Source organism: Abramis brama (assembly GCF_963993115.1).
Source record: "Abramis brama genome assembly, chromosome: 14".
NCBI classification, from domain to species: domain Eukaryota; kingdom Metazoa; phylum Chordata; class Actinopteri; order Cypriniformes; family Leuciscidae; genus Abramis; species Abramis brama.
Window position 1 is genome coordinate 37088383 of NC_139976.1, and position 139957 is coordinate 37228339.

General features: G+C 37.3%; 4 protein-coding genes across 8 annotated transcripts; 2 read left to right on the forward strand and 2 right to left on the reverse strand.

The window, feature by feature from the left end:
* The first annotated feature begins 7677 nt into the window (after positions 1-7677).
* On the forward strand, positions 7678-19904 carry tnfrsf13b (TNF receptor superfamily member 13B). Of its 2 annotated transcripts, XM_084134578.1 has the most exons (5): positions 7678-7707; positions 9341-9510; positions 12493-12609; positions 17023-17277; positions 19016-19904. In XM_084134578.1, the coding sequence occupies exons 2-5, from the start codon at positions 9393-9395 to the stop codon at positions 19243-19245; spliced, it is 720 nt and encodes a 239-aa protein (XP_083990704.1). In that variant the 5' UTR covers positions 7678-7707; positions 9341-9392; the 3' UTR covers positions 19246-19904. The 2 variants fall into 2 exon arrangements, with proteins under 2 accessions (XP_083990704.1, XP_083990705.1); XM_084134579.1 differs by lacking the exon at positions 7678-7707 and having other exon boundaries at positions 9382-9510; positions 12389-12609.
* Positions 19905-22553: 2649 nt separating this feature from the next.
* usp22 (ubiquitin specific peptidase 22) lies at positions 22554-78002 on the reverse strand. Of its 4 annotated transcripts, none has more exons than XM_084134574.1 (14): positions 77571-78002; positions 69032-69085; positions 56454-56586; positions 46375-46488; positions 45274-45375; positions 38225-38391; positions 36045-36192; positions 32376-32478; positions 31172-31330; positions 30962-31088; positions 29656-29747; positions 26684-26746; positions 26060-26209; positions 22554-22810 (listed from the first exon to the last, which is right to left on the reverse strand). In XM_084134574.1, exons 1-14 carry the CDS (start codon positions 77688-77690, stop codon positions 22768-22770), a joined length of 1575 nt encoding a protein of 524 aa, XP_083990700.1. In that variant the 5' UTR covers positions 77691-78002; the 3' UTR covers positions 22554-22767. The 4 variants fall into 4 exon arrangements, with proteins under 4 accessions (XP_083990700.1, XP_083990699.1, XP_083990702.1 ...); XM_084134573.1 differs by having other exon boundaries at positions 32376-32481; XM_084134576.1 differs by lacking the exon at positions 69032-69085 and having other exon boundaries at positions 77571-77976.
* Positions 78003-80291: 2289 nt separating this feature from the next.
* On the reverse strand, positions 80292-98281 carry cops3 (COP9 signalosome subunit 3). The gene is made up of 12 exons (XM_084135001.1): positions 98123-98281; positions 97123-97252; positions 96923-97035; positions 96203-96252; positions 96033-96125; positions 90016-90195; positions 88130-88270; positions 85405-85578; positions 85199-85285; positions 84212-84325; positions 83750-83830; positions 80292-80615 (listed from the first exon to the last, which is right to left on the reverse strand). The coding sequence occupies exons 1-12, from the start codon at positions 98175-98177 to the stop codon at positions 80562-80564; spliced, it is 1272 nt and encodes a 423-aa protein (XP_083991127.1). The 5' UTR covers positions 98178-98281; the 3' UTR covers positions 80292-80561.
* Positions 98282-98601: 320 nt separating this feature from the next.
* Positions 98602-112009, forward strand: nt5m (5',3'-nucleotidase, mitochondrial). Its single transcript, XM_084135002.1, has 5 exons — positions 98602-99764; positions 100754-100854; positions 101046-101106; positions 106093-106207; positions 109464-112009. Exons 1-5 carry the CDS (start codon positions 99498-99500, stop codon positions 109598-109600), a joined length of 681 nt encoding a protein of 226 aa, XP_083991128.1. The 5' UTR covers positions 98602-99497; the 3' UTR covers positions 109601-112009.
* The last annotated feature ends 27948 nt before the right edge of the window (positions 112010-139957 follow it).

A 139957-nucleotide genomic window follows, 5' to 3' on the forward strand; every position in this document is an offset into this window, starting at 1 on the left:
AATGTTTTTTCTAATGTACAAACTGTATAATCTATCCCCCAACACTAACCCTACCCCTAAACCTACCAATCACTGAACACTTTTGCATTTTTGAATTTCAAAAAACACCATTTAGTATGTTTTAGTATGAGGACACAGATGTCGTCATAAACCATGTTTATGTTGTAATACCCATGTCATTATACACATTTGTGTCCTCATAAACCATATACAAGAACATACACACACTAACAGCAGGCCCTGACAGGAGGAGGACAGAGTAAAGGTACACAGGACCTACAATTTCCACACTTTTATTAGCCCCGGGTCCAGTGGACCCGAACATCCTGTGTGTAATATAAATGTGTAGGGGGGGTGTACAGTGTGTGGTCATTGAAAATGTGTTCTGATATATATTCCTCACAGAAAATGAGCCAAGGCCAATGAGTCTCAGTTTGAAAAAATAATTAATTGTATCATTTTTCTTTTGATAAAAAATGAAAACGGGTCCAACAGACCCGAACCATACAAGGGTTAAAAAGTGCCATTCTGAATTGCAAAATGTGTGTAAAGCAGAAAATGTGTTTAGACTTTTGGAGACTTGAGAAGAGGTTTTGCTGTGTGTGTGTGTCAGTGTAAATAACTGTGTTGTGCGTGTCATTTTAGTGTGTTAGCAACTGGAAAAAAACTGTAAAGTGTTTTACTCATACTGAATGCAGGCTCAAATATGCACTTTAGAGACATGCCATGAGTAAACCATTATCCTCTCATCGATATATTGGATGAATAAAATAATGTTCAGTAAAGTCTTGCACTGCGAGCTGGTTCGGGCCTCGTCATGTCCTCATCTCCTCAATCAAACACCTGTGATTCAGAAACTCCCAGCTAATGCTCTCGCGTTCACGTAAAGCAGCCGTGTGGAGCAGTTCGGGTGAGTAAAGGCAAAACACACATGATATAGTTCCTTCAGTGACGGCGATAACACTTCTTCACAGCAGATAAAGTGAGGTGTCATGCTAAATGTAATGTGTAATTGCATTACTCTTCACTAATGTATTGGAGTAAAAAATGCATTTGCTTGTTCAAAAATGTAGTCAAGTAGAGAGGAAAAGTTGCTAATATATTTGATACTCAAAGTCGCCAAAAAGATACTTAAATAACTAATTACGTTTTCTCCAAAACTTTACATCGCTGCAGCAGCACGACTCATTTTACTGAAATAAAACAGTGTAGGGGAAGCTGTCTGCAAACATCAGGGGCGCAACACGAGTTGAAGAGCTAGAGATATTCATCTTTTGAAACAAAAGTTGAGCGATGTCCCCCCCAGAGGATTATGCATCTTTATTGTAAATCTGAGTCATCTGCGCTGAGTTATCTGAACGATGTCTCTCCCTCTGAGCTCCTCTAGTCATTTAGTTCACGCTACAGCAAGAGAGCGTTCAGTTGGAAGATCATTTGTTTTAATGCGTCTTTAAAATTGTGTTTCACAAAAAAACAAGCCGCTGTGTTTGACTCATTGTAATTACCCAGCTAATATGGGTGTGAAATGGGCTGAAAAAAGAGGCCTTATAGGATCGCCGCGGACTGTCTGAAAAGAGTATAACATATATAGTGTAAGTGAGGGATCATGTACATCCAGCCGGTTGTTATCTCAGAATAAACCCGATCGGGTGATCAGGATCAGGTCTTCATCAGCCTGAAGGGGTTTATTCTGAGATCACACACACACACACACACACACACACACACACACACACACACACACACACACACACCTGAAGGGGTTTATTCTGAGATCACACACACACACACACACACACACACACCTGAAGGGGTTTATTCTGAGATCACACACACACACACACACACACACACCTGAAGGGGTTTATTCTGAGATCACACACATACACACACACACACACACACCTGAAGGGGTTTATTCTGAGATCACACACACACACACACACACCTGAAGGGGTTTATTCTGGGATCACACACACACACACACACACACAAACACCTGAAGGGGTTTATTCTGGGATCACACACACACACACACACACACACACCTGAAGGGGTTTATTCTGAGATCACACACACACACACACACACACCTGAAGGATTTTATTCTGAGATCACACACACACACACACACACACACACACACACACACACACACACCTGAAGGGGTTTATTCTGGGATCACACACACACACACACACACACAAACACCTGAAGGGGTTTATTCTGAGATCTCTCACACACACACACACACACACACACACACACCTGAAGGGGTTTATTCTGAGATCACACACACACACACACACACCTGAAGGATTTTATTCTGAGATCACACACACACACACACACACACACACACACACCTGAAGGGGTTTATTCTGGGATCACACACACACACACACACACACACAAACACCCGAAGGGGTTTATTCTGAGATCTCTCTCTCACACACACACACACACACACACACCTGAAGGGGTTTATTCTGAGATCACACACACACACACACACCTGAAGGGATTTATTCTGAGATCACACACACACACACACACACCTGAGGGGGTTTATTCTGAGATCACACACACACACACACACACACACACACACACACACACCTGAGGGGGTTTATTCTGAGATCACACACACACCTGAGGGGGTTTATTCTGAGATCATACACACACACACACCTGAAGGGGTTTATTCTGAGATCACACACACACACACACACACACACACACACACACCTGAAGGGGTTTATTCTGAGATCACACACACACACACACACACACACCCGAAGGGGTTTATTCTGAGATAACACACACACACACACACCTGAAGGGGTTTATTCTGAGATAACACACACACACACACACACCTGAAGGGGTTTATTCTGAGATAACACACACACACACACACACACACACACACACCCGAAGGGGTTTATTCTGAGATAACACACACACACACACACACACCCGAAGGGGTTTATTCTGAGATAACACACACACACACACACACCTAAAGGGGTTTATTCTGAGATAACACACACACACACACACACACACACACACACCTGAAGGGGTTTATTCTGAGATAACACTGGATGGATGTACATTATCCCGCTTGTTACACGGATACTTGCCACATGAGTAAATAATTAGACACAAAATATTGATCTGAGTTTAAATATTTTATTAGACTATTTTATTAGGTCTTTAAACACAAAGCTTCCGCGGAGAGAGCAGTCGCACACAGCAAGATCAAACTAGACGGACATTTAAGAGTTACGGTATATAACACTTATTATTACACAGCATTTCGCCACATAAATAATTATGATAATTATGATAGATAAGAGATGTTGATTTGAGATTAAACTGTTTTAAAATCGCACCTGTTTGTATCGTATAACAGTGTACAAAACAATAGTCACAAAGTGGCAGCATCTGCGTTTGTATGAAACCAGAGAGCGCGAGTCCACGATACTGGATGGCATAATTAAATAACTGTACACAAAATATAGAGTTTTAATATTTTATTAGCTCACCAAACGCAAAACTTGTATGTTTATACAAATCATCAGTTGCATATATTTAAACACCAGGCATGAGTCAGTTTAAACATTCATCTGATCACTAGTCCGGTGTAAATATTTCTGCTGTGCGTATGTTGCACTTGTTTGGTGAAAACATACATAAATAAATGTTTCAACAGCATGTGTGTGTGTCTGCAAATATTCCTGTGCATGTGAACAATCTGAAGAATTTTCCACAATTTGAATACTTTTAGTATTATGGCGAAGCATCCTGAAGATGAGAGCGCTCTTCATTACGCACAACAGTGTGAAGTTGGTCAGACAAAATCTGGTGATATGAATGAAGTGCCATTTCGTGCAAAAGTTTTGATAATGCTATATGTCATTTTGGTTGCATTCAGAGTGCGAATTACCCCACCATAATTGGGGGGTACTGCCCCTTCACTTCTTCTATGACCATCATGGTCCACTACCATATCAATCCCCACCGTGATCGCCAAGTGCAACGTGTGTTGTGCAACACACATACAAGGTCTAAACATGCGACAAACTGATAATCAGTAGGCTACAGAATATCTCATTGTTATTATATATCCAAAAGAGAACTGTTTTGATCAACTCCCAAAAGTTAGAAGTTAAGTGCACTGAAATACCATTCTAATTACTAGTAAAAGTAATACCTTTACAAGAAGCTTATTGCCTATTTCAGGGTTTTTCCTGGCTCAAAATGAGGCAGAGGTGGTAAAATCATAATAATGTATTTTAATAATAAGATAATTAAATTTGTATTTTTTTTTTTTGTAGATCATCATATAGCCTAATGTGTTTCCCACATTTTTTTGTTGGTGGAGCTTGGTATCTCTAGGGGGGTCCGGGGGTATGCCCCCCCCGGAAGATTTTTTTTTACATTTTAAAGATAAATTCATTAATCTGGTGCACTTTGAGTCACCCGAATCCACTGTTAAAAATAAATAATCCACCCGCAAACCGCCCATATTCTTTGATTTAGATCTGCATCTGATCATCACATTACAATTATTCAAATTCTTAGTGTTAAGCATGATAATATGGTGACATCACACTGAAGTAGGCTGATTTAAAATGAACATTTATTTAAAATAAAAGTTCTTCTTTTGGCAAAATTACATTTCCTTAATAGCCTAAACAGAGGCTTTACTCTCTTCAAGCTTAAATTGTCAATGTTTCATTACATCACTGTTTGAAAACACTCAGAATAATTTTTTTTTTACCTTTATAAAGGGCATTTTCCCCTAATTTTATTAAATGTATGCTCCATCTTTCATTTCAAATTCTTAAATTTGATAAATATATTCAATTAAAATAATTAGACACTAGGCTGTTACCAATCAAATTAAATAATTTACATTGAGAAATTATAACTGTATTAAATTAGATTATTTTAAATTTTAAATGTCATTCAGTGTTGACGCTTGCTTGAGAAGTTGAAGTCGTTCTCTATCTCCGCTGCTTCTGGCCGCGGTGGTTAAAAATGGTACAGTCCACAATAGGGGTGTCTGAAATCGCTTTACATTAAAATGTTCCTACAGTGAAAATAGGAGTTGACTTGTATTGTAACTGTAATTATATTTTTTTCACAATATCAGAAAAATTATCTGACCCCCCCAAAACTGATATTTCTGGCCCTTTGGGGGGCCCCTGTAATTCGAACTATGGTTGCATTGCTTCATTTTGCAGGATATAAGAGGTATTTTGCGGTTTGGGTTTGTGGTTTTGTGAACTGTGAGAAGTATTTTGATAAAACCAGCCTAGTTTGAAAAATTGTATGTTAGCAATCGGAAAAAACTGTAAGAACTGTTAAAATCAGATACTCTAAGACTTTTACTCAAGTCGGATCTGTACTTTTACTCAAGTATGGTTCTCATGTAGGGGAGCGCGGGCACAACCTAACACTCTTTTTCTCTCTTTTTCTTTTGTAAAGATCTGGACGAAGAGTGTTTTGCAGGGATTCACTTTTTATTTTACTTACCTTTTGTCTTCTGCATTCTCCTTACCATTGTCTCCTGTTCTTCCCTCAGACTCGTCCCCCAGAAACAGTCCCACGGACCCAGCCCCAAACCCCATCTCTGCAATAATATGGGTTCCATTCAGACCTTAACATTAAGTATTTTACTGTTATGTGTCAACAAGATTCAACAAGACATTTTCTCCTGGCTATACCCAATGATTAGATCTGTTGTGGTATTTATGCAAATTAGCACATACGTAATTAGATTATGCACCGTTTGTCCATGTTAACAAACAATTTAAAAAAACTTGTAATACATTTTTTGTTTGTCTTGATGTAAGTAATCAACTCAGTAATTTTCATGGTGATATCTAAAGGTTAACATTTTTACCCTATTCACACAAGAAAAAAAATGCATAGGTGTATTAATAGGCTATATTTGGGTCTTTTTCGAAACTTTCCCCCCTAATGGTTATTCTTCGGGACTTTTATTCCCCTTACTTTCCCTTTTTTTTCCCTTAATGGGGGTTGACCCCCATTTTGGCTTAAAATGACTGGACTAATCAGATTCTGCTTTTTGGAAGTACGACCAACATAAGAATTTTCACCGGAAAATGTTCTGAACGAGTAACATCCACTTTTGTTCTGACCAACTAAGGGGAAAAAGCATTGGAGTAAATATCGCTGATTAAATCTAACGATCGCTTATATCACGTCAAACCGTGCAAATTATACTTTGTTCTCAAATTGTTAATGTTAACATCAGCATTGCGTGACTACATTTATAACCCTTCCGATATTATCCTTGTTTCCGCATGGGCCGGTTGCACTCTCTCTTTTATAGTCACTCTGAAGTCTTTTGCGTTTTACAACGGGTGAATCTCCAGCTGGTGATTGTCGTTTGAACCTTTCTGGATCCGCCATCAAAATGATCAGTTTAATCATATCAAGTGCTGTGAGAAAAGGCTATAAATCTCCACATCCTCACACTCACAGCCGACTAGCCGAGACTCTTCTTTATGTGGACAGATGAGACGGAATGACGCAAACACATGCTTGAATTTCCCGCTGAAATCCACCAGTACCACTGGAGTTAAAAACATCATTACCAGCTTACCGTTCTGAGTCGCGCTACGGCAAGCAGAGAGTTTTGAACACTGGCTGGTGATGTACTTGCAACATTTATTTTGGATAATTTTTGGATAATTTTAAACCCAAAAAAGTTACGGACTGCAGCTTTAAATTTGAGGGGACAGTCATTTGTAGTGGTGTCTGAAACCATAGTGGATGTTATCGAGTGCACTCATTCAATCCCATAATGCCCTGCAACAACGATTGTACAACCAATGTGCGCTCGACAGCTAGAGAATACCCATAATGCACTGTGAGGGTCATGCCAAATGAATTCCCACGTGTCGCCAGAAGAATCATTCATCCATCCGTTTACAAACCACTGGTCCAATGTGGGTACAGCGTAATATCATACAATATCATTCACCCCTTCAACTGCACTATATTAGTGGATTCATGTAGGGAATAGTGAATGAGGGTATAGGGGGCGATTTCGGATTTCGACGATCTACTCCATCTGTGTTTAGATAGGCAAATTTGACAAGCAATAATAGATGATTTGGGGATTTTGAGCTGAAATTTCACACACACATTCTGGGGACACTATAGATGTATATTACATCTTGTGAAAAGGGGCGTAATATGTTACCTTTAAATGAAACTTACAAGTGTTGATAAAAAAAGCATGAAGCGAGAGGCTTTCAAATCAGAGGCTCTGTTCTTTCTTTTGATATATTGCATGCTCAAATATTCATACAACAAAATACTTTGAAAGTTTTGTGAAAAAACTGAACATGATAATAAAATATATATATATATATTTTACGCAGGCAGTGAAAGAGTTAATGCAACAGTTGCAGGTTTACTTTTCTTCTTTGCTTCCTCTTCCAAAACGCTTTGGGTTTTCACGTTCTCAGATTTACATGTATAATAAACTGAGACATGTATGAAATCATCAGATGTTTTCTGCATGTAATAAAAAGCAGTTGCATTAGCGTGGTCTCCTGAGACTGTGTGTGTGGTCACAGTCAAATTATGTGCTGGTACAAATAAACTCACACACACAGAAACTAAACCACAGACCACCTCATGCCTTCAGTGCAACTCGCGGTAAGTCATCTCTAAACTAACACACGCTCAGAGAGAAAAGCTCGCAGTAAAACATGCTTATTTGAGGATGCTTTACAAGTGTAATCCAAATGTGTTACTAATTATTTGTGAAATTTACTATTACAATCCTACACCATCTTTTTTTCAGTGTAGAAAGAGTATAAATGTGCTTGATATTTACAGGCTATTAACAGATTCACAACACTTATGAAGATCATTTAAAAAAACTAACTTTTAATGGATCGTAATGGAGATGAATGGATTGTAAGAACTTTTGGTAACACTTTATTTTACAGTGTCCTTGTTACACGTTACATGTAATAATAACTATATAATATGCATGAGAGCAACTAACCCTACAGTAAGTGCATGTGGTTAATTATTACTACTCAGTACTTAAATGTTTTAATTACACTGTTACAAAATAAACAAAAAATATAACCGTAAAATAAAATGTAACTGAATTTTTTAATGTTGCTTATAATAGTTTAACAGGTACAGTTGAATGCTTATTATTATTATTGGTAATATATGTGTGTGTGTGTGTGTGTGTGTGTGTGTGTGTGTGTGTGTGTGTGTGTGTGAGAGAGAGTGTGTGTGAGCATGTGTGTGTGTATGAGCATGTGTGTGAGTGAGTATATGTTTGAGTGTGTGAGTGCGTTAGTTTGTGTGTGTGTGTGAGTTTGTGTGTGTGAGGGAGGGTGTGTGTGTGTGTGTGTGTGTGTGTGTGTGTGTGAAAGAGAGAGAGTGTGTGTGTGTGAGAGCATGTGTGTGTGTATGAGCATATGTGTGAGTGAGTATATGTTTGAGTGTGTGTGCGTGTGTGTGAGTTTGTGTGTGTGAGTGAGTGCGTGTGTGTGAGTGCGTGTGTGTGTGTGTGAGCGTGTTTGTGAGTGAGTATATGTTTTTGAGTGTGTGTGTATATGTTTTTGAGTGTGTGTGTATGTGTGTAAGTGTGTGTGTGTGTGTGTGTGTGTGTGTAAGTGTGTGTGTGTGTGTGAGCGTGTTTGAGAGTGTGTGTGTGTGAGTGCGTGTGTGTTTGTGTGTGAGTGGGTGTGTGTGTGTGTGTGTGTGTGTGTGTGTGTGTGTGTGTGTGAGCGTGTTTGTGAGTTTATGTGTGTGTGTGTGTGTGTGTGTGTGTGTGAGCGTGTTTGTGAATTTGTGTGAGTGTGTTTGTGAGTTTGTGTGTGAGCGTGTTTGTGAGTTTGTGTGTGTGAGCGTGTGGGTGTGTGTGTATGTATGTGTTTGTAAGTGTGGTTAAACAGTTTAACAGGTAAAGTTGAATGCTATAGTATAATGATATTATATTTTATCATATATTTTAATATATATATATATATATATATATATATATATATATATATATAATAACAATTAATATAATTTGTATGTCCATCAAGCAAAGCACTTATAAATATAATTATTTTAGTTCAACGTGAAACTAACAAACGTTTATCAAATCCATGGAATCTAAAATCATTTTGTCCACATCTGTACATGTGTGCTCATCTTTAACTGTAAATGCCAATCTGAATATGACCGACCTTGCTTTGAATGAGTCACATCTGAAGATCAGCTTCTGTGTGATGAATCCTAAGACTGAATATGAGTTTTTGCATCTCTTTGCTTTAAGCTGTCAGTCCCTCATGACTCAGATAAACACAGGTGTGTGTGTGGACTGAGCGATGGCCCAGCGCTGTGGTGAAGGCCAGTACATGGACCGGCTGGTGCGAGAGTGTGTGTCCTGCAGTCTGGTGTGTCACAACAACCCGGTGGCGATCATACGCTGCTCTGAATACTGCGGTGAGTTACACTGTCTGGAGCTCATAGTAGCTCACTTAAAGGTGCAGAGTGGGATTTTTAGCGGCATCTAGTGGTGAGGTTGCGAACTGCACCCAACAGAAGTTACGGTGGCCGACAGGAAGTGATGTCGTCGTCTGAGACAGCAGAGAAGAGCCAGTTAAGCAATGAGGTTTCTTTACAAAGATATATTAAGAAATTAGGTTTACTTGATTTTTCAGTAAAACGATGTTATTGCGAATAGTATTGTTACTTGTTTATCATTGTGTCAGTGTTTTATTTGCAGACTTTAGCTCGCTTCTTTGCACGAATACCAACATAGTGACGAAACGCGTTTGTCCGTTTTGAGTTCCTGTAGAAACATGTCGATTGTGTGTACGATGTGTGTGTACTGTAGACAGAAATGGCTCTTTCTATGGTAATAAATACATAATGGTTCATTATGTAAGGTCTTTATACACCACTGAAAACATAGGTATGTATATATTGCATTTCTGTCAACAGATCCTCCTAAATATAACACAATGCACTTTTAAAGGGATAGTTCACCCCAAAATTAAAATTAGCCCATGATTTATTCACCCCCAAGTCATCCCAGGTGTATATGACATTCTTCTTTAAGACGAACACAGAGTTATATTGACTTCTGCCACAAGAGTAACCTGTGACGCGTGTATGATGTAGGATGTAGGAGTATCGTAAGTTTAGACGCCTCTCTCAGTTTAAACAAACATGGCTGTGCAATACACTTCTTCTTCTTGTTGTTGTTGTTACTGGCCGCTCACTCCTAGGAGTATTACCAGAGAATGTCTAATAAGGGGAGAACTTCCACTCTCAGTAAACTTCCGGCTTCTGAACTGGTTGCAGTTCCACTCTGGCTCCACATGAGGGCGCTCACAGGACGAGTGCAGTTCCACTCTGGCTCCACATGAGGGCGCTCACAGGACGAGTGCAGTTCCACTCTGGCTCCACATGAGGGCGCTCACAGGACGAGTGCAGTTCCACTCTGGCTCCACATGAGGGCGCTCACAGGACCAGTGCAGTTCCACTCTGGCTCCACATGAGGGCGCTCACAGGACGAGTGCAGTTCCACTCTGGCTCCACATGAGGGCGCTCACAGGACGAGTGCAGTTCCACTCTGGCTTCACATGAGGGCGCTCACAGGACCAGTGCAGAATGAATGGAGGTCTATGGCGCTATACCCCTCAAAATCCACTTTTCTCAGGATATAATTTTTTGTCTAGTAATTTGAATGTTGTATTCGAAAGGAGATGCAAAGAAATTACACATTGCTGGGTGTTAGATTTTTTAGAGTCACTTATTTGCTTTAAAAAGTCTTTTAAAGTGTCAATGACGTCATACACATCGTACGACCAGAGACACTGCTTTACGGCAATCCTTCACTCACTTTGGTGCTTTCGCGCTCTGCACTTTCTTTTCTCTCGAGGCATGGACAACACAGTTGACACAGGCAAACACACGTGCTAGAAGAGTTTTGTTTTTTGTTTTTAAAAGACCATCAAGCGGTATCTCTGGTCGTAATCAGTCCTTCACTGACCAATCAGTGTTCATTAGCAGAATGCTAGCGTGTTATGGGCAACAACAACTCAACCTGTAAGAAATCGAAAGGACATAAGTACTCGTTCATTCAACTTTCGATCTATAACCCATGTTGAACTTGCAAAACCTACAATCAAATCTGAGATTTCTCAACGGCAATCGGGTGAAAGAGACAAATTTAGCCGTCTAGCCCCATAGACTCCCATTCATTCTGCACTCATGGGCGATCGCCCCCAGTGGAGCTCTGGTGGAACTACAACCAAAATTCGGTACAATAGGACTTAATAGGAAGTGGCCAGGCTCTCCGTAGACGGGCTCTGGTATTACTGTGCAATAAACTGAAGCTCCACTTCTAATATAGAAATCTTCTGACATTTCTCTTAAAAATTTCTAATTCACGACCGCTGTTTTGTTTTGCTCTTTCGTCTGCGCTTCCGCAATCGTCATTACGTTGTGCGTCGGGTCAGGGGTTATTCTGTTCGGAAGCCAGTGATTATAGTTTATAAAGTTATAAATATGGGTATTTCTCTGACACAAATGCATGGCTTCACTTCAGAAGGCCTTTATTAACCCCTGGAATCGTATGGATTACTTTTATAATGGATAGATGCACTTTTATTATGGATAGATGCACTTTTAATGCACTTTTATTATGGATAGATGCACTTTTATAATGGATAGATGCACTTTTAATGCACTTTTATTATGGATAGATGCACTTTTATAATGGATAGATGCACTTTTAATGCACTTTTATTATGGATAGATGCACTTTTATAATGGATAGATGCACTTTTAATGCACTTTTATTATGGATAGATGCACTTTTATAATGGATAGATGCACTTTTATTATGGATAGATGCACTTTTATTATGGATAGATGCACTTTTAATGCATTTTTATGATGGATAGATGCACTTTTATAATGGATAGATGCACTTTTATAATGGATAGATGCACTTTTATAATGGATAGATGCACTTTTAATGCACTTTTATGATGGATAGATGCACTTTTATAATGGATAGATGCACTTTTATTATGGATAGATGCACTTTTATAATGGATAGATGCACTTTTTTGGTCTTCAAAACTTTCTCCAGCCATTCACGCTCATTATAAAGCTGGGAAGAGCCAGAACATTATTTAATATAACTCTGTGTTCATCTGAAAGAAGAAAGTAATATATATCTAGGATGACTTGAGGGCGAGTAATTTATGGGAAATTTAAAAAATTTGGGGTAAACTAACCCTTTTATTTACTGAGATTTAACCAACTGGTAATATAACTTAAACACCAAAGAATCTACTTTATTTAGCTCCAGACCTGTTTAAACTACAGCCCTGGTTAAACACACCTGAAGCAGTTCAGCAGTATCGGGGAGTTGTTCTTGATGAATGACGAGAGCTGTTGTGTCGGCAGAGGCCTGGAGATGTAAAGCCGTGTCGGGTCAGTTCTACGACCGACTGCTGAAGAAGTGTCTGAAGTGCTCTGAGATCTGTGGCGGTCACCCGTCGGCCTGCTCAGACGCCTGCAAGAGTGAGTAAACCATGTGTGTTTCCTTATTTTAGTTCATTTTTTTATTTATTTGTATAGTGCTTTTCACAATACACTTCATTTCAAAGCAGCTTTACAGTAAATGCATGAGTCCACATTGCAATTTAGAGTGATCTGTTATCAGAGGAAACTGTCTAAGTTATGCATTTCAGAAATGCACATATACAAAATCACAGTTAGCGAAAAATGTATTACTTTAAACAATGTAATAATTTAATGCTGAAACAATGAGCTCATTGAAGTAATGAATATGTGTTTGTGTGTGTCCTCATGACTCGCTGAGGAATGAGTCACGTGACCTTAAACCTCTCCGAGCTTCTTATACATGACATTTCAGCTTTTAATTAAATTCTTTAAATTCTCAACTTTAAATTACTTTAAATTTGGCATGAAGGGGAGTTGCGCTGGTCTTTTCTTCCCTATATTGTGTCTATATCTGAGTGAAACGCTTCTGAAATAAGAACAAATGTGGGCGGGGCTTGATTTTGTCTGTGGGGAATTGACTGGATGGTTGAATGGTTGTGGTTTGCCATTGGCTGATCTCATGTGAGTGACAGGTTGCCCCGCCCACATCATCAGAGAAGAGAAGAGTTATTTTGATTCAAGATTATAGGAGGTACATGAATTTAAAACAAACAGTAATGTGCACGGATAAAAAATTGTCAATTTTGATTTCATGGTGACTTTAACAGTTCAGACGAGTTGCTAATAAAATAATTGAATTATTTAGGCGAGTCATTCCTGGTATTCAATGCCTTGTGGCCATCATAAAATGTAGAAAATCAAACTCAGTTTTTAAAAGAATTGTTTGTGTAGTCATGATAGGGTAATGTAAATCATTTGATAAATGTCATATACACCTAGGATGGCTTCAGGGTGAGGGAATCATGGGGGAATCTTCATTTTTGGGTGAACTATCCCTTTAATTAAAATGTTATGTTAGTTGTCCTTTTTTTATTATTATTATTTTTTTATTGAACATATATAACAGCAAATACAGTTATACCTCAAAACATAATTAAACAACAATAGAATTATAAACAGTAGACAAAAAGCCAGTAAAATAAACAGATAAAAACACTGAGCCAGGGGTAACATATCATTTAAAATAAATTAAATTAGAGAGAGAGAGAGAGAGAGAGAGAAAGAGAGAGAAAGAGAGAGAGAGAGAGAGAGAGAAAGAGAGAGAGAGAGAGAGAGAGAGAGAGAGAGAGACAGCACCGCCCTAGAGCACACGATGCAGTACACTTACCTCGGCCTGGTCATCACTGCATCGGGGAGTTTCAGTGTGGCAGTGAATGCTCTCAAAGATAAAGCTCGAAGAGCTCTATACGCAATTAAGAAAAAATTCCAAAACATTGAATTACCGATTCCAATCTGGTGTAAAATCTTCGATAGTGTAATTCAGCCCATTGCGCTGTATGGAAGTGAGGTTTGGGGTCCACTCAGTGATCAGAGCTACACTAGATGGGACAGACATCCAACAGAAGCCCTACACACTGAATTCTGCAAAATGATTCTGAAACTACAAAGGAAAACACCCAATAATGCATGTAGGGCAGAATTAGGCCGATTCCCATTGATTATTAATATGCAAAAAAGATCCCTCAAATTCGGGATGCATCTAAAATCAAGTCCCACAGAATCGCTACATTTTAAAGCTCTACAAACCCAAGAACTGAACCCCGAAAAGAGTCTCCTCAGTCAGCTGGTTCTGAGACTCACTAACCAGACTAACCCTACTAACACTAACCAGTCTCAGACCAGCACTGCTTCTCACACTAACATCAGGATAAACCAAATTATCAAACACTCTAAAAATACATATCTGGAACATTGGGATCAGGAAACTAAAACACAAAGTAAATTACAATTCTATCGAAATCTGAAATCAAATTATGAACTGGAAGAATATCTCCAGAGTGTGAGAGACACAAAGCAGAGACGGATCCTGAGCCGGTACAGGCTGAGTGTGTGTGTGTGTGTGTGTGTGTGTGTGTGTGTGTGTGTGTGTGTGTGTGTGTGTGTGTGTGTGTGTGTGTGTGTGTGTGTGATCCTGAGCCAGTACAGGCTGAGTGAACACAGTCTCGCCATCGAGACGGGCAGACACAGGAAGAGCTGGTTACCCCGAGAGCAGAGGGTGTGTGTGTGTGTGTGTGTGTGTGGTTACCCCGAGAGCAGAGGGTGTGTGTTCACTGCAGGACAGGAGAGATCGAGACAGAGACGCACTTCCTACTTCACTGTCACAAATACAGTTCAGTCAGAGAACTCTACTTCAGCAAACTCACTAACGTAATACAGAACTTTACAGCCATGACTGAAGTAGATCAGATGAAGATCCTGCTAGGAGAGGGCCAGACAGCAGCACTGGCTGCCAGATACGTGTGTGTGTGCCACAGCCTGAGAGACAGCAGGTGAATGTGTGTGTGATGTGTGTGTCTGACCTCAGTGTGTTTCCCTACTGTCCACCACAGTGACCTTCAGTGACGTGTGTGTGTGTGTGTATGTTAAAACACTGTGGTGTAAAATGTTCACAGATATTATAATTTGTTACACTGTTAATTTGTACAATTAATTTAAGTTATGCATTTAGATTTAAGTTATATTATAATATTTTATTATTTTGTACTTTATAATTTTATACTTTATAATTCTATGTGTTCCAAGCTTTGGCAATATTGTAACATGTACAGTCATGCCAATAAAGCAATTTTGAATTGAATTGAATTGAATTGAGAGAGAGAGAGAGAGAGAGAGAGAGAGAGAGAGAGAGAAAGAGAGAGAGAGATAGAGAAAGAGAGAGAGAGAGAGAGAGAGAGAGAGAGAGAGAGAGAGAGAGAGAGAAAGAGAGAGAGAGAGAGAAAGAGAGAGAGAGAGAGACACCTTGAGTCCTTTTTTTATTTTTACAAAAAAAGCATAAATATCATACTTTGTGCACAACGTAATGGACTTTAAAGCTTTGACATTGCTGGAAGAACAGACCCAAATAACATTTCAGGTCTTTGCAAAAAAAATAAAAATATATATATATATAGTTTTTTCTTTTTTCTTATTTTTTTTCCATTTTTTTTATTATTTAAACAACATACATTTTGGAGCCAGGGGAGCAAAGAAAACACATAAAACATAAATAAATAAACATTCACAAAAATACAAGACCTTTGTATTAATCAAAGATTTTGAAGACAGTTGACAAATGAACAAATTCTTTAAGGAATACTAAGAAAAGGGGCTTTTTGTTAGAAAACTTACACTTATGAATGTGAAATTTGACTAATAAAATTAACAAAGTAATTACAAAAGCCTCCTTATTCACACTGTTATCATACTTTAAATATCCAAAAATTACATATTCAAAATGCAAAACAAAATTAAAGAGTATACCTTTTCCTTAATAAACTTATAGATACCTCTCACACCATAACTTTTTCACACGACTACAATGCCAGAAAATGTGGGTTTTGTTTCCAAGTGCAAAGAGCAGAAAGAGCAGAAAGAGCAGAAAGAGCAGCGCACATCAGTGTCGTTCTTACCCTTACTAAGGAAATGTTTGACAGAATGTGTGCATTATCTTGAAAGAGATTTATTTGACCTTGTTTGCAACAAAAACGTATGAGGTAATAACCAAACACTTTCCCAATCAAGAGCATTAACACATTCAGTCCAATAAGCAATAGAGCAAGATTTGGTGACAGCCTCCTTTAAAACTGTGTTATTGTTTTTAGACTGTAAAAAACAAATTGTGCATGTACATATGTTTTTTTTTTGTTTTTTTTTATTGAGAACATTATATAAACAAAGAAGGAAACAGTCACAATGTAGAACAAATACACGAAAGAAAAAAAAGACACAAGACGGGGGTATATAACTAATCAGAAAAGATTACATATCAAAGGAAAAGATTAAAAGACTTAGGCTACATATTTCACTTGTTTTTAAAGCCTTCTTGTTACACGAGTCAGAGATAGTCCCAAAGTAATGTTGGACTTAAGTAAGCAAAACATAGAAAAGTGGTTTCTGACCTGAAAATTTACATTTATGTATATAAAATTTTGTTTAAAAAAAAGAAGAATATTTTGTTTTCGTGTAATTGCTCTTTTTTTTTTTCAATTAACAATTCCAAACAAAACATTTTCCCAAAGTAGAGAAAAATCCTTATCAATGTTCTCAATAACAAACCGGGAAAACAATTTCCTTAATAATTCAGAGTGATGGCAAAGCCTAAATAAATGCACTATAGTGTCTGGGTGCTGTTTACAAAAATAACAGTTTGCGTTAATATCTTTTTTGAATTTCTTTAAGAAGGAATTAACGGGATATACACGATGGACTACTCGAAAGGAACCTTCTCTCGTCTCATCAGCATGATGATGTCCTCATGTTTGCTGTCCTCAGATGCGGTGACGCAGGGTCCTGTGGGCGTGTCTGCAGTTCCTCTGGTCACCGGCAGGGGGCGCGCAGGGATCCACACATACACACCCGCGCTGTTCTCTGAGGCGCTGCTGTTCTCACTGCTGGGTGTGTGTGTTACTGTCCTGCTGTTCACACTGACCACCGCGATCCTGTTGCTGATCAGGAGAGCCAAACAGCAGCAGCTCCAGCAGGACACCGGCAAACAGCAGCACAACCAACACGCGCAATCATCCAAAGGTCAATATAACAACCCGAGCCTGCGCATGGGGGCGCTCTAACACGACTAACACAAGACCAAACCCAGTAAACATCATACTAGTGAAGTATACCACACAGTAAAAAAATGTTGGGTTATTTTTTTTTAACCCAACCGTTGGGTTACACATGGTCACTATGTTGGGTTATTTTCCCAAAAAATATTGGGTCATTTTTAAAATCGTTGGATAATTTCTAGTAATAACTCGGCTGTTGGGTTAAATACGTATGTTGTAAGTACACTTGTGTGTTTTGAAATTATGTACACAACTATGTAGCCTATATTTAAATTAAATTCTAGACTTCCCAAAATTTAGTTTGTACTTTAAAAATATTTTATTGTTTTATACAAATAAACAATCTGTATTTGAAAACAAAGTGTATTTTATTTATTAAAATAATGTCATAAATAAAAAACTTAACTGTTGGGTTATGCATTGGGTTAAAATAACCCACAGGTGGGAAGGTGCTAGACCGCCCCATAGTTGGGTTACTCGTTGGGTTATTTTTAACCCAACATTATTAAGTGAGCATGTACAAAAACAATCAGATGAGCCCAGAATATGAACATATAGCGTTTAATTACACGTTAAGCATTTTCCTCCCATAGAAAACCATGATAAGAAACCGCGTAACGTGGCTTACTGTACTCTAAGGCAGTGTTATTAAAAGACCAAACTCAGTAAACATCATACTAATAAACTATACTATACAGAAAAATCCCAGGATATGATTGTTGTGGAACGTGTTTAATAATGGTTCTTATAATGGATTTCTATGGAAGGAAAATGCTTAACGTGTAATTAAACTCGTTGCGATCATATTCTGGGCTCATCTGATTTTTTTATACATATATGTAAAAATGCTGGGTTATTTCAGCCCATGTTTGGGTCAAATATGGACAAACCCAACCATTGGGTTAAAACATTAATTCAAAAATGTAAACCAATGGTTGGGTTTGTCCATATTTGACCCAAACATGGGCTGAAATAACCCAGCATTGTTTAGAGTGTAGCATGGTTTATTAATAAGGTGTTTACTGAGTTTGGTCTTTTAATAACAGTCTTAGTACATTAAGCATGTTAAGCGTTTAGCGGACGAAGAAAGAAAGAGAAAAAAAGAAATGCTTTTAACAGAAAAACCTGCACCTATTAAACAGCTGCGTAGTTTTCCTTGCTTTTGAGTTTTTACATTTGGATATTGTTTCTAAATATATTTTAATATCAATTTTAAATTGTTAAAAATTTGCCATTTTTTCATTCCATTTGACTTTATATGCATATAGTAACATAGTGCTGGGTAACGATTAATCACATCCAAAATAAAAGTTTGTGTTTACATAATATGTGTGTGTGTGTGTGTACTGTGTAAAATTATGTATATATAAATACACACACATGCATGTATATATTTAAGAAATATTTGCATGTCTATACTGTATATAGGCTATATTTATACATAATTTATATTATATATAAATATAAAACATGCTACATGCATATGTGTGTATTATACAAAATAATGTTACACAGTACACACACATATATTATGTAAACACAAACTCTTATTTTGTATGCGATTAATCGTTGCCCAGCACTAGGCCTACTAATAATTAAATATAAACTAAATATTTCTATCACCATAAAATGAGAAAGATTTTTATCACAACATCCACTTGTTGAAAGTGAACAGGACTCACAGGTTTTCTTTGCTGTTTCAGATTCTCTGATGGCTCGAGCTGATGATGTGGATCAGGATCAGGATCAGGATCAGGACAGATCCAGAGCGACTGAAACATGTGTCTATTGCTTCTCTGACCACACGGTGGCGCCACACACACTCTATCAGCAGGCCGGAGAGAACACACACACACAGCACCCAGCTCTCACACACTCCGACAAGAGCCGGCCGTTCAGGATTATATGTTCACCTACTCAAACAAGCATGTGAATAATAATAATAATACTAAAGTCAGATCTCGAGAATTCCTGTGGAAAATCAGTGTCATTTTAGTTTTAATAAATGCTATATTTAATAGAGCACAACAGACTTTCTAAGCCATCTTCATCTTGAAAGTAGCCTATAGCTTTCTCGGTCATTTTCCCCATTGATACACATGCAGAAAAGTCTTGAACCATGAACAAAACCAACAGAATAACTCATAAATGACCATTTCTGATTCAAGGGCAAACACGCGCGCACACACACACACACACACACACACTTGATCCATACTTGAATCATCAATGGAAGTACAATATGAAACGATTAACTAGGCTATAAATATTCCACAAGAAAAAAAATAAAATAAATCAAGCTCACGCTAAATAGAAATTATAACATAAGTCTAAATTAAGACTTAAAAAGTTAAATTGTGACATCAATTTGAAATTATGACATACAAAAAAGTCAAAATTAAGACTTAAAATATCATGACACTACATCGAATATATAAGATGAGTCAAAATGATGACATAAATATATTATGATTAATTAAAAATAATAATTATGAGATAAAAAGTCAAAATTATGACGTTGACTTTTAAGTCATAATTTTTACTTAAATGTGTCAATTTCGATTTAGTATGATTTCTACTGTTTAAGTCACAATTTCCAAAAAAAAAAAAAAAAAGCTAATAACTCTGACTTTTAAAGTCACAATTATGACTTCCGCCTTCGACCGCTCCAGACAAGGCCCGCCATCTAGGAACGGTCAGCGTGACGTCACTCACAGTAAAATGCTGCGTTCAGAGGAGGTTGGCGTGCGCAGGAAGATCCCAAATTAAAGTTCCAGGCAATCAGAGTTCACGTTCACATTTTGACCATATGATGTCGCAAACGACACAACGAGAGCATATTGTGATTTTGTGTCAATGATCTAAATTCCCTAAGAAATGGGATAACCTTTCAGTTGAGAATGTGTTGGTTTGTGTTTTTATATGCAGCAACTCAATATTACAGGTTTGACTTGTACTTTTTAAATGTTTTCAGTTGTACTATAGTAGCTGTTTAATGTCATGTTAGCATACGCCTTCGTTTTGTTATACAGTGTTAGTTTAGCAAAATCATCTGCTGAAGTTTATTGCAGATATAAATGTTCATACATGCATGCTTGCTTTGACTGTTCCAATATGGCGGACGGCTTACATACAGCAGCCCATCGAAACAGCTGCTAATGAGGCATCTGTTACTCTACAGCTACACGACAGCTACTAAACACAATATTGTGTCTTAGAAACACATTTAATCGTTTAACAACATATATCTGTATATTCTGTGGAGAAAACAAATAGGATTTTATCTCCCAGAATCCTACTGTTGAGCGGTCACTACAGGGAAAACATATATTCGAATATATATCACCATACTTTCACCCAATGATTAACCACTGTACATTATGACAACTGTTTTGCATCACAATTTTTCTGAAATATTGTTTAAATATGCAATTGAGGTATTATCTTATTAAATATGCAGTAATTTGCAAACATTTTCAGAAGAGAAATCTGAAAATATTAAAGTGAGGTTCATAATTCTTTGATTTTGTTGACATGTACAGGTTTTTAACAGTGTATTTTGGATTTCTGTGTATCACTCAATAAATCAGAAAATTCTGTCAACAGACAGCAGCAAAATACATTTTCGCCATGTTTAAATCAGGCAAATGATATATGAACAAACCTTGAGATTATAGATGAATTAAACTGTAAAGTTTGGTGTGTGTAAAGCTGCTGAACTGGAGATTTCTGACTCAAACTCACCAACTTTAAAGATATAGATTGAAATTAGATATGCAGATAGATGGTGTAATAAAATAAGCACTTGAATGTATATTTTGGATGTTCTCTTTCCACTAGCCTGAAGAAAGATGAGATGTTATAGAGGCAAAATAGCCCTCAAAACCGACCAGTGCATGAATAAACTGTTTTTGTCGTGTCAGAGTATGATTCATTTGATTTGGTTTTCCAGCAGAAATAAAGATGGCCTAAAAACGAGCAAAAGAAATGGTGAAAGCAGAGAACAAAGGATGCAGAGGCGAATGAGAAAGAACTGAAATTAATTAAGAGAGGAAAAAAACTGCTATTGAAATAAAAAAACCTTCCAACCCAGCGGAAAGCAGACATCTCGTGTTATTATTCCCAACATGTTTCAGGCCGGAGAGCAAATCAGACAGCACTTTTTTTCTTCATTTTTTTTTTCCATTGATTTGTTTTACATACATTACATACATACATACTATACATAGATACATAATTAACATTTATAAAATCCTCCCCAAAGTCTTTTAGCATCCAGTTTAAACAGCATGCCAAGTTTGAGTACTGATTCAGTACACACACACACACACACACACACACACACACACACACACGTTAACACCACCAACACACAGGTGCCCACATACCTGCATGCGCGCACACACACACACACACACGCACAGAATATGCATACATGCGCACGCACACACACACACACACACTCGACATGTGGCTGAGGATAACACTGCTGAATCGAGCCATGGTGGCGACAGGCATCACATGAACAGAAAGAAAACGTCTTCATTCACAATGCGTCTGAAACACAAGCCTTCACAACCAAACAAACCTGCAGCCACACTCATCAGCAACCGAAACTTCTCACGTCCAACCAAACATCTGTGACGCAACAAAAACACCCTTTCCATTCATATCCAAGACTGTAAGCACATAAAGAGAAAAGATGGGGGTATAGGACACGTAAACAAGAAATGAAGGACTTATAAAAATATATTTATATATAGATTTATGTGCGCATGTGTGTGAGTGTGAGTGTGTGTGTGTGTGTGTAAGAGTGTAAGTGTGTGATACATTTTCAGCCCTCAACCAAAAGAAAAACAAGCTTTTCCGAATGAAGAAAAAAAAATAAAAAGTGCTGGACAAGAACAGTATTTCCAAACTCAACCGACAATATAGGTTTACGCTGAAGTCAATAACACCTTTCTTTTGCATTCGGTACATCAATAATGCATACGAAGAAATAAAAAAGGAATATTTCCCCCTCATATACTTCTCGAGAAATCATTTGAGGACGAGGGAACTGATGCACGTGAATGCTTTATATTGTTTGTGGGTGAAAACGCAACTGAAAGTGAAGTGCGCGTGATGATGATGATGATGAGATGTCAGTCTGTGTGTGTCTGTAGTGCCGGAGGTTCTCCATCTTCTCCTCCTCCTCCTCTTCTTCTTTCTGTCAAGTATGCTCCGGTTGCTCAGTGCAGATTGGTTTAGCTGTGTCATTTTTTTTCTTTATTATTTTTTTTTTTCATTTAATTTCATATTTTGTTGTTTTTAATGTTCTTTAGTGAGAAAGGCTGCATTTTTTACTCTTCTGTCCCGGGACGAGCAAGTGTAGTTCCTGCTCTCCATCATCACGCCGTCACTCGTACGATCTTCCCTTCACAGCTTTGGACTCGGACCGCGTCTGGATCTCGGCTTATTCGTATTCAAGGAACTGTTTATGGTAAAATAACAAGTACCTGCAAAAAGAGAAAATACAATGTATATATGTATATAATTTAGAAACAACAGTAAAAAAAAAAAAAAATATGGAAGCTTGTTTCCGCCACTGAATAATAAATAAATAAATAAATAAATAAATAAATAAATAATAATAGCGACATTTTATCTCACAATTCTGACTTTTTTTTCCCTCACAATTGCAAGATATGAAGTCAGAATTGTGACTTTATAACACACAATTGCAACTTTATTTCACGCAATTCTGACTTTATATCTCGCAATTCTGAGAAATAAAGTCAGAATTGCGAGATGTAAACTCGCAATTGTGAGATAAAAAGTCGCAATTATCTTTTAAAATGTTTTATTTTGTTGCGGAAACAAGCTTCCATACTATTGCGAGATAAAGAGTTGCAATTACCTTTTTAAACTGCGTTGCGGAAACAAGCTCCATTAAAAAAACAGCAGGATTATTTAAGTTTCAATGAGATGATAAAGTTTCTATTAATATTTTGAATTAGTTTTCATTTTTATTTTAGGTTTCAGTAACTATGTTGTATGTTTTTGTCATTTTTATTAGTTATTGTCTATTTTAGTTGTCAGTGCAAGTAAATGATTAATAAACTATTTAAATGTACATTTATATATCTTATTATTTAGACATATAGTAATAGTTACTCAGTATGTTAAAGGGGTGGTTACAACATAAACAACATCTGCAAAGTTACAACACTCAAAGTTCAAAGCAAAGGGAGATATTTGCTTTTAAAGAAATCGCTTTTTAAGGACTACAACAAACGGCTGGTAGAGACTACACCACATTCCTCCCGGGTTAGTGACATCACCAACCCTAGAATTTACATAAACCCCGCCCCCTGAACACGATTTCTATATTATCAAGACAGAATATGCTAATCAATGACTAGAAGATAACTACACATCAGCTTCATAAATTCATCAACTAACCATTCAGAAATGTCCTGTTGCTTCTACATGTTGTCTCTTCTTCTTGAGTCTCTCCATCTTTGTCTGACTCCGGTTTGAACATAAAAGGCTAAAAGTTTTTGACATTTTCAGTGCATGTCCGTGTGAGTGCAAGCTGTTGAAGCTCCGCCCCCTGTGCCGGGAGCAGCAGCTCATTTGCATTTAAAGGGACACACAAAAACGGTGCGTTTTTGCCAAGCGGCAACCTCCCCGTCTCTCTCTTGAAACCAACACGGAAGTGAGTTCAACTGCAATTCGTTGACTGGCCGCTTGAGGCTGATGTCAAAAGTGAGTCAAATCTGTATCTCCCCCATGTTAAAATGACAAATTTTACAGCAGAAAAAAACGTGTTTACAGCCTGGTGTCTGTATGTGGCTTTGGTCTATACAGCTAATTTTAAAAAACTTCATGACAACTGTGAGGGGGGTGAATTTTTTTATAACTCATCCGTTTAGTTGATTAATATTTAAAGTTCTGCATAATTAAGGGTGTGGCCACTTGATTGACAGGTGGGTTGTCGCTGATGTCAATGCTAGCCGCTTGTCTGTTGTTACTAGCCGTCACTTCACCTCAGCAAATGTTGCTGCTGAACTTGCCATCTCTGCCGTGTTTTGTGCTTTTTTTCGGGATTATTTCATACAATTTAATACACCCATTAAGTAACGTTAACTTCGCCCACGGTTTAGGATTGTTGTCGTCGAGTATCGTTCGAGAGAACAACCAGCGCTGTATTTCAGTTTTCCTCTGTGAACATGCACTAATGGATGTCTGATAATTTCATTGCTTTTTGGAGTTTTCAGATTTAAAAACGTCAATAAAGGCTTGTTCGTTCTGCTCTCACGGAACAGATATAGATTATAATATGCTTATGTACCGTCAGATGAAATCATGCAGGCGTCGGCGCTTTCTCCGTCCATGCTATAAATGCACATGCTTGAATGAGCGCGGATTTTCTAGCGCATTTACTTGAACTTCATAGGCAATATATCTATAACCCATTTGAGAGGCGGCCAAAATCAGAATTTAAAATGGACTGAATAAGCTCTCTACGAACTTGACGAGCGATGCCGTGCTGACGGACCATAAGAAAGAGTGACTGACATGTGCACATAAATCACTGTCACACACACACACACTCAGAGTAATATTAAGTTACTGCATAATACATTTTCAACTAGCAGAATAGTACAGAATCACAATACACAGTCTCACTTGTAGCTGTGTCTTTTAAATATTATAATATTTCGAAGGGCAAAAACAGGAACTTTTAATTGGCTTTACATCATCAGCTAACTCGATCACGTCGAGCCATAGAACAGTGTTTATATCTATGACGTTGAGCTGGGTGATTTCGGCTCCTCAGCTCCACTCACGCCTGTTTGCCTATTTTCTGTTATCCGGGAGTGACGCGAGGCCAAGATGGCGACGGCCGGCTCCGCCTACTTTAGGCTTCAAAAATGCTCTTCAGAAACCTACGGGTGACGTCACGGACACTACGTCCATATTTTTTTACAGTCTATGGTTTTTGCTCACCCTCAAAAAGTGACAATTTTAACATGCTATATAAAAATATCTGTGGGGTATTTTGAGCTAAAACTTCACATACACACTCTGGGGACATCAGAGACTTATTTTACATCTTGTGAAAAGGGCATTATACCACCCCTTTAATAAATACTTTATTAACATGTATTCCTACTGTAATTCATGATTAATTCATGTAGTTTAGTGGTTGCCAGTTAACTATTTTTGTGAGCTCATCTAAAGTGAGGACTATTTATGCCTCGTAAAGCTTTTACAAACCACTGACAACTCCTAAATAACTGGGTTGTAAATGATGTAATACTTGATTTAGAAATGATAAACTGATCATTAATAAAGTATGAAAATACAATTATTAAACATTATAGATATGATTATAAATCAAGAAAAAAGCATGTATACCTGTATTTATAACGTCTATTAATGCTTTATAAATGATGAATTAACTATTTACTAATGCTTTAATGATTCATAGCATGCAGTAATTATAAAGTGTTATCAAACCTTTACTGTTCTACTGAAGATAAAAGTTCACCCACAAATGAACATTTAGGTGTATTATCCCTTTAAGAACGCATAGGCTCATGTTAAGCAAAACATTACAATAAATGAAAGTATAGTTATTTCTAGTCCAGCATAATTTATCTGCAGAAGTTTGATATTTGGTTTTGAATGCATTGAAACGCAAGTGTGACTCAAACATCCATATAGTTCTGGTGTGTGTGGATGAGCGTGAGACTGACCCCTCGCTGTCCAGGACATCTTTAATGCTGGCTTTAGTGATAATGGCGTCATCACACTTAAACCACTGGTCCTTGTGTTGCCGGATGAATGTGGTGTAATGGCCGCTCTCCAACGTGCCCTGATGATTCACCACTGCGAACAGAGAATACCTGCACACACACACACACACACACACGTCAAGTCAAGTCACCTTCATTTATATAGCGCTTTTAAGAATATAGATTGTTTCAAAGCAGCTTTACAGTGATCACACACACACACACACTCTTGTACATCTATCTTTATGAGGACATTTATTGACACAATGCAATCTCTATCCGCTTACCCTAACCTTACCCATCACAACTAAGTGCCTAACCCGACCCCTGACCCTAAACCGACCCTTGACCTCATTATAACCTTATCCCTAAAACCAAGTCTTGACCCTCAAACAGGCCTTTAAAGGCTCTCAGAAACTGAGGACCGGCCAACATGTCCTCACTTTACTCTCTGTCCTCACGCCAATGGTCTAAAACTCAAACTGGTCCTCACAAAGATAGTTGTACAAGTACACACACACACACACACACACACACACGATAATACAGCAGGAGCTGATGCAGTATTTTGAGTCAGTCACTTACTTGTTATCGTTGTTTAATGAGTCCACTGGTTGCTGGTACTGTCCATTCATTCGGCTCTCTTTACTGGGAGACGAACAGAAAAAACATTAGCAATTAATTTGCAGAGTCACTCCACTTCGTTATCCATGATGAATCCATGACTGAATGTTGCCGTGTTTGTTGACGGGCATCAGAGACTGACGACCAAGGCCTTCAACTATTTTTTGCCAATGGCTGGTGACTTAAGAAAATTTACCGGGCAAAAATATATTTGACACAAAAACAAGGAGTTAAGACACCAATATTTTAGATACTAGAGAAAATTCACAATCCTCTATTCCAACTTGACACCACAGCTAAAACTACTAGCTTAACCAATATACATTTAATAGGCTACATTTGTAAAGACAAGAAAACATTCAGTAATAAAATAAGAACAAACAGTCAAATTAAAAGCACAAATAAATACAATACAAAAAAATGAAATAAACTGCTCAGCCAGGTCTAATATCAGGTACCGAAATGTAATCTAATCAAATAAATAATACTGCATAGTCTTCATATCCTTTTTAAAGGTTAAGAGGAGTGAGTGTTTTCTTTGTCCTTTGCTGTGTGGTGAACATTAAAAACGCAGACAGTAGCAGCATTATTTGGATGCTGTCACTTTAAGACCGAATGAACATGATCATGCGTTTTGTGTTTGCGTTCACTTAAGACATAACTGACTATAGCCCCTTTCACACAGCGCCTTGATCCCGGGAAATTGCCGTAAAATTGCTAGAGTGCCTTAGACTGCGGGATCGATGGCGGGATCGGGACCTAGTAACATTGCCGGGATCAGTCCCGGAACGCGCCCTGTGTGAACAAAAGCCAGGGCCAATGCCGTAAGGGGTATTTTGTTGCTCTTAGAAGAAAGTTTGTCAGGGTTCCCACACCTTGGTTAACTTCAAATTCAAGGACCTTTCAAGGACTTTCCAGGTCCAATACCCTCAAATTCAAGGACTTAATGTGGGGACACGTTTCAAGTGAGAACAAGGTTACATCGTGTTACCTTGTAAGACACATTGTTACTAGTGGTCATATTTGGCATTTTTGAAATATCGGCATCGGCCGATAAGTTTTTCTGATTGGCCGATGTGTTGAAAGCGGGACTTTTATTTTGACGGCGCTCCGGACTTTTATTTTGACGGGCGGCGCTGAGAGAACACCAGCGCCAGAAGAGAACGGCAGCTCCTCAGATGATGTCAGATCAAACAGCGCTCACTCACATTCTCCGTCTTCATTAATTTACGATCTCTGTCAGTCATATCTAAAACTTTGTTAGACAGAACTGGTAAACAAAGTAAGTAAATGGTAACTTATGCCAAGTAAGTAAAGTAAAGCGTTTGCTTTTATATTATTTATAACAGAAAAGGCAAACAATCAGGCTAAAATACTTTCTCATTTGCCGTCAACATTCAGCAAATGCGCATCTACGTCATTTAAACAAATCTCTGAATATCTAATAAACATTTAATTTCACAAACCTTGCAGATTTAATCGAATCCAGCTGTGATATCTTGTGAAGTGTGCATTACTGTCTGCGAGTGACGGTCGGTCTGAGTGAATGCGAACAGAAGATCAGCTTCACAGGAGACGCGATCAAAAAACTTTAAATCCTTCATTTTAAAATATGCTGATCTATATGAAATAACCAGTTGCCAACTGTGTCATATTCATATCGTTTTCAGTGTGCTGTATGTAAAATTAGCGTTACCTTGTCTTTATTTGAAAAAAATATGATTACCAGCACGAAATTACCAGAATACTGAGAGCCCTGTTACAGTGTTTACTTTCTTTTTATTCACATATTCATATATTTCTAAACAATTACTTTGTGAAAAATACTGTAATAGGATTGCAAATTTAAGAAGTTGCCATCTAAAGTATAAAAGCATGTTTATTTTAAAATTTTGTTTTATAATTTATTAAATATTGATTAAAATAAATATATATAAAAAATATCGGCTTTATATCGGCCATCAGCCACCCTGCTCTCCAAGATATCGGCATCGGCCATCAAAAAACCAATATCGGTCGACCACTAATTGTTACAGTTTTTATGTGTCAAACACAAATATGCTTTTTCATATGACAGAGATCTGATATTCTATTAGTCGTATTTCTGTTTTGCATATTCAGGACATCCTACACTGTATTTTAAAATGATCTAATATTAACTTTTGCATGGATTTTTTTAAAAAGAGCTTAGGCTCGTGTAACCAGCCTATTTTCCACTTAACGTAACGCGTAAATGTGCGTAACTAACGTAAATCAAGCGAGCTAGGCCACCAAGTGTTGGCGAAATAACACATTAGCGGACCGGAGGGAATAATACAGATTTTTTTCCAGAAAACTTCTTGCACAAAATAAATTCAAGCACTTTCAATGACCTGTATCTGTGTGTGTTTATTTTCAAAAACTTTCCAGGGCCTTTTTTTTTTTTTCAGATTCACAAACTTCAGGATTTCAAGGACCCGTGGGAACCCTGGTTTGTGTTCGTCATCAACAAAGAAAGAATGAAAAAATGTGTGCAAACTAGAATGAAGCAGAGACCAGGAGCTACTATCCGCGCTGAAGCTGAGAGCGTTCGTCAGCTTTGTGGAACGGGATGTGTGTGAACGCACTCACAGATTCCAGACAATCAGTGGCAGTGTGAATGAACCAAAATCAAACCATCCCGGGACACATTATCCGTGTATTTTCCGGAATCTCTGTGTGAAAGGGGCTGATGTTTACTAGGATTCTCGCCGAGACAGGCGTTTGTTTTAGTTTTTTACATAATTTTGAGTGAATTTGTCCATGAAAAAGAGCTCAACATCGCATTAGTTAGAATTCAAGAAACTGTTACTGGCCATCTGGCGACTGACGCCGTTTCATACACTCGCCAACACTGATTTTTCCTCACGTGTGGCGCTTGGTGAGTGTTTCATCAGAGCTGAGTGAGGCTGTACCTGGAGGCCATGAAGGGCGTCATGTCCAGCTCCAGAGGAAACGACACGTATGTGGTGATCTTACGCCGGAGCTTCGCTGAATGCTCGAACCGCTGGACAGAAGAAAACACAGAGCAATGAGAGATGCAGACGAGAGACAGGCTTCACAGAAACACATTTGAAGGCCAGACTCTCTCTCACACACACACACACACACCTTCTGATGCAGCAACCATTCCACAGAGACTGTGAAGCTCTTTGTGGTTTGAAGTCTTTGCAACTTCACAATCTGGTCAAGAACCAGCAAAATGCACCAATATAAACATTCAGTCAGACAGAGGATAATTATGCTAATATTTTGGCCGGTAACCAATAAATGTATTGTGATGACGACGATAATAATAATTGCAAATTATTACTATAAAAAAAAATAATAATTAAATAAGACATGTATATAAATATTAAAGTTCTATACTACTCTGAGTAAAGAAATAAATAACGATGAAATATATAAATACAGTAGTAGTATTAGTTATAATAATAATAATAATAATAATATTAATGTTGGTGAAAATTTAATTCTGCCATTAACTTTGTTTTAAAGAGTACACTAACATAAAATTTAAATATTTTGATACATTTTCATGCAACTATTCATATTACACTTTAAAAAAAAAAAGATTTATGCTTTTCATTTAATGGTAAAATTCCATCAAATTGAATTGAATAATCCTTACATATTATTCATATTATAAATGAGAAAAAAAAAAAAAAAAAATAGAGGTTAATAAAACAAGTAAGTTTATGTTATTCGTATTCATAAATAAAAAAAAGATTTATTAGCTCTTGTTTTGTTTTTTTACTCATTTAAAATTCTTCATTCATAATATGAATTATATGTAAGGATTATTTGATGGAATATTACTATTAATTGAAATGCAATTGTGTGTAAATTTGTTTTTACACAATAGTATAGAATTTAAATATTTCTATACATTTATCATTAATCACACACCTCATTACAGAATTCTGTGAATTCTGGCATCAAAATATTATAATGTACAGTATAAAAAAGGATATTAATTTTGATATTTGCTAAAGATTACATTTAACATTGTTATTAAATAAAGCATTCAAACTTAAAAATTGCACGCACAATTAAATGTTTACAATATCATTCCATATACATAAAATATTGGCTGATACTAATACAAATAAATGCATTAAGATATTTCAGTAATCATTAAAATAAATGCATATGATGCACTTTCATCTGCATCAAAAAAGAAAAAAAAATGCACGCACACACTCACACGCACACACTCACTTTGAGGTGGAAACATGCCACAATAGGAAGTCTCTTCATAGTCAGCTGCTTGGTGGACTCCTGGTAACTATGGCAACCGCTGCATTTGATCTTGGCGCTGCTTCCTAAGTGTTCGGGTCGGGTGAACCTGCAATGCAGAAGCGTGAGTCAGTGAAGTCCGGTGCGATCACAGATCCAGGTGTGTGTGTGTGCGTGTGCGTGTGCGTGCACCTGCGCAGGCAGTCTGTGAGTGTGGTGGCTCCGCTGGGATGACTGTCTCCGTTCACCACACTGCCGTCACTGCCCGGGCTCAGCGGCCAGAACGGGGTGGACGAACCCGGCAGATCCAAGCTAATGTCCCAGAACGGGTCTATTGTGGTGGAGACTCCACTGCACACACAGAAAACACTGACGAATCACATCTTCTTCTCAGCGCTACTAATGCACAACCTCAAATAACACTCATGAAACCATTAAAACTTGATTTAATAGATGCATTTACACTTAAATAATCAAGATACAGCAGGAATGGAATGTGCGTGATGCAATACCTCTGTTAAACACAAGGTGGCGTTGAGGAGCATTTATTTAGAGAAAACAAGATGCATAGACACTGGCTCTGTTCCAAAACCTAGTGAGCGGTCTATGTAGGGACTAGGGAGCATTTTAAGGTAACAAATTTAATCAAATATATATCTTTTTACAGTGCAAAATTAACAAAACCATTGCTATCAGCCTTTATTTTAATTATGTAATTGAAATGTAAAATCAGGGTTACTAATATGTCAACTGCCTACATAAAAAAAGATTACTAAAATGGATGCAGAGTGAAATGACTTATTGCTTTTTTACATGTTTATCTTTCTTTAGCACGTAATGTTGCTGTTTGAGCATGAAAAAGCTCTGAAAAGTTATGTTATAATGAATAAAGTTATAATTCATATGCAGAATAAAGGGGCGGGCCTGGTTGAGTTAGTTAGTAGTGTGTTAAACTGGTGGTTATGGTAATGGCGGGACATTCCCCAAACACACTCAACCAATCACAACACACTGCTCCAGCCGACCAATCAGAGCACAGTGTGCTTTTCAGAAGGAGGGGCTTCATAGAGACAGGAACTAAACAGAGCGTTACTGACAGACTGGGAAGAGACGAGCCACAAAAATGGAGAATATGAGGAAAATAATGTGTTTTTGAACATTCAAACATGAAAACTTATTGTAGTAGAGCCCAAAAACAATATCAGGACTTTAAAAAAGGACACAAAAAGGGACTTTTAAGTGGCCTTATTCACAAAAAACAAGCAGAATGTCATTTCATTATTGCATACATCAACACATTCAATGTGCCAATGCAAGAACAGATATATGAACGGTTGACAGATGTTCGCTCGCCTCGTTTCATCTCACACACACTGTGCTGTATATCTGGTCTTACTGGCAGACTTGGCAGGTGACGTCAGACTGCAGGCCTCCAGTGAAGATTTGGTCAATGATGCAGTTGCAGTGGTTTGGGTTGTTGGCTTTTTTCCCATTATCATCTCCTTAGCGGACATGGAAGCAGCATATGAACACACACACACACACACACACACACACACACACACACACACACACACACACACACACACAGAGAGAGAGAGAGAGAGACAGAGAAGGTCTGATTAGAAAGCAGCGCTCGGACTGCTGCAGAAACACCCCTCCCTCTGCTTTCACACTGCAGGAGAGAGAGTGAGATCTGTCTACCGACTCTACATCTATATCCTCTCGCTCGTTTCATTCGCTCGCTCTCCCGTCTCCGTTTCGGAGCGCTTGCTCCCATCGCCCACGACTCCGACCTCAGTGCGTACACTGCGACAAGACTCTCTCCTTGGCTCTCGCACATGCGCGCGTTCAGAGTACAATCAATATTTTAAGGAGGAAATGTTTCATCCTACAGTCACGAATCTGCACATGAATAACAAGCAGATCTTACATGAGAAGCGCTGACGTACTGTAAAGCTGACGGTGCTGTGAGGGATCTTTATGAAATAACATGCACTAAATCTGCATGCTATCCGACACATGATCCAGAAACACGATAAAGGCCGACCGATTAATAGAAATAAAGCCGATTATCACACCGCAAACGCTGCGATTTCATACAATAAACACGTGTTGCATGTTTCAGAAGGGGAACGGCTAAATAAAAGCTTGATGATTTCACGTATTCTTAAGAAAAACTTATTAGTATAGTAATCTTAGTTGCACTTATAAATAAAAATAAAAGAATTATACTATTTTTCTTAAATACTCTCATTTTTATCTTCTTAAACACCTTTTTTTATTTTACAGTATTTTTAAACATTACATTGTTTAATAAATCTTGTTTCATACTTTTATTTAGTATGATAGTATCTACTAAATAGTAATAATAGTATCTATTATTATTATTCATTATTTTAGTTGTATTGCTACATAAATCACTAAATGTGGCCAAATTTTGCAGCCCAACAAACACGAGCTTTTTAAATTGCATTTTAAATCAAAAAGCAATTTTTATCAGAAAGAGAAAAAAAAAAAGGTTTTTACATTTTTTTTCCCCACCAAATCGTGCAACCCTTCTTAAAGGTAAATGTGTGTAATTTTCTTGATGTTAAAGTTCTTTCTCCATCATAACATTGTTTTAATTGGGCACAGCAACAGCGGCTCCACCAATAGCGTGATTTTGAGGCGGGCTTTTAGTTTGTCCAGCCAATAGCAGATAACGTCATCTTTAATGCACATCTTTACCCGCCTGAAATGCATTCTGTTCCGGCTTGTCTTGCTTTCCGACAGCAGATTAGTCCTAAAATACACTGTCACCATTAACACACATCATGCAGCGTTACGTCATCATCTTTCCTGCTCTAAACCACACATTTCATCTAAAAAGCAGCCAGGTGGAACTGATATAATTAGCAAGCTAATGCTGCGTTTCATTCAATTCAACCTTTGCAGGGAGTTTGATTGACAGGCGATCTGACCAATCATAATCCGCCATCCACCATTTTTGTCCGACAAAGCAGTCAGGAGAGTTCGTAGATTAACGTCGGTGGACTTGAACTTGAAAAGCAGCGTGTACTGACGTCTTTCCGCGGTTAAACAACATTCCTTCTGATGTTCATTCATGTTTATTTGATGCTATAAATGAACTAGAAGGAAGAGATGATCGGTTCACGAGGAGCTTTAACTGAGCGATCTGTCAGACACATTAAAGAGACACAAAACGCTATTTATTGTTTACATTTCTTAAAAAAAATGACCAAATTTTAAAGTTTCATATCATAAGTAAGCTGGTCTGTCCTGTGTGTCAGTGTGTGTCAGTGTCTCTGCTCCGCGATGTGTGTTTCACTGCGTGAGAACATGGTGTGTGTGAGAGAGGCGTGGCTTGTCGGACATAGCAACAGTAACTAAAGGGGGCGGGTCTTTGTGAACGGTCAATTGCGTAATGCATTATGTTACTTCTTTTTCACCATGGTTGGTCTTGTTTTTTTTTTAACAAAGTAATATTTTTGGGCAAATGCAACCTTTCACACCAAAAGCCTCAGGCTGAAGGAAATGCAGATTTACTCCTGACGCCACACAAACAAACATTTCATCTGCTGATATTCTGGATAACGGAAGAATAGGATGCAGGAGAAGAAAGTTTAACACTTACTTTACCGATAAAAACAAAAAAAATCTATAGTCATTTTAGGGATGGAACCGGTTTAGGATTAACGGTTTCACGATTAACCACGATAAAATGTCCTGATGGTTAGTATTATCGCTTAAAATTGTGAAAACCTTTTGTAAACCCTGTCCTGGCAGCTTCAGTCTGACGCAGTCACAGCATGCAACGTTGTGTTTTTGTAAAAAAAACAGAAAAAAGTCTGGTATTGTACATCCTATTCTCTGTTATTGTTAAGCCCCACTAAAGATATAAAAAATATTGTAAAGCACCATAAAGTTTGTGCACTATATTCCAAGACTTCTGAAGCCATTCGATAGCTTAATGTGAGGTGCAAATGAATATTTAAGTCGTGAAACTTTTAATGGAAACTCATCCCAGTCATTCTCCGTACATTCAGCGCGTCGCGTTCGGTTCCGACAGTAACACGAGGAAACTCACTCCAAGATCAATGCTCCCATTATTATACTTTATCTGTAGAAAAAGGTCAATGGTTTTTCATAAAAGTAATTTCTCACTGGAGTTCATTTCTGTTTCTAGTCTTTCTCCCGGGTGTCAGATCACACTGGAGTAGAGCGCACTGAATTGTGCTTCACGCGCACAGTAACTGAAATGTACAACTGTTAAAAGAAAAGGCTCAAACTGTTGCACAGATGTGATACACTAAGCATTAATATCTATTCTCCTATAAGCCGCTCTATATCGAAGCCTTTCATATTAGCCCTATAATACTTTTGCCCAATGAAAGATTACGATTATTACTGGTCTTTCTTGTTCTGTCGTATCAAATGTTGTTGCCTCATGAAAAAGCTGTGCTATACATTTAAAATAAAAGTCTTTTCATTTTATATTATATGCAAATACATTTATTTGTTTTTTATCAATGGAACATAACACCTTTTATTTGTTTCAAACTAAATGTTTTTTTTTTTTCACTATAATAACATTTCCTGCTAAATTATCCACTAAAAGCTCATTTATAATAGCATATATAATAATATAACATTTTAATGAAACGAGAGAGCGTGTCCACAGTGATAGAGATGTGCGCGGTGTTATAATGCGTTGCCATTGACTACGGTCATATAATTTAATGTGTACTGTATGCTTAAAAGTGCATAAAGCTGCTCATTTTATCAGTTGTTTTTGAACATTTTCATCTAATTTTGACAAAACCGTAATATTGATAATCGTGATAAATTGTGTCACTATAATCGTGATATGAAATGTTCATAGTCATTTATGCTTATGATTTCAGTGAATCATTGAAGGTCAGAAACAAGTACATTGGTCAATAAAGCGAGATTAAATGCATGTTTTACTTAACATATTAAAGGTTTGAGAGGAGCGTGGCTTGCCGGACATAACAAGCGCAACTAAAGGGGGCGGGTCTTTGCGTGTGATTGGCTGCGGTACCTTTGCAGTGTCTGTGCAGCACGTCGAGCGCAGCGATCAGGAACTCGTGAGCGTCTTGCTGCTCGTATCCGGCCAGGTGTCGAGCGTGAGTCCAGACCAGGTGAAGCAGCCGGAAGGGAATGTGAGGAGAGCGATGACCCGAGTAAAACTACAACAGAGAACGACAGAGACGTGAGCGACACACTATATGTGCATTTATCTGAACAAAACACAGTAAAAAAAAAAAAGCAATATATTATAATTGAAAGTAACTGTTTTTCTATGTGAATATATAGTAAAGTGTAATTTATTCCTGTGATCAAAGCTGAATTTTCAGCATCATTACTCCAGTCTTCAGTGTCACATGATCCTTCAGAAATCACTCTAATATGATGATTTGATGATCAATAGCGCTGCATGATTAATCGCAATTTACATGAAATCGCACTTAAACCGATTTGGCTTATTGCGATTATGAAATGGCAAAGTCTGATTGTGTGTAATGTGCAGCTTGTCAGTGCCGTACGGCTCAGTAAACGCGGCTCACTCTGAACGCACTGAGTTTGAGTCGCTTATAACGAGCATTTGAAAAAGCAACACATCTTTCCAGACATGAGACGCATTTATGAACCTCTTGTCCAACAAAAGACAACATTAATAACACGCTTTTCCTCCAAACTCACTTCGTGAGGACAGCTGAGCTCCTCCTCCTGTGAGATGATGACACTGATTAAACACACGACTGCCTTATTCTATCAAAGCGTCTCAATCTTCTGTTTATTCAGAGACAGAGAGTGTGATGACCGATAGGGGTTTCCTGGAATGATGTGTGTTATCGTACTTCTGTGGCGTGTGTGTGTGTGAGAGACGCCCTCTGGTGTTCAGATGGAGCAGTGTTTACTGCCGCAGTTTACTACTATTTAAAATAATCGCGTCTTTGCCAAATCGCGTGCGGTTTCATTGCGATTAATTGTGCAGCCCTAATGATAAAGAAACATTTATGATCATATTATTATCAATGTTGAAAACAGTCGTGCTGCTTCATAAGTGTGTGAGAAAACTGTGTTCAGGATTCTGTGATAAATAGAAAGAACAAAAGAACAGCATCTATTTGAAATAGAAATCTGTGGTAACATTAAAGAAAATGTTCTTACTGTCACTTGATCAATTTAATGCATCTTTGCTGAATAAAAGTATTGATTTCTTTCAACAAAAAATAAATAAATAAATAAATAAATAAATAAATAAATAAATAGTACTGACCCAAACTATTGAATGATAATTTATCACAGTTTTCCAAGATGTATGAAGCAGCACAGCAGTTTTCAACACTGATAATAATCATAACTGTTTCTTTCAAATCAGCATACTAGAATGATTTCTGAAGGATCATGTGACACTGAACCAGCTCAAGAGTAATTTGCTTGATAATCTGATTACTCTGGCTGTGTTGTGTGTGTGTGTGTGTGTGTGTGTGTGTGTGTGTGTGTGTGTGTGTGTGTGTGTGCGCGTGTGTCTGAGTGCGTGTCTGTGAGTTAGTATATATGTGTGTGTGTGTGAGTGTGTTAGAATATGTGTGTGCGTGCGTGTGTGTGTATGTGTCTGAGTGCATGTCTGTGAGTTAGTATATGTGTGTGAGTGTGTGGGGGTATATGAGTGTGTGAGTGTGTGGGGGTATATGAGTGTGTGTGTGTAAGTTTGTGTGTTTGAGTGAGTGTGTGTGTCTGAGTGTTAGTGTGTGTGTGCGCGTGTGTGTGGGGAGGGGGGTATATGAGTGTGTGTGTGTGTGTTTGTGAGTGTGGGTATATGAATGTGTGTGTATATGTGTGGGTATGAGTGTGTGTGGTTGTGTGCGCGTGTGTGTGTGTGTCTGTGAGTTAGTATATATGCATGTGAGTGTATGTGTGGGGGTGTGTGTGTGTTAGAATATGTGTGTGTGTGCGTGTGTGTATGTGTGTGTGTCTGAGTGCATGTCTGTGAGTTAGTATATGTGTGTGTGTGGTTGGGGGGGTATATAAGTGTGAGTGTGTGCGCGTGTGAGTGTGTGTGTATATGTGTGGGTATATGAGTGTGTGTGGTTGTGTGTGCGCGTGTGTGAGTGAGAGTGTGAGTGTGTGCGCGTGTGTGTGTATGTGTGGGTATATGAGTGTGTGTGGTTGTGTGTGCGCGTGTGAGTGAGAGTGTGTGTGAAGAACTCTCACCTCCTGAAAGAGCTGAGACATTTCACACACTAGGCAAGAGTTGGACTGCATCTCACACTTGTGTCTGTCGGACAGGAAGAAATCCCTCAGCAGCGGAGTGTGTGTGAGAGCCTGAACGATACAGTTCATAAAGCATGTGTTCCCAAGGTTTATTAAACCCCTCAATCCTGAAAGAGAAGACAGAAAGAACAGAGAGCATTAAAAATAAGGATGGACATCGAGTAATTTTCCAGTCGAGTCTCGAACACACAATAAAAGATTCATCGCCAGCAGTGGTTTTGAAATAAGATAAGTTTATAGTTTATAACTTATACATTTTTATTTTATTATTAATAATTTATTATGAAAATTGTACTTTTTTGTGAGAGTAAATATAAAGTAAGTGAATAAGAAATATAAGTGTTGCTAACATTATTATACATTCTTTTAAATTATTATTATTATTATTATTATTATTATGTATTGTTTACTCCATTTTTATTTATTAATTATTATAAATAATAAATATAACATCAATAACATCAACATTTTATTCATTTACTTTGCATTATTTTCTGTTATGACCATTTTGTATTAGTAATTTATTATTTTATTAAATTTACTTTGTTTTATTTACATTTATCACCATAAAATGCATATTCATAACATAATAATAATAATAATAATAAAGTTAATTTACTTTCCATTTCCTATTTGTCAATTTTATAAAAAAAATAATTATTCATAAACAAAAAAAATTAATGAGTAAAATGCATTCAAAAATACTATTAAAAAATATGCACTCACCTGGAGGTTACATAGTAACCAATTTAGGTAACATGCATATATAAAAGAATAATAAAAAATAATAATAATAATAATAATAAATATAAATAAATAATAATAATAATAATAATAATAATAATAATTATATAATAATAATAATAATAATTATATATATATATATATATATATATATATATATATATATATATATATATATATATATATATATATATATATATATATATATATATATATATATATATATATATATATATATATATATGTCATCGTAGGTGCATGTCCACTGTGAGAGACAATCTAAAAAAAAAAATCCAGAAATCAATGTATGATTTTTTTTTAAACTATTTATTTGTATGATACAGCTGCAAATAAGTATTTGAACACCTGAGAAAATCAATGTTAATATTTGGTACAGTAGCCTTTGTTTGCAATGACAGAGGTCAAACGTTTCCTGTAGTTTTTCACCAGGTTTGCACACACTGCAGGAGGGATTTTGGCCCACTCCTCCACACAGATCTTCTCTAGATCAGTCAGGTTTCTGGGCTGTCACTGAGAAACACGGAGTTTGAGCTCCCTCCAAAGATTCTCTATTGGGTTTAGGTCTGGAGACTGGCTAGGCCACGCCAGAACCTTGATATGCTTCTTACAGAGCCACTCCTTGGTTATCCTGGCTGTGTGCTTCGGGTCATTGTCATGTTGGAAGACCCAGCCTCGACCCATCTTCAATGCTATAACTGAGGGAAGGAGGTTGTTCCCCAAAATCTCGCAATACATGGCCCCGGTCATCCTCTCCTTAATACAGTGCAGTCGCCCTGTCCCATGTGCAGAAAAACACCCCCAAAGCATGATGCTACCACCCCCATGCTTCACAGTAGGGATGGTGTTCTTGGGATGGTACTCATCATTCTTCTTCCTCCAAACACGTTTAGTGGAATTATGACCAAAAAGTTCTATTTTGGTCTCATCTGACCACATGACTTTCTCTGGATCATCCAAATGGTCATTGGCAAACTTAAGACGGGCCTTGACGTGCTGGTTTAAGCAGGGGAACCTTCCGTGTCATGCATGATTTCAAACCATGACGTCTTAGTGTATTACCAACAGTAACCTTGGAAACGGTGGTCCCAGCTCTTTTCAGGTCATTGACCAGCTCCTCCCGTGTTGTTCTGGGCTGATTTCTCACCTTTCTTAGGATCATTGAAACCCCACGAGGTGAGATCTTGCATGGAGCCCCAGTCCGAGGGAGATTGACAGTCATGTTTAGCTTCTTCCATTTTCTAATGATTGCTCCAACAGTGGACCTTTTTTCACCAAGCTGCTTGGCAATTTCCCCGTAGGCCTTTCCAGCCTTGTGGAGGTGTACAATTTTGTCTCTAGTGTCTTTGGACAGCTCTTTGGTCTTGGCCATGTTAGTAGTTGGATTCTTACTGATTGTATGGGGTGGACAGGTGTCTTTATGCAGCTAACGACCTCAAACAGGTGCATCTAATTTAGGATAATAAATGGAGTGGAGGTGGACATTTTAAAGGCAGACTAACAGGTCTTTGAGGGTCAGAATTCTAGCTGATAGACAGGTGTTCAAATACTTATTTGCAGCTGTATCATACAAATAAATAGTTAAAAAATCATATATTGTGATTTCTGGATTTTTTTTTTTAGATTATGTCTCTCACAGTGGACATGCACCTACGATGACAATTTCAGACCCCTCCATGATTTCCAAGTGGGAGAACTTGCAAAATAGCAGGGTGTTCAAATACTTATTTTCCTCACTGTATATATATATATATATATATATATATATATATATATATATATATATATATATATATATATATATATATATATATATATATATATATATATATATATATAGGGCATTCAATTGTTATAAAACAAAAGCAAATGGAGAAAAGTCATTCTCAGTGTTTAGAGAATGTGTATTCACTATAAAGAACTAGTTCAAAAGAGTCATTTGCTCAAGAACTGGACTCCTCTGGTGGTGCTTTATGTTTTTGATTTGCTACAAAGAATCAACTCAGAGCTCAAAAGAGTCACTTGTTCGGGAATCCTTATATACTGTTCCCACTTTGTGTATGATTCAAGAACCAGCTCAAAAGAGTGATGCGTTCAGGAATCAGCAAACACTAGTCTCCCAGTATGTTTACAACTCACTATAAGGAACTCAAAAGAGTCACTTGTTTGGGAATCAAACTACTCTGGTTGTTTTTGATTCACTAAAAAAAAAAAAGAACCAGCTCAAATGAGTCACTCGTTTGGGAATACGTCACTGCTTGAGTTGTGTGTATGATTTACTAAAACAAGCAGCTCAAAAGGGTCATCTATTCAGGAATCGGTTTGATCACACTGGTCACGCTGTGTTTATGATTCACTACAAAGAACCGGCTCAAAAGAGTCATTTGCTTGAGAATCTGACTTCTCTGGTGGTGCTGTCGTTCTCAGTGTTTAGAGAATGTGTTAGAGAAACGGTTTGACAAACAGAGTCTGGTTACACTTTATTTTAAGGTGTCATTGTTACAGTGTAATTATATATTTAAGTACTGAGTAATATTAACTACATGTTCTTACTATAGGGTTAGGGTAGGATTAGGGTTTGGGCACGCCGTCAGCGTTTTCACAGATTTGCGTTTTTTGAAGTTTACGCAGAGATAACGTTTTAAAAAGAAATTCAACGCTTGCACCTTGGAACATATTTCAAGGTTTGCGTTCTCGAGCACCGAACACTGCTGTGTGCGAATGAGCGGCCGGAGCACATTAAAGGTTTTCAGTTAAAACGGTCTCGTGTAAGTTAATAAATAATGATCTTTGCAACGGAAGTGAATCAATCAAAACTAACTTTAGCTGGACAGTAACTTTATTCTAGAGCTGCTGTAAAGCCTAAACAATCTGTGTTACTTTAATTTCCTATTATCACTGTAAAGCCGCTTTGAAACGGTCTATATTGTTAAAAGCGCTGTATAAATGAAGGTGACTTGACTAGTGCAAATAGTTCAAATTGAGCAAACGCTCCATTTTCACAACGTAAATGGATCTCGCCTCAATCTGAAGCGTATAACCCCAGAAGTTAAAGCTCAGCAGGCTCTCTTCTGTGTCAGATCGAGTGTGTTCCCTGCCGTGCTGACGACGGGCGCTCGTACAGTTCGACGGGTCACCGGCCCGTGAGCTTCGAGACAGACACGCGCTCACACAGGGTGGCTAAACGCCTTCACTGGCCCTGATCCAAACCTACAGCGCTCAGACATCTGCTCCTCACGCTTCTCAGAGTCCAGTTAAACTGAGGACGAGGAGAGACAGGCGGGACCAACACAGCCCTGCAGGAAGACCAACAGTGGGAGAACTAGGGATGATCAGCAACCGAAACTATTCGGCCGAAAATAGCAAAGAAAGCACTTTCGGTGTAGAATAAGGGAGAAGGCCGAATAAATTTCAGTTAGAAAGAGATTGGGAGAGAGAGAGAGAGAGAGAGAGAGAGAGAGAGAGAGAGAGAGAGAGAGAGAGAGAGAGAGAGAGTTAAAGTTAGAGAGAGTTAGAGAGAGTTAGAGAGAGTTAGAGAGAGTTAGAGAGAGAGAGAGAGAGAGAGAGGGAGAGAGAGTTAGAGAGAGAGAGTTAGAGAGAGTTAGAGTTAGAGAGAGTGAGTTAGAGTTAGAGAGAGATAGGGAGAGAGAGAGAGAGAGAGAGAGAGAGAGAGAGAGAGAGAGAGTTAGAGAGAGATAGGGAGAGAGAGAGAGAGAGAGAGAGAGAGAGAGAGAGAGAGAGAGTTAGAGAGAGATAGGGAGAGAGGGTTAGAGAGAGATAGGGAGAGAGAGTTAGAGTTAGAGTGTGAGAGAGAGTAAGAGTGAGAGTGAGAGTGAGAGTGAGAGTGAGAGTGAGAGTGAGAGTGAGAGAGAGAGAGAGAGAGAGAGAGAGAGAGGTGTTATCCGGCGTCTCCTGTGGCACTTTCAAGTACTAATATATTATTAATGCACACGAGTGACTGCACATCATACGCACGCCTGATCAACACACGGCACATCACTGCTGACAACGCCTCCGCTTCAGTCATTTCGACGCCGGACATCGAAACTACATGCATGACATATACAGCGGAAACAAACGGTGTGTGCATCGCCTGAAACACGATAGCAATGCATAAAAACAGCTCATGTTCAGCAACGTAATGATGCTGGAACCGATTCCGGTTCGTTTAATGATTCTTCTGTACTTTTGAGGAATATTTGATAGAATTTCAGATAATAGATGGATAGCCTAAATTATTTAGTAAATAATAAAAATTAATTAAAAAAAAGGTGACAAAACGCAGTAAGTTTTGTAAGCTATGCGCGTTTGATTCACTAAAAATAACCCACTGAAATGAGTCGGGAATCATTTGGCTCATGTGTAAAACACAGATTCAAAAATTTGCTTTTGACGCCGATTCTCATTTGCTTGAGAACTGCACAACTCTGGTTGTGCTTTGTTTTTGATTCACTATAAAGAACCAGCTCAAAAGAGTCATTTGTTCAGGAGTCAGTTGAATTACACGGGTCGCACTGTATATTTTCAATTCACTAAAAAAAGAACTGACTCAAGAGTCATTTGCTGGAGAATCTAAATACTCTGGTTGTGCTGTGGGTTTCTGATTTGCTAAAAAAGAACCAGCTCAAAAGAGTCATCCGCTCAGGAATCGGTTTGATAAACACTGGTCACGCGGCGTGTCTTTGATTCACTAAAAAGAACTAGTTCAAAAGAGTCATTTGCTCAAGAACTGGACTCCTCTGGTGGTGCTTTATGTTTTTGATTTGATACAAAGAATCAACTCAGAGCTCAAAAGAGTCACTTGTTTGGGAATCCTTATATACTGTTCCCACTTTGTGTATGATTCACTTAAAAAAGGTCCAGCTCAAAAGAGTGATGCGTTCAGGAATCAGCTGATCTCCAAGTACATTTTCAACTCACTATAAGGAACTCAAAAGAGTCACTTGTTTGGGAATCAAACTATTCTGGTTGTTTTTGATTCACTAAAAGAACCAACTCAAATGAGTCACTCGTTTGGGAATACATCTACACTGCTCGAGTTGTGTGTATGATTCACTAAAAGAACCAGCTCAAAAGAGTGATGCGTTCAGGAATCAGCTGGCTTACATTGGTCTCCCAGTACATTTTGAAGTCACTATAAGGAACTCAAAAGAGTCACTTGTTTGGGAATCAAACTACTCTGGTTGTTTTTGATTCACTAAAAAGAACCAGCTCAAAAGAGTCATTTGCTCAAGAACTGGACTCCTCTGGTGGTGCTTTATGTTTTTGATTTGCTACAAAGAATCAACTCAGAGCTCAAAAGAGTCACTTGTTTGGGAATCCTTATATACTGTTCCCACTTTATGTATGATTTACTAAAAGGACCAGCTCAAAAGAGTGATGCGTTCAGGAATCAGCTGATCACCAAGTACGTTTTCAACTCACTATAAGGAACTCAAAAGAGTCACTTGTTTGGGAATCAAACTACAACGCAGTCCTGTGCATTATATATTTAACATCAGTTAGGGTGTTTTTGTATATCAAAAAAAAAAAAAGCAATTGGTTCTGAATGAGAACTGGCTTCCAACACTAATTGATGTAAAAGTTGAGATTTTTCTTAATTTTACCGTTGCTGAAGTCTAGCATCGTCATTAATGAACACCCAGAGCCGAAAGCTTTCGTGTAGTGATTCGTTGTGTCATCGGACGCCTACAGTCTGTAAACCAACAGCCATCTCACACAATATCCATCTGAATTCATCATACATGGCCCATATTATGTCCTAAATGATCAATGGGAGCTCCGGCTCTCATATGGCTAATCGCATTAGTGCGTTACTCTGGGTGTGAGAGAGGCTAGCGTTTAGCGCCTACGCTGGGCCTGTGGTGCAGATATTTAACACTATTACTCCACTGCCAGGCCCTCTGACTGAGCGGAAACAGGCGAAAATGAGAAAAGGGAGAGGAAACGTTATTTCTCTAATGGCCAGAGTCCATATCTCCGCTTTATTCTCTCTGCGCCACGGCATGCAAACAGAAAAAAATAGATGGAAAACATCGCAACTGATGGCCAAGAAACAAAGAGTGGTCTTGGCTCCGGTGCAAAACTGCAGTCTCTAGACATTTGACTACTAGAAAATCATCTGAACCACTGGTTTTATACAGATGAGTGTTGGCAGAGGCCTGATCAACTGCTGTGTTATTGAGCTGAGTCTCAGAGATGTGGCCTGTGGGAAATGAAGCTCTTACCAATGGTGCAGTTCGCTGTGATTTTTCTTCGTTTGGGGTTGTGTCGCAGCAACTCCAGCTCTCGCTTCGTCGGCTCCCACATCGAATATTTCTCTCCGATACCTGACGTTTCGGGGAATTTGCACGTTATATTGCATACAAATCAAGCTTTGGATATGCACAAGACTGCATTAAACCGTAAACATGCATTCTATTGAATTAAAGTGACTAAAGATATTTAAAATACATGATGCTCTTTTGAACTTTCTATTCATCAAAGAATCCTGAAAAATAAATGAAGAGTTCATTTAAGTGCCATCTAGAATGATCATTTTTATAAAGCTTGTATTTTTAAGATAAGTAATTTCACTTAAATGACAATTAACAGGTAATTTGCATTGCCATTTAATTGAAATTATTGAACTTAAATATACAAGCTTGATAAAAATGATCATTCTAGAAGAAAATTTCAGAGACTTTTGCATCTGAACTCTTCACATGTATCATGGTTTCCATATGTATGAATAATCATAAATGTTTCTTGAGCATCAAATCATCATTAGAATGATTTCTGAAGGATCATGTGACACTGAAGACTGGAGTAATGATGCTGAAAATACAGCTTTGATCACAGGAATAAATTACACTTTACTATATATTCACATAGAAAACAGAATTAACATGTTAACATGATTACCATGTAGCTAACGTGATTGCTATGTTGCTAGCTTGATTAAACATGTTGCTAGCATGTTTTAACACATTGTTAACATGAATTATCATTTTGCATGCAGACTTTTTGGATTTCATAAACTTTGCACATAAAAAAAATGTAAAGTTTGAAAAAACTTTACAGAGCCTGAAAACTAAACTGGCACGCTATTATTTTGAGGCCTTGCAAACAACAGCAAACGCACATCTATCTTAGGATTACGCTACACGTCACACTTGTGCAGATTCAATAGCAAGCTTTGGAAAATAATGAAAGATTAGCTCTTTATCAGCATCACAATCCAAACACACACTCTTGCCCTCCTGTGGCTCGCATCACAACAGCTTCGAATATTAATTTTCCAAATGAACGGCCTCTTACGCCACAGGCCGAGTTGAACTACCACCAACCTTGCAATTTCCAGGCTTTTCTTTGTTCTTCTTTGGCAATCTGCTCCATGTCTTTGTCGTATATGTAGTCTTGGCACACAAAGCAATATATTCCACCATACAAAAGGTCTATAGCTGAACAAGAGAAGGAGAGAGAGGGAAAAAAAACAGAAGGAAAGGACCTATTAGAGACCTTTTGGAGAAGTTGGCGTTTGCATCTTCCCGTATCTGCCCTGTAAATATGGATGAGGCATTAAGGAAGCATCCCAGCATTGCTCAGTGCAGCAAATCTGCCTCCTTTAATAAGTGATGGGAATAATAATTAGGGTGCAGCACAGAAACATCCATCGCTGCGTGTGCCACGATATCGTGTCCTCTGTGAAATGTCATGGAGAGCAATCGCTTTTACCTGGCAGCTTCTTATTGCCCTGACTGATGCTATAGTTGTGGACGAGGAGTAGCGTTTATGAATTTATGCTTATTAAGTGCACTGTAAAAAAAAAAAAAAAAAAAAAAAAACCTGCTACAGTAAAAACCTGTAAACTTCCTTATTCTATACAGGGAAAAAACTATTACATCTAACCTTACATTATGTAATTTTGCAGTAAACCCCTGTTAAATGTACCTTATATTCAGCAAAGATGCATTAAACTGAACAAAAGTAACAGTAAAAACATTAAAAATGCACATATATTGGCCGATATATCCCTGATAATGGTACAATAGTAACAAATGCTGTTCTTTGACATTGATAATAATCATAAATGTTTCTTGAGCATCAATTCATCATATTAGAATGATTTCTGAAGGATCATGTGACACTGAAGACTGGAGTAATGATGCTGAAAATTCAGCTTTGATCACAGGAATAAATTACACTTTAAGACATATTCAAATAGAAAATTGTTATTTTTAAAACGTATTTTTTCCACAATATTTCTATTGTATTTTTTTATCACATACCCTTGTTGAGATATCTTTCAAAAACAAGAAAAAAAATAATTAAAATAAACAACAAATCATCTTATAATTTACAATAAAAACTGTTAACTTATTTATTTTAATAATCATGTTTCTTAGGGTTTAATTAGGGTTTCTTGCTATCAGGGATGTACATTAGAGTTTTTTTGTAACATCATATGAAGAGTTCAGATGCAAAAGCCTCTAAGTGCAGTCTGAAATTTTCTTGTAGAATGATCATTTTTATCAAGCTTGTATATTTAAGTTCAATAATTTCACTTAAATGGCAATGCAAATTACCTATTAATTGTCATTTAAGTGAAATTACTTAACTTAAAATATACGAGCTTGATAAAAACATTCATTCTACAAGAAAATTTCAGACTTGCATCTGAACTCTTCATATGTTTTTGAATGAAGGTTTATTGCATTATTTTAGTGTTATGATGGTGTTTTGTGTTGTGTTGTCCATCTTCTATTTATTAGTATTTACTACAGCTTGTGATGAACTTTAATCATATATTTTTCTCATTAAAACCTGCGTTATTACAGTTATTGTCAGTATATGTTAAAGGTAATGCAGGTTTTAGTAGCAGTGTGACAAATATTAGCGATACAAATATTTTAAATATATTTTATGAATATAAAAAAGCCTAATGTACACACCTGATAACAAGAAACATGATTAATAAAACGAAAAGTGTCAGTTCACAGCTTTCACTGTAAATTATAAGATGATTTGTTGGTTTTTCCCTTGATTTTCATGTTTTTTTGAAGGATATCTCAACAAGGCTATTTGATAAAAAAAATACAGTAGAAATATTGTGGAAAAACTGTTTCAAAATACATGCATACACATATATATACACACAATAGGTAAATATGTTGCCATTTTTACTGTGTTTTAACAGAATTATGCTAATTATTATGTTTAAAGGAACACGCCGACTTTTTGGGACTTTAGCTTATACCGTACTCAGCCATCTTCTAACCGTACACACACTGGGAACTATATTCTCAGAAGGCGAAGCACTGCTACTTCTGCGGAGTGATTTGCTCGCAGCGCCTGAGAAGCCCCGTGGTGAGGAGCAGAGAGTTCGTCAGAGTTGGAGTAAATCACTCCGCAGAAGTAGCAGTGCTTCGCCTTCTGAGAATATAGTTCCCAGTGTGTGTACGGTTAGAAGATGGCTGTGTCTCATGTGACCTTGTTATTTGCACACGCTGTGACTATACACATCACATCATGTAAATAGGAAAATGTTGGCGTTATTTTGTCACTTATTGGGAGCAGTATGCTAGCTGGAGCCATTTACCTCCAGTCTTTGTGCTAAGCTAGGCTAGCGGTGGGTGCGTCAGACAGAGTTACGGCACACACGGAGATGAGAAGGGTGTGTAAGGACTGATCTAACTCTACGGTGATTAAGATAAAGTCCCAAAAAGTCGGCGTGTTCCTTTAAAGTTCATCACAAGTTGCTTTTCTACATGCTGTGGTAAATACTACAACACAAAACACCATCATAACACACAACACTAAAATAATGCAATATACCTTCATTCAAAAACATATGTTGTAACAAAAAAAAAAACTAATGTACACACTTGATAACAAGAAACCCTAATTAAACCCTAAGAAATATGATTATAAAAAAATAAAAAAAATCATCAAATGTGAAGTGCCACACGCAGTTTACAGTTTTCATTGTAAATAAGATGATTTGTTGCTTTTTTAACTTATTTTTTTGTAAGTATGTTGCCATTTTTACTGTTTTAACAGAATTATTCTCTAAAAATGACATGATTTTATCAGTTTTTTACACAGTGCCATTCGCCCATTTCTCCAACCCTGCAGTACCAGTACCTGTTTTTCAGTTCCCATGGCAACCCGATGATGGTCTGTTTCACACAGACGCACTAAATGTTCGCAGGTGGAGTGAAGCAGTGGGAAGCGGCTTCTATTTGTGACACGACACTAATGCACAGCCTGGCACACGCTGTCGACAGCCGCTCGGACTGAAGCTTTTAGAGGCTTTCAGTGAGAGCGACCAGCGCCTGAGCGCTTGCACGGCTATTTTCAGTTATTGCAAAGGGACTGAAGTCTTATTGTGCGCGCTAGATGAACTGGCAGGACGTTAACAATCCACACAGGCATGTGGTAAATCTGTTAAATCTGCTCAAAAACGACCCCATTTACTTCCTAAATTAATGTATTTAGTCTCTTTGTGCAAGATTAGGATTTATTAGTGCAAGACGAGAAATGCATTGCATGATCTTTAATTAAAATGCAATGAAATCTAATATTTAAAATAATAAATACTAATGCAACGATCCATCCAATTAAATCCTAATGGATTTTTTATTTATTTTATTAAACAGGCTTTATTATTTTCCATTGCAATATTTCTGTCACACTTGCAGATGCATCACATAATGGAAGTTGAATGCGTTCTGCTGCTGTCTATTTTTGTCTGAACGCATTCTGCGGATGATATTGTCATGGCAATACTTTCCTATTAAACTATAATCCTGTTCACACCATTCATGATGTATTAAGACTCATTAAATGGTAACACTTTAAAATAGGATTCACTTCATTGATACATTGGGCATCATGAACTAACTATAAACATTAAAATTTTACAGCATTTACAGAATCTAGGTTGACGTTAGTTGTTATTATGAATACAGTATTGTTCAATGTTTCTTCATAATGCATTAGTTAATGTAAATGTAACTTAAATTGTTAAATATGTCTAATTAGAATTAACCTTAACCTAGATTAATAAATGCTGCTAAATTCAGTGTTATCAATAAAAAAAAAATTCCATTGCTCGAAATAAAATAAACATTAACATACACACATAATATAGATAGATAGATAGATATATATATATATATATATATATATATATATATATATATATATATATATATATATATATATATATATATATATATATATATATATATATATATATATATATATATATATATATATATATATGCATACATTAAATGTTCATTAGTAAAACTTATACCATGGTCTGGGTGAATACTCGATTCTGATTGGCTGCAGGGTGTCCATTAAAAAGTGATAATGTACACCTAGGAAAGGCGTCCCGTCAGTTTGCCTGATGACAGTTCTAAATGATTGCGCTGGCTCAAACTCACTGATCAGCTGCTGCGGTCGGGTCGCTGTGGCCACGTTCATTGGCAACGCCTGTATACGGGAGATATTAAATAGTGCGCTCGACTTAAATAAAAACCCTCACGATTTTTACTCTAAAACACATTAAAGTATTATTAATTGATTAAATATTTCTTTCTTTCGTAAGTGACCATGGTATAAGCGGGTTAATGCCCTTCGAGGTGTCCATTGTCAGGTATTAATGGCCTCGCCGTCGTCCATTAATACCTGATAATGGACACCTCGTCGGGCATTAACCCTTACTTAATGGACAGAAATGAGTTAAGTCATCTTGATGGGTTGTGTACTTTGTGCCATGTTTTGTATATGTGACTGGTTTTGTGATCCAGGGTCACATTTAAGCACAATATGTTTGAGAGGCGGCTTCATGAGAGCGCCACTTATATAGATCAGTCATGAGCATGCGAAACTTGCGGGAATGAGTAAAATTATGCGAAATACAGGTGTGTGTGTGTGGTGTCAATTCAGAGGGAGCGAGAATGCGCGTATCAGTGTATCGATACTGCAGGAGGAGGTTTGGAACCATTTTTAGATATTCAGTATCGATACATATCGAAAAATTTATATTTTTGACAACACTTACAACAAACTCACAAAAATCTAATTATTAGAGACTACTTACAACTATCATGAACAAATCAAATGCATTCCTGATGAATAATTATTCTTAGAAATATCAAATCAGCATATTAAATTGGCAGAGCTATTGGTCTGTATGAAGTGACGGAGAAGGTAAATATTATTGTCATTACGTTTATGAGCACTACAATCTGAACAAATGACACAGGAAATCATAAAGGCAAACAGTATTTGTCAAATGAGAGAAGTTGCACAAGAGCATGAGGTGGGGTTGCATGATGCACGCACACACACATACACACACACATCAGATGAATAAACCAAAAGCATAGCAGGCCTTCAGGTAACCATGGGAACCAGCACAGGAAAAAGAGGAAAGAACACCGAGATCAAGTCTGACAAGTGTGAGCCGGAAAAAAGCCACAGCAAATAGAGGGCGAAAAAACAAAACGCAAGCTAAATAAATTGCAACAACAGAGACGCACAAGCCGAAAGAATCGGTGGCTCATTCAGACTTAATTACTCCCGTTCGTCTTTGGAGAATAATCACAGTTTTCCTCCTCGGGAACGGCGCGCTCATTCACAGATATCCCATGTACGGAGACTAACCTAATTAAATGTTCAATTAAACTCCGCGGGGAGCGCGGGGTGTAAAGACTGAGCGACGCCGCGACGCCACCTGGGAAACACAGCGAGACTCCAGCGAGCGGATTAGCCTCTCTGCTAACATGATACTGCGGATGCTGATGAACGGACCAGTGGCAAGGGACTCGGATTTGTTGGCAAAAACACACAACAAAATTACTAAAACTAACGAAAATAAAAAGAAAACAGATAAATAAGTGAATTTAACACAGGCGAGGCTGTGAGGATAAATGGGACGCAATGCATAAGAGTTATGCCTACGGAAAGTTGTTTTGGAAAGATATTTAAAAGCGAAAAAAGTGAAAGGGAGTCCCATACTTGGGAATGTTCACACACACATTATTGAACAAACACACACACACACACACACACACACGGAACACCCATTTTTTTGCTGTTGTGGGTATGAGAGTGCAAGAGCTTGCTGTTCATTTACTCTCTCCACCGACATTTCATGCCGGTACAGAGACTCAAACTCTAAAGTGCCCTATTATGCCATTTTAAAAGTTCCTAATGTTGTTTTTAAGTTTCCTATAACAGGTTTACATGCATCCAATGTCAAAAAACACTTTAATTTTCTCATAATACACACTGCAGCTTTTCTCTCAGTGTCTGAAACGGTTTGATAAAGGATTCAGTCTCTCTAAACCCCGCCTCTCTGAGAGCTGCTCAGCTCTGATTGGTCAGAAACCAAACGCTCATTATCATATCTGAATCTCAGCTCTTGATCACAGTGATACGAACAGTAACGATGGCGTGGGTTTTACCGTATCAATCTCATCAAAGTGGATTTGCTTTGTCAACAGAAAACAGCGTCTTCTCGACACGAACAACACGAACCAAACTCTTCCAGTCTCAGATACACTACAGTGTTTGAGGGCGGAGCTAAGAGACGCTGTTCAGCCAATCAAGACCAGAGACGGGCATTATGCAAATTAGTTACAAACTATAAACTACAGTGTTTGAGGGCGGAGCAAAGAGACGCTGTTCAGCCAATCAAGACTAGAGGCAGGCATTATGCAAATTAGTTACAAACTATAAACTACAGTGTTTGAGGGCGGAGCAAAGAGACGCTGTTCAGCCAATCAAGACTAGAGGCAGGCATTATGCAAATTAGTTACAAACTATAAACTACAGTGTTTGAGGGCGGAGCAAAGAGACGCTGTTCAGCCAATCAAGACTAGAGGCAGGCATTATGCAAATTAGTTACAAACTATAAACTACAGTGTTTGAGGGCGGAGCAAAGAGACGCTGTTCAGCCAATCAAGACTAGAGGCAGGCATTATGCAAATTAGTTACAAACTATAAACTACAGTGTTTGAGGGCGGAGCAAAGAGACGCTGTTCAGCCAATCAAGACTAGAGGCAGGCATTATGCAAATTAGTTACAAACTATAAACTACAGTGTTTGAGGGCGGAGCAAAGAGACGCTGTTCAGCCAATCAAGACTAGAGGCAGGCATTATGCAAATTAGTTACAAACTATAAACTACAGTGTTTGAGGGCAGAGCTAAGAGAAGCTGTTCAGCCAATCAAGACCAGAGGCGGGCATTATTCAGATTAGTTACAAACTATACAATAACTCAATTTATCTGCAATTTGATCTTTGAAACTTTGCTGACCTTTTACATTCAAACAGCTGCATTACACACTACATGAAAGCCCCTGGTGATACTTCGAGCAAAGTTTCATGTTGTGTCAAGCCTTCTTAGTGTTTTAAATAGTGATTTTTGATGCTATCATAAAAGTGCTCCATTCACTCCCATTCACAAGGCATTTAACCTAAAATGAAAATACGGTCAAACTTAAGTGGCGTATCCATTCTAATTAGTCTTTTAAACGAAAGTTTGCCTCGAGTAGATTAACAAAAAGACCCTAGGTTGCATTTTGGCGAGAGTTACCCTTTAAATGAACAACAAAGTCCCAAACTTTGAGTCAGTGAATCCATCTTCTCCTCTCTGATTTTAGCTTCTTTATGGACTGTTCAGGCCATCTGTGACAAAGACTGCCAACTGCGTTACAGAAAGAGATGCTCATGCTCTCCTTCTCGGAAAATAAAGCTAATTTCGGGTTTTTCAAAATAACACCACCACTTTTCTGGCCTACTTTAGAACATATTAAAACATTTATGTTCTAGAGCACAAACTTTTGGTTCAAAAGCATATGAATGGTGTCAGGACAGAAGTAGTCCGAGACGCTTTTGTTGCCGTCGAACAAACACGTTTGCCCATATATATTTCTAACTGATCAGACTACAAGGCACACAAGCTACTTTCACATGCAAACAAATAATCCATTAGTAATCAGTCTGAAAACCTACATTCTTTAATAATTTTCTTCAATCTACAAGTTTAGTGTTTTAGTTATTTGTATTGGGAGTAACCCACAAGCAACGTTCTCCAGTTAGCCTAGATACAGTCAAACCAACATTTATTCAGACACTTTCTCACATTATCAAAGTTTATTCGCTATAGTTTAAAAAAATGGCAATAAAATATGAGCAGAACTCAGTTGATATTTGACTGGTTTTGTCCGTCCTTCTGTTAGACTGTCTCACACATGAATTATGTTGAATATCTGTCAGCTGTTAAATTTAACTACACAATTAGATAATACCAGTTTAGCTCAACCAATCACCAAGCAATGCTTCATTGTGTTCAGTCTGTGTGTAAAAAGAGCATTAGCAATTCAAGAAAACACACTTCAGAAAATTGGTCCCAAATTTGTATACATTTTACTGGTATTCACTGTATGAATAATTTTGGGTTATAATATTTGCTCTCCTCACTTACATAAATGAACTATAGTGTCCTGCACACAAAAAAAATCTAAAATTATATCTGGCGTCTGAATAATCTTTGGTTTGACTGTGTTTGGTTGCCGTATCTTGGGTGGTTCTTCTTTCAATACACAAGAGGAAATCCTAAAAGATGGCAGAGAGAGATGGCAGCTTCAGATCTCTAGGTAGAAATTAATTAAACTGATTGTGTGAAGCCTGAGGGTGATCTGGAAAACCCCCAAACCTCTGAAACAGGTGGTTGATGAACTCTAAGCCATCGCTTGAAGCAAACACTGCAAGTCACACAGAGTCAGGGACTATTATCCCCTCGCACACTATAATTACCCAATTTCCCGTCTGTTTGCGCTTCTTATTTGTTTGTTGTTGGAGGGTGGCGCCCCTCCTCATTAAAACAGAGGGGATAATTACATGCCACCGATGCATTAAGGAACTGGGAGATTTCCAAGACCCCATCCAAACATCTACAGCCGCATTTGTGCACTTGCTGCCTCTTGCTTGTCGAGTACAATCAGAAAAGCGTCTTTTTTTTATTTTTATGGCTTTTGGAGCAGAAATGAAACTAGATTTCTGTGCATGTATGGCGGGGTATTTGATTATAAACTGGTACTTCTCTATTCAGTATTCTGAAAAATAGTATATTGAAAAAGCAAATAGAATCGACCGAACCCGGTCACTGAAATGGAAATTACTGTATAAACTAATAACATGGAACTTGGAAACTTAATAAATTGAAAGTAGGGCTGTATAATTGATCAAATTTTGATCTAGACTAATGTCTGTGAATATTAAAGCAGAAAAAGAAACTCGAAGCTCTTCAATACCAACCCGTCAAAATAAAAGTTCAACTTGAAGAAATTATGACAGAAATATATTTGTAACATTTAACAATAAGGTCTCATTAATTAATGCATTAACTAGCAATGAGCTATATATTCTTACAGCATTTATTAACCAATTTTGGATTTTAAAAACGTATTAGTAAATATAGAAATTAACATTAGGATTAATAAATGCTGTAGAAGTATTATTAACTAATGTAGAGTAGTTAGCCTAACTAATGTCAACAAATTAAACCTTGCTGTAAAAGGTTACCAATATACCACTATTGTACAGTAGAATGTACTGTACTTCTCAAAGTAATAATAACAATAAAAAAAACTTTTAATAAAGAGTATCACAATTTTTCTTCCATGTTTCCATCATAAATACAGGAAAATTAACAGACAATAAAAAAACAAATACAAATTTTAATAAATTAAATTGTTAAAGTGGATTAGACATGCTTTTTGATTATTAAAATGTAATTAAATCATTAAAAACAAGAATTTAGAAAAAAAAACATGAAATATTTGGAAAATTAAAATGGTTTTCAATGTTAAACATTTAATAAATTGCTGTTAAATTGTATAAATTTCATGATTTCAAATAATTAGCCACACTCCTTAGTTAATACAATTTAATTTAACCATTAAAACAGAATCCAGCAAAAAAAAAAACCTTTAAATTAATAAACAAATTTAAAAATTAAGGAAAAAAAAACAACAACAAAAAAAAAAAACAGTATATGCCCCTAAATTTTTAATTTTTTATAAAAACATTTAACAAATCATTGTTAAATTGTAGAAATTTCATGATTTCAATTAATTAAACATGATAAAAATTTTAAATGTAACCATTAAAACGGAATCTAGAAAAAACTGAATTCGGAGGGGAAAATAAAACCCTAAAATATGTTCTGAATGACCCGGTGTGACTGTGTCCATTATCCATCGTCTCTATCTGAGTTTAATTGTCATGATTGTGTGTTCTGCGCGCGAGTCGTGCTCATATGTTGCACGTGTCTTACCTTAGACGTTGAGAAGCTGAAATGCGTACGAGTAAGTCTTTGTGAAGAACGCTCGTGTGCATCTTACCTAGGTTGTGTCTCTTGTTTTTGGCGTGCTCGTGGATGTGTTTCTTGCTGAAACAGCCGAAGAACACACAATGGAGACAGGAGTGAAGTCGATTTAAATGAGCTCCACACATGTGACACATACATGACTTTGCCTAGGATGAAAAGAGAAAGAGATACAGGCGTTTAGTTAAGGGATACTTCACCGATTAGCATTAAGCTTTGTATCAGTAGAAACCCGGTGGTATTTTCACATGACCGTGCTTCCCTCCCTCATGTCCCCCTGAGACCAGAGATTTCTGTATTGTGTGTCTGGGAAAAAAACTGAGATGACACAAAAATCTTCATTTAGCTCATCAGAGGCTTTTGTGTCCCGAGGCGAGAGACTCCAGCCAGTAGGAGGAGCTCGTCCTGCATGTCTTCAACCCGCCCATAGGGGGAGCTCACCATAAAACGCCGTCTTTTCAGTTTCGAGTCGACTAGTAGCCTAGCTGTATCATTTCTCCCGACACTGCCCTCTGTAACCGGGAGGCGTGGCTTGGGCGTGGCCTCGTAGGGCAGCGAAGCAAGTGCATTCTGGGAGTTGTTGTCTTTCATCCACATGAGCCAAAAATACATTTTCTGACTTTTCTCAGTCTAGAAGGCACCAGCTTCTAAAATAATTTCACATTTCTACTACATAAATGACCCAATTTAAATACACATTCATCTTTCCAGCGGTGAAATATCCCTTTAGTTTATTTTAACACAGCAGAAGGGGTTCAAGTGATTTTCTCAACGGAAAAACCTTTTAAGACAGATCAACCTTTCATTATAGGGACATGGACAACAATTGATTGCACAAAACTCTCAATGTCCTTGAAAAAAATGGATAATGCATAATAAGCGGCCGATTGTAAGCCCTGAAATTAAATTAAAGGGCCGTGAATCTGTTACAGAAGCAGTTCTTTGATGGCTATAGAAACAGTGTTTCAGGGAGACAAAATCTTTATATTTTGACGTGTTCGTGATCAGTTTAATCTCTGAAGGTCTAAATGCAGTGAATTTTGTCTTGTAGTCCTGTACCCGAAGCTGAATGACTGAATTCCCATGTGACGCATCAGTCATGATCCCACAGTCGCTAATCACCCTCTGACTCCGCCTGCTTACAGTAGCCACGCCCCCAAACTCTCACTATTGGTTGAGCTGGAAAGTGATTGACAGATCTGAGCAGACACTGTGTTTTGATTAGGGATGCGCGATATATCGTCTACCATATCGGTATCGAACGATATATGTTAATTATTAATGTTATCATTATCGACCCTATAAGAGAATTTGGCTGATATATTAAAGCCAATAAATAATGTATTATTTCCTTCAGCTGAGACGCTTCAGATGCCACTGTTCAACATGCATGATGGTTTTGAATTGCTTGAAATATGACTGGAATCACTTCAAAAAGGAAAATATAGTTAAGTGCGACATGTGCGGTTATATCGGCAACATAAAATTGTAATGAGAACATTATAATTGTGTGTTTGGGACATGGCTTTAATGGTGAGACTTTTGTTCTTGTAATCAGGCTCTCAAAAACTACATACAAATTTGGATTTAGATTTATCGGCCAATATATCGGTTATCGGCTTTCAAATATAAAGAATTATCGGTTATCGGTATCGGCCAAAATGTTCATATCGGTGCATCCCTAGTTTTGATGATGCCTGGGCCTTTTAAGGGAGATAAACTCATGAATGGCATACTACTATTAATCAAAGAACAATAAGCTGGCTTAAAAGAATGCATTTTAACATTTGCTTCACCTTTAAAATATGCATTAAACAGAAATAGCAAAGAAAAACTAGTCAACCACAATAAGACTCACTAGATGATTTGTTCCCATTCCTAATTCGGACTCGCTGATTATCCCAATACCCTGATCTCCAATTTAGTACAGTAGTGTTGGTTTTAGATCACTAAACCGCTCCAGTGTTTAACAGTTCGCTCAGCTTTTACCTCCAGACTTGCTATTTTTATAGAGACCCCATTTTCAGCTTCACATCTCACCCTTTCGTTATTCCCCGGCGACACGCCACCCAGCAGACGACTGAGAATAACTGAGAATAACCATCCTACCGCATGAACGGCGCGCTAGAGCGTCACACCACAGGTGAGACGAGAACACACAGAACTGGAGCACTTCTGCATGTTTCTTTTTCATTACAACGGCTTTAATGAAACCGTGCACTACAACCACCAAGGCCTGAAGTCTAGTGAGGGACATATGGAAAAATGAGGATGTTACAGAGAAAAGATAAATGTAAATCATGCTAGCGTCATCATTATTAAACCAAAAGAAACCTTAACGTTCTCATTCGAGTTGAAAGAAAGCGTCCCTGTGGATGTTTCGGGAGAGAGGAGGAGACGGGAAAGGCCTTGTTTTGTCCGTGTTTCATCAGAGTAATTTGATCGGAGACGTCGAGGGAGAAAGGCCTGCGGTAAGGTGAACTTGGCAAACATATGATACGGTGTTAAATCGCACAACAGCGCATCAAACATCTTCATGGGTTCACTAGAGCATGACTGGGCTATTATAGGTTTTGCAAGCTGCAGTGAAGCCTAATATCATTAAGTATTACAGTAATATGATATTCAAAAGTTCCTGATCACATCATGAAAGAGGATCATTTCATGACCAACATCTCCAAGAGATTCGCCACACCCAGACTCTACGACACAACCTGACTGTGATGAGCACAGCAGTGCACTACACACAGTTAGTGCGCAATACATGTCGTATGCAAATTATCTGTAGGAATAAAAGTGCATTACAGAACAAGCAATGCAATGTTCTTGACATGACCTTCCATTTCTGTTCATGTTCTTTACACATTTTTTTTACACTCTAAAAATTATTTTTATTAAACTGGCAACGAGATCATGCAAAAAATATTTTGAGAGATCATGCAAAAACCATTTTGAACTATGAACTGTCCGAAACATTTAGCAATGCATGCATAATGCATCTATTTTTAAAGATCAAAGACAAAAAAAAAAACATAAATAATGATCATCATTTTTGGATGAATTTCCACAAATATTAACATCATAATTCTAGCTACGTTTTTTATATTTAAATTTTAAACAATGTCATGTACTGGAGATGCACCAAAGAACCAATATTTATCAGCCGGTTTTGATACTAGTGATGCACCGAAATGAAAATTCTGGGCCGAAACCGAAACCGAAAATTTAGGATGCACTTGGTCGAAAACCGAAACTGAAGCCGAAAAAGGCTTCTTTGAAAAACTTCTATATATATATTGCTTGAATTTAATGGATCTGAAATGAAAAATCACAATATAATAATCAAACTTTTATTAACAGTTACATAACAAAACATAAAATATTTTTAACAATAAATATAAATAATAATTATTCTTCAAGTTTTATGTTCCATCAAATAATAGAGTTTTTTAAAAATTGTGCAAAAAAATTCCACAATTTTGGAGATTTTTGCAGAACAAATGTTACATATTGTAACTTTGGTGTCCTCTCGTATAGGGCTGTCACTTTTGTGAAAAAAAAAAAATCCTATTCGATTTTTGAGACATAGGCAAAGTGTTCATTGAATCGTTAGTAAATTGCCTATATTTGGCGTTGATCCGTTTTTAACAGCAAATATAGGCAAATCCACGGACAACTAAACAGGCATTAGGGCGAACGTAAAGAGGGCGCTTGAGACGCGCACAAGTCAGCAATGTGGACTGCCATAACATCAATGAAAAACATTACTGAAGGCTACATATTATGCACTATATTATGCAGAAATAGGCTATGTGTGTGTGTGTGTGTGTGTGTGAACCTGCAGTTGCTGTGTGACGCGCGTTCGCTGCGAGCGTATAGTGACGAGCTGGACGCGCTCCGAGAGAAGGCCGTTAAAATCGATTCCCTATTTTCGTTTTCGAAACTTGTGTTGGCTGGTCCGATCGATTGTGCAATAAGTGACAGCCCTTTGACATGCTTAATCTTTGATAGGCAGACGCGTGATAACAGCTCGACCGTGAGTGAAACCTAAGCGCTTGCGCACGGATGGGAGGGGCGGGTGACATTCATTTTCGGTTTACGTTTTCGGCTGTTTTTTTTATTTCGGCCCGAAACCGATAATGCCATTTCGGCCGAAAATTTTCGGCGGCCGAAATTTCGGTGCACCCCTATTTGATACATTTAAAACCATTGGCATATCGGCTATAAAAAAGGCCGATATAACAAACATATTTTATTAATTAATGGCGTGAAGACACTACATAAGAAATATGTAATGTTCTGTAATAAGTCAACTATGAGTTAATGTTGTAAATAAGAAATATTTGATCGCATGATTAACTTCTGAAGGTTGTCTTAGTATTTTATCTCACTTTGTGCCTCTCTTATTATGTCGGCCTGTTGAATGTTAAATGGATCCGATCCATGTCTAATAAATATGATTTGATGCGATTTGATGCTAATAACATGCGTTTTTGAACTTTAAAACGTGATCAAAACAATAATCTATTTTAAAGACAAAAGTAAGCAAGTGACAAATATCGGTATCGGCCAAAATCAATAATTTAAAAAATCCTATCAGTGCATCCCTATAATGTACATTTATAATGCTATACTTTGTGTTAAATTACCTTGGCTTTAAATTACAGAAAAATAGTTTTTTTTTCTTTTTTTTCTTTTAGAAAGTCATAAAATATGACTTATCATAGATTTTTCATAGATTTCATAGACTATAAGATTTTTTTCTTATGCTATAGGGACAATTGGGAATGCAAAAAAAATATTTGTTATAGTCATTCACCATTATAGAGGTTTACACAACTATGATGGAAGTGAAAATGGTACGTCGTAAAAAAAAAAAACTGCCTTTCAAACTAAAAATATTTGCATAGCACAGTAATTCAGTGATCTGAACATTAGTTTCACTCTGAACATCTCTGACGTCATTTCTCCTTTACATCTACACTTTAATCTCTCTCTCTGTCCTCCTGTTGTAATGTTGAATTAGATCATGCATTGATCCGGACCTCATCTGAGATGTGGATGTGAGGCTGAAGAACAAGCTTTTGAAGGATCAGCTTCGTCCTACAAGATCCACTGCAGGCTACGCGACGCGTGGAGAATATCTTTGCAGCTTTGCTGGCACACATTTGTAAAATAAAACCCCTAAAATGGAACAGCAACGAAGCACCAAACAATTGCCTGCAGTCACCCGCAAAGATAAAATAAAAACACAAATAAAATAAAATATAAAAAATAGGAGGTATAGATTTTTTGAAATATTAAATAAAAAAATAGGGATGCATAAAAATAAATATATAAATTAAAAAATTACATTAAAATAAGTAAATAAATAAAATAATTGGAATTATTAATTAATAAAATCGGATTGTCATCAATCACGATCTTCATTTAAACAATTATTCTCAAAATTCCAAGATCAATCTCTTATTCTATGCCTGTATACATTTATTTCTGCAGATGTATAAGCAGTCTGTCCCGCTAGAACAAACTTCATCACAATTAATATTAATATAATAAATTATCATAAGTATTATTATTTTTAAGTATTCAATGATTTGCTCTCTTCATTTGTGAGCCACTTTGGATAAAAGCTGCTAAATGATTAAATGTAAATTAATATAATAATATGGCATGTTTGATGGCTTCAGTCGTTGTTGTTCTGCAAAACATACAACGCAACCAACTCAGTCTGATTCACCAACAAATGACTCACATGAGACGGTTCTTTAGATGAATCAAATCAAAACGAAAAATAAATCCATATGAACAGGTAAGTAGATGACATCAGACCAGAGAGAAGGACTCCTCTGTTAGCCACGGAAACCAGACGATGATGCCGGAACCAGTATAACCAGCAACAAACCAGCACTGTCATCCCTCGTAACGCATGTGCCTTTCAGCCATTCTGGCAGCTCACAGCAAATCAACATCCTCGAGGACAGCGGGAAGGATTTTTTCATTGGTCCTCCACTATAGAGAGTGAGAGTGTGTGTGTGTGTGTGTGTGTGTGTGTGTGTGTGTGTGTGTGTGTGTGTGTGTGTGTGTGTGTGTGTGTGTGTGTGTGTGTGTGTGTGTGTGTGTGTGTGTGTGTGTGTGTGTGTGTGTGTGTGTGTGTGTGTGTGTGTGTGTGTGTGTGTGTGTGTGTGTGTATCCCATCACGTTTTATTTAGTCACTGTATGTCGGCACCCCTCTCCGACCGGGTCTGTAACAAATCACTCCAGTTTTGGATCATTTCTGTTATGGTTATCAAACTCTGATTGTTGTGAAAATGCTTTGTTTGAGGCCAGAAGTTATGCAGTTAATGCATTTTAATATTGGGATGCTTAAAAAAAAATCTGTGGCCAAAATTTTGGTGCATCCCTATTTTGAAAATGCAGTCCAAGTGAAATAAAATGTAGGTGGTGTTCTTTATAGGGTAAAAATGTGCCTATATTGTGACAAAAGTATATATATATATATTTTTTTTTTGTATCAATTATGTTGATTAGCTTCAATATTTTACAAAAGTATTTTAGAATATTTTAATAATTGATTGGGCCTGGATGTTATGGTAGTGCCATCTGAAATATTAACAAAATATATAATTAAGTTTTAAATGTATTACGCTATTCCAAATAAAGTATTTATTTTACCAACCATTTAAAATAAAATGTAAAATATTTATTAGGTTTATATATTTATAATTAAATAAAATAAATTCAAATAAATAGACAATAAAAAATAAATATAAATAAATAATAAAATATTTTAAATAAAAACTATAAAAAAAGAGAAAAATAAATAAATAAAAACTTAAAAGATATAATATATAATATACAGTGAGGAAAATAAGTATTTGAACACCCTGCTATTTTGCAAGTTCTCCCACTTAGAAATCATGGAGGGGTCTGAAATTGTCATCGTAGGTGCATGTCCACTGTGAGAGACAATATAAAAAAAAAAAAAATCCAGAAATCACAATGTATGATTTTTTAACTATTTATTTGTATGATACAGCTGCAAATAAGTATTTGAACACCTGAGAAAATCAATGTTAATATTTGGTACAGTAGCCTTTGTTTGCAATTACAGAGGTCAAACGTTTCCTGTAGTTTTTCACCAGGTTTGCACACACTGCAGGAGGGATTTTGGCCCACTCCTCCACACAGATCTTCTCTAGATCAGTCAGGTTTCTGGGCTGTCGCTGAGAAACACGGAGTTTGAGCTCCCTCCAAAGATTCTCTATTGGGTTTAGGTCTGGAGACTGGCTAGGCCACGCCAGAACCTTGATATGCTTCTTACAGAGCCACTCCTTGGTTATCCTGGCTGTGTGCTTCGGGTCATTGTCATGTTGGAAGACCCAGCCTCGACCCATCTTCAATGCTCTAACTGAGGGAAGGAGGTTGTTCCCCAAAATCTCGCAATACATGGCCCCGGTCATCCTCTCCTTAATACAGTGCAGTCGCCCTGTCCCATGTGCAGAAAAACACCCCCAAAGCATGATGCTACCACCCCCATGCTTCACAGTAGGGATGGTGTTCTTGGGATGGTACTCATCATTCTTCTTCCTCCAAACACGTTTAGTGGAATTATGACCAAAAAGTTCTATTTTGGTCTCATCTGACCACATGACTTTCTCCCATGACTCCTCTGGATCATCCAAATGGTCATTGGCAAACTTAAGACGGGCCTTGACATGTGCTGGTTTAAGCAGGGGAACCTTCCGTGCCATGCATGATTTCAAACCATGACGTCTTAGTGTATTACCAACAGTAACCTTGGAAACGGTGGTCCCAGCTCTTTTCAGGTCATTGACCAGCTCCTCCCGTGTAGTTCTGGGCTGATTTCTCACCTTTCTTAGGATCATTGAGACCCCACGAGGTGAGATCTTGCATGGAGCCCCAGTCCGAGGGAGATTGACAGTCATGTTTAGCTTCTTCCATTTTCTAATGATTGCTCCAACAGTGGACCTTTTTTCACCAAGCTGCTTGGCAATTTCCCCGTAGGCCTTTCCAGCCTTGTGGAGGTGTACAATTTTGTCTCTAGTGTCTTTGGACAGCTCTTTGGTCTTGGCCATGTTAGTAGTTGGATTCTTACTGATTGTATGGGGTGGACAGGTGTCTTTATGCAGCTAACGACCTCAAACAGGTGCATCTAATTTAGGATAATAAATGGAGTGGAGGTGGACATTTTAAAGGCAGACTAACAGGTCTTTGAGGGTCAGAATTCTAGCTGATAGACAGGTGTTCAAATACTTATTTGCAGCTGTATCATACAAATAAATAGTTAAAAAATCATACATTGTGATTTCTGGATTTTTTTTTTTAGATTGTGTCTCTCACAGTGGACATGCACCTACGATGACAATTTCAGACCCCTCCATGATTTCCAAGTGGGAGAACTTGCAAAATAGCAGGGTGTTCAAATACTTATTTTCCTCACTGTATATATGTGTATGTGTATGTGTATGTATATATGTATATATGTATATATATATATATATATATATATATATATATATATATATATATATATATATAAAAATGCACACATTTTTCTTATGTCTATGAATATAAACCATTAATAAGGATCAATAACGACAGTGACTATAACCAGCTTCCAGCCAATCACATCGGCTCTCGCAGTTTCTGCGGCAACCGAACATCCAATCACTGCGTGGCTGCCGTGTTTCCAAGATCACAAGTGTAGTAGGAGGCGTGTGGGTGATGAGGAGAATCAAGGGAGGCAAGAGACATGAAAGAGGAGAAACAAAAAAGAGACACAGAGAGGGAAGCGCTGATGATAAAGGATGGATGACGGTTCAAACGCATGCAGATGAGGTACGAGAACGCCTCGACTGCGATGAGCCCGCTCGAGGCCAAATAAACGAGATCAGCTGAGAGAAACAGCGAGCATGTGAGCGAGCGCAAAGGGAGTGTAAGACTGATGCTAAGATGCTGAAGGCAACACCACAACACAATTAGTGGAGAGGCCTTGTTGTCAATTACCCAGAGTCCCATTCTGCTGAAGGACTGCTTCTGAATGGGAAGCACGCTCACTGTGTGAAACGTTATTACACTTAATCCCGGAGTCTATCCCTTCTCTGCAATTAAAAGACTCATTAAGATCTGCAGCAGAGAAATAGTGAAACTGTACTTTCTTTAAAGTGATTCAAGTAACATGATGAGACAAAACATTATGACCGCCTGTCTAATATGGTGTTTAACTGATTACAGTTAATTTTGTCAGCTATTTTTTAATTTAGTCTTAGTCCTGTGTCAAATGTGTGCTTTTTAGTTAGCATTAGGGATGAATCGATATGAAAATTTTGTCCGATACCGATAATTCTTTATATTTGAAAACCGATAATTCTTTATATTTGAAAACTGATATATTGGCTGATAAATATAAATCAAAAATGTTTTATATTTTTTTGAGAGCCTGATTACAAAAACAAAAGTCTCATGTCCCAAGCACACCATTATAATTATGTTTTCATAATTTTATGAAGCATATATGACAGACTTGCGCTGCACATGTTGCACTTTACTGTATTTTCCTTTTTGAAGTGATTCAATCATATTTCAAGCAAAACCATCATGTTGAACAGTGGCATCTGAAGTGTCTCAGCTGAAGGAAATAATACATTATTTATCGACTTTAATATATCGGCGAAATTTTCTTATCGGGCTGATAACAATAACATTAAAAATGAACATATATCGGCCGATACCGATATGGTGGCTGATATATCGCGCATACCTAGTTATCATCATATTTGGTCAACCTAGTGGTGCACGATATATCGGCCGCCGATATAATATCCGTCATTATATCGGCCGTCATTTTTTTACACATCGGTATCGTTCCGAAATATGGCCGATGTGAACAGGCCGATATTTGACGTGTGAAGTTGAAGATGAAGCTGACGATGCTGACTCGCGATCTTTGCAGTAGTGAACGCGCCTGAGAGAAATACACATTTCATACAGATGACATAAGCAGAGAACAGTCTGTTTTCTTTCGTTTTGAATTGTTCTGTTTAAAAATAGACATTTCAAGCTTTCTATATATGTCTCAGGTCTGTGAGGCACATAGGTTTCGTTTCATTTATGAGACGCGCTCCAGGTTCACGCACCGTCGTCTCCGTGTCCTGATTAAATATTTTCTACTATATTTACTTCTTATTTATTAAATCCAGGCAATTGGTTGATGAAACATTGATCAAAATTAAGATACAATTAATACAAAACTAAATTAAATTTAAATACAGGCTTTGTGCTTTCTGTTTGAGGTCTCTGTGAAAGTTTTAAAGCAGTCTTTTAGTGCCGCTTTCAGAGCGCTCACGTCCATAACGGAGAACTGTCCCGTCCGTAACATTGTTAACGCAGTCCAGTGCGACTTATGTTTTTTTCCTCTTCATTTTTGACTGATCGTTTTTTGACTCGTAGATATTTGAATATATTGCTTGATATTTGAAACCCGTTCGAATTTGATTTTTCTCAAAAGTGACCGCACGTGTGATTTGTGGATTACTGATAAGCGCGAGTGGAGAAACAGGCGTTAATTTATTCATTCTCAGTGTTGAGAAATGTAGCCTTCATGTGTTACGTTATTGTGTTAATAATAACTAAAGTAGCCTACCTAATTATGTTACATATTTATTTTGTATGAAAACTAGCGTGTTCGTTACTTAGGCCTATGGATTAAAAAGTAGGCTACCATTGTATCAGTGCTGCGCGAGCTCTCTCTCTCACAAACACAGACGCACGCACACAGAGAGAGAAGATCATTGTAAAATGAAAAATTGGCGGGCTAAGTTTAAATTTTGTTCTTGCTTGTTTTGTTTTTCTGTCAAAATGTCAGAAAGCATTTAGTATTATCCATCCGTGTTTTTAAAATTTGTTAAATGACGGACGTTTTACTGTTAACACAGCCCATATGTCGGATTCGTCTTATAGCCTACTTGTTATTATTTTTAGAATAAGTGATTCGTTATGCTATTATTGGACTCCTGTCTATTCATTGTCAACTGTTTTCTATAAATATGTTTGTATTGGCTAACATTTATTCAGTTAATGCGTGTCCTGTTTAAAATGTGCAATGTTCAAACGCAAAGACAGCACGTCACAAATAGTGCAGTATAGTATCATATTTGGATATTGGAATAATAAATTAAGTAGCCTATCCTATACACAATGTTCCTATGGTTTTTTTTTTTATACTGTTTTCTAGGGGTTTCTTAATTTTAGACAAGTTGACCAGCACACATTATATGCAATGCAATATAATGCATGTGTGTTTTGGAAAATAGATTTTTATTTGATTATCATAAAAATGTGTTTTCTATACAGAGATATATCGACATCGGTAAATATCGGTATCGGCCATAACAGCAATATTAATATCGGTTATCGGTATCGGCCACAATTTTCACATCGGTGCATCACTAGGTCAACCTTATCCTGTTTTTGTTTAGTCAAGTTTTAGTCAACTAAATGTTTGAGCATTTTAGTCTAGTCAATCAAAAACGTCACTTTTTTTGTCATGCTGCATAATGGTTAAAATTAATAATCCCGACTATTTTGCTCAAAATGATAAAATCAATAGAAATTAATTTTTACATTTCATTAGAATTATTGCACTTTCACCTATACACAAATCAAGCTAATATAGTCGTAAACCACAAACGCTAATATAGTCAAGAGATGTTCATGTTTAGATTTATTACAGTTCATCTCCGAGAAGATTCGATCGCAGATTTAGTCGCAGAAAACAGCGCAAGTGGCTCGTGAGTCGTGCCAGAACACAGACCGACTGAACGACACCTTCATTTCAGCAGAAATCTCAAATGGATTAATATAAACGAGCTCATCCGCACGACTTACGCGGTGTAGAGAGAGCGTGTGCGCATGGTTGCCAGATTGTAAATATTAAGTAAAACACCGGGTAGAAAGCGTGTTCTTTTAACAGAACAGCTCTGATTGGGGGACTGGTTTCATTTGCTCCGGATGAATGTTGTTGGTGTTACAGGGCTTGAATTTCGGCGTGGGATTGAGCATAATTTTACTTATTCCTGCACAAAATCTGCGTGCACATAAAGAGAGGCATATTGGATATATAAAACAGTATAATAGGACCATGCGTCAGGTCTAAAAGAGACAGCAGCCTAATATATCAGCTGACAAATTATGAGATAATATTAAAAATATCTATATGGCAGTTTTTCCTCCATGGTATCGATGCCAAAATTGTGGCCAGTGAAGTGAGTGGCTTGTAACTTTGGAAAACCACTAGCCACTGTGGCTTGGTAAGTAAGCCCTGATGGTCATATATGTGTATATGATGTATATATGAATATATTTGGTGCTGAATTTGATTGTAAACCAGTTCATTTTCATGAACTGCCCAAATGAACGAACCAAATAAATGTTTAGGAGAGTGTGTCTGATTATTTGACCACAAAGTTGCATGCAGGCTACGGTCATACTACTGAAAATGTATTAAAGTAAGAGTTTGTAGTCTCTACTTTTCACTTATTAGTCCAACAAAAGTTCTGCAGTTTGTGGTACCTTGAATGTAATCTTCAATGCATCTGGAACGAAGCCGCCCTCCTCCACCACACACTAAAACCCAGAGAACAGAACAATATCTTGAGATAAAAATGATCAAACGTTCTTGATTTGTATTCAAGTCACAAAAGCGTTGTGTTTAAGCATTTGTAAGGCTGTGAATTATGAGCCAGTAAAACTGTAGTCCTTTATCTCCCTCCTTGAGTCGCATTGCTCCTTTTCTTCAGCTTTCCTGATTTAAAACATCCTCTACGCCCCTTTAAAACTCCTCTGAGGCCTGACGTCGAGCGCTTTAGACTCGCACCTTATCCGTAAATATTCCCGTTGAGGCTCAGGAGAGACATGCAGATGCTGTGGGACCGCATATATTAAACACGAGAAGCTGGTATCAATATGACAACCAGCCCATGGTCCAATTAATTATTGATGGTGAGCTGGAAGCCCATATAACTCCACATGCAGAATAGATGTGGAACAGTCACCCTATAAAAATAGTTTTAATGGTAAATTAAGACTATGCGAATAATTGGACAAGCTTCAGTGAAGGCTTGTGTTAATCACTGCGATGGCTAAGATGAACTTTGTGTGGATGATGGTTGTGCAATTTTTTTCAAAAGAAAGCTATAATTATCACCCTCACACTAATGACCACTAATAATTGATGTGTTTGTGAACGTCGACAAACACAATATGAATTAAATGTTCATTAGTAAAACTTAATGGACCGAAATTAAGTCATCTTGATGGTTTGTGTACTTTGTGTCATGTTTTTTACAAAGGCCCAATGAACAGCCGGTATTAACGAATCTTATTTTAGTGTCCGTGACCCTGAGTTCATATTTTACCAGGGAGGAAATATGTATGCATTACATATGAATATATGAAGCGGTTATACATTACAGAAATGTCAGTACTGGTGTGCAAACACTGGTACAATTTCATGGTTATCTGCACCAATTTTTATGCCATAGCAAAAACTACTGGAGGACTGATTAAAGTAACCATTTTAAAATAAGAAAATATTAAATTTCTGATGCTAATAACAAATGTATACATAAAGTATGGTCAAAATTGGTCCCCAGAGGAACCATGAACCAATGAATCAATGGTCCATTCATAAAGAGCGCAATTTACCTTATTCCTGAATGAATCGGCTGTTTGAACAAATCGAATTAAGGACTTTACTCATTTAGCCGGCTAATGGCAAGTTTTGTTTCTTATTTAGAGTACCATTCCATTAAAAAAAAAAAAAAAAAAAAAAAAAATCCATATTAATTTAATAGGTATAGTTCACAAAAATGAAAATTCTGTCATCATTCAGAAGCCTAAAAGTTTATATTCTAAAGCTACTTTTTGTAATGTCTATTTGATGGTTTTCTCCTTTAAAAAAATAATGCCTTTATAGTGTATATATATATGTGTGTGTGTGTGTGTGTGTGTGTGTGTGTGTGTGTATGCATGCATGCATATATTTATATACATATATTTACATATATATACAGACACATGTGTGTGTGTGCATGCATATATATATGATTGATGTTATGCATGTCATTTGAGTGATTACCGTAGATCAAAATAAGGCAGATAGCAGGCATTAACTAGGCCAGAGATGTGAAGCTAAGCTAAGGTGAATACAAGCACATACGATAAATAAATGAACACACCCGCAGGCGTCTCTGCATACGTAATGAGTGCTCTGTTCACTTGCTGTTTGAGCAAAGCAAACACCGTTGTCTACATGAAACACATAAAGCCAGCTCAGCAGGGATCATTATGATCACTGCATGGATATAACTAAACCTAAGCGAGGCGTCTCTTGCGCTCATAGTATAACACGTCTCGTATTTATAGTAAGTCACATGGTGGGGAAAACACAAAAAAACTCAATTGCACACTTATCTTTGAATCTACTGATTCAGGGCATGAGAGGGAAAGCATCCATAATAATCCATGTAATCGGACTCGCTACACAACAATCACTCCTCAATTGTGCTGACTTCAAATACTACAGATAATAATGCGATGTTTAGTGGCGTCTACCCACCTGAGCGAAACCGCACGGGTAATCTGGTAATCTGAACCGAGACCTCTAGCTGTGAAGGACAGGCCTTGTGTTTGCAGGATATTTTTCATAAGAATGAGACAGGACAAGACTCTAAAAAGTGAAGCAACCAATCACATTTTGCCTTGTTTATGTGTGGCACTTGTTAATCTGTAATGCATAACGGTCACAATAGTAGGCCGATGTCAAGCAGGATCATATTGCCCGCGTTATCGTGACATCTAGCCATTTTAAAAAAGCCTTTCTTTTAAAAACAAATGAACACTATGCTAGTATGCTAAGCTGTTAGCTTGCAAACTGAAGGTGAACTGAAAACATAAAGGGAATCATTTAATTTAACAATTTTTAGCTGTAGTAATAATGAGATGTGATTTACTAATTAACATTTTCATGATTAAAAATAAATATGCTATTATTCTCTCATTTAAGGCTCTGATACAAGTGAAATCAACGAAAAAGGAAAGCAAAGTTTGTTTTAGGAGTTCGAAAAAGCAATATTTTCCAGAAACGCTTTCGAACTAACATTGGTCCGTGACGACGAAGACGTGACGCGTGCGTGCGGCTCTGAGGCTCCGCCTTCTTTAACGTTTAAATCTTCTCCGGTTCAGTCCGTCGAGGACAAACGAGCAAAAACATGAACACATTGGAGATTAATGACATAATTGTCTTTAAAAAGTTATTATTATAACTTTACTTTTATAAAAACGGCCTTATGTGCAACTTTAATGTTTGTACAAATCCGTTGTTAATTTTATCCTGTTACATTATTGTAATGCAAGAGAAACTTGTACATGTAGTCTACGGTTTATATCCAAATTAGGGCTGTCCAGACTAAAGATTCTTCTAGTCAACTAGTAGTCATTCATTTAAGCACTTAATCGACTAATTGCACGTTTATATTAATTTAATGACTAAAATATATACTGGGGGGAGGAATATATAGCCTATTCAACGCTGATTATAATGTATATGATAATGATTGTGAATGTGAATGTGTCGAAAAAAATGGCACAGAGACATTATTTATTTATTAATGAACTACCGAGTCTGCACAGATGAAGTTTTCTTTATTTTACAAACATTTTGGCATTGTGAGTTTACACAAATAAAATTAGACCCTTTACAGTTTCGAATGATCCATATGATCCGTATTTTTTCAAGTATTTTAAGCCGTTTCTGCTCTTATCGCGCCGGCGCCTCCATGTCATCCAGTAGGGACGCACCGATACCAGTGCTTGGGTTTCGATACTGTGCTCATGTACCCTGGAAATACAGAGATCTCGCGAGACCACAAGTTGCGTCGAGTAATGATAAAGATTGATAATAAAAAAAAAATTCTGTTGCTTTATCGTTATCGGCGGCCAATTTGGCGTGTTACTTATGTTTACTCACTTTGCTGGGGAAGTTCATGTAAGCCAAATATGTGCAGATTTAGTGATATCTTTACGTTAAATACAGCGTGTTGCGCAAAATCTGCTCATATCTGGCCTTCTTGAACACACACGCCACTACGCAACAAATAACGGCCCGCTCGTTCAGTTGCATTGAAGCACTAGCGAAGATTAAAAAGCATTTTGTTAACAGAAAAGACTTATTTTCCAACATTCTACATATTTTTTGATGTTCTTCGTACTGTATTGATCTGTCCACCTAAAACACATTTTGGGTGAAAAGGATGAGAATGAAAGAGGAAGGGAAGAGAAGAGAAGGCTGGGTGACAGGAATTTGCTTGAATAATAAATACAACTTTATACATTTTATAATAATTTCTCAGCCAAATTCAATGTATGATTAATTAGATTAAAAAATGTAATCGCTTGACAGCGCAAATATATGCATACACACACATGCATGCATATATACATAAACACACACACATATATGTAGACTACTGTATATATATATATATATATATGTATGTATGTATGTGTGTGTGTATATATATATGCGCATGTATGAATGTATGTATATATATAGAGTGTGTGTGTGTGTGTGTGTGTGTGTGTGTGTGTGTGTGTGTGTGTGTGTGTGTGTGTATGTGTGTGTGTACACATATACATATGTATATATTTATTTATTTATTTATTCAAACAAAATCCTGTCACCCAGCCATCTCCACAGCTTTGACATAGTTAATCTGGTTTATTTCTTTTGGCCTTTAACTTAAATTTAGTAGCCAAATTGGCGGGTGAGTGGAAAAGTTAATTTCAAAGCTGCTATTCTTTAATATTGAGAATGATTTTTAGAACTATATCTTTATTGTTATCTTTACAGTTATCGTCCTTGGTGTGAACGGGCCTCCACTATTGGGGGCAAGTCCAAATGAACCACTCGTGAATCAAAACCCCAGGCCTATTGTGAGCATCAGACGGATGGGTGTGCCATCTGAAGCTTAGACCCGGCACTGGTGTAAAAAACATCCACTAAAGGCCTTCATCACACACACACAGTGTGTGTTGTTCTGCAGCGGGGCTTTATAAGCTTCTCGTACTCCTGCTGTTCCTTCACGCGTACAACCTGACAGATGAGAGGCGAGCTGGTCCCTTTCCCACCTGATGCGATCTGGTTACTGACAACTTATGATTAATCTGTCAACTGTGACCTAAGATGGGTAAATCCAACATTTCGCCCATGTCTAAACGCTGCATTAAAGAGTAAGCTCACCTAAAAATGGAAATTATGTCATCAATTACTCATTGTGTCGTTGCAAACCCATAAGACTTTCTTTCATCTTCAGAAAGAAGATATTTGATAACACTTTACAAGAAGGTTCATTAGTTAATGTATTAACTAACATGAACGAACAATAAGCACTACATTTGTTACAGTATTTATTAATCTTTGTTAATGTTAGTTAATAAAAATACAGCTGTTCATTGTTTGTTCATGTTAGTTCACAGTGCATTAAAGAGATACTTCACCGATTAGCATTAAGCTTTGTATCAGTAGAAACCCGGTGGTATTTTCGAGTGGCCGTGCTTCCCTCCCTCATGTCCCCCTGAGATGAGAGATTTCTGTATTGTGTGTCTGGAAAAAAACCTCAGATGACGCAAAAATCTTCATTTAGCTCATCAGAGGCTTTTGTGTCCCGAGGCGAGAGACTCCAGCCAGTAGGAGGAGCTCGTCCCGCATGTCTTCAACCCGCCCATAGGGGGAGCTCACGATAAAACGCCGTCTTTCAGTTTCAGTCGACTAGTAGCCTAGCTGTATCATTTCTTCCGATACTGCCCTCTGTAACCGGGAGGCGTGGCTTGGGAGTGGCCTCGTAGGGCAGCGAAGCAAGTGCATTCTGGGAGTTGTAGTCTTTCATCCACATGAGCCAAAAATACATTTTCTGGCTTTTCTCAGTCTAGAAGGCACCAGCTTCTAAAATAATTTCACATTTCTACTACATAAATGACCCAATTTAAATACACATTCATCTTTCCAGCGGTGAAATATCCCTTTAACTAATGTTAAGAAATGTAACCTTTGATTTTAATAACTTATTAGTAAATGTTTAAATTAATATTAACTAAGATTAATTATCATTCGTTCATTCTTAGTTCATGTTAACTAAGGTAGTTAACCAATGAACCTTATTGTAAAGTGTTACTGATATTTTTATTGAAATCTGAGAGATTTCTGTCCCTACCATTGAAACCCAAAACTCTGACGCTTCAAAACGTTCATAAAGAGATCGCAAAATGAACCGAGCGTCTCGTCTGAAGAGTCACGATCGCTTGATGAACATTTAAATTAGGCTTTTATTCACATGTAAAAATTGATCCGCGAACGTACACCCGAGCACGCAAATATGGTAAACGGAAGGATATGAACATTTTGGCCGATACCGATATAACTTTACATTTGAAAGCCGATAACCGATATATTGGCCGATAAATCTAAATCCAAATTTTTATATAATTTTTGAGAGCCTGATTACAAGAACAAAAGTCTCACCATTAATCCTAATGTCCCAAACACACAATTATAATGTTCTCTTTAGAATTTTATGTAGCGTATATGCTGTATTTTCCCTTTTTGATGTAATTTCAATCATATTTCAATCAATTCAAAAGCATCATGTCGAACAGTCGCATCTGAAGTGTCTCAGCTGAAGGAAATAATACATTATTTATCAGCTTTAATACAGTATATCAGCCAAATGTTATTATCTGGCCGATAACGATGACATAAAAAGTAAAAAAAAGACCATATATCGGCCGATACCGATATGGTGGCCGATATATCGTGCATCCCTAACAAAAGCTCAACCGTACTTGCTCGGTTCATATGGATTTATTTTATGAATGCTTTGAAGTGTCGGGTTTCAATGGAGGGACAGACTTCATTAAAAATATCTTCATTTGTATCTTAACGCAAGTCTTAGGGGTTTGGTGAGCAATTGAAGACAGAATTTATAAACTAGAAGAATAGCGGGTGTGCCTAATACGTCAGATGTGCTGTAATACAAACCAAATTACAGTTTTCCATGAGATATGGAGATTATGGACTTTCAAAGAGTGCCATATGGAACATGATCATGATTATGCCTCTAAAACTATCTCCACTATATGCATTAATACCTCACAGAAAGCTTGTCATTCAATGCATACGGTATATTAAAACAGTGGCATTTACTCACTGAATTTGGAAGTTAATGCATACAGGGAAACGATCATGTGGCTGGTTTATAGAATATAATTATTGTTTTGTTTTTTATTAATAATGCAAAAAAAAACATCACCTTTGAATAATTTCTTGAAGAATAAAAAAAAATAATGCAATAAGAAAACATAAAACTCAGTTGACTTGACCTCAATTGTGACGATGATGAGTCATGCAATCCTGAGTGAACCAGATGTAACTTGAGGCAACATGACGGCACTCACCCTATATTAATAAACAACCCATTACCAAAGATTCGCCCATACAATGATTATCATCAATATGTGTTATCATGTGTGACATATCAATCTGGCAAGCCTGTGAGACTGGCATTTCTTTCAGAGCAGAGACGCGTATATCGAGGGTGACATTTGATTTGCATGAATCATGATGCATATTTCAGGATAATCCTTTTGTTTTCCAGAGGGAGATGGGTAGAGTTAGGATAGTTAGTTATTAAACTGTCATTTGATGCCACACGCTTTGACGCCATTGAAAAAGTGATGGAAGTCTGACTCATTTCTGCGAATTGGTTCGTTCGAACTCTTATTTAATGAAGCGATTCAAAATGTGCACCGTCACATGGTTCCTAACCGGTTCAGCTGCCTTAGTTCCAGTAGGATTTTCTTCCATTTATTTTGAGATAGGGATTTTAAAAAGGCCATGAAATAAGCCAACCAGCTACGAGATTAATCAAGACATTGCAAATATGATTTGAAGGAGAGAAAAAAAATTGAAAACGGCACAGAAAGACAAAGGCACCAGACTGTGAACTTTAATGAGGGATGAAACCACGCATTGGACTATTGTTTAAACACATTATGTATATAAAAACAGTATATTTTGACATATATTTTGAAATATGTCATTTGCAGTGCATCATGGGAGTGGGCAGGCAGTAAAGAGTTATTTTGCTGCAATTTTTTTGTTTCCATTCTCTGATTGGTGGAGAGTGTAAGCAGAATCATGGGTAATGTAGTTATTCACCGGAAATTCTCGGTTAAACATTATTATTTACAAAATAAGTTGTAAGAATGTTGGCTAGCGGCTTTAACAAACGCATATTCAATCTTTTTAACACCTAGTAGCGTCACAGTAGGTCTGCCTTTTAAGTTTATTGTTAATAATCAGTTCAATCAATCAAAATATGTAGATTGATTTACTATTAAGGGTTTTTATTTAAATGTAATGTCCGGTTAGTTGAAGCAGACTCAACTCTTTAAAAACGTAATTTAGTTCAGTTATATTTTTTAATAATTAACGGTTCTCGGTTCAAAGAAGTCGGCGAACCGATTCAGTGCGAGCATTCGAACCGGTTCAAACGATTCATGGAAATGATCCGTTTTAAAAAGGCTCACGGATTGTTGCTAAAATAATGGAATTATTAAAAATGGAGGCAGTGAACATAACTTGTTTGTCCTGAATGATGACACACAACGGACAAATTCCGTGATAACTGTGAAACTGAAACCTCTATTCGTGCATTGGGCAATCAATGATTTTAAAGGCCTGGTAAGCATCAAACAACGAAGAAATGAGGTCGTGTATGGTCAAAATGACATCTCGTGGCAATTAAACTCGCTTAAAGCAAGTAAAAAACACTGGCAGCTGAATAGCATCTCTTGATCCCCACGTCCAGCCCCATGAAAGCAATGCATAAGGAGTCTGCGCAGGCCAGCCAATGCATCCACATAGGGATAAACGTGGATTCATATCTCTTGGTGAAAATAAATCACGAATTGTGTTTGAGGGGGCAATGCGACTTGGCATCGGGAAGGATGGGCCGATGCAATGCACCACTGGGTTCTGGTGGATTTTATTTACCTTGCGTTTCCTGGTTTCGGCAGAGCCGCTCCACACAAAGCACTGGTATATGACCCGCAGATTCTGCTTCCAGTTGTCCACTTTGAACCCGTTCACATGGGAGCACCCGGCCGGACTCATGACAGAAAACACATTCGAGTTCCTCTGTATTTCAGCGATGAAATGAAGTCACGAGGAGAATTATCCACCAATTGTTCCGTTTTGCCAGGCAATGCGGGGTCGAAGATGCGTACCTTATACATGCGTGGAGCGTTTCTCAATACCCTCGCTGCATAAATATGTCATTCCTGACGATAATAACGCGCGCAAGCTTGTGCTAAAACTGAGCACACTTTGATATTGTATTTTCCAAGTCGGCTGTTTTAATGGACGGCAATGGAATTCAACGGAGCACCGTGGGCGACGCAATCCTTGCGATACTAAGCGCTGATTGGCAGATGGCTTGTAGCCCGTGGCTTTGATTGGCTAGCGCGCGTGTCATTTCCGTTAAAGCCCCGCCGACGTTTCAGAACTTTGAAATCTGATTGGCTGGCGCGTCCGCTTGTCTTTGTTCAAAGACTTGGAGCGCTTGTGATTGGCTGCAGTTGCATCTCGCGTCGGTCCTTCTGTTCTTGTTGGTTATGTCATTCAAGTAGAAAACACACATGCCTACCTGCATTGAAGTTGTGAATTTGAAAATCAGTGTTGTCATGAGTGTGAAAGTGGAGCGTCTCTGGCCCATTCGTTCATTACGGAGAACTGCTCGCTGAATACATGGACTGGATGGAAACATTAATTAAACAAGGCATTTTAACCCGTTTTAATGTTTTGTTGATTGCATATAATAGTGGCATAAGCTATTTTTGGCATATTTTAGACACAAACCATAGATAAAATACAAATATAAGTGAAGAAATATAGGCGTAAAGAAAATTATGCCTATTTTCTGGGGGAAAAAATAAGACAAACATCAATTTTATCATCTTATTTGGTAGTGACATGGGAATATAAAATAGTGTAACATCAAGAAACATCCCAATATCATCAATGTATAGTTTATAAATAATATTACTACGAAATGTAACAATTTTAATGACCTATTTTGATAGTGACACAGGAATATAACATATAATAAGACCAAGAAACACCCCAAAATAATCAATAAATGGTTTATGAATAATATTGCAAGAAAAATTAAGCCTGTAAGTTGAAATGTAACTAGACAACATTCAATTTCAACTTAAAAAAAAAAAATTATTTTTTTGCTAGTTCATATGCTCTCAAGAAACACAAATCATCAATATAACTGTTTATAAATAATATTAAAATAACAATTAATTGAAATTTAACAAGAAAGCCTTTAATTGTATTATCTAATTTGATAGTGCCACGTGAATATAAGATAAGAAACACATCAAAATCATCAATAATTTGTTTATGAATAATATCACAAGAAAAATGTAGCCTATTAGATAAAATTTAACTAGACAAATCTCAATTTAATTATCTATTTTGTTAGTGACACAAGAACATAAGATAAATATCTCTCAAGAAACAACCCAAATCATCAATTGATTGTTTATAAATAATATTGAAATAAAATTAATTGAAATTTAACCTTTAATTTTATTATCTGATAGTGGCACATGAATATAAGGCAAGAAACACCCCAAAATCATCCATAAATGTAACTAAATAATATTACAAAAAAAGGAGGTTCAATAAAATTGAAGATTCTACAAGCAACCCTCAATTTTATAATCTATTTCGGAAGTGACACCGAAATATAAGACATTCCTCTGAAGAAACACCACAAAATCATCAATAGATTGTTTATAAATAATATTACAAGAAAAATGAATTGAAATTGAAAAAGAAAGCCCTTCATTTTATTATCGAATTTGATAGTGCCACATGAATATAAGATAAGAAACACCCCAAAATCATCAATAATTTGCTTATGAATAATATTAGAAGTCTATAAGTTGAAATTTAACTAGAAAACCCTAAATGTAATGATATATTTTGGTAATAACAGAAATATAAGACATTCCTCTGAAGAAACACCCCAAAATCATCAACTGATTGTTATGATATTATAAGAAAAAATAATTGAAATTTGACAAGCCCTTCATTTTTATTACCTAATTTGATAGTGGCACTTGAATATAAAGCAAGAAACACCCCAAAATCATCAATAAATGATCTCTAAATAATATTACAAGCAATCCTAAATTTGATAATCTATTTTGGTAGTAGAAATATAAGACATTCCTCTGAAGAAACACCAATTTCTTCTAAATAATTTTAGTTTTGAAATGCCCATCTTTTTCCTAACATGACCTGAACATGTTTTCGTGGAAGTCAGGCTCAGGTAGCATTAGTTTCTGGGTATGTGATGATGTGTAATCTATTTATGGTGAAGCCCAAATCATGAGAGACCTCTAGAGGACTGGAACAAAAGCACACCTCCGCCACGAGCCACGTCTCTGCTGAATCACGGTGAACCGCAGTGAACGCTCGGCTCGAGGGCGAACTGAACATTAGATCGGCTGATGGATGAAACTGTCTTTGGGTGAAAGAGCATCACATCACAGAAGCTGTCGAAACAAGCTGTCATGTAAATGTCAGCGCACTAAATGGAGCCTGTAGATGCATTTTGAGACGATAACATTGGTCAAGTTCGGCTTTTTGCACGTGTATGATCTCGTTCTGAGGCGTTGCAATAAAGACAAGCATCAACTCTTTTGAACAAAGAAGTCCAGTTTCTTTATTTCGCATGACCATGAATGATGCAAGTGGCATGTCAACCAAGCATTGATAAATAAACACTGACAAAAATGAGTTCTTGTTTAGGGTTGCACTGTGACAAAAAAAAAAAAAAAAAAAGGGTCATTCCACACATTTACGTTTTCCTCCAATATAGTCCATATTCAACAGAGCATGAAGGTTTTCCAGCTTTTGGGATGAGGACGGGGACGCGGGGATAACGCAGTGATCCACCCTAAAGCTTCAAGAGTAGCTTGACGTCTTGCTGCCGACGTCATCCTCCTGCGTTCCCATACTCTGGAAACGGGAAAACACACAAATTAATACTGGAATCACAACCTGGTTTTAGGGATGGGCGATTTTCCCAAACATTTCATGATCTTATGATAAACTATCACAATCCGAGATTTCAATCGTGATTTTCCCAATTCTGAGATGGAGAATATCCAGACTGATATATTTGCACAATTTAAAACACAGTAGTGCATTAAACAATCAGTTGTCCAAACAGTCATGAGTTAAAGGGATACTCCACTTTTTTTGGAAATAGGCTCATTTTACAACTCCCCCAGAGTTAAACAGTTCAGTCTTACCGGTTTTGACTCCGGGTCTGGCGGTAGCACTTTTAGCATAGCTTAGCATAGATCATTGAATCAGACAGGACCATTAGCATCTCTCTCAAAAAAAATGACCAAAGATATTTTTCCTATTTAAAACTTGACTCTTCTGTAGTTACATCATGTACTAAGACTGACGGAAAATGTAAAGTTGCGATTTTCTAGGCTGATATGGCAAGAACTATACTCTCATTCCTGCGTAATAATCAAGAAACTTTGCTGCCGTACCATGAGTCCAGCAGGCGTAATGATATGACGCAGCGCCTGAAAATAGGTCTTAAAAAACTTAGTCCTGGTCACGTTGGAAGTTACCGAGCTGGGGGCTATTTTCAGGCGAATATCGAAACTCGATACTAGAGAGAGATGCTAATGGTCTTGTCCGATTCAATGATCTATGCTAAGCTATGCTAAAAGTGGTACCGCCAGACCTGGATTCGAAAATGATTAAACTCAACTGTTTAACTCTGGGGGAGTTGTAAAATGAGCCTATTTCCAAAAAAAGTGGCGTATCCCTTTAAACGTTAACACACTGCATAAAGTCTCCACTGTATGAATTAAATATACATTGATTCTTATTAAAACTACTACAGTTATTCAGTCAAGAGCAGCGAGTGATGTTGTCTTTGTCTTTTAACATTAATAACAGACAGCAGCAGATACTTGCAAGAGGCTTTAAGACCAAACGCATGGATCTAATCTAATGACACGCATCTGATTTCTTTATTCACATAGGCTGTGTGTCCACCAAAGCGTCTTTTGGCGTATTTTTTGAATGTTCAACTTTGGATAAAACGCAGTGCTCATCACTGTCACTTTTTACCCAACCGTCCAATCACAGTGGAGGAGGGGCGGGACTAATACCACACCGACCAACCGCCACATTCCACGTCAACAGATGACGACAACAAGCAGAATAACGGAACAAAATAATTTAAAGGTCCCATATTGTACACCTTTATGAAGTTTTTAGGTTTTGATGTCCTGAAGAATATATATTTGTGGTATAAGTACCAAAAACCATCTCAATATATTTTTACAGCTCCTTTCTCAGGAGCTCTGCCAAGAACAGGTCGATTTTAGCCAGTCTACTTAATATTCATGAGCTTCTCTTCTGATTGGCCTGTTGTTTTCTGAGTGACCCACCATTGATGGGGGTGGAGACAGAAGGCGGTGACTGAGCAGTTCTGACATCACATTTATACGGAAGTCACAACGGCTCGTGAAAAGGCACAGCTCCTTTATGCAGGCTGTGTGCATTTGTCTGTGGATCGACTTAAATGGTAGATTCATCGCCCCTAGATCTCAGTTATCATGAAAAAAGACAGGAAATTTCAGTTTTGACAATATGGGACCTTTAAAACAAGAACCAGAGAAAATATGTTACATTGTATCGACATTTCAATATAGAATCAACACAGAAACAAACGATCTGTGAAATGAGATACTAGTAACACTTTCGCGGATATTCCGTATCATAACGAGCAAAGCGTCTCAGCTGGAAAAAATGCTGCGCTGCCAAAACGCTCTCGAGCGCTCATAGCTAAAACCGCTTTGGTGGACACACGGCCTTAAAGGAGTAGTTCACTTCAGAATTAAAATTTCCTGATAATTTACTCTCCCCCACGTCATCCAAGACGTTCATATCTTTCTTTCTTCAGTGGAAAAGAAATGAAGGTTTTTGAGGAAATCATTCCAGGATTTTCCTCCATATAGTGTCTTCAATGGGGTCCAACGGGTCGAAGGTCCAGATGTGAGTTTCAGTGCAGCTTCAAAGTCTCGACACGATCCAGCTGAGGAATAAGAGTCTTATAGACAAACCAGCGGACATTTTATTACAAAAATGACTCTGTGATGCGCATCCACGACTTCACGCATTATGTAAAATCATGTTGGAAAGGTCAAGCGTGAGACATAGGTGAAAGTACCGACCCAGTGTTTACAAGTGTGGAGAAGGAGGTTTATCCAGCTTCAAAATCATCCAACATCATTGTTGTACCTTATTTTTGTAACACTCTTGACTTTGTAAACACTGGGTCTGTAGTTCCTCCTACGTCACGCTTGACCTGTCCACCGTCATTACGTAATGTGTGTCGCATCACAGCCAGTGCAGGACGAGCACTAGTGGTTAAAAAGTATATAAATGTTTATTTTGTTGTAAAATGTCCGCTGGTTTGTCTGGATGAGACTCTTATTCCTCGGCTGGATCGTGTCGAGACTTTGAAGCTGCACTGAAACTCACATCTGGACCTTCGACCCGTTGGACCCCATTGAAGTCACTATATGGAGGAAAATCCTGGAATGTTTTCTAGGAAAGAAAGACACAAAAATGTTATGTAAATACTCGCCAAAGCGGATATTTTGACATTTGTGTGCGCCTGAAACCCCAAGTAAACTTAGCTCATCCGTGTCTTGATGCATGCTCAACAAAAGTGCGTGAGGATCATTCTCTTTCGCAGTTTAATGCACTTTTAATAACTATTTTTCAACTCACGTTACATTATTTGAAGGTAAAGTTCAGGCTTTTAAAGAGGGACAAAAGCACCGCTTTAAAGGAAAGGAACGGCATGCGGCACAATGATCATTTTATCTTGATTATCACGTTTTCATAATCGTTCGGAAGCCAAAATCAAAATCAAAACTAAAATTTGATTGATCGAACATTTTTATCAAATGTGTCGCCATGCATGAAAGTCACATGATATAATATGGCCAGTCAGCGCAGTCAGACGTCTTCAAGATTGTTCATGATATAAAATTGCCCAACCCCTACCTGGTTATAAGAGCTTTAATTCATAATGTTGCTCAAACTGGTACCTTTTGCACGAACTGAGGATTTACGGTGATTTCCTGATCCATGGACTTTAGTTTCTCATCCAATTCTATACATTTCAGCATCTGCATTAGAGTCAAAGACAGATTAACACTCAATCTGTGGACTCAAGACTATAACATATAAATGAGTGTTTAAATATCTGAAATAAACATTATATAATGAATAACAAATCAGTTGTGCATAAACATATTATATAGCATTTATAGTTTAATTCAAGTAGTGCAGAATCTGATATTTCTTCTTCATATACATTACATTTATCATAAAAATATAAGTATGTATTCAAATTTCTCTCGAATGTCCTTGAAAGAGATGATTAAAGAGATAATGAGGGTGTAAATATACAGTGCTTGTTGTTCTCTGGTGGTATTTTAGGCTTCATGTTCTTGTTTTCTACTACATCAGCAGTGAAGTGAGAAAAGCACTGTTTTATAATGACTGACCTCTTGGTCAATTTTGTGGAGCATTGCAGGGTTGTTGTATTTCTCAGGGTTGTCATGGAAACAGACCATGCCGTCTTTCTGGTTGATACTTGCATAAATCTCTCCATCGTCAATCTGAGAGATGAAAAAGGAAAGATTTGAGCACCAACAATCTGTAAATATTAAACAAACATGAAGCAAGGCAAAACAAATTGATTAAATAATGTGTCCAGTAGTCACTGCAAAAAATCCAGTGATTCTCAACAGGAAATAATCAAGTAGAAAATATATATTTATATATGTAAGCTTGTTTCTGCCACAGAAATAAATAAATCTAAAAATATCTCACAATTCTGACTTTTTTCCCAATCGCAAGTGTAAGTTTGTTTCAGGGTTATTATCGTAACTAATACTAAAAGCTATTAAAAACATTTCTGTTTACTGAAATAAAGCCAAAATAGAATAAAATATAAATAAATGTTGAAAAACGAACAGAAAATTTGAAAGTTGAATCACTAAAATCAACTGGAAATCAATAAAAACTAAAACTAAATAAACTAAAATAAAGAATAAATTAAACTTTAATAGCAATATTTTAAAAAAATAACAATAAAGCGCATAATGAAATCTAAAAATTAAACTAAACATGAACACAAAAAAATATTTAAAAAAAGGCTAATTCAAAATATTAATAAAACTATGATACAAATTACATTTACACTAGTTCATGTCTAATTTTCTCGCATAAAATAAAATGAAATAAAGTCAAAATTTCTTTTTTTGTTCCGTGGCAAAAACAAGCTTCCATACGTTCCCTAGTCGCTTACACATAAATACTCACTTTTATTAGGCTTTTCATTTGGATGCATATTTACATATTATCAAAAACTACTGTGGCTGATTAATAATAATATTTTTAAGAATTTCCCATTAATTTCCAATGGCGAATGTCACAAAATAAACATGTGATTAGAGGAGCTGTGTGTCGTTGTGAAGCCGATTTCCTACCATATGCAGGACGTATTTCTCGGCTTCTTGAGGGCCGGAGAGCTGAACTCGACTTGCCATGTCTTGTAAGGATAATGTCAAGAATGTCTGTCAATCAAAAGAACAGAGATCACCATTTCCGTTTATCAGCACACAGTATATCACGTCTGCAAATTTACAAATCAAACGAAATACACGCAGAGCATCTGATTATTGCAACTTCAGACCTTGGTTAGCCTCTGAATGTTCTTCTTGTAGAGTGAGGACAGGCATTGTTTGACCAGGCCGGTGTTGTTGTCTCGTGCAAACGTCTCGCTGTGTTTGCTGACCTGAAGACGCAGCTCTGCCGGGTTATTGGTGGCGTACACCTGAGCCAGCTCGTGGTAAGCATTACTGAGGGGCTTTACATCACAAACACACACACAAAAGATGATTAGCTTATGGAGCCTTTGAAGGGGTGGTATAATGCCCTTTTCACAAGATGTAAAATGTGTCTCTGATGTCCCCAGAGTGTGTGTGTGAAGTTTTAGCTCAAAATACCCCACAGATATTTATATATAGCATGTTAAAGTTGTCACTTTTTGAGGGTGAGCAAAAACACACCGTTTTTGTGTGTGTCCCTTTAAATGTAAATGAGCTGCTGCTCCCGGCACAGGGGGCGGAGCTTGAAAAGCTTGTGTCATTTTACTTCACACACACAAACACTGAACATTTCAAAAACGTTTAGCCTTTTATGTTCAAACCGGAGTCAGACAATGATGGAGAGACTCTAGAAGAAGTGACAACATGTAGAAGCAACAGGACATTTCTGAATGGTTAGTTGATGAATTTATGAAGCTGATGTGTAGTTATCTTCTAGTCATTGATTAGCATATTCTGTCTTGATAATTTATAAATCGTGTTCAGGGGGCGGGGTTTATGTAAATTTTATGGTTGGTGATGTCACTAACCCGGGAGGAATGTGGTGTAGTCTCTACCAGCCGTTTGTTGTAGTCCTTAAAAAGCGATTTCTTTAAAAGCAAATATCTCCCTTTGCTTTGAACTTTGAGCGTTGTAACTTTGCAGATGTTGTTTATGCTCAAACAGCAACATTACACACTAACTAAAGTTAGAAAAGTCAAATCATAATCAACCACCCCTTTTAAAGTGCTCTCCTGAAGTCCAGGTCAAGAGCAGAAACGCCACATTACATGTTGAGTAGGGCGGCACGATTAATCAAAATGAAACTGCACGCAATTTGGCAAAGGCTGCGATTATTTTATGAGTTTGTCAGAGTACGGCTGATCGGTAGTAAACGCTGCTTCATCTGAACACTAGAGGGCGTCTCACAAACACACGCCACAGAAGTACGATAACACACATCATTCCAGGAAACCCCTATCGGTCATCACACTCTCTGTCTCTGAATAAACAGAAGATTGAGACGCTTTGATAGAATAAGGCAGTCGTGTGTTTAATCTCATCATCTCACAGGAGGAGGAGCTCAGCTGTCCTCATGAAGTGAGTTTGGAGGAAAAGCGTGTTATTAATGTTGTCTTTTGTTGGACAAGAGGTACATAAATGCGTCTCATGTCTGGAAAGACGTGTTGCTTTTTCAAATGCTCGTTATAAGCGACTCAAACTCAGTGCGTTCAGAGTGAGCCGCGTTTACTACTGATCACAGAGCCGTACGTCACTGACATGATGCGCATAGAAAAAAGAAATATCGCAACCTTTGCGAAAGCATAATCTCTAGGGATGCACCGACCGATACCAGTATTCGGGTGTCGGCCCAGTACTCTGCTCATGTACTCGTAAAACTACCCCGATGCAACCGCACCGGATACCACTTTAAGGGGCTGTTCACATATCATATCTAAAAACACGTGGAGAGCGCGGCCGCACCATTTCCGTAAAATGTTTCTCCTTCTTTCCACAAGCACTTGCTCTCCCGTGGCGTCTGTCGTTGCTATGCAACCATGAACATAGACGCGCCTGGAAAAACGAGCGCACCGCATGCACGTCACTTCTATTATGAGCGCGATTGCCGCGTGTCTACATAGTGAAATAACGAATTTGCATGCGCAAAAAACGCAATATGTGAATGACAACGGCCCCTTTTGGCAACCTGACATTAGCCTAACGTCTCGAGGAGGCAGGAGGAGGAGGAGTAATGTCAGCCGTCTGGAGATATTTTAAGCGATGATGATAAAAGTAGAGCAGACTGCTAAGTATGCTCTGCTAAATTGTTAATAGGACGGGTGAGAAATAGCACCTTTAACACAAGCAATTTGATTATACAAGTTGTATAGGCCTGTTTACTTTGTTAGTCAGAGAGTGAAAAACACCTGATGAAAATAAAACATTGTTAGAAGAACTGTAATGGTATTATTAAAGGGTTAGTTCACCCAAAAATGAAAATTCTGTCAGTAATTACTCACCCTCATGTTGTTCCAACCATGTTAGTCTTTCATTCATCTTCGGATCACAAATTAAGATATTTTTGATGAAATCTGAGAGCGGTCTCACTCTTCCATAGGCTTTCAGAGGGACCCAAACTCGCCGGCCCAGAATAGTTATTAAAAACATCGTTAAAATAGTCCAAGTGACTACAGTGGCTCTACATTAAGTTTATCATGCGACGACAATACTTTTTGTGCGGAAAAATAACGACTTTATCCAACTATTAGTGTTCTTCAGTGTGGGCCTCTGACAACGGGAGTTAATTTGTGATCCGAAGATAAACGAAAGACTTGCAGGGTTGGAACAACATGAGGGTGAGTAATTACTGACAGAATTTGGGTGTCAGATTTTTTGGGTGAACTAACCCTTTAAATACTCATAATGGTACTTGGTATCGGCGAATACTGAAAAAAAGTGGTATCGGTGCATGCCTAATAATCGCAATAATCCAAACCGGTTTAAGCGCTAGCTCATGTTAATTGTCCCTAATGTCGAGGCAGAAAGGCTCACCTTGATGAATCGGCCCACGATCTGTGACGTGTATTTGGGAAGCTGCTGGACTTTGCCATGAAGGATGAGGGACACGAGGATGTACTTCTTGTACGCTTCTAACATGATGTGACTGACAGCCATCGCAGGAGTGGTTATTGCCTGAAGATAGACAGACAGATTCACTTAAGGCTAGAGGAGTAGAATAGATACTTATTTACTGGGGAATTAGACATGAGGATGCAAAATATACATATATATTAAAAAAACATTTGGAAGAAGTTGCTACGGCTGCTTTGACGAGTGTCTGGTGTGGGAGTGTGTTTGAGTTGGTGTGTGTGAGTGTGTGTGTGTGTGTGAGTGTGTGTGAGCAAGTGTGTGTGTACAAAAGAGTGTGTGTGTGTGAGAGTGTGAGTGTGCGAGTGTGTGTGCGAGAGTGTGTGTGTGTGTGTGTGTGTTTGTGAGTGTGTGTGAGAGAGTGAGTGTGTGTGTGAGTGTGTGTGTGTGTGACAGTGTGTGTGCATGTGAGTGTGACAGTGTGTGTGCGTGTGAGTGTGCAAGCGCGTGAGTGTGTGTGTGTGAGTGAGTGTGAGTGTGTTGACAGTGTGTGTGTGTGTGTGTGTGAGAGTGTGCAAGCGCTTGAGTGTGAGTGTGTGTGTGTGGTGAGAGTGTTGACAGTGTGTGTGTGTGTGTGTGTGTGAGAGTGTGCAAGCGCTTGAGTGTGTGTGTGTGTGTGTGGTGAGAGTGTTGACAGTGAGTGTGTGTGTGTGTTGACAGTGTGTGTGTGGTGAGAGTGTTGACAGTGAGTGTGTGTGTGTGTGTGAGTGAGTGTTGACAGTGTGTGTGTGTGTGTGTGTGTTTGTGTGTGTGTGCAAGCGCTTGAGTGTGTGTGTGTGTGTGTGTGTGTGTGTGTGTGTGTGTGTGTGTGTAAGCGCGCGCGCACGCGCGCGTGTGTGTGTGTGTGAGAGTGTGTTTGTGTGAGAGAACAGAGAACTGAGGGATTTGAAATGTTGTAAAAGTGACGCAGAGATGATGGTGTGTTTATCACTCAACAGGAGAGAATGTGTTTTATTGAACAGATAAACTGTCATACGTGTCTCTCCAAAAGAGTTCACTGTAAAGCATTACCTGTTGTGAAGATCATTTCATTATGGTTGTTGTAGCACTGTACTGAAGTTTATTTGCCAGGAAGTATCATGTCTATTAAAGCAACACCAAAGCACTTTTCCTCTGCGGTCCCCCTACAGGTTGGAAGCGGAATTGTCCATTATCGCTGTCGAAAATAATTTAGCCAACGGCAGCCTGTTTATCCAGCACCGGCTTTGGAATGATCGATGTCCACAGACAAGGTAGAGTATGTTGCATGATTTTATGAAAGTATGATGTATTGCAACATCAGAAACAAAGCAAAACAAAATAATGACATAGCTTGCTATTTTTTTGCTATTGTAACGCTTGTCGTAAAGCAAGTCAAATTTGTAGTTTCTTATGTCTCATTCGAACTACAGATCCGCTACCCGATCTGGCAAACTTGCATGTGCGGTTATAGCCGATAGAGGGTCGCAAAGCGAATGCAGAAGTGCCGTTCACCCTGTTACAAGTTGATGAACCACTGAAACGATATTGGAAACATTATTTTAAGGTACAAAATAATCTTTGGTGTTGCTTTAATGGGTAAAGCTACAGTAACGTCCTCAGCTAGTCAGCTTGAGATCCTTTCCATCTAAATTGGTTAAATCTCTTAAGCCTAGCAGACTGAATGTTTAATGAGCGATAGGATAATCTCTCTATTTTTTTTAGTCATTTGAAAGAACCATATTCATCCACACAGTCACGCAGAGCCGAAGCACAACCTAAACAACGTTCTTCCACAAAATGCATGCAAGACTGCACAAAAAAATGAATACCTGTTCAAAGAAATACAGTGCCCGTTCAAAGTTCTTCAGACCCGTGTAGATCATGCCTCCATAGTAGTAATAACACAGAAAGGGCTTTGCATCATACGCTCCGTTCTCCTTGCAAATATCCATCATGTCCAGCTCCAGGAACGGGACTGCAGGTTTGAAGCACTTGGCTAATAGGCATAACTGTAAACACAGGGCTGCATTATTATTAGTTGCACAATAAACATCTGAAAAAGAAAGTCTGTTTAACCCTCTGATGTTTATCACTTATATCCTAAGTCAGGGCTATTCAATTAGTTTCATTCGAGGGCCGCATTATCAAATCGAAAAGTTGAGGTGGGCCGGTGGGTTGGTTTGGGGGTTTATCTTATTTATTGAAACATAACAGTTTCAATAAATAAGTTAAAGTAACTCTAAAAAAGTGTGGTATTTACTTGTAAATGTGGTACCCAACAGTAGCCTATGCAAATATATAAAACCATAATAAATAAAAAACTTGATAATTTACAGCTATTTTCCTTGGAACAAATTAATTATTTATACAAACTTATAGCTGTTGGTGAGAAATAATAATAATTTATAATTGTTATGCTTAAATGAAAATATTCTGACAGTGAGACTTGATAACCACAGGCTACTCACTCCCACTGTATAAAAAATGCCTAAACACAAGTTAAAAACTATACGCACCTTTACAAAGAAACTGACATCATTTCATAACAAGCATTAATTATATATTCCTCTACCCACCTAATAAAACTAATGCAATATAAATCACTATATTTACTATTATACTAGTATGATATTATAGTATATATATATATTTACTATATTTATTTATTAATACATAGTATTCAATATAAATATTGCACATTTCTGCCCAACCAATGGTAAATTACTACAGTACATTCATGGTAAATGTTTGTAAGGGTGATTAGGGGATTTAAAGTTTTCTAATTTCGTTCATGCCACAATGTTTCTCCTGCTTTCCTCATCATTCTTATTGGGAATGTTGAGGCTGTTTCCTCCGATTTAATACTAATTAAATCATCGAGTGATTTGTGGTTTGTAGCAGAGAGGTTTCTGTCGAACTGAAACGCTTCCCACTGGTTGTCGCAACGCTGTTTAATAGTGTCCGGGACCGGGAGTAAACGCAACTCCGTTCTGGGCCGTGTTGAAACAACTAGTGAAACAACTGTAAACAGCGCTATTTGTTGTTATACTGTACTGACCGAGAAACCGCTTCAGATGATTCAGTGACGGAGCGGTCCGAATGAATCCGAATAGTTTTAGACCGTCATGCAAGCGCGTTTAGAATCGAACCAAAAGAATGATTCATTCACGAATGATTGGTAGCCTATCGCTGGTTCAGTCGACATAAATTCGGGACACATATAATAACTGCTGAAATATTCGCACGTAAAACGTTTCTCAGGTCAATCGGAGCGAGTATCAAACTGAATTAGCCGCACCGTCAGGAAAAGAGGAGGAGGGAGGTTGGTGACGTCGGGCCGCATGGAGATGATTGGCGGGCCGCATTTGGCCCGCGGGCCGCCAATTGAATAGCCCTGTCCTAAGTAGACACGAAAATCAATCAAAATCAATCAAAACCCACAGCCAATCAGAACAGCGTGTGGGCGGAGTCAGCCAATCAGAACAGTGTGTGGGCGGAGTCAGCCAATCAGAACAGCGTGTGGGCGGAGTCACGGCACCAGAGAGTAATCTTGACGACACTCGCAAGAAAATGGATGTCGCTACATAATCAAACTCACAAATATTACACCATTTAAACATTATTAAAATACATAGGCTGAGTTACTAGAACAATCTTTGTCAAAGAATACACTGTTTGTTCACAGTTTGAACGTTCTTGTTTCTATTTGTTTAATTTGAAGATCTGAGGTGAATTATCCATTGTTGCTTTTACAGCTTCAAAGCTGGAGCACTAAATGATGTTCAGGGTCACATTACCCACTTTTAACATTAAATAAAGCACATAAACAGCACCTGAGATTATCATCGCCACACTCTGTGTTTGTTGTTCCAGCGCGACGTCACAGGAAAATAGAAACCGTTTCTAAAAGAGAATCGTCGCATGTCGCCGTCGCGGCTGGTTAGGACAAACTCTCTGATTAACATGGAAAACAACCTTTTATCGCGCGGCGCGTGTAGTTAGGACACGGTGTTACAGTCCACATCCTTTTCGTCCACAAGCTTCTTTCTTTTTTCATGAAATGAATGCACTAGATGTTGTTTCAATACTATTTATTCTTTAAAATGTTGTGCTTTCATTGTACTAATATTTAGCTTTTAATTAGGCACCATTTGTTTCTATATAAAAGACTCCTCAAAGGAGCGGTTTCCTGGACAGACATCGCCTAGTCCAAGACTAAAATGGGCTTTTAAACCAGATTAACAGAAATCTGCTTTCTCTGTCATGGTTTTTAATAGTAAGGTCTAGTCCAGAGATTAATAAACTGATTTCCTTGAGGAAGACTAGAGCTATTTCAGGACTAAACTGAGGCTTAAACTAAACCTAACACAAGGGAGGTTTAACTTCAGATTAATGTTGTTTCAAAGATTACACATGGATTACTTGTTGACTATGTCAGTGAAGATCTGTATATACATACACAAACACACGTCTTCTTCTTTCAAACACAACATTAACCTCCTGGCAGGTTTGTTTAATTGTATTTTTCATGGTCGTCAACAACAGGTTTTTTTTAGGTTTATTTGTAAATTCTTCCACAACACCGGTATTGAATTACCACTGTAATGTCCACAAAACAGTAAGGTAATAAAGCTTATGATTCAATCTTACCTGAAGTTGTTTTATTGTTCTAGATGGGTTCATTTGCATTGAATTAATTACAAATAGATTTCCAGGCATTCCTTTTCTTAGTAAAGTTAGTTCTTTACTTTTTCTAAGTAAAGTTTTTTCCTTGGATTTTCTTATTGGTTCCATATAATTTTAAGCTTTTCATGGTTCATTCCATGTTTTATAGGCAAACTTAATTAAAGGGTTAGTTCACCTAAAAATGAAAATTCTGTCAGTAATTACTCACCCTCATGTTGTTCCAACCCTGTAAGACTTTCGTTCAGAAAGTGAGAGCTGTCTCACTCCCCCATAGGCTTCTCTGTAATTAACACTTGCCGGACCAGAAAGTTAGTAAAGAGAATCTTTAAAATAGTCCAAGTGACTACAGTGGCTCAACCTTAAGTTTATCAAGCGACGAGAAAAATAACTACGTCAGAATGTAGGCTAACTATTGGCCAGCATCACACGCATCACATGACCAGCGTCAGCCAATAGCGAGCCTCCGTTCTGACGTAAAACCCAGAAGCGCTGCGCTGTTCACTCACTCAGAGACACACAGAAGAACATGAAGAGTTGAATAAAGTTGTTATTTTAGTTTGTTTTTGCGCATAAAAAGTATTCTCGTCGCTTGATAAACTTAAGGTTGAGCCACTGTAGTCACTTGGACTATTTTAACGATGTCTTTACTAACTTTCTGGGCCGGAAAGTTTCAATAACCTAGAAGCCTATGGAGGAGTGAGACAGCTCTCAGATTTCATCAAAAATATCTTAATTTGTGTTACGAAGATGAACGAAAGTCTTACGGGGTTGGAACAACATGTAATTATTGACAGAATTTTCATTTTTGGGTGAACTAACCCTTTAAGATTAGCACAAATGGTTTTAAATGCATTTTATTTGGTTTTAGTTAAGGACTTCATTGCCCAAGTTTTAGTAATCTGTGGCCAGTTGCATGAACTGTTAAGACTAGTCTTACAAGTTAGTCATCCAATTTTATTCTTTAAAACTGTTAATAACTTTTTTAAGTCAGTAGCATAAAAACGTAGATTGGTCTAATTTGACACCGAACAGTAAGACTGATTACCCCTAACTAACTTCTAGTTGATCATACTAGTTCTTAAGACACAGTCCAGCTGTGTTTATGCAACTGGCCCCTGTACTTAATCTGTGTTTCAGAAAGCCATGTTTAATTAATCGTTCTAGATTAAGGCCTACTCCCATCTTAATTTAAACGCTGTCTGGGAAACCTCCTGAAAAACTATCAAAGTCTCTTATCATGACTGATCTGTAGATTGTATTTGCATATTCCTAGAACCGCGTATACTAAATAAGACAAGGGTGTCGAGTTACATTCAAACTATTTTAAGGCATGAAAAAACGCTTAAACGTGTCATTTTGGTGATCAAAGATGAGTTTTAAGGGATACAATTATTGACTACAGGGGGACTTTAAACAATTCAAATTCAAAAAAGTACAAATTTTCTGTCTAAAATGATCAAAAGCCAACTTGACTAATAAACATCTGGGCTGAAGTCGCCTGCGTTTCTCGCCAGAACGTTCTTTCATTTACTGAAACTGACAGCTTGGCAGGGATTTCATTTCAATTGTTCATATTTGTCAGACATAATGTTTAGTTTGTTCTCTTAGCTATTACAATGACAGACTTTCCACTGCAATAAATAATAATAACCAAAACATCCCTGTATTATCATTTTCACAGCGTTTACTGTTGCCTCTTACTTTGCTTACTAAACAATTCCATCTTTAATTATCTATAACAAGTTAATAACACTGCACTGACACTAGGGTTGGGCGATATGCTCCATTTTCATATCGTCCTATCGTCAGCCTGTGAGATCGGCGATACACGATATTATCGTGAGGGGGGCGGGGCTTACTTATTTGATTATTAACTTGCTTATTTACTCGTTAATTTGCTTGTTTTATTCATTCATTTTATATATGAGAATTGTTTTCTATTTTGCTAGCAAAGGTGGAGTGTTTATTAATAGGCTAAATCAGGTTATTTCCCGGTATAGTGAGGTAAAAAAAGATCCTAATCATTCTTGTATCTGAATCGGAATATTTCAACATGTCAGCGGGAAATTTACGGACACACATTATCCTCTCATGCCATTACAGATGCAGCATTTTGACTGTACTTCTGCACGAGATGGGAACACGTTTTAATAATTTCTTAGGTCAAGAGTCGGAGTTTGTGATATATGTCCTCCTACCAGTGCTCTCTCTGTCTGGATGCACTTCAATAAGCCCAAAGAACGCGGGTTAATGTGTTTTAAATGCCGGGAGAAATCAAAGGCAAAAATCTAAAAGTCGATCGGTTATACTTAAACTTATGACTTGACTCCGATAAAGGAAAACGGGTTAATTTACATGACATGCATTGTCAGTTTATTCAGCATAATCGAGTTAATAACGTGCATGTAAACGCGCTCATTCCCTGAAAGTGAAAGCAGAAACGGACTGAGCTTTCACTGCATTAACGGCGCGTTCTCTCAGAGACGACGGTGGATATAACGGTATAGCAACTATCTTAATTTACTGGCTTAATATTTCTCTTGTGGACTTACATTATTGACAGTGAAATAATTAGAAGAATATTAACTTGTTAAACAAGTGTTTGAAGTTGCTTTTGATTTTCACAGATGGCAGAGTTGTGCTGCGTTCGTGAACTAAAGACTGTTATTAGGCCTATATAATTTTAGTGATATTATTATTATCATTAATATTTTTTAATTGTATTGTTTTTAGTGTTATTAGTGTCATTAAATGTTTTGTTAATGTGCTATGGAAACAAAATACTGACGAACAACGATGCCGTCTTCATCTTGGCTCTGTATAAAAATGATGCGTTTGTTAAAGCAAGCACTCTTGACAATTTGTGAATGGATCTCATACGCGCGTCGGTGATGTAGCAAGTGTGGTTATGTGGTGATGTCGTTATGAATTTAGGCAAGGCAAGTTAATTGTAATTCATAAATGATTTAATAACAATACTACCTTCATAATAATAATGATGATTTAATGCATTAATGGGAAAACGAGCTAATTATCGTATTGATATTGTCAAAGGCATCTGCCAGCAGCGATATCTCTGACTATAGTCGATACACAATACTATCGTCTATCGGCACAACCCTAACTGACACAAAGTAATGTTCTCCGACTCCAGACTCACCTGACACAGGTCTGCGTGCACTGAGGTAAGCTGATTTGTGTTCATCTGCATCTTGTCTATGGCCTGTTTAAGTATACTTATTCCACGCAAGGGCTGTGGAGGACAAGACAACTTAACATCACTCGTGTCATTTAAAGATAACAACTCTAAAATGACAGAAAGACACTTGCCTGTTTTCTTTCTACAAGGGCATTTGTCAACTGATGGCACAGACCAGCAACTGAAAGGAGAAGAAAAAAACTTTAAAAGAGGAATACAAATGATACAGTAGGCTCGTCGTTTCCATTACAGATTTGCGCAAAACTTTTGCGATTTTTTTTTAAATGTCGACAAAAAACTATTGCGAAATGGCAGCGTTTCCATTAACCGATGTTATGCGACTAAAACTTTATTTTTTCCTCTTGCGATAATCCTTCCAATCATCATGGCGACGGATGTTGGTAGGTTTATGTATATCTCAGCCACTGCGCTGGCCATTATTATTAATGGAAGGAGACATATGTGTGTTATCCAATCATTAATTGGCAAGGAAAGACCCTTATACTTGAGAGTGGCACATATGAGGCGTTTCTGGGTGTTTCTCACTCATTTCTGCTTCGAGGTCTTGATTGTGGCATTTATTTGAGGTTTAGAATCTATTATTCCTGTAATTTTTTTGTCTTTTATGAATTTAATAAAGAACTCTGTCTCGTATTCTGTCCAAACACACCACGTCATCTACGTCAGCTGACCTGTAAATGCGCAAAAACTGTTTCCATTGCATTTAAATTGACGTGTTTCCATTGGGCGTATTTTCAATTCGCAATTTCAATTTGTGTAATTTGAAGGGTAATGGAAACGCGGCTAGTGTGATGAAAAAAACAAACAAACAAGCTGAGGTGTTTTCGTACACGTGTCTGTGGCGTATCGGATGTGCTCTCCGTTGCAGGTGCTGATGAAGAGTTGGACTTGGGAAAACAAGGTCTCGAAATCAGGGATGTTTGGCATGGAAAACTTCACAAACCTGCAAAACAGCAACTCTTTCAGACGGCCACAAAACACCTCATGAACTCTCAGTGCTATAATGGGACTCAACAAGTCACGGACTTACAGAACCGCTAAAACACCAAGCGAGTGCTCTTGGATGTCCAACGCCCCGAGAACAGTGTCCAGATGGGAGAGATTCTTGGCCAGAAGCTCCCCGCTTTTATTGATCAGTTCACATAGTTGAGTCATCTGACCTGAGAAGCACATGAAAACATGATTCATGTTAGTGATATTATTCTGAAGTTAATGCACATGTGATCAAGGTCTAATTTTTTGTTGATGAACAGTTCCGTCTCCCTGCAGATTGGCTATACGTGACAGAGAAACATTGATAAGAAACATCACATCTTTTTGTATTTGATTCTTCATACATCCAACACATCAATTATCTTTTTCAGTGGCAGAGATTTCATAACTTTAAAATTGTTTTTTATCATAAAAGATCTTTAAGTCAGCCATTTGGTACAGCTGACATGTATTTTGCTGTATGTATATGAATTTTAATTATATTGTCCATCTCCAATTAACCAGTATCATAAAGAAGACCATCGTATCAGATATTGTAACAATATTTTTTTTTTAAAAAACACTTGATGAAAGCGGATAACGTTAACGTTACCCAAAAAAATCTGTAAGATTGTAAATCTGAAAATATTGTAAGATTGTTTCTGACTCCTCTTTACAGAAATAACACAAGTTGTTAATAATTTTTATCCATGATGTCAATGCAACTAATAGTAAGATCCGGAAGATAACCAATTACAGGTTTACTATTATTGTTATGGATGTATTTTATGCCATATTTTATAAATGACTCAGCTAACATGACACGTCCAGTAATTTCATTAATATAAAAGCTAAACGGTTATGATGTGCAAATATTCAGCAGCTTTACGTTTTTGTATTAGTAGTCGGACGAACAGAGTAAGATAAACAAATACCATGTGTTACTGCCTGAAGTATAAACAGCTAGCATGCTATCACGCTAACTAGTTTTAGCATTAAGCTAGTTAGCCCATGGATTCGTTACTCTGAGTGTTCACGAGCGGTGTAAATGTCCGTACCTTGAGCGGAAAGTTGCCGCACATTATTCACGAACTGCTCCAGAGCTGAAGCCATCGTTTTTGCGCTTTTGAGAGGATGTTTTTCATTCAAATGTCAGAAGCAGCTTTCCAGTACAGAAGGGACGGGCCCTCAGCCGCCAACAGTAAACAACAAATATCGCGAGGTTTGAGTGACAGCTCAGATTCCACGAGATTTCACTCTCACTGGAAAGCAAACTCCGTAGAAGAGATCATTTTGAGGTAATATAAGATTTCACTTCACAAACACATACCTATTATTTATTTAGAGCTAAATGTTTAATTTACAACAACAAAAATCACAGGATTTGGACTTTGAAAATGGACATGTATCTTTAAGGAATAAAAGGAACGTGTCATTATTTCTTCCGGTACAAAACTCGATGTCTATGGTTGAATCGCTTTTGGAGGACATTCGGCCACTCCAGACACGTCGGTGCGTCCGCCATCTTGGAACGGTCAGTGTTTCGCTATTCACAGTAAGAATCAATGATAATGAATCAAAAGATTGAATCGATGACAACGTATAATGATGCCACGACATTGTGCTGCTTTTGGTTGTGAAACAGCCTAGATTTAAGTTCCCGAAGAAATGGGATAATAACCTTTTAAAGGTGGTAATGTGTTAGTTTGTGTTTATGTATTAATTCAATATTACATGTGTTTATTCTGTGGTAACTCGTGTTAGCAGATGCCTTCGTCTAGTTGCATTGTGTTAGTTTAGCTAAATAATCTGCTGAAGTCCATACATGCGTCTCACTACGGTTGCAGATGCTCAGTCAACTTACTCTCGAGTGATCACGGACCGTTCCAATATGGCGGACGACTTACAGACTATGCTTACAGAGACGTGAGGCATCAATGTTTGTATTTCTACGGTCCAACGGATACCAGAGAATTCTAAACGAGTGCGCGATCTCTCTTTTCGCAAATAGCCTCGGTTTGTTGTTCACTGTCAGCGTAGAGCAAAATAGCCACTAGTTTTCAGCATGATTTTGAGTATGTAAACAAAGTGGTCAGATCAAAAATCACACACACTACTGTATCAATAACGTGCTTCATTCCGCAAATACTCCGCGTTTGACTTTAGCTGACATTTGCTCTGCTGTAAACAAATGCAGATTCGGGAGGTCAACACTGTTATTCAACACCAGCGACCGCTGGAAAAACATGAGACCCTCTGACCCCACTGAAACTAACAAAAGACTCCGCAAGAGTCGCACAAACGCGTTTACAATGTGCAAAACAATAGAGAGCCAACAGAATGAGATGTGCTAGCAATCAGCATCACTAGCATAAGGGTTAATGCACACTGTCGAGTGACTAACGTTGGATTTGGACGGTTATTAAGAGGTTTATGATGAGTTTATTGCCGAGGATTGTACGGTGGCTCGAGAGGAGATCTTCCTCGTTCCACTTTCACTATCAAAGCAGAGTAAACATGTGTACGAACAGCAGAAGACTGCGAGTTCTGGTGGACATGGACGGGGTCATCGCGGACTTCGAGGGGGGATTCCTGAAGAAGTTTAAGGCGAGGTTTCCCAACGAGCCTTTTATATCATTAGAGGACAGAAGAGGATTCTGGGTGTCCACACAGTATGGAGACATGAGGAGTGACCTGTGTGTAAGTGTGTGTGTCAGACGTGTGAAATAATAGTCTGTTTGGTGAAATGGAAGAGTTTATTGAACCTTAAGACTAAATATAGTATTTAAAAAATAAGTTTTGCGTATGTGTTTTATGTTTTATATCATATTCATGGTTTATATAGTATGATATAGTGAGAATATGGAGGAAAAAACATATTACAAAAATATGTAATTTGCTGCAGATGCTGATATTTATATGGACATAACGTGATGGAATTCTGATGCTTGTAATGCAAATCAAAGAGATATTTATAACTGATGTTTATGCATATAAATGTCAATATCTGCCAAATGTAAATCAGTGAGACCTTTATAACAAACAGTACAGCAGATAATAACATAAAATGCATAAATAACTTAGTAAATATCATGTCTTAGTAAGATTATATATAAATGCATAGTTTTATTATTAAAGCTCTGTAGTTTTAAAACATAGGCCTATAACGCAATGATTGAGAGATGAACAAATAAACCTGATCATTATATTTTATACTATACTCATAGATAATACTCATGATGTATGGATAATCAAGTAAACCTGCTTCAGTCCAGTTGACATATTTTATCAAAGTTTACTTGATAATTTTTTTTAAAAATTATTTTATTTTATTTACAAACTACCTTGTAACCAATCAGATCAACGTGTGATCGTCAACCAGTGGATCTCTGAGCTGAGAGTGGAGGCGGGACTCATTTGAATATTCATAGAACCTTGTATACTAAATGAGGCAGGGGTGTCGAGTTACATTCAAGATATTTTAAGGCATGAAGATTTTTTTTCCCAGGATTTTTTTATTTATTTTTATTTTAAATATGTCATTTTGGAGCAAATATGAGTTTTAAGTGATAAAATTATTGACTACAGGGGGACTTTAAAATTCATCAGGAATAGTGAGCTGCCACACAAAGGTGTTGTTAAAAACAACATTTTCTTTAACTTCTAATCAAAGTTTGCTCTGATTGCAGGACAAGGCCATCAGCATTTGGGAGTCAAAAAACTTCTTCATGGAACTGGAGCCTCTTCCCGGAGGAGTCGAGGCGCTGAAGGAGATGTCCAAGATGGAGAAGTAAGATTTCAACTAGTTATGTCATTCATTTTATTTGTTGCAATCATGGAAATCAAATACCTAAATCGCCCTATTATAAACCCGCCATCCTCCAGAAGATCTTGCATAATAGATCTTGCTAGACAATCTCCCTTGAGTAAATGTTTGTCTGGATATTACCATCTGACTTACTTTCTCTTCTCTTCCCCCAGTACAGATGTCTTCATCTGCACCAGTCCAATAAAGCATTACAGCTTCTGCCCGTATGAAAAGGTGAGATTCTCTTAAACTGAGCTTCATTTATACAGTCAAACCTAAATGTATTCAGACGCCTTCAACATTTCTCACATTATCAGTTTATCCGCTATAGTTTAGAAAATGGTGATAAAATATGAGCAGAACTCAGTTGATATTTGACTGATTTTGTCCGTCCTTCTGTTAGACTGTCTCACACATGAATTATGTTGAATATCTGTCAGCTGTTAAATTTAACTACACAATTAGATAATACCAGTTTAGCTCAACCAATCACCAAGCAATGCTTCATTTTGTTCAGTCTGTGTGTAAAAAGAGCATTAGCAATTAAAGAAAACACACTTCAGCAAAACATGATCAGCTCAAAGTGTCCCAATCATTTTTGGTCCCAAATGTTACTGGTAGTCACTGTATGAAGGATTTGTGGGTGTAATATGTCACAGTTTGCTATATTTTGCTCTCCTCACTTACATAAATGAACTATAGAGTCCTGATCACACTAGAAAAAAATATATAAAAAATGATATCTGGTGTCTGAATAATCTTTGGTTTGACTGTAGATGCATGTTGGTCTGATTTTCAGGGTCAGTGACGTCACAATCATTTTTTGTCTCGTAATATCAGTAAATCATCAAAAAATTTAAGTGTTATACAACTATCTTGATATTTTATAACAAAGAAAATATCATCAAAAATCTTTGGTAGTTATTCTTCTGTTATTTGTTAGTATTTTGGAAAAAAAATACTGCTACTCTTTTTTTCTTGAAATCCTATAACTGTTTATTTACAGGTTATATGTGTATATGTTTATATGTGTGTGTGTGTACTGTATGTGTCTGTATGTACTATGTATGTATGTATTACATGTATGTAGTATGTACTGTATAGATAGATAGATAGATAGATAGATAGATAGATTTAATTGAAAAGATATAATTAAAATTTATTAAAAATATTATAAATTGAACAAAGCTTAAAACAAAAAATAAATAATAGCCTACAATGAAAACAAAGCTTGAGAGTTTGAACATTTTATTTAATTGAAAATAATTTTAAATAGTCAACCAACATAGACCATACACAATAATATGATGGTCTGAAAACACACAAAAAAATATTAATTTAAATAAAATGAGTTTTTTTTCCTCTGAAATATAAAAATAAATCACACACTGGCTGTTTTCTAATTAAATAAAAATACAAAATACTCCTGTAAAAATGATCTTGTCTGCTTCTATAAATGGTGCAGCCTAGGCAAGCCTGTGCATTAATCCGCGCCAGGGTGTAAGCTACGTGGAAAAATTCAACCAGAGTACTCATTTTGTATTTAAGTTCCATTTCTTATTAAATGTCTTTTAAAAAGTATGGAGAAATTTAATGAGATTTAATGTTATGTCATTTTTGTTCTTTATTAGAAGTTATCCATTACTCCAGTCTAACAGATTAAAGATATACACTACCGGTCAAAAGTTTTAGATCGGTAAGATTTTTTATGTTTTTAAAAGAAGTCTCTTCTGCTCACCAAGGCTGCATTTATTTGATTAAAAATACAAACAAAAACAGTCATATTGTGAAATATTATTACAATTGAAAACAGCTGTTTTCTATGTGAATATATAGTAAAGTGTAATTTATTCCTGTGATCAAAGCTGAATTTTCAGCATCATTACTCCAGTCTTCAGTGTCACATGATCCTTCAGAAATCATTCTAATATGATGATTTGATGCTCAAGAAACATTTATGATTATTATCAATGTTGAAAACAGTTTTTTACATTTTTATTTCATGATGCTATGATCAATAGAAAGTTCAAAAGAACAGAATTTATCTGAAATCTAAAGCTTTTGTAACATTAAACACTACCGTTCAAAAGTTTGGGGTCAGTAAGAATTTAAATTTTATTTTTGGGGGAAAGAAATAAAATAAATTAATACATTTATTCATCAAGGATGAGTTAAACTGATCGAAAGTTACAGTAAAGACATTTATAATGTTAGAAAATATTCTATTTTAAATAAATGCTGTTCTTTTGAGCTTTCTATTCATCAAAGAATGTTTTTTTTTTTAAATTACACAACTGTTTTCAACATTGAAAATAATAATGAATGTTTTTTTGAGCATAAAATCATCATATTAGAGTGATTTCTGAAGGATCATGTGACACTGAAGACTGGAGTAATGATGCTGAAAATTCAGCTTTGATCACAGGAATAAATTACACTTTAAAATATATTAAAATAGAAAACAGTCATTTTAAATTGTCATAATATTTCACAATAATACTGTTTTTTTATTGTTTTTTTATCAAATAAATGCAGCCTTGGTGAGCAGAAGAGACTTCTTTTAAAAACATAAAAAATCTTACCAATCTAAAACTTTTGACCAGTAGTGTATGTATGTACAGTGAGGAAAATAAGTATTTTAGGGATTCTGGCCCACTCCTCCACACAGATCTTCTCTAGATCAGTCAGGTTTCTGGGCTGTCGCTGAGAAACACAGAGTTTGAGCTCCCTCCAAAGATTCTCTATTGGGTTTAGGTCTGGAGACTGGCTAGGCCACGCCAGAACCTTGATATGCTTCTTACAGAGCCACTCCTTGGTTATCCTGGCTGTGTGCTTCGGGTCATTGTCATGTTGGAAGACCCAGCCTCGACCCATCTTCAATGCTCTAACTGAGGGAAGGAGGTTGTTCCCCAAAATCTTGCAATACATGGCCCCGGTCATCCTCTCCTTAATACAGTGCAGTCGCCCTGTCCCATGTGCAGAAAAACACCCCCAAAGCATGATGCTACCACCCCCATGCTTCACAGTAGGGATGGTGTTCTTGGGATGGTACTCATCATTCTTCTTCCTCCAAACACGTTTAGTGGAATTATGACCAAAAAGTTCTATTTTGGTCTCATCTGACCACATGACTTTCTCCCATGACTCCTCTGGATCATCCAAATGGTCATTGGCAAACTTAAGACAGGCCTTGACATGTGCTGGTTTAAGCAGGGGAACCTTCCGTGCCATGCATGATTTCAAACCATGACGTCTTAGTGTATTACCAACAGTAACCTTGGAAACGGTGGTCCCAGCTCTTTTCAGGTCATTGACCAGCTCCTCCCGTGTAGTTCTGGGCTGATTTCTCACCTTTCTTAGGATCATTGAGACCCCACGAGGTGAGATCTTGCATGGAGCCCCAGTCCGAGGGAGATTGACAGTCATGTTTAGCTTCTTCCATTTTCTAATGATTGCTCCAACAGTGGACCTGTTTTCACCAAGCTGCTTGGCAATTTCCCCGTAGCCCTTTCCAGCCTTGTGGAGGTGTACAATTTTGTCTCTAGTGTCTTTGGACAGCTCTTTGGTCTTGGCCATGTTAGTAGTTGGATTCTTACTGATTGTATGGGGTGGATAGGTGTCTTTATGCAGCTAACGACCTCAAACAGGTGCATCTAATTTAGGATAATAAATGGAGTGGAGGTGGACATTTTAAAGGCAGACTAACAGGTCTTTGAGGGTCAGAATTCTAGCTGATAGACAGGTGTTCAAATACTTATTTGCAGCTGTATCATACAAATAAATAGTTAAAAAATCATATATTGTGATTTCTGGATTTTTTTTTTTAGATTATGTCTCTCACAGTGGACATGCACCTACGATGACAATTTCAGACCCCTCCATGATTTCCAAGTGGGAGAACTTGCAAAATAGCAGGGTGTTCAAATACTTATTTTCCTCACTGTATATATATATATATATATATATATATATATATATATATATATATATATATATATATATATATATATATATATATATAGGTCTCTCTCTCTCTCTCTCTCTCTCTCTCTCTCTCTCTCTCTCTCTCTATATATATATATATATATATATATATATATATAATACACACAAACACATTTTAATCCATTTTCTGATGTGTTATCGTTGACATATGTTACCCAGAACATGCAACTTTATGTGCCTACAAAGCATACTGTAGATGTCATTACTTTTATTTCACAAATTCTCAAAAAAACGAGCACGTAGAGGTATAGAGAAGTTAATTCTTGAACGAAATCCTGCATTACAACATTTTCTGATGTGTTATTGCTGAAATATGGTAACCTGAATATGCCCTTCCATGCAACTGTATGTGCCGACTGAGTAATTAATGATTTCATATGTTAAAAAAGGAGGCTGTACAGGGCTAGATAAACTTTCACTACAGAGTATGCACACACAGCATATATGAATCTATTTAATCAGCGGTTTCTGTGTCTGAATGAGCCAGAAAGACGACACTTTAGTAGAATATTTATCACCTCAAACCAGCGATATACCTAACCACTTCTTAAGCAATAAAGAATAATTAAGACAATACTGCACTGCCATAATCATTTATTACAAATAAAACAAATATATTGAACATGTAAAACAATTAACAGTCACAATCTTTTATGAACAAACAAGTTAAACCTTTTACTGTCCTTTTACTGTCTAACCTGAACTCCGCCCACTTCCGGCATCAGACGCTGGCGCTGTCATCCTCACACTGCTATGACGTATGGTTCTGCGGTTCTGCGTATTTGCCCCCTTGGTAAATATGATCAAAGATGGCGATAAAAAATATTTTATTAAACAAATTAGCATAAATCTAACCTTTTATTGAAGTAAAAGACTTTAAAGAATTGAAACTTTTACTTCAATAAAAGGTTAGATTTTTGCACATTTTTTTAATAAAATATCAAAAGGATAAACAATGCAGATTTATTTTTTACAGCCATCTTTGATCATATTTACCAAGAGGGCAAATAATTCTGACCAGCGCTTTATATATATATAGTTATTGTTAAATAATCAATACATTAAGGATTTAAAAAATATAATAGAGATTATGTATTATAAGATATAATTTTATATAATATCCTGTTTTCAACAATAATGCAACTGGAGTCTGTATTTCAGTGCATTTTCTTCCCATTTCCACAGTTTCCTCTCATTGTGTGTGTTTGTCCACAGTACGCATGGGTAGAGAAGCATCTGGGCCCCGAGTTCCTGGAGCAGATCATCCTGACCCGAGACAAGACCATCGTGACCGGAGACGTCCTCATCGACGACAAGCCTGATATCCTCGGTGAGTAAGAGCTGCCGTGGATCAGGTGTCCGTGTGTCTGAGCTCTGAGGGAAACGCGCGTTTGTTTTTCCAAAGCGGCAACTTTCCAATCTCTCTCTTGTATCAACACTGAAGTGACTTAAACTGCAGTTCATCGACTGGCCACTAGAGACCGGCTGCAGAAGAGACTCAATCCCATAGACCTCCATGTTAAAATGCCCAACTTTACAGCAGAATAAAATGTTTACAGCCTGGTGCAAAAAGTGGTTTTGGTCTATATAGCTAATATTGCCCTTCATGACGACTGTGAGAGGAGTTCATTTTTTTATAACTCATCCGTTTAAACTATATTAAGCCTTAAAGTTCTACATAATTAAGGGCGTGGCCTCTTGATTGACAGGTGGATTGCCGCTGATGTCACTACTAGCCGTTTTTTTTTTTTTTTTTTTTTTTATTAAGACTACAGTCAGGGTACAATGAGTAAACAAACAACTCCAAAATAAATGATAAAATGCTTCATCAGGTAGACCAAAAATTGTATCAATATCACAATTAAATCTGTTCACAAGATAATAATTACGTGGGTAATATTTTATAAATGAGTTTTAGTGAAATTTCTTTGATTTTGTTTGTGATGAAATATTTCTGAGGAAGTTTCCAGATTTTATTCCATAACTTTAACATTAACATAACTCTTAATGTAATCAATCAAACTTTAATTCATGTAATAATCTTTTATTTTTATTCTGATAATTTATATAGTCAAAGTGAAAGAAAATGCATTTTTAGGTATGTTTTGCAACATTGTTAATTGTTATTAAGCACTAAGGCATAATATAATTTTTTTAATTACCCAGCTGAAGTTGAGACTTTGTTTAATATCAAAAGTAAGCTGGTCTGTCCTGTCTCAGTGTGTTTCACTGTGTGAGAACGTGTGGCGTGAGAGAGGCGTGGCTTGTCGGCCATAGCAACCATAGATATCATATAAAGGCTAGATGTCTTAAGGCAGAGTCACTTCCGGCATCACCGGCGGCCATCTTACCACAGGGAAGCTGTGAATTAAGGTGAGTGATCAGCACGCACACAAATCCTCTTATCTCGCTGAAATCTTGACGGATTTACAAACGGTTTGGTTTCTTACAAATGTTATTAACGTGGCTATAATTCCGAATGCTTGAACATGTACAGTATGTTATAATTATTCATATGTATGCAGTGTCATAGCTACATCTCTGACATTTATAACAAAAACCAAACCGTTTGAAAATCGGTAGAAAATTGAGCAAGTTATGGTTATTTAAAAGTATATGCACCATGTTACGAGTGAGCGAGCACACTGTGGCAAGATGGCCGCCGTGTGCGGACGTCGACCTCCATTGGCTAGCAGCACGCACGAGACATCTAGCCCTTATATGATATTTGCAAACGCTCAATTCAGCCCATTGCAGTTTCTGCCAGTAGTGGGCACTCATGCAACGTAAGCAATGACGTACATCCGAGTGAACGAGACGGAGGGAAGTTAGCGAGTGAAGGGCATGACGATTTTGGACTTGCCAAGATGGCGACGACCGGCTCCGCCCACTCTGGGCTTCAAAAACGCTCTTCAGAAACACTATGTGTGACATCACGCACACTATATCCATATATGACCCTGGGCCACAAAACTAGTCACATGGGTAAAAAAAATTAATTGAGATTTATATGTCACATGAAAGCTGAATAAATAAGCCATTGATGTGTGGTTTGTTAGGATAGGACAATATTTGGTCGAGATGCAACTATTTGAAAATGTAAAGGTGCAAAACAATCGAAACATTGAGAAAATCTCCTTTAAAGTTGTATAATTATGTTCACGATTGTGCTGCATTCACTCACACAAATACATGTTTTATATATTTACAGTAGGAAATTTACAAAATATCTTCATGGAACATGATCTTTACTTAAAGGGGTCATATAATGGTACATGCACTTTTACAAGTTGATTGTACTGAAATGTGTGTTGGCGGTGCCTGTACACAACCATCATATAATGATAAAAATCCATCCAGTGTTTTTTTATTATCTTCTTATATGTTTTCCCCCGTCTCAAATCAAGCCGTTCGACCTAGTGACGTCACACGGTCGGACGCCCCTCCCACGATTGTTGATTGACAGCAGCGTTTCAACACAGACCCGCCCTCGCTCGTGAGCGAGCTGTCAATCATAGTCCGCATTGTTGATACGCTGGAGCAGAATGGCGTCTGAGCGACTGTGGTGTTCTGCTCTTGGGTGTAATAACGAATACGGCATCATGTTGATGTTCCTAAATCCGAACCGCTGAAGACGCAGTGGCTGAGTTTGTTTTCGAAGGGAATATTCCCCACGATCAACGCCAATGCTTTCATTTTTGCGCGAATCATTTCTCACCAGACTGCTTTATAAATGAGGGTCAGTGTAAAGCTAAAGTAAAATGTTTTTCATGACCATTAGCTGTAACATCACTCTGTCAATGAACTAACGTATACATCAGTAAACGCATAACGTTAGCGTTCGTATCTCACTACTCTACCCTGCCAGTACACACAAAGATGGGTCAAAGTGACATTACGTTAACCAACCATTCAGAAACGTCCTGTTCGAGCCTTAATTGTCGAACTTCTTCGGGGCGTCGTCTTGTTCCGGGTCCGACTCCGGTTCACATTGATACGGTTGCACAGATGTGTCCTCAGAGACTCCCGCTGCCATTCTCCAAAATATACCCTCAGCTGTTAAGGCAACACTCCACGTGTGTGTGTCAAACGCCCCACAGAACAGAGGGGCGGGGTGAGCAAAGCTCATTATCATTTAAAGACACGTGCACTTAAACGGAGTGCTGAAAACAGAGCTGTTTTTGACCAGGTAAAATGAGTGTTTTCTTACAATACTAATGAGAATTTTTAATTGAAGTATATTACAAACTTTTCATTTAGACCCTAAAGAATCATATTAACTTGTACAAAAATGGCATTATATGACCCCTTTAATATCCTCATGATTTTTGACATAAAAGAAAAATCGATAATTTTGACCCATACAAAGTATTGTTGGCCATTGCCACAAATATACCAGTGCGACTTGTGACTGGTTTTGTGATCCAGGGTCACATATATGTTTACAGTCTATGGCTTTTCCGTTTTTCCATGCAATTTCCAAAGGAGAGATATTTTCTATAGGCTGATAGACAGTATTTTCCGCATGTCATGGGCTCCGCAATTCTATATTATTTTTACAGTCTATGTTTTTTTTTCCGTTGAAGGTGTGGAGCCCAATCCCACGTGGGAACACGTTCTCTTCACCGCCTGCCACAACAAACACCTGGAGAACCCTTCGCAGCGCCGGCTTCTGTCCTGGGCCGACGACTGGAGAGCCGTTCTGGCCAGCAAACGCCAGTGAGACACGACAACACATCCCATCATGCTCTCCTTCCACAGGGAATCCAGATCTGATAGAGACGGAGCGACACGCGTCACAATCTGAAAACCACACACACACAATAGGGAAAACAAGCCGACCGTCTCCATTGAGTTTGCATTGCGTGAAGCCTCCTCATCATTTATGACTTAAAGGGTTAGTTCACCCAAAAATGAAAACTCTGTCAGTAATCACTCTCCCTCATGTTGTTCAACCCCGTAAGACTTTCGTTCATCTTCGGAACACAAATTAAGATATTTTTGATTAAATCTGAGAGCTGTCTCACTCCTCCATAGGCTTCTCTTTAATTAACACTTGCCGGACCAGAAAGTTAGTAAAGACATCGTTAAAATAGTCCAAGTGACTACAGTGGCTCCACCTTAAGTTTATCAAACGACGAGAAAAATAACTACGTCAGAACGAAGGCTAACTATTGGCCAGCATCACACGCATCACATGACCAGCGTCAGCCAATAGCGAGCCTCCGTTCTGACGTATAACCCAGAAGCGCTGCGCTGTTACACTCACTCAGAGACACACAGAAGAACATGAAGAGTTGAATAAAGTCGTTATTTTAGTTTGTTTGTTCGCACAAAAAGTATTCTCGTCGCTTTATAAACTTAAGGTTGAGCCACTGTAGTCACTTGGACTATTTTAACGATGTCTTTACTAACTTTCTGGGATGGCGGATATCAATTACCCATCAGCCTATGGAGGAGTGAGACAGCTCTCAGATTTAATCAGAAATATCTTAATTTGTGTTCTGAAGATGAACGAGAGTCTTACTGGGTTGGAACAACATGAGGGAGAGTAATCACTGACAGAATCTTAATTTTTGGGTGAACTAACCCTTTAAAAGCTTGTTTTTAGGGGTCGACAGCTTCTAAAAAGGTATTTCTGAGTTTTTTAGCTTGTTTGCTGCACACACAGCATTTTTTAGACACTGTTTTGTTTTTTGTTATAAGTCATAAATGACGAGGAGGCAGCTTCACACAATGCAAAGTCAGCGGAGACGTTCTTGTTCCACCCGGTGTGTGTGGTTTTTAGATTATGATGTGTGTCACACTCTCTCTATCAGATCTCTGGAAAAACAACATCCCATCATGCTCTCCTCCGACAGGGAAACGAGCTCTGATGGGTAAACCGCTCCTGTATCAGCCCTCATATCCAGCGTTATTCTGTGACGATCCATCATACGACGGGGAAACACACTGTGTTTTTGTAGGACACAAGTTTTTCATGCAAGACTTTTTATTTGTTTACGTGCATTCAGAGAGAGCTCACATATTCATCGTTTACATCACGCATACACTGCCTTTCTACAAAGGGGATTGAATATTTAAATACTTTTTACGCTCCCGTCCAACCTCACTTATGCACATGCGAACACGAGCATGAACGATTTTTCACTGGATTTCTCTCGGTATGTTAACATGAACGCATGATTCATTTATTATGAAGTATAGTTTTAATTCAGGGAGAGCCACTGCAAAAAGGGATCAGCTGACGTAACTTTAAAAAGAAAATAGGAAACCCGTTGTCTTAAAATTATTAAGTAAATAAACTTCTGCTTAATCAGAAAAATTAAGTAAGTCAATTACTTGTCAAGTTCACATAACTTAATTTTTTCAATTAAGCATTACGTTTATTTACTTAAGGTTTACTAATTTTTTTAAGTGAACTGATGACTTTTTACAGTGGACTGTACAAGACACGTTTGAATGTTCTGTCTTATGTTGTGTGATGTGAATGCATGTGTTTCTCTGGGTGTGTGTTGCACTCTTGACACTAGAGGGCGCTATGAGCACATGGCTTTATTATAATGCCTGTGAAGAAGATAAAAAAAAGTGTTGCTTTTAAATTTCGGTTAATACTTTATTAGTTTGGAATGAATATTTTAATAAACTTTTTATGCATTTTGAGGATAGGTGTTTGGTTTATGGTTTGGCAGGTGCATTACCTTTGGCTGTCATGGATGAGAACGTACCGTCGAAATGTTTGGGGTTGTTAAGATTCATTAAATTGACTAAATTACCTCACAAAAGATTTCTATTTAAAATAAAATACTGTTCTTTTGAATGTCCAATTCATCAAAGAATCCAGCAAGAATAAAATGTATCAAAGTTTCACCAAGTTTTCATGTTTCTTGAGCAGCAAATCATCATATTAGAATGATTTCTGAAGGATCATGTGACACTGAAGACTGGAGTAATGATGCTGAACAACTATTTTAGATTGAATTTGCTGCTCAAAAAACATTTCTGATTATTATCAAATGTTGAAAACAGTCGCTTTTTGTGGAAACTGAAAACTTTAGTAACATAAAACATGTCTTCACTGTCACTTTTGATTACTTAAATGCATCCTTGCTGAATAAAAATCTTAATTTCTAAAAAATAATAAATAAAAAAATCTTAATGACCCCAAACATTTGCACAGTAGCGTAGATATAATATATCTGCAGATGTGTGAGAGCAACACTACTGTCTCAATCACAACGTTTCTAAAACGGGTTTATCATCCGTTGATTAGAACAAACAAACGAAACATAATCTTCTAGATGACGAGGTTAGGAAATAAACACCGTTTTCAGTCCGTCACTATCATTTTACAAGCTAAACCTATCAAAGTTATATCGTTAAATAATTGTTATTTAACATGATAAATTAGTTAACATGATCTAATAATAAACTGCACTTCCACCGCATTTGTTAATGTTAATTTCAACATTTACTAATGCATTATTACTGTAAAATCAAAAGTACAATATTTGTTAACATTAATTAATGCACTGTGAAGTAACATGAACAAACAATGAAGATTAATGAATACTGTAACAAATGTATCGCTCATGGTTAGTTCATGTTCGTTAATACATTAATGTTAACTAATGAACCGTATTGTAAAGTGGGTTACACTTTATTTTAAGGTGTCATTGTTACAGTGTAATTATATATTTAAGTACTGAGTAATAATAATTAACTACATGTACTTACTATAGGGTTAGGGTTTGGTTGAGGGTTAGTTGCATGTAATTATGCATCATTTACTGTTATTATGGTAAGTACATGTAACAAGGACACTGTAAAATAAAGTCTTACCAAATAATTAAATGTGCAAAATTTGAACTGAAAACACTAAAATATTCATACTTGAACCGATACTCTCTAGAACTTTCTTTATCCAATGATGGTTCCAGTTTGAAGGGTGTTGCATCAAAGGTCACAGGTCACATGATCTCTTCCTGAAGGCTGAACGATTAACCCGGAGGTCGTGAGAGAGGTCGCGTCAGTTCTTCAGTGATGTTTGACCAACACTGCTGATGCTTTACACTTTTTTTTTTTCTTTTTTTTTTGGTCTGCTCTTCCTTTTGTCCTCAAAGTATCATTTTATTATTTTATTTTTTCTTGTGCTTTGTGCCATGCAATTTAGAAGTAGATATGAATTCATTTGTAAATGTTCATTTAAAAAGTGAAGTTTACACACAAATACTGATGATCAAGAAGTGGTGCTAGTGTCTCTTCACCTGAATAAATAGCCATGAACACCAAAGCTATTGTGTTTTCATTATTACCAACAGTTTATCTCTAGAAGTAGGTCTTCTACAGGTAATCTCGGCTATTTAACATTTATGTTTGGATGAATTTTGTTTTTTTTAAACAAAATATTTTAACTGTTATAGGATATAATGGGACTAAAGGCACGCCATAAGAAAACGTGCTTTTCACTACTTTCATAGTGTATGATTGCAGAAAAAAAAAAAAGTTTGTATTGAACATGTATTGAGCAAAAGGTTTTGTGTGAAAATAAATCATTAAAGTGGTTTATTAAAAATCTCATAATGTATGAGGTGGCGAGGCTTTTACCCCTCATTGATACAAATACTTTAGCTAAAATAATGTGTTTTTAATAATGTCTTGTTCAAAACAATCACTATGGCAAAGTTTGTACTATTTTCTGTTTGTTTTGATAAAATTATTAATTTTTGTTCATTAAATATACTGTCATTAAAATGTTAATATGAAAATATATTTTTAAAAATACAGAAACAAAATGATTTCACAAAGTAAAGATTCCGAAAGCATTGAAGAAGATCAGCATTATAATTTGATATATATTTACAGTAGTAAAAATATTTTCAAATGGTTTCATTATAAATATATGTGGACACCAAACTTTAATATATGATATTTACCATCTGAATGTCATGTCAACTGAAGGAAAAGTCATCCGGCGGTTTATTATCATGTTAGTTATTGTGTCTATTGTGTCTTTCGCCCCAACAACAGCATTTTCTTCCGTTATTGAAAAACTGTTGCTTTAATTACCTTGAACAAAACTGAAAGTCCTTAACAAGAACTTTGTCTCAAAATATATTCAGTAATTTTAGCGATTCTCATTTGCTACTTAAATCTACATTTTAAATAACATCAGATCAAATTAGCTCAGAATCAACTTTGCGGATCGTGCTAATTTCCACGTGCATCTTGAAAAGCGGACACGTTTTTTGAGCTAGTCTAGTGATTGAGAGGAAAATAAAATCTAAGGTGCTTTTTACCCCGGTGCGCCTTTAGCCCCGTTGTACCCTATATATATATAATATAATGTTTTGAGCACTGAATTTCAATGACTTTTTTGACTCCATTTGTTGATTTTATATATATATATATAATCAACAAATGGAGTAAAAAAAAAAAGTCGAAGAAATTCAGTGCTCAAAATATTTGGGATCACTAAAAGGCCACTCTATTGTGTTCAATTATCTGTGAAAAGTAAATGTATATAGTTGCAAATGACTGACTGTCGTATGTATGATGTCGTATGAACATATTTTAAGGCATGAAGAATTTTTTTTTCACGGAAAAAACTTTAAATATGTAATTTTGGTGATCAAAGATGAGTTTTAAGGTATACAATTATTGACTACAGGGGGACTTTAAGTTTTAGAGGACTAAATGTATATAATCACATGTTTTAATAAATAATGGCACTTCAAGCCAAGGGCTTGTGTTTTTTTATTGGAAACATCTATTATAAAAACACTTTTGGTTTAGGGCAGGGTCTTCACATTGTTCACAATGGAAATGCCAGTTATTGCTTGATCATCTCAAACTAATTTTTACACAAAAAATAAAGAACCAAAGCTAAAGTTGAGAATCTGAAATTCTGCTAAATATTCATTTTCCCTCTCAGATTAAATGCATTAAGTACATCAATAATGATTATTAAACTGTAACATTAATTGTTTAAACGACAAGCCTCATCAAGAGGTTTACATGCAATTGTCATTAAAGGGGTGGTATAATGCCCTTTTCACAGGATGTAAAATAAGTCTTTGATGTTCTTAGTGACGTTATGTATGTGAAGTTTTAGCTCAAAATACCCCACAGATTTTTATAGCATGTTAAAGTTGTCACTTTTTGAGGGTGACAACGCTTTTGTGTGTGTCCCTTTAAATGCAAATGAGCTGCTGCTCCCGGCACAGGGGGCGGAGCTTCAAGAGCTCTTGTCCTTTTACCTCACACACACATGCACTGAACATTTTCTAAAAACTTTTAGCCTTTTATGTTCAAACCGGAGTCAGACAAAGATGGAGAGACTCAAGAAGAAGCGACAACATGTAGAAGCAACAGGACATTTCTGAATGGTTAGTTGATGAATTTATGTAGCTGATGTGTAGTTATCTTCTAGTCATTGATTAGCATATTCTGTCTTGATAATCTATAAATCGTGTTCAGGGGGCGGGTTTATGTAAATTCTAGGGTTGGTGATGTCACTAACCCGGGAGGAATGTGGTGTAGTCTCTACCAGCCGTTTGTTGTAGTCCTTAAAAAGCGATTTCTTTAAAAGCAAATATCTCCCTTTGCTTTGAACTTTGAGTGTTGTAACTTTGCAGATGTTGTTTATGCTCAAACAGCAACATTACACACTAACTAAAGTTAGAAAAGTCAAATCATATTCAACCACCCCTTTAAAGGCGCTTCGATATTTTACTTAACCGCAGTCTTGAGGTGTAAAACACACATGGATGGATGAATGCTCAACATGTGAGGCCATGAATACTGAAAGTGCAGATTTCCCAGTTTGCCTTCTCTCTTTCAAAATTGGGAACATTTCTTGTTTAAAAGCAAATACGCCATTAAATATACTGTCATCATGAAGAATAACGTCTTGTTTTCTTGCTCTGAGAAGCTCTTTCCAGCATGTGATGTTCTGTCAAAACGACCTCATGCTACGAAGTTATTTCTGAAGCACACAGAAAAAGAAAGAAAGAAAACAATGAGTAGAAACATTATTCTAGAAGGCCTGGGAAAGTTTCTCTGCTGGAGTTTTGAGTCTCATGATTCGTCGGAAACACTTTCTATCTTCTTAGCAACAGCTGTAAGTTTGTAAATGTCGAGGCTATTAATATAATATAGCGCCCACACACTCCAATCAAACAGTGCACAGATTATTTTTCCCCCCAGGAACAGATAAAGTGCATGAATCTGTTTTTGTTTCTCGCAAGCAGGAATAAAATAAACTATGAATACATACAATCGTTAAAATCAAAATTTGCATTCAATTTAATTTAATTTCCTACCGTATCGGAGAGAAATGTTGATCTGCCAGTTGTGGGATTTTCTTCTGGAGAACTCTCATGTCTTCGTGTGTTTGAAATTTAAATAAAATGATGCATTTAAAAGTTAATGACCAAACTGTATCTTTACAAAAGTTCACAATGCTGTTGCAGACTAAATATGTGGATAACATTTAAGAAATATTTTTTCGTCAGGTTAGAGATTATTAATCCCTCAAACCTGTTTATCTATAATATTGTATTTACGAGCTGAACGCACATGAACGCCACCATAATATCGTAAATACGAGTGGGAAGCTCTTTCGGTCTATATGCCGGTCAGCGCACTAGCCATTATGTTTAATGGAAGGAGTCTAGGCGTGTTATCCAAGCATTAATGGCAAGGAAAGTTATATATGGGAGTTTTTGCGAAATTGACGTGTTTACATTGGGCGTATTTTCAATTCGCAATTTCAATTTGCCCAATCTGAAGGGTTAATGGAAACGCGGCTAGTGAGAAACATGGCGGAATAACACAGTACTTAAAGGTAGCCTATTTAGCAGTGATATTGTCAGGCTTTTCTATTTTACAGCGAAGTAAGCAAACTCCCTGCACAGAATATGATGGCATTATAATATTACAATGTAACAATAACATTTGCAGTGGCTTCATAAATTAATTAAAAACATAAAAAAGCAATGCACACCTGATGCACATTTCTTTGTTCTTCATTTTCTAGAACTAGAGTTTAAGAACCTTGCTGTATTTTTGTGTAATCAATTAAGAGAAAGTACACCATCTTACTCCAACGAAAGTGACTTGAACGCACATGACGTCGTAAACACGACTTAAAACCATAGACAGTAAAAGAAATGGACACAGCGACCCCACAGACTTCAACGGAGAAAAGTGAAGCTTCTCCTCCTGTCCATACGGTAATCTCTCTACTGTGCGACAGAGAGTCGCGTGGTTATGACGCAATCGTTAGCCTATTTTTACAAAAACTCTTTCTACGGGGCCACAACGTAAGATACAAGGCAATGGAGCCTTTTATACATTGTCGTGTTTCTTTAGAAATAAACAATGGATAAGTCTTTAAACGCCTCAGATGTAAAGTTATTCGCTGTCAATGTGACGCCAAAATGAATGGGAGTCAATGGAATGCTAACAGCAGGTGATGGCTTGCTAACCAATGGCGGCCGCAGGGAAGGTACGCTTTCCGGCTGCTGGATTACCCCCTTGCTTAAAACACATCACAAACCTCTTTACTTAACCGTCGGACTCGTGTGTCCGCCATGTTTGTAGTTTTTTTAAACACTTTTTATTCATGTTTGTAGTTCTAATCGAATCCTCGTCCAACGCGCAATGGGTTATGGGGCAATATTAGCCGTTAAAGTGTCCATGGATCCACACATCGGATTCTAACCGGAAAATAGAGACCATCCGGGTATCTTTGGAATATTGATTTCGACATACTATGATTTGGGACACACTTAGGTCCTGACCTAAACCACGCCCGAAACACTTGCAGGTTTGAAGATGAGTTAGACCTCAGTCCTAATACCAGGTACAGATCTTTTGTTTGTTGTTTTGGCCTTACTCGCTCCTGAAGAAAACGCATCTCTTTTTATGTTGGAACTGTTTGTTTAGAGTTATTTTTGCACTGTATATATATGGCCATCACTTGCTTGTTGTAAATAAATGTATTAGGAAACTAATTGGGTAACATTTGGGGACTCGAACGGGAGCTGAGATGGAGCTGAAACGTACATGTGATTTGCAATGGCATCAAAAAAGGATGAAAAGTTAGTTTGGAGGGCAAGCAAGTTTATACATTTAAAAATAATAATAATAATAATGGGGTTCCAGTCGAACTCTAGTGTTCTTGAGTGAATTTTAAAGAACCCAGAGAGGTTCGATTTAAGGAGAAATGTCTTAAATGGTCGCATAATACTTTCATGTTTAACAAGTTATTCAAATTTTTTACTACTGATATAGTATGTTTACAAGCTGTTGAATGCATAAAACTTACTTAAAAGTTAAAATGAATTAAACTAAATCCTGAAAAGGTTCTATATATATATGATCGCTTTAAGATTGTAAATAGAGTGAGTCTGAGAGAAAGACAGAAACACAGCATTACTTGCCGGATAGTTTTCCAGAGAACGAGAGAGGATTGTGGAGGCCGAATGCGTCATTCTGAGAAATCCCTGCGGTGTTATGAAATGTATGAAACTGCGTAAGACTGTTCTGGCAAACACTTCACTGGACTGTCCTGATGGAATTGGGGTGTTATGCTTTATGATTCTTTAGAAATCATTCTAGTAGGATTTGCTGCTCAAGAAACATTTCTGAGTTGTGCTGCTTCATATTTTTGTGGAAACCGGGATACATTTCCATTCAAAAGTTTGGGGTACATTATTATTAAAATAATAATAATAATATATTCAAAAGTTTGGGGTACATTATTATAAAAATATATATATATATATATATATATATATATATATATATATATATACTTTATTGCATTAAATTGATCAAAAGTGACAGTAAAGCCCAATATATATATATATATATATATATATATATATATATATATATATATATATAAAATATTATTATTATTATTACTATTTTTATTTTTTATTATTATTATTTTAATAATAATGTACCCCAAACTTTTGAATGGAAATGTATCCCGGTAATATATATATTTATTGCATTAAATTGATCAAAAGTGAAGGTAAAGGCATTTATAATGTTACAAAATATTCTATTTCATATAATTGCTGTTCTTTTGAACTTTTTTTAACTAAAAATATTTATTTTGCTTCTAAAATATGAAGCAGCACAACTGTTTATAACATTGATAATAATCATAAATGTTTCTTGAGCATCAAATCATCATATTAGAGTGATTTCTGAAGGATCATGTGACACTGAAGACTGGAGTAATGATGCTGAAAATTCAGCTTTGATCACAGGAATAAATTACAGTTTTTAACTAAATTATACTATATATTCACATAGAAAACAGAGGCATCTTTCAGAAATAAAACTCCATGATGCATTTTTGTGAATGTGAAAAATATACTTCCACGTGAGTTGATCTGGACAACAAACAAAAATATCAAGAGGAAATTGTAAACATCAGCTTGTTACTTTCCAAGCATTTCTTTCCCCCCTATTTTTGTTTATGTTCTCCGTCTGGTTTATGATAGAATGGGATGCTGTTTCCAAGAGCCGACCAATCAGAGCGCTGCATCTGTCACATGACACACACACACACACACACACACACACACCTGTGCACACAGCTCCCAGTTTCCAGCTTCTCCAGGATGCTGATAAGAGAATCCTTATAATTGTTTACGGAAAACCACACTAATTACTGACTCATATCCAAGCTAACTGTACGAGGACATCGTTTCGGTTGTTTTGGTCAATATACTGACCATCAAACTTCCACATAAATACAATCAGCTCTCATATTTTTTTCCTGAGAACCAAAGTGACTCAGTATGTATACATAACAGCAGGTTTCAAGCACCCCTTCCAGGAAACAGGCATACCTGTGCGCAAATACTACAGTAATGCAAGCAAATAAACCATAAAATGTGCACAATAAATCATGATGTTAGCCTGGAAGAGAGGACACATGACTGGCGAGACCTACGGTAAACACCAAATAACATGGCAGACGGTTCAGATCGATCATCGTTAGCTGTGGGAAATCAACTTTCCATTTTAGCCTGACTGCCTCGTGCCATTTTTATTATTATTATTATTTGTATTTTTTAATATATGTCTACATTTTATTTATGTTATCATTGTAGCTGTTTTAGTACAAAAAAAATGAAATATATAAGTTATTTTATTTCAGTTAAATTTTATTCTTTTTTTGTGCATTTTTTGCATAAAGTAACGAATGTTCTTTTGTTTTATGGTTATGGTTTTAGTTATAACTCAATGCACAAAAAAAATATATATATATATGTTTCACACGATATGATTTGTTTTTCTTTTTAAAGCAACAATTCTGAAAACCTCATGTCAGATATTTAGTAAACATGACAGTCATGCTGGTTTTATGAAAGCCAGAGGATTTCTCCACGCTTTCCAGTTGTTATGTATAATAAATCAATGGGCTTTTCAGGATGTTCACTGTGGAAATTGTTCCCATAAATTATGGATGAACAATGTTAGGTAAGTCAACATGAGAACACAGTCGGGCCATTCTTGGAAAACACTTTTCATGTGAAAAGCAACATGACAAGATAAAGGGGAATGAGGAGACACAAAATAAATAAACAAGCGGTATTTTTCAACTGTAATCCTGCATAAATATGACGACTTAATTGATGTGCATTGAAATCAACCACAGATATCGAGCCAATGCCTATTTTCCCCAGTTGTCCACTGAATTCCCCGACAAATTGCACACTTTGAGGTACAGTACTGTGCAAAAGGCTTAGGCATGTCAGTATTTTCACACACAAAACAAATCATTTTGCCATTAATTGTAATAATCCAGTGAGATTTTTGCATGATCAAGGAGTCTGACAGCAGCCGGTATGATCTGATCTCACCATCATCGAGTCCGTCTGTGATTACATGAAGAAACAGAAAAAACTGAGGCAACGCTTGAAGAAAACTTCCTGCAAAGCTGCATTAATGTGAAAAGTTTTAGGCACTTGTGTAAAAATGCAGTAAAGTGAGGATGCTTTCAAATATAATGTCATAAATAGTTTTTTTTTTTTTTTAATCAATTAACTTCTATTAACTAATGTAATTGCAGACGGACTCAGATCATACCGGCCGCTGCACTGTCAACCCGAATAAGTTAGCAAAAAAAAATTGAGACAATAAGTTACATACATTTTTTAAGTTAAGAAATTCAAAGTTTAAGTAAGCACAACACATTATATAACATTTAATTTGAGCATTTACTCTCCCTTTGCATGTCATGGCAAAGCATGCTGGGAAATAGAAATTCCAGTTAAAGTTTCAGTTAAATTAAAGTTAGTCTAAATTAAAAGAATCGAGTTCACAAAACTCAAAACGATAAAACAATTCAGATTACTTAAAATGTGTCAGTTTCGTGAACTCAAAAGAAAAAGAAGGTTCTACATACTCATAAAAGTTGATTTGTTTGAACTAATTTGTTTAATTTAAGTTGGCTCTACTCAAACCAATTAATTATTTTGAGTGTTAGGGTCAATTATTTTAGTTTACAGTGTTTTAGACTCCTTGTGCGTACAAAAAATATCACTGGATTAATACAATTAAAGACCAAATCAAATACAAGAGATGTAAACTGATATTTCCTACTAACACATTACTTTAAAAGATATCAATAACTGGCATAAAACCACTTTTTTTGTGTGAAAATACTTACATGCCTGAGACTTTTGCACATTACATCATTCAAACAGGAGTTATGAAGCTAAAAGTTTAATACCAAAGGTCAGAAATGCCTTTAACCTTGAAGGATAACAAAAGTAGTCTCAGCAGGAACCATTAATCATGATTTATCACACTAGATAATGTTTGCATATTTCAAACAGGCCCTTAAACCCCTTCCTTGAATTAAGTCGTGTTGTGACAGCTTGTAAAAAAGATTCACACCAACAAATCAAATCTGCATTGAGTTCTCAGTATAACATCTGAAACAAGTTAATCAGTAACAATGAAAAACATGTACAGTATGGGAAAATATCCTTTATTGGGATATTTCTGTGAGAAAACGTCCATGTTGTTCACACTGCAACAGTTAATGCATTGAAATAGTTCTGTAGTCAAGTTGTCCTTCTATACAACACTTTACAATAATCCCAGTGCATTAACTGGTAACACCTTAGATCAGGGAACATTATCCACTATAGTTTATAGTGTGTGTGTGTGTGTGTGTGTGAGAGAGAGAGAGAGAGAGAGAGAGAGAGAGAGAGAGAGACAGAGAGAGAGAGAGACAGAGAGAGAGAGAGAGTTTGTTTGTTTTTTTGTTTGTGTGTGTGTGAGACAAAGAAAGTGTGAGTGTGTGTTTGTTTGTTTGAGTGTGTGTGTGTGTGTGTGTGTGTGTGTGTGTGAGAGAGAGAGAGTGTGTGTTTGTTTGTTTGTGTGTGTGTGTGTGTGTGTGTGTGTGTGTGTGAGGAGAGAGAGAGTGAGTGTGTGAGTGTTTGTGTGTGTGAGAGTGTGTGTGTGTGTGAGTGAAAATATGATTCAAATAATGTAGTTTTAATGTGAGTTTTATTATCACTATAGTTGCTTATTAGCATTATTTTAATGTTTATTAGTAATTATAAAGCACATATTAATGCATAACGTGTGAGCAGGAACGAGGCAGAGAGTGAGAATCCAGAAGCAAACAAGTTTATTAGAGAAACACAAACAAAGAATAATCCAATCAAAGAACAAGAGAATGAATCCACAAAGAGAAGAACGACCGATAAACAACAACAGAAGGTTTAAATAGACAGGTTAACAAGAGACAGGTGTCAGTCATTAGTAGTCATGGGAACTAATGAGGGTAACTATGGCAACAAACAAGACAGGCAAGACAACAAGGGAAACAGGAACCAAACACAGAAACAATGGGAATGTATTGTAAAGGGTTAACATTTTGGTGAACTGGTGACTAAGACAACATACAGGACATGCAAATAAATGTTGTTTTCAGCCAGTGTCATTGGCTCTCAGTGAATCCCCCCCTCGTGTGTTTACAGACTCTGTTGTCACGAATGTCAGCGCCGTATGATTGGTCTCACGCTGAAGGATTTCACACACATGGAGTGAGACTCATGAAAGATGGACTGCACTTCTAATGCTGTCATTTGTTCATTGAAAGGCAATAAGGGAAACATGCATAAACTGTAAACTAATAAACTTGAGAGGAGATTTGATAAAAGGAGCAGTTGCTTTGCATAATGAGCTGTCGGTGTTTCTGATTGGACGAGGAGCACATGCTTCAGTAACCAGGCAGATTTTCCAGAAGATTAATATAAAAGCGTGTGTGTGTGTGTGTGTGTGTGTGTGTGTGTGTGTGTGTGTGTGTGTGTGTGTGTGTGTGTGTGTGTGTGTGTGTGTGTGTGTGTGTGTGTGTGTGTGTGTGAATTGACTGGAAAAAGGTCATGATAGATAGATAGATAGATAGATAGATAGATAGATAGATAGATAGATAGATAGATAGATATTGTAATATGATAGATAGATAGATAGACAGACAGACAGACAGACAGACAGACAGACAGATAGATAGATAGATAGATAGATAGATAGATAGATAGATAGATAGATAGATATTGTAATATGATAGATAGATAGATAGATAGATAGATAGACAGACAGACAGACAGACAGACAGACAGACAGACAGACAGACAGATAGATAGATAGATAGATAGATAGATAGATAGATAGATAGATAGATAGATAGATAGTCACTGTATATATGGATCAAGTTGGAATTGTCACTTGATTGTAGATTCACTAACACTCAAAAAGTATAAATATCAAAACCATGATGGGCTACTATTATAATTTAGATCAAGAGGAGACGCGAGAGAAAGGAAACCCGTTGCAAATGTAAACAGGTTATAGATGATGATATTATATTTGAGTCATGACTGTGATCAGAGGCTGACTAATAACACAACTCTCAATAAAACAACCCCGCAGACCCCGAATGAAATGAACATGGTGTATCCCGTGAAGATTTCAATCTAAACAAGTGCACTTCTGATTAAATAATCCCTCTGGATAACAGCATTGTTCTGTTGAAACACAGACCCAGAAAAACAAATGAACAAATGATTCTGTCATGTTACAGTGGAGGCGAGCGTATGATCTCAATAACTCTCTGTTCACAATGAACATTTGTTTATCTCATGAAAATTTGATGGAGAAAACACCACGCAGCTCACACTTTATTGAAGGATTTGTTATAATAATAGTGTCAGACAGAGGAACTTTCCAAAGGCGAGAAACATGGAAACAACATAAATTATGCAGAGAGGAAAACACCGAAGGCGGGAACGTGAAGAAAGAAAATCAATAAATGCATGCCGTCAGCTGTTCAGCTGCTGGTGAGCTGTTCTTGTGTGTGTGTGTGTGTGTGTGTGTGTGTGTATGAGAGAGTGTGATTCACTGTGTGTGTGTGTGTGTGTGTGTGTGTGTATGAGAGAGTGTGAGTCACTGTGTGTGTGTGTGTGTGTGTTACTGGCCAGTGCAAGAGATAATTCATGTGACTTTAATGAGCTGATTGATCACAGTGACATCATCATCAGCAGAGGCGTCACACGCGTGTTCATTTGCACATACGTGTCCAACATGTTTATATAGATCGATAAAATGACTCCAGGTTAAAAATGAATGTGTATTTTACTACCACACGTCTGTATCTATAATATCTATAATAACTCCCATTGAGACATGAAACAAACACAAGCTAGAGACAGATGAAGGAAAGCCCTGTTGACTCTCCTCTGTTCCCAGAGAAGCTCATAATCTCATAACGTGGACACACACACACACACACACTGATGATGGAGTCCACGCATCACTGAGATCAAAGACACGTCGCCGCTGACGACGGTATACAGACCATAATCTGATCAAATCCTCTCAACATATTCAGAGATCAGTTTAGCAGCTCTGAAGCGATGCTGAGGCGGGTTCAGAAATTGCAGCACTTGTTTTTCCTTTGAGTTTATTTGCTTCAGACTAAGTTAAATCTTCAGTGTCTCACATGTGGACGACGGCACGAGGCAACGTCGGGAAGAGATAATTCACATAATGTAGTTTTAATGTGGTTTTATTAGAACATATTTCTCTAAAACTGAAACCATGTTTATGTTGCTACAAACAAGTCCTCGGATTCTCTACTTATTACCTGGAAAAGACTCTGTGTGTGTGTGTGTGTGTGTGTGTGTGTGTGTGTGTGTGTGTGTGTGTGAGAGTGTGTGCTTGTGTGTGTGAGAGAGAGTGTGTGTGTATGTATGAGTGCGAGTGTTTGTGTGTGTGTGTGTGTGTGTGTGTGTGTGTGTGTGCGCGCGAGTGAGTGTGTGTGTGTGTGTGTGTGTGTGTGTGTGTGTGTGTGTGTGTGAGTATAAGTATGTGTGAGTGTGTGCGTGTGCTTGTGTGTGTGAGAGTGAATGTGTGTGAGAGTGAGTGTGAGTATAAGTATGTGTGAGTGTGAGTGTGTGTGTGAGAGAGAGTGTGTATGTGTGTGTGTGTGTGTGTGTGTGTGTGTGTGTGTGTGTGAAAAGATTATTCAAATAATGTAGTTTTAATGTGGGTTTTATACCACCGGTTGAGTGGCCTGACTTCTACACCGACCCGATAGAGAAACTGAGCGTCAAGAGAAACTGATGGTATAAATCTTTAGATGCCTATAACTGTACTAAATAGTCACAAGACTTGTGTGGTAGCCTACGATCCGCAGTTCTGCCGAGCCAGCGCCACGGCCAGACAGAAGACGACAATGTAAAGATGTCACAGTGTCTGGTTTGTGTTTCCCTGGGTAACCACTAGAGGTCTCTTTCCCATACTGTCACCATTACTTCATGAACTACATTTCCCAACATCCTGCTCTGTCACTCATTGATTCATTGCACACAGCTGTCTCCCGTCACCTTGTCAGTATCTGTGTGTATATATTCCTGTTTGTTTCAGTGTTTGTCACGGAGTCGTTGTTTGATGTCACCACACCTCTGAAGTTTGGATTGCTAATATGGATTTTGACCCTTGCCTGGATGACTACGAATTGGATTGCCCTTTAATAAATACTGCACTTGGATCTACCCTTTTCCCGTGTGTGTTCCGTGACAAAAGAGTGACCTTACGGTGCAATTTTAATGATGTGAATATTTTCTAGAAATGAAAATTCCAGATACAGCATATTCATTTTTTAACTATGTATTTGATTACCCTTTCTTACCAGGTTCTTCAAAAAGTCTAGTCACAATCAATCAAAACAATGTATACAATCATAGATGATTCACAAATAATCACAATAATTTAGAAAACATTATACGATAAAATTTCAAATTGGAGCCTGTACTCCGTCGATTCTTGCACCCAGCAACACAACAAGACATTTAATAACAATAATTATTATTCCTTATTATGTAGCCGAATCTGTGCTGGTTTGTATTGGCCGCCTCCATTTTTCCCTTTGTTTTGCCACCAGCTAACGCCGTGACGTAACTGTGATGTCGACTCGAAATTGGTCTATAGCACTGCTCTATTTTTAGCTTCTGATAAGGTGTTTTTTCACACCCAGAAATAGCTAGCAATCTCATTAGCTCCTTCACGAGGTCTTCCGGGGGTGTATCTGTCACTGCAATCACAACACACACTTCAACATAAATACACACACACGTCACATTAAGCTAATGTCTCAATAACATCCATACTTTTGCCTCCACAACAACAAGGGCTGCACATTCGTAAATGTTTTTCCATTCATTCTCCAGAAGTTGTTTACATGTCCGGTTCATTGCAATACGGCCTGTTTTGAATTAAGAATGAACTCATTAGGCTATATTGGTCTGACAAAGCCGACATACTGATCTACTAATTAAGCTTTTTCTTCTTCTGAGCCGAAATTTAGACAGTCGCTGCGTCCCAATTCGCCTACTCATACTACGCCCTAAAAGTGTTTTTGAGAAGAAAAAGTACACACTGTAAGACTTGAGAAATTAGATAAATGCCAGGCAGTCTACTTGAGGAACGACCACTCCCTGAAAGGACAAAGGACCTTTCTGGAAATTAACATTTGAACTCGCACCATCATTCGAGATGCAAGTCTCACCTAAGCAATCCTAATCTACATTTCTTCCCCTCTTCCCCCATCCCTCATGCTGAGATCACCAAAATTCACCCAAGAATCTATATGGTTTAATGTGAATAATTATCATACAGTATTACACGTTTGGTATCGTTTGAAATGTCTCAGTGCGACTGGTACAAAGGTCTCATTCCCAAAGGAGTAAAACAAAAGGTAATAAGGTTTTTAAGAGTTTATAGATAACTGGCACACAGAGGAGGGTTGGTCTCTAGACAAATGGTCTCCTTCTCCCAAAAGGTGTCAACTCTGAATGTAAATTCCCATTGTTAGCAGATGTTTCCATGTGAAAGAAGTTTCTGTCTATATAATGAAATGCAACTAGAGGATCAGGGCGGTTCTGTACCTCAGATCAGCCCGTGAATGCTGAGAGCCGCCGGGACTAATGTCGGGTTCGCATCTCTTCTCTTTATTCCAGAGCATTTGATCTTTTGTATTGATTATCTTTGAATTGATTATGTTATTGGCATGATACATTTACCTGACATAATAAATTGTAAACATTTGATTTTGTTCTACAGACTCTGGCATTATTTTCAGTAAAGAGTTAAAAAAGAATAGTCAAACATTCGCTCACTTTTAATGATGCACAGATATCATTAAAACCTTTTCATTTATGGAGTCAGATGAAATAACGAGAAAATACATATAAGAAAAAGTATTACATTTAATCAAAAATACTTTGCCATGAGAAAAGACAGTAACACGCAGAGACCTTCCCCGATGACTGTTCTCCATTGGGCCGATTGAGCGCGGGCTTACAATACTTTTGAGTGTGAAGCAGAAGAGTAGGCAAGCTTTGGGACAAACTACTTCGTCATAATTGCGTCTTTAATGGACACTCTGTCGCTTAGTTACGTGCAACCTGTCACTGTTTAAACTGCCCTGTCAATCATCTTGTCACAGTTAAAATCCTCCACATTCAATTAAAATTAATTTCATACCGTTTTGGAGAGAAATGTAGTCGCACGTTGATCTGCCAGTCATGGGTCTTTCATTCGGAGAACTCTCCTCATGTTTGCATAATGATGCATTTTAAAGTTCACAATGCATCGTTATAAAAGTTCACAGTGCTGTGTTAGATTAAATATAACGTGCATATATATTCGTCAGGTTAGATAGGCTACTGATTATTAATCACTCAAACACGCTTATCTAAACCACTCTGCTTAACCGTCGGTCTCGCACATCCGCCATTTTTGTAGTTTTTTAACACTTTATTCGTGTTTGTAGTTCTAACTGAATCCTTGTCCAACGCGCAATGGGTTGTGCGTGATGTTAGCCATTAGAGTGTAAACAGATCTCCAATTCGGATTCTTACCGGGAAAAGTAAACCAACCGGGTATCTTTGGAATACTCATTTCAACATAGGCTACTATGATTTGGGACACACTAATTCTAATTTCGAATACTATTTGGGACGAATAGTATGCGAATTGAGACGCAACAAATATCTCCTCCTAGAGCTTTAAACTTGGCTAAGACCTTCAGACTTTTCTGACTGTCTAGCAACATGAGAATTCATGTAAACAACAAGGTCAAAACATACAATGTGCTAATTCCTGCTAACAATGTGATAAATCATATTAGCAACATGCAAATTCGTGCTAGCAACATGCTAACACATGCTAGCATCATGCTAATGTTTCTAACAGTGTTAAATAATGCCAGTAATGTGTTAAATCATGCTTAGCAAAATGTTAATTCATGCTAACAACATGTTAGCAACATGCTAATTAAAGCTAAAACATGCTAGCAACATGCCAAACCATGTTAACATGTTAATTCATGATAGCAACCTGTTAAAACATGCTATAAAAACATGTTAAATCATGCTAGCAATGTCTTTCTCACTTTCTCTTTCTACTTTACTAAATTTAACGCTTATAAAACATTCAAACTTGTCAAGCTTTGTCAAGCCAACATCGAAGTTTGTCCCAGCAAACTTTACTCATCTTGTTTTATATAATTATAATAATTTGTTACATTTCTAAAGCAATTTTGTCGACACTCAAAGCACTTATATATCACTACATATTTATTTCATGCCAACCCATTTCTAAACAAAACTCATGGATGAGTGAATGCAAATGAAAGAGGTTATTATACATTAATGGGTTTCTGAAGTTTGTTATTTTTATGGAGCGTGAGTAGGTGTGTTTGTTAAAGAGAAATATGACAGATGGTGTTGAAAGGTGAAGAGTACAGAAAAGTACAAAAGTACTGTTAAAAAGGTCTGTGAAAACAATAATGAATAGAAAGAACACACACAAAAAAATAGAGTAACTGATGTTTGAAACTAAATGAAACTGTGTGAAACGTTCTGATGGCATTAATGAGGTGAATAATTGCATGAGGTCTGTGTTCACTATGTTCTCGGCTTATGCCATGATTCATAAGGAGGCTTTTTCCTGAATTAACAAAACTAACAGATGCTTTTTGAACAGCCGTGCTGAGCTCTGTTTGTTTCTTCTGTTAAAGGCACTTTTTGTACAGATGAAAACAAAAGAAGTAAAAGAACAAGGAAAAAAACAGCTATATATTTAACGTGCAAAGAAAAATACAATGAAAAATTACACAATTAAAAACTTGGCCAGTGATTTAACAAAGATAATATACCAATTAAATATAACCATGAAGACTTTTTTAAAAAACATTTTTATTCAGTAATTTACTTCTGTGCCACACTAATGCAATGTCTTTGAATTATCTATAATTTTCTTTGCAAATATTTGATAACATATGGGATTAATTGCAATTTATTCTATTTACTGTGATCACCATATCATATTAATTCAATTGGAATTTTTAATAAACTGACAGTCCTACAAAAAGCATAAACTAGAAGTTTCAAAATGTTTGTACCACATCATCCTTGATCTCACGGTTGCCCATTTTCGTATTATTACCCTATATATATATATAGTCTGTATATTGAAGATTGAAGAAGATATGTATATGGTAACAGTCATTGAAGCGAGTTGTAGTTGATGAAGATGAAGATGAAGATCTCACCTACAGTGGACTATGTTACAGAAAGTTAGACAAGGACAAAGAAAACATGAGGACTATAAATACCAGGGGGGTAATCGAGCTCTCGATTTCCGTACCACCCCCGGCGGCCACCATTGGCTATCAAGCCATCACCTGCTGTTAGCATTCCATTGACTCCCATTCATTTTGGCGTCACTTTGACAGCGAATAACTTTACATCTGAGGCGTTTAAAGACTCCATTTGTCCATTATTTATTTCTAAAGAAACACGACAATGTATAAAATGCTCCATTACCTTGTATCTTACGTTATGGCCCCGTAGAAGCAGTTTTTGTAAAAGTAGGCTAACGATTGCGTCATAACCACGCGACTCTCTGGAAATTACCGTATAGACAGGAGGAGAAGCTCGCAGTCAATCGGGGGGACGTGGAGGCATAAAGTCCGATAAAGTCAAGGGAGAAGCCCATAAAGAATCATAAAGTTGCTCCTGCTCCTAGCTCATGGACAGCTCCTACTCACACTCTCCGTCTCTGCAAGATTCGGAAGGGAATGATTCAGATTTTTCTTGGCACAGCTCCTAGAAGACTTACAACTGTCAGACAGGCTGCTCACGTCACATCCACGTCATCAAGCTCAGTTTGAGTCTGCGCAGTTCGCTCGGCAATCAGGAAATGAGTGCTTCTAATTTGCTTCACTTTTCTCTGTTGAAACCTATGGGGTCGCTGTGTCCAGTTTATATACTGTCTATGATAAATACTAACAGACTAATGAGCTAACAAGACACACCTGAGAGCAATGAGACAAGGAACCAATGACAGAACAGAACTGAGAAACCACATGACTAAATCAACCAATCAAATCAACTTCAATGGGGTCCAACGGTTTGAAGGTCCAAAATGCAGACCTTGGAAAGGTCACGCGTGACGCAGGCGGTAAATGTGGAGTAGTAAAGTGCTAAATAATGCTAGCAACATGAGAATTCATGTTAACAACAAGGTCAAAACATACAATGTGCTAATTCCTGCTAACAATGTGATAAATCATATTAGCAACATGCAAATTCGTGCTAGCAACATGCTAAAACATGCTAGCATCATGCTTAATGTTTCTAACAGTGTTAAATAAGCCAGTAATGTGTTAAATCATGCTTAGCAAAATGTTAATTCATGCTAACAACGTGTTAGCAACATGCTAATTAAAGCTAAAACATGCTAGCAACATGCCAAACCATGTTAACATGTTACTTAATGGTAAAATAACATGTTAGCAAAATGGTAATTAATGTTAAAACATGCTAGCAACATGTTAATTCATGATTAATGAATCATGAATTAACATGAATTAACGGTAAATGTGGAGTAGAGCGAAAAACTCCATCTCATTTTCTCCTCTAACTTCTAAAACGTTCGACATTGTTGATTTACCTTTTATTTATTTATTTATTAACTTAGTCTTTGCACGTTCACTTTGTAAACACTGGGTCGGTACTTCCTCATACGTCACACTTGACCTGTCCAACGTGATTACGTAATGTGTGGCGCATCACAGCTAGTGCAAGACGAGCATTTGTGGTTAAAAGTATATAAATTTTGTTATGAACTGAGCAATGGTTTGTCTAGATAAGACTCTTATTCCTCGGCTGGATCGTGTCGAGACTTTGAAGCTGCACTGAAACTCACATCTGGACCTTCAACCCGTTGGACCCCATTGAAGTCACTATATGGAGAAAAATCCTGGAATGTTTTCCTCAAAAACCTTCATTTAATTTCGACTGAAGAAAGAAAGACTTGAACATCTTGGATGACGTGGAGGAGAGTAAATTATTAGGAAATTTAAATTCTGAAGTGAACTAATCACTTTAAACAAAACCCCAAAACCATACTAAAATAAATAAATAAAATTAAAAAAAATCTTTCTTTTTTTTTTAAATTTTATTTATAAAAGCCACATTTTAAGAACATTTCAAGGATGTATTCTAGGCTCTGTTGGAGTCCGTGTGTGTTTTGATTGAGTCTTATCTGAAGAGTCTTGATTACGGAGGACTCGGCATTCCCATGAGGCAGAACTTTATCCGAGTTACGCTTTACTGACGCCAAAACAAACCCTCACACGCACACACACACACACACACACACACACACACACACACACACACGCACGCATCTCTCTGTGGCTCAAAAGAGTGCTGTCGCTGACTGTGTGTGTGTGTGTATGAGATCCGTCCGTGTGAATGTAAAGAGTCCTGTTCAAGACTCATGATGATCAAAGCTGAGACTCTTCAAAGCTGGAGATCTGGAGACGCTCACTTCACTTTAATGCCCTTCATGTGGAGCTGGTTAAGGGTTTTGAGTATGATGACAACACATAGCCTACTGTATATAAAAATACACAAAATAAGCCTAATAATTCACTAATATATATTTAAAGGTGCCCAACGGATCTTGATAGCTCCACCTCAAAATTCACAAACCCACTAGCTGCCTCCGAAATCACAGACTTCCCTACTATATAGTAGACGAAAAACAGTATGTGACAAAAGCTACACTCACCTAAGGGATTATTAGGAACACCTGTTCAATTTCTCATTAATGCAATTATCTAATCAACCAATCACATGGCAGTTGCTTCAATGCATTTAGGGGTGTGGTCCTGGTCAAGACAATCTCCTGAACTCCAAACTGAATGTCAGAATGGGAAAGAAAGGTGATTTAAGCAATTTTGAGCGTGGCATGGTTGTTGGTGCCAGACGGGCCGGTCTGAGTATTTCACAATCTGCTCAGTTACTGGGATTTTCACGCACAACCATTTCTAGGGTTTACAAAGAATGATGTGAAAAGGGAAAAACATCCAGTATGCGGCAGTCCTGTGGGCGAAAATGCCTTGTTGATGCTAGAGGTCAGAGGAGAATGGGCCGACTGATTCAAGCTGATAGAAGAGCAACTTTGACTGAAATAACCACTCGTTACAACCGAGGTATGCAGCAAAGCATTTGTGAAGCCACAACACGCACAACCTTGAGGCGGATGGGCTACAACAGCAGAAGACCCCACCGGGTACCACTCATCTCCACTACAAATAGGAAAAAGAGGCTACAATTTGCACGAGCTCACCAAAATTGGACAGTTGAAGACTGGAAAAATGTTGCCTGGTCTGATGAGTCTCGATTTCTGTTGAGACATTCAGATGGTAGAGTCAGAATTTGGCGTAAACAGAATGAGAACATGGATCCATCATGCCTTGTTACCACTGTGCAGGCTGGTGGTGGTGGTGTAATGGTGTGGGGGATGTTTTCTTGGCACACTTTAGGCCCCTTAGTGCCAATTGGGCATCGTTTAAATGTCACGGCCTACCTGAGCATTGTTTCTGACCATGTCCATCCCTTTATGACCACCATGTACCCATCCTCTGATGGCTACTTCCAGCAGGATAATGCACCATGTCACAAAGCTCGAATCATTTCAAATTGGTTTCTTGAACATGACAATGAGTTCACTGTACTAAAATGGCCCCCACAGTCACCAGATCTCAACCCAATAGAGCATCTTTGGGATGTGGTGGAACGGGAGCTTCGTGCCCTGGATGTGCATCCCACAAATCTCCATCAACTGCAAGATGCTATCCTATCAATATGGGCCAACATTTCTAAAGAATGCTTTCAGCACCTTGTTGAATCAATGCCACGTAGAATTAAGGCAGTTCTGAAGGCGAAAGGGGGTCAAACACAGTATTAGTATGGTGTTCCTAATAATCCTTTAGGTGAGTGTATATGTCCAAATTCCCAGTACTGATAAAAGAGTAGGCAAGAAAGCACCTGGATGACCGACTACTTCCAGCGAGATATGGTGTGCATATGATACTCTATAGAACATACTTTTTTAGCAGCCCTGAAGTGATTACTCAAATTCAAAACAAGTACCTACTCGTGGACACGCCCCTCACAGCTGATTGGCTACAAGTGTCAACAGCGTTTCTCAGAATTCGCTTACTGCACCTTTAAATGTGTATAACACGTGCAAGTGTGTCTATATAAAATTGTTTTTATTTTAGAAAAAAAATTGTGTTTAATATGAATGTGATTTGATTCATTTACAATATGACCATGTAATGTGTACAAAATCTCTTTAAAAACTCACAAATAATAATAATAAGGGTAACACTTTACCATGTTAATTTCAACATTTACTAATACACTATTAAAATCAAAAGTTGTATATGTTAATATTATTTAATGGACCTGAGCTGTTTGTTTTTTTATTAACTATAAATACTGTAATAAATGTATTGCTCGTTGTTTAGGTCTAAATTATTTTTTAAGCTCCTGATTATTTCAAGCCAACATTAAAAAAAACCCTGTGGTGAAAATACAGCTTTTAATGTTGTTTATGTGTCTATGTGGTGTTTTTAATGTGAATGTGTTAAAAAACACGCTTTGAAATCGCTGGTGTTTCTGACGTCACAAACTACCTTGTAACCAATCAGATCAACGTGTGATCGTCAGCGAGTGGATCTCTGAGCTGAGTGAGTGAGTGGAGGCGGGGCTCATTTGCATATTCATAGAACCGCGCGTACTAAATGAGGCAAGGGTGTCGAGTTACATTCAAGATATTTTAAGGCATGAAGAATTTTTTTTCAAGGATAAAACGTTTAATTATGTCATTTTAGTGATCAAAGAGGAGTTTTAAGGGATAAAATGATTGACTACAGGGCGACTTTAACAGTTTGAGTGGCACATTGAGTGTTCGTGAATCAGTCGCAACTTCAGAATACATAAATCAATATAGTAATATATAATAATTAAATAAAATATGATATGATTATGACCCCTGCAAGATGGTCTGAGTCTCTGCGTCTGCTGAGAGTTGATCATTGCTGTTATCAAAGACTGTTCCTGCTGTATAATTGCTCGTTAGAGACATGGATGATTCACAGGGCTAAATGTGGATCCTGTTGACTAACTCGCTCTATTAGACACAGACCGATGTATTTTACAGGTCTGATTTCACATTGGACAGAGCTTCTCCTTATGAAAAAGTAGTTCGGTTAATTGCATTAAATGTGCATGTGTAGTGCACTCTAAATCTAAAAAAAAAAGTAAAAACTGTATTGCGAATAATACAATATTAATGAAATAAAAGGCCACTTAAGAGTAGAGACTGCGGCTACACTATTACGACTGATTAAAACACACTTACTGTAAGTACACGTTTAAAAGTGCACTCTGTAATGATGTTGAATTAAACATTTTACTTTAAAGTATGCTTTTAATGATTATGTTTTTAAAAAAGAACACTTATTTTGATGTGTTGACTTACTTGATCATCCGCTGGGTCATGATGTGTCCGGTTATGTGACACATTTACACAAATTAGCTTTTATTAATGGATTTAGGTTAATCATATTTGTTTTTGAAACACACTCAGAGTGTGTGTGTGTGTGTGTGTGTGTGTGTGTGTGGGTGGATGGATGAAGGGGGAGTTGACAATCTGTTGCACCAAGGGAAGGTCACTGAGGAAAACTAGCCTGTGCTTCAATTCTCTGGGTCATTAGATAAGTAACCGGCCTCCAACTGTCCATGATATTACACACACACACACACACACACACACACACACACACACACACACACACACACACACACACTGTCTGGAGGAACAGATAAACATGTGCAAATGCAACTCACTGTCACACATGCCAAAATATATCCATCACGGCACAGATTTTATTGAAATAATAACATGCACACACTCCTACATAACCACACACACACATTGTCATGTTTAACCATGACAGTTTCCTTGGTAACACTTTTACAATCAGGTTTTATTTGTTAACATTAATAAACTGCATTAGTTAACTTAAACTAACAATAAAAAATACTTATGCAGCATTTATTAATCTTACTTACAGTTAATTTCTGTTAATGTTAAAAAAAATCTAAAAAGTAAACATGTATTCTTCTGCTGATCCTTAAGCAAGACCTTAAAGTGATAGTATTGAACATAAAAGAAGATATTTAGAAAAATATGAGGAACCAAACAGTTTATGGACCCCGTTGACCTCTATTTGATCTCAAAACTGCATTAAAAACAGCATTTATTTCCAGTAATAACCAATGCCACTGCGAATGCTTTCTGGATGATCACGTTTTCTCAAGCGTAGGAGAGAGAGGTTGAGATGACTTTAATTCCTTCATGTCAAAGACTGACGCGCAGGTCCATCATATCAATGCTGGAAAACAACAGTTTTTTTCCACTGCTTACTCACAAAATCTGAAACCTGACACTCAAACACCAGAACCACACACCAAATCTGCAAAACCATACACTAATTCTCAGCCTCTGACTCTTCCACTTTTTGCAAACATGAACTAAATGACATAAACATTTGCGTGAAACACTTCAATGTATACATAACTGAGCAATAAAAAGAAATCTAAGTGAATGTGGTGGTTCATGCAGGGAATTCTGTGAAGTTATAAGACTATAATCTTAGGCTATTTTTTATTTAAAAATAATAAAGGCATAATTTTAACAATATTTTACAGTACAGTTCAAATATGCCTATGAAATAAAAGCATCATTTTAACAATAGGCCTATTTTATCTTAGTATCTTGATTTCCTTTTTCAAACACAGCCGTTAAAAAGGCACAGTTATTCATCAGTGCCTCACACACACTCCTCACACACACACTCACACACACTTCTCGCATGTGCAAACACTCATTGCTTTACTGAACACAACCAATCAGTGCTTTAGAATAGGCCTATAAATTACGTTTGGTTTCTGTCCAACTAAACATGGTTGATGTATTTCTTTTCTTTCGGACTGTGTAATACTGTATTCACAACCACAAATGCTTACAGTAAAAAAATAAATAATAATTTGGTTTCAATCTTGCTTTCGTGTTTCCCGTGAAATTTTCAACATCTTTCTGCCGATTACTTTCAATCTTGTAGAGAAATGTAAAATGAGCTCATGAAAGAAGAGCTTTAGGTTCTGAATAACTGTGTGTATATGATATATCCAAAAATATAATATTATGGCAAAGGTAAGACAAATGTTTGCTTTTGAGATGTGTTTGTGATATTTTGAATGCAGTGCTTCATGCAAGAGAGGCGTTTTGCATTTTGTGTGTGCAATTCTTGGATTTGTGTGTAAAGTTTTGGGAAAAAAAGATGAAAAGTTTTGAAAATGTGTGTAAGCAGTTGAAAAAACTGTAATTCTGGACTTGTTTATAGTGAGGTGTATCGTATATTGATTTATTGTAAGACACGGTAAGTGCTTTGTGACTAAAATGGAGCTGATTTTGTTTGGCAAGTCACATTATTTGACGTACTCGGTATCCGTGAGTCACATGGACACATTCACGTCCCCTTTCTCTTCTCAGAAATGCTCAATATAAAATGATTGCTGCTGTTAATGTCACTCGTCTTGAGGATTCATTCAGATGATGCCTGTAAACATTGATGATTTCAGATACTCAGTAGGCCTATTCTTAGTTTTGCATTGTATTTATAGCTTAATAATAGTGTTTAGACACGCAACCCTTCCTTGACGAGACAAACAAACACAAATATAGCATGCATAATCTAATTTATTTGCGATATCATCAACCATTTCACTCAACACAAGCACATGGACAGGCCCGCACACGTGGAGAAACCGCAAACCCTCCCTCCGAACACGGTTACATAAGAGTGTGTAAAGAAAGATGGATCTGCAAACGCACAGAGCAAATTGAGAACATTAATAAAACGGCACGTCATTAACAACAGCAACCAGAAGTCTGAAAGCTCCAGTGGAAATGCTTCGATTTTGCATTTTTATGATTGAAAAGATTAATTTTTCATTTAAATCTAATCATATTTTAATGTCAATGATTTTCAACGTCTCATTTGAGCAAACTTTAGAAACAGGGGAAGAATCCTAAATAGCTCTTTTCGCACATTACATAAGAGTTTTAACATATTCAAAATGTTAAACTAAAAGTTTTCACCAGAACTCATTGGTTAAAATGAGTTAATGGATTAACTAACCATGAGAAATATGTGTTTTACAGCATTGATTAATCTTTGTTAATCAAATGCTTGCTCATTGTAAGTTCACAAACTAATGTTAACAAATACAACTTTTGATTTTAATAATGCTCGACACAAAAAAAGAAGATATTTTGAAGAATGGCTGTATCCAAACACACTCTAAAAAAATGCTGGGTTGTTTCAACCCAACTTTGGGTCAAATATGGACAAATCCCAGCCGTTGGGTTAAATTTCTAAATTACATTTTTAACCCAATGCTTGGGTTTATCCATATTTGACCCAAAATTGGGTTAAATCAACCCAGCATTTTGTGTTACTTCCATATAGTTTGGAAAAAAATTATCATTGTAAATTTTTAGTTCAGGTTAACTAATGTTAGCAAATGAAATATTTACAAACACTTTCAAGTAATGTTCCCTTCGAAGCATAAAAGATACAATAATGTACACCTGTGACACATTAATTAATAAATGCTTTAGTAGTCAACATTTAAAGGGACACTCCACCCATTTGCACTAAGCTTTGCATTGTTAGAAACCCAGTCATACTATTGAATGGTCGTGCAACACTCTCTCATTTTCCCCTGAGACGAGAGAAATCCGTTATTTACCTCTTACACTTCCTCCTACAATGACGCAAAAATCGTCATTTTGCGTCATTGTAGGAGGAAGTGTAAGAGGGGGGGATTTCTGTTGAGACTACAGACACTCGTTCCTCATCTTTCCCAGGGGCAGGACCCGCTCACGCTACAGACCTATCACAGATCAGTGGGTGGGACTTTACTCTCTGAAACTGAAAGCAATATCCTCCATCTTGTTTGAAGCTAAGCTAACAGGCGCTGTGGAGACAGATGTAAAGTTATGACAATAGCGGAGGAGAGTGCTCAATATGATATAGAAGAAGAGGATTTCGGAAGTCTGATGCTTGAATCAGGTGTTTGTGGCTACCTTTACAAGCCGCATTATAGCGAAGAGCAGCCGAGGCAGAAGACCTGCCTGCCGCGGACGAGGAGCCCGGACTGGCTCGAGTTAGGGCGGACCGGTGGCGCCGGTGATCTCACTATGCAACTACGAACACAGAGATAGAGTCCGTCTGCGGCAAAGAATTTCAACGATGACAATTTCTCCTGGACGAAATCTCTGAATCAGACGAGGACACGGACGTTTGTGTTGTGAACTATCCTAGTTTCGCGCCGCATATGTTCTGACTGAACATCCCGGTACCATGCAATAATTCACCTTTTCGAAAGAAATACAAACGAGGAGTAATGCACTGAGTTCGCCAACTAACTAGACATTTTGTGTGAAATGAATTTCAAGCTCTGGTGGTAGCTAGCCTTGTAGACGGAAGAGTGATTTCTCTTATAGGCAGATATGCGCTTTCTGGATTAGTGGGAGTGGCTTGCGGAGCTGTGCAATGTGGTGCATTGTGGGAGTTGTTGTCTTTGATACAAATGCGTCCTGAAGTTATTTTTTGTCTTTCCTCGGTCACGAAGGCACCAAATTCAAAATTTATTTTACATTTCGACTACATATATGACCCACTTTAAATAAAAAACAATGTTCAAATGGGTGGAATGCCCCTTTAAAATGGATCAAAAAAGTTAATCAAAGTTGTCCTAAGACAAGAACGGGTATTGTTCAAAATTCATGTTTAACTTTGATGAAAGGTTTTGATCCACTTCTATGTTGACTACTGTATTTATTATTGTTAGTTCATGTAAACTAGTGAACGAATTTTAACAAATGAAACCATATTGTGAAGTGTTACCGAGTTTTCCTACACAGAGCGTCTGGGTTTGTTTCATCAATGGTAATGATTGGAGAGTCTCTCTCTCTCTCTCTCTCTCTCTCTCTCTCTCTCTCTCTCTCTCTCTCCTCGTGCGAGAACACGAGAGTC

Bases quoted from the DNA above. Each gene is read 5' to 3' on its own strand.
- tnfrsf13b (XM_084134578.1), top strand. From the start codon at position 9,393: ATGGCCCAGCGCTGTGGTGAAGGCCAGTACATGGACCGGCTGGTGCGA. The intron at 9,511-12,492 runs GTGAGTTACACT...TTGTGTCGGCAG, and splicing joins ACGCTGCTCTGAATACTGCG to AGGCCTGGAGATGTAAAGCC. The intron at 17,278-19,015 runs GTCAATATAACA...TTGCTGTTTCAG, and splicing joins ACACGCGCAATCATCCAAAG to ATTCTCTGATGGCTCGAGCT.
- usp22 (XM_084134573.1), bottom strand. From the start codon at position 77,690: ATGAGTCCGGCCGGGTGCTCCCATGTGAACGGGTTCAAAGTGGACAAC. The intron at 31,331-32,375 runs GTAAGACCAGAT...CTGTGTGTGCAG, and splicing joins GTCACCTGCCAAGTCTGCCA to TGGAGTCTCCACCACAATAG. The intron at 22,811-26,059 runs GTCAGTCTCACG...CTCTTTTTGCAG, and splicing joins GATGTCCTGGACAGCGAGGG to GTACTTGTTATTTTACCATA.
- cops3 (XM_084135001.1), bottom strand. From the start codon at position 98,177: ATGGCTTCAGCTCTGGAGCAGTTCGTGAATAATGTGCGGCAACTTTCC. The intron at 97,036-97,122 runs GTAAGTCCGTGA...GCTGTTTTGCAG, and splicing joins CTTGGTGTTTTAGCGGTTCT to GTTTGTGAAGTTTTCCATGC. The intron at 85,579-88,129 runs GTGAGCCTTTCT...TGTGATGTAAAG, and splicing joins TCGTGGGCCGATTCATCAAG to CCCCTCAGTAATGCTTACCA.
- nt5m (XM_084135002.1), top strand. From the start codon at position 99,498: ATGATGAGTTTATTGCCGAGGATTGTACGGTGGCTCGAGAGGAGATCT. The intron at 100,855-101,045 runs GTAAGATTTCAA...CTCTTCCCCCAG, and splicing joins GAGATGTCCAAGATGGAGAA to TACAGATGTCTTCATCTGCA. The intron at 106,208-109,463 runs GTGAGTAAGAGC...TTTCCGTTGAAG, and splicing joins CGACAAGCCTGATATCCTCG to GTGTGGAGCCCAATCCCACG.